This window comes from Hibiscus syriacus, unplaced genomic scaffold, assembly GCF_006381635.1.
Source record: "Hibiscus syriacus cultivar Baekdansim isolate YM2019G1 unplaced genomic scaffold, ASM638163v2 tig00019704_pilon, whole genome shotgun sequence".
Taxonomy (NCBI): domain Eukaryota; kingdom Viridiplantae; phylum Streptophyta; class Magnoliopsida; order Malvales; family Malvaceae; genus Hibiscus; species Hibiscus syriacus.
This window is the reverse complement of record NW_024062476.1, coordinates 1-109,443: the sequence shown is the minus strand read 5'-3', so window position 1 is coordinate 109,443 and position 109,443 is coordinate 1. Positions and strand designations below refer to the sequence as shown.

The 109,443-nt window shown below is 36.1% G+C and overlaps 9 protein-coding genes and 3 pseudogenes across 9 annotated transcripts; 4 read left to right on the top strand and 8 right to left on the bottom strand.

The window, feature by feature from the left end:
* Positions 1-7,963: 7,963 nt before the first annotated feature.
* LOC120209712 lies at positions 7,964-16,163 on the top strand (annotated as a pseudogene).
* A 2,749-nt stretch (positions 16,164-18,912) lies between these two features.
* Positions 18,913-20,448, top strand: LOC120209703 (growth-regulating factor 1-like). Its single transcript, XM_039208638.1, has 4 exons — positions 18,913-19,115; positions 19,205-19,655; positions 19,749-20,212; positions 20,333-20,448. The coding sequence occupies exons 1-4, from the start codon at positions 18,929-18,931 to the stop codon at positions 20,338-20,340; spliced, it is 1,110 nt and encodes a 369-aa protein (XP_039064569.1). The 5' UTR covers positions 18,913-18,928; the 3' UTR covers positions 20,341-20,448.
* A 1,756-nt stretch (positions 20,449-22,204) lies between these two features.
* LOC120209713 lies at positions 22,205-24,090 on the top strand. Its single transcript, XM_039208645.1, has 10 exons — positions 22,205-22,249; positions 22,281-22,357; positions 22,469-22,524; positions 22,615-22,672; positions 22,777-22,816; positions 22,932-23,011; positions 23,280-23,340; positions 23,423-23,508; positions 23,593-23,829; positions 23,926-24,090. Exons 2-10 carry the CDS (start codon positions 22,316-22,318, stop codon positions 24,073-24,075), a joined length of 810 nt encoding a protein of 269 aa, XP_039064576.1. The 5' UTR covers positions 22,205-22,249; positions 22,281-22,315; the 3' UTR covers positions 24,076-24,090.
* Positions 24,091-24,462: 372 nt separating this feature from the next.
* On the bottom strand, positions 24,463-26,501 carry LOC120209701 (annotated as a pseudogene).
* A 6,315-nt stretch (positions 26,502-32,816) lies between these two features.
* LOC120209711 (40S ribosomal protein S3-3-like) lies at positions 32,817-34,703 on the top strand. Its single transcript, XM_039208644.1, has 6 exons — positions 32,817-32,927; positions 33,020-33,167; positions 33,254-33,425; positions 34,088-34,142; positions 34,239-34,370; positions 34,450-34,703. Exons 1-6 carry the CDS (start codon positions 32,895-32,897, stop codon positions 34,624-34,626), a joined length of 717 nt encoding a protein of 238 aa, XP_039064575.1. The 5' UTR covers positions 32,817-32,894; the 3' UTR covers positions 34,627-34,703.
* A 1,605-nt stretch (positions 34,704-36,308) lies between these two features.
* LOC120209709 lies at positions 36,309-40,253 on the bottom strand (annotated as a pseudogene).
* A 5,954-nt stretch (positions 40,254-46,207) lies between these two features.
* Positions 46,208-52,694, bottom strand: LOC120209708 (putative UDP-rhamnose:rhamnosyltransferase 1). The gene is made up of 2 exons (XM_039208643.1): positions 51,553-52,694; positions 46,208-46,628 (listed from the first exon to the last, which is right to left on the bottom strand). The coding sequence occupies exon 1, from the start codon at positions 52,617-52,619 to the stop codon at positions 51,600-51,602; it is 1,020 nt and encodes a 339-aa protein (XP_039064574.1). The 5' UTR covers positions 52,620-52,694; the 3' UTR covers positions 46,208-46,628; positions 51,553-51,599.
* Positions 52,695-54,473: 1,779 nt separating this feature from the next.
* Positions 54,474-57,933, bottom strand: LOC120209704 (lycopene epsilon cyclase, chloroplastic-like). The gene is made up of 11 exons (XM_039208639.1): positions 57,520-57,933; positions 57,067-57,238; positions 56,847-56,982; positions 56,652-56,762; positions 56,458-56,560; positions 56,212-56,355; positions 56,016-56,123; positions 55,551-55,647; positions 55,351-55,476; positions 54,939-55,071; positions 54,474-54,787 (listed from the first exon to the last, which is right to left on the bottom strand). The coding sequence occupies exons 1-11, from the start codon at positions 57,826-57,828 to the stop codon at positions 54,622-54,624; spliced, it is 1,605 nt and encodes a 534-aa protein (XP_039064570.1). The 5' UTR covers positions 57,829-57,933; the 3' UTR covers positions 54,474-54,621.
* Positions 57,934-58,888: 955 nt separating this feature from the next.
* On the bottom strand, positions 58,889-60,958 carry LOC120209706 (glycylpeptide N-tetradecanoyltransferase 1-like). Its single transcript, XM_039208641.1, has 2 exons — positions 60,756-60,958; positions 58,889-60,515 (listed from the first exon to the last, which is right to left on the bottom strand). Exon 2 carries the CDS (start codon positions 60,457-60,459, stop codon positions 59,155-59,157), a length of 1,305 nt encoding a protein of 434 aa, XP_039064572.1. The 5' UTR covers positions 60,460-60,515; positions 60,756-60,958; the 3' UTR covers positions 58,889-59,154.
* A 1,412-nt stretch (positions 60,959-62,370) lies between these two features.
* On the bottom strand, positions 62,371-67,689 carry LOC120209705 (casein kinase 1-like protein 12). The gene is made up of 14 exons (XM_039208640.1): positions 67,152-67,689; positions 67,034-67,074; positions 66,100-66,169; positions 65,805-65,953; positions 65,623-65,718; positions 65,469-65,539; positions 65,023-65,084; positions 64,451-64,514; positions 64,281-64,365; positions 64,037-64,163; positions 63,844-63,926; positions 63,691-63,754; positions 63,378-63,520; positions 62,371-63,008 (listed from the first exon to the last, which is right to left on the bottom strand). The coding sequence occupies exons 1-14, from the start codon at positions 67,225-67,227 to the stop codon at positions 62,742-62,744; spliced, it is 1,398 nt and encodes a 465-aa protein (XP_039064571.1). The 5' UTR covers positions 67,228-67,689; the 3' UTR covers positions 62,371-62,741.
* A 1,774-nt stretch (positions 67,690-69,463) lies between these two features.
* LOC120209707 (EPIDERMAL PATTERNING FACTOR-like protein 2) lies at positions 69,464-70,535 on the bottom strand. Its single transcript, XM_039208642.1, has 3 exons — positions 70,164-70,535; positions 70,043-70,068; positions 69,464-69,952 (listed from the first exon to the last, which is right to left on the bottom strand). Exons 1-3 carry the CDS (start codon positions 70,264-70,266, stop codon positions 69,749-69,751), a joined length of 333 nt encoding a protein of 110 aa, XP_039064573.1. The 5' UTR covers positions 70,267-70,535; the 3' UTR covers positions 69,464-69,748.
* A 27,452-nt stretch (positions 70,536-97,987) lies between these two features.
* On the bottom strand, positions 97,988-100,097 carry LOC120209702 (IQ domain-containing protein IQM1-like). The gene is made up of 7 exons (XM_039208636.1): positions 99,534-100,097; positions 99,378-99,443; positions 99,201-99,289; positions 99,010-99,097; positions 98,694-98,924; positions 98,483-98,584; positions 97,988-98,397 (listed from the first exon to the last, which is right to left on the bottom strand). Exons 1-7 carry the CDS (start codon positions 100,095-100,097, stop codon positions 97,996-97,998), a joined length of 1,542 nt encoding a protein of 513 aa, XP_039064567.1. The 3' UTR covers positions 97,988-97,995.
* Between the last annotated feature and the right edge of the window lie 9,346 nt (positions 100,098-109,443).

Sequence of the window (109,443 nt, the reverse complement as noted above, 5' to 3'; positions counted from 1 at the left end):
AAAATTTTGAAACTTTAGGTACTGAAAAAGGACAAAAATAATAGTTTAGATACTAAATATATAATTTTACCCTAAATTAAAAAAAATATATATAGTTATTAAATTATATTTAATTTTATGATTAGTTATTTTAAAGAAAATTGTAAAATATCACTAAATAGTTATAATAAACGTAAAAGTTTAATAATTTAATGATTTGATAAAATTTGTTCATGGTTATAATGATATGATATCGCACCATCCGCACTTGTTTCACGAAGAGGTTCTTTTGGTGGAGATGAGAGTTCCTCTACGATGTCAATATTTAAGCCGAACAAGTTGGTAGTTGAATGTCTTCCCCTTGAACTTGGAGGCATATCGACATTGAAATCGAAGAAGCTCGCAGTTGAATGTCTCTCCTTGAAACTTGAAGGTATCGGGTCAATGAACTACACAGATTGCTACGTCGAGAGTATATCTTTAGGTCAAACATTGTTTTGCAATATTTTGTTAAAATACAATAATTTCAATTATTACAATGTTGTTTTATTGGCCAGAATGTTATTAAGGGTTTGTTTGTTTGGCTGTAATTGGTTTTCCGGAAAATGAATTATTGGAATTTGAATTACTAGAACTGTAAAATGAATTACTGGAATTTGAATTCTGGAAAATGAATTACATTTATGGAAAACGTTTTCCGAAAAATGTTTTCCGTAAAATGAATTACATTTTTCTGAAAAACATATGGAAAACGTTTTATGATTTTTGGAAGTTATTTAAACATTTTTCCACTAGTTGAAGAATCTTTTAAATTATTACAAATATTAAATATAAAATTATTATTTATCATAAAACTTAATATTATTTTAAAATATTAAAATAATTTTTTTATAAATAAAAATATTAATTTTGTTATTTAATGAATAAAAATATTAAAATTATTAGATTTATTAAAAATAGTTTATATATTTAAAAATCTTAATATATAAATTAAATTATTTAATAAATAATATAATTTTCATATTAAATATAATTTTTTATTATATATTAAAATAAAAATATAATAATATTTATAATATAATTGATTATTTTATATAATATTAAAATATATATTAGTATAATAATGTAAATAAATAATATTTTGATGAAAATGATATTAAAATATTTATTAATATTAATTTAAAATAAAATTTTGAGTATTTATTATTTGAAGTGAAAGTTCGGAAAATAACTTACGGAAAATGAATCCGTAAGTCATTTTACAGAAAACACAAAGGAAATTATGTTACTAGGAAAATAAATTACATTCCGGAAAATCAATTAAGTGAAACAAACACGTGAAAACATTTTTCGAAAATCGAATTACGTGAAACAAATACGAGAATTCGGGAAAAACCAATTCCGTAATTTCAATTACGACAAACAAACAAACCTTAATACAAGATTTACTGTTTGGGGCCAATTAATTAAAAAAATTATATTATTTCATAATAATTTAATAAATTTATTTAAATATTCTAATTCATAATTATATTATAATAATTAAAAATTTGGTTAAAAGACGTGAAAGTCCTTATTAGACAAAACTCTTCCGTGATCAACAGCAAACCTTTTTCTTTTCTTTTCTTTTCTTGAATTATGTGGTCACTGATTCAACTGACAAGAATACGTTATGATCAGTACCGACAGAGTTCAACATCATGTGATCAAACTCAATCATGTCCGATCACGTCATGTGGAAGTCGACAAAAAATCCAGAACAGACGCGAATCATCGTCGTACTCCCGTCTACAACGTAGTCCCGCCCCCTTTATTTTCTTTCTTAATTCTTACGAATACGGAAATATTTTTTATCCATAATTTCGGATAATCTTTTTATTCTTTCTATCTACAATTTCCAACAATGGAAAAGAAATTCCGTTTATGATTTTTCGTTCAATATAAGGGCTCTGGTATTAATTTATTAAGGTTTTGAGTGTATGATTTACATGTAAAATAGTTAGAAATTTTAAAGCAAGTTATTGTTTATTATTTAATTTTTTTATTCTCTCTATGTGGTATCAACAATGGCGGAAATATCGCCTTCTCATGTGCACTTCATCATATATTATTATTAATACCCACTGCTTCTAAGCTCCCTAGCTTTTCTCTGCTCGTTTCATTTACTCGATACCATGCCGCAAATTTTTGGAAGGAATAATGATAATGCTAGTTTAATCAGACGCTCGGGGTTTCTTCACGGGATGCAGTGTGTCTCCGTCTATGGTTCGCAGGAGGAGATGAGCGAGGACAGGAGGAGGTTGTCTTCGACGGTGGAGATAGACGATGATGATTTGGGGTCTTGCAGTTCGTCGTCGATAGGGAGGAACAGTGATGATCACGGTGAATCACAATCGGATGATGATGACCCACCGGAGGCGGAAGTGCAAAGCCAGGCGAAAGGACCTTTAGACACCAGGGATGCTCTCGAGGAGGTTTTGCCCATGAGGTAAATCAATTTTTTAATGTAAAAAAAAACTTAAAATTTTGGTAATTGTTAATGGAAGTTCGGAGGCATTTTAAGCATACTAGCGAGATTTGCCTTTGGTAATTGTTAATACCGAATAATTAATTACTGGTTTGCACTTATTTACTTGGTTAAATGATAATCTTCTGATGCACTTGGAAATTGTAATAGCTGACCACCCATCACTCCTTGAAGTTGCACTCTTTGATCATTTATGTCACAAAAACTCTTCGAAGGAGTTTGCTTTCATTGACATTGTTGCAATATTACCAGCTATAAACAAAAGGCCATGCGATGCTTGGACTTGGACGTGAGTGTCGAGTTTGGGTATGCTCTCGACATAAGTATATTTCAGGTTTTTCATATATTTGGATACTCATATCTCTTTACCTATATGTGTGGACCAGAGTTTGAAGAGTGAGTCTGTACCTCACCCTTTATATAGAATAAAAAGTATAGATATATTTACAACCAATTGCTTTAATGGACCAGAGTTTAAATCGTGATATTGTGAATAGAGCAAATGAGTTTGAGAAAATCGTCCCATAATATATCTATGTAATATTCGATATAGATTAGTTAGTCAACAGATTAGATACCGATCGTGCAATAAAAAGTACGAATAGTTTCGAGCCACGATATGTGATTGATGATATGTCCATGCATACTTTCACGTGGGGACGATGAAAGTAAGACTTTCTCACATAACGACTGCACTCTTTTGTTTTTGAAAACTACAAGATTGGAGGAAACAATAATTTTCATTGAATCAACCCTTGTCTTCTTAATGAAACCGAGGTGTATCCATCAAAGATGATATATTGATGGAACAGTACTAACCCTGCACACTAGACAATAACACAACAACATAGGCTGTTATTAGGTTTAATCAGCAACTAAGATCACTGTTTACAGGGTGGAGATTTGAGAAGAGTAAGAAAGTGGCGGTCCATTGGCTCCAGCGGCTTGAAGTTGGGGCAATAGAAGACATCCTAGGCAGCTAATAATTAGAGTCTGCTCCTCAGTTTGGTTATCTCAAATATGTGAAGCATGCAAATTCCGTGTCTTGCAATGCATCTAGGTTTCATCCGAAGGGTAAAATGGCGTCTCCCAAGCTTTTCCACGATAGAAAATGTGAAATATTCTTCGCCTAGGCACTGGGCAGCCTACCATTAAAACATATGAGCTTGGGGATCGACCTGAAACCTAAAGATTCTAGGCATCATCCCTGGTCAACTCTGTCAATGCCTCGTTCACTCTAAGATATTATCATCGAACCCGAATCGCAAGACATTTTCAATGTGGAAACTAACTTGAAAACTTATATCTTGTTGATGGGATCAAATGGATGTGAAGGTTGTAGTCGATTTATCTATTTTGATTTGAATTAAGAATCACAGTTGGTGATAGATCGATCGTTGGTCAGTATTGAAGTAATTTATCTCCCTAAGGAAGTAAAATAGAGATTAATAAGGGTGAGAGAGTTTCATCTAAATTGTATCCTTTCTTTGGATCTTGATCGAGACATTTTATAGTGGTCATTGGAATTGGTATTAGGCTTGGATGGATATAGTCCTGGAGATAAATTTGGTTTTGATAGATTACATGTGTTTAAAAGAGTTCATGTCAATGAGTCACGATTTTTCAATGGATGTTAGATATTTGATATCTTTCTTTTAAAGGCATTTTCTCTACATCTTCCGAAATTCTTAAGGTGTGGGAGATTCGGAAATATTTCTAAATCCTTATATATATACATTAGTAGTCGATATAAGAAATATAGTCTGCGTATGGAAATCATTCTTATCTTACATGGTTTCAATCTAGAATTGTTCAATCAACTTTATGGCAAATGCTTGATATTGAACTATCAATGGCGATTGCACCTCAAAGGTGTCTGTACTTGGCTACTTATTTAATGTTGCATTAACCTTCAGCCTCAACACTAGGTCAGGATTTCCGGAAAGAGGAGGACTCAATGATTATTCGTTCGTCGGAAGCAGAAGTAAAAATTTTGGTAGATAGAGATCCCGTAAAAATTTCTTTCGAGGAATGGACTAGGCCGGGTAATTTCTCAAGAACAATAGCTAAGGGACCCTATACTACCACGTGGATCTGGAACCTACATGTCGATGCTCACGATTTCGATAGCTATATCAGTGATTTGGAGGAGATCTGTCGCAAAATATTTAGTGCCCATTTCGGCCAACTCTCCATCATCTTTCTTTGGCTGAGCGGCATGAATTTCCACGGTGCTCGTTTTCACTTATTATTAGTTTCAATTTTGTTAACTTTAGAAGTGGTAATGAATGTAAAATGCGCGTTGAATTTCCTATTTATTTGCGGTCCACTTGATATTTGTTTATTACCAGCAGTTTATTTATTCTTTTTAGGCGGGCCATGTCAGCCGGTGCCATGCACGTTTTCAAGTGGGTTGGGGACTAAATCATCATAGATTTTATAATATTAAAAGTTAGATTACATAATAAGACTTTAAAAAAGAAAACAATATTTTTAAAATTTATATAGGGAAGAGTATGGGACCCGAACCAGACGGATTTCGATTAGACCTAGTCGGATCGGTTTTTTTTAAAATTATATTCGGGCCGAGTCTGGTCAGATTTTTTAAAAGGTGATATTCAGGTCGGGTTGGATTCGAATTTAGGGTGAAAATATCCGACCCGATCAGACTATTTTTTAAAAATAATATAATTTACCTTATATATTTAAGAATAATTATAATAATAATCATCTATATATTATTATTTTTCAATTAAATCATTATTTTTATTAAATAAAAATAATATTTTTATTATTATTTTGGGCCGGGTTGGATAGGGTTCGATTTTATCTCAAAAAAATCGGGTCGGGTGGAGGGAATATATTTTTCGGGTCGGATCGATTCGAGTGAAAGATTTAAAATTTTCGGGTCGGGTTGGCCGAAACTTACCCATACCCGACCCATGTTCATCCCTAAATTTATATAATATAAGTTATCGTCAATATAAAAGTAAAATAATGAAAATAATATAGATATTACAGTAGTAGAGATTATAAAGTATTAAAAGTTTCCTAAGACTATTAAATAAGGGTAAACTACGATTTTAGTATATAAACAATCAGTTTTGATTTGTTTTAGTACCTAAACTTTTAATTTTTTCAAAACCATACTTAATATTTAGTTTTTATTTCATTTTAGTACCCATCGTAAAAAACTTAACGCATTTAGTACTTAAACTATCATTTTTTGGTCCATTTTATTAGCTAAACTTTCATTTCCCCCCCAAAAAAATTAACGTTAAATTATGAACTGAGTAATAAAATGAAACAAAAACTAAATTTTAGGTGTGATTTTGAAAAAAATAAAAGTTTAGACACTAAAATAGATCAAAACTAATAATTTAAATACTAAATGAGTAAATTACCCTTTAAAGAACAAAGCACATGGTTTGTCATTGCGGAATTTTCACAAACAGGTTTTGGGTTTTGGATAATGGTCGAGAGATGAGAGCTATGAAATGGACCGTGCCTTTTCTGCCTCCGTCAGCAAGCGATAAACCCAAATACACCGTCCAAACCCTAACTTAATTCTTTATGCATATCTTTCTTGGTATTTCAAACTCAATATCGGTCAATGACTTCAACTTAATATAATACTTTCGAAATCATAAAATTTAGTTTGTTAAATTGATATTTAAAATTTCTTTTATCTAATCAAATATATAAATTGATCATTTGCATCGTAAAATTAAATAAAAATATTTAAATAAATAAATAATTCAAGATTATGCTAGATAAGTTTGGGGGTGATTCGCTCAATCAGTGGGAGGTGTTTCTGGCTCCACTCTGAGAGTTCAATGCTTTGGTAGTTACCCTAGATCTGGTTGCGTTGTCTTGGTTAACAAGTTACTTCGTGGCGAGGAGGATATCTCTACTTTAACGTTACATCTCCAGTAGGCTAAAGACCGCTTTAAAATATTTATGGATTTTCATGTTATTTTAATTCAATGATCTTGTCATACCGTTGTTGCAGGTAATTTGACTACGTCTACAGAGGTTACGAACGATGTAACATTTATTCAATCTAATTACATGTTGCCTATGTCCCCACTCCACCCCAAGCTTCATATTTATAAGAAAAAACCCAAGTTCCCTCACCTTTTCAAGTACCGAGTCACTTGTTTATTAGTTTGATCCATCATTTTTACTTCACTTCCATATAAGACTTACATCAGAAAAGGAAAAAATACGCTTTTGATCCCAATAATTTATTATTCATATTAAAATAACCCATATTTTTTTATCTGTTTATTATAAAAGTTAAAAATGAGCTATAATTTTAACCCACTTTCATAAAGATTAAGGGTGCGTTTGGTTCACGGAATGTAAGATTACCAGTGGGAATGTAAGATTACCAGGGAATAAGATTACTGGGAATGTTGTATTTTGTGTTTGGTTGGCTTAGCAGGAATATAAGATTACCGTGTTTGGTTAAAGGAATAAAAAGATTATTGGAATATATATTTGATCAAATTGTCTTTATTATATATTTGTTTTTTTAACAAGTTGGAAAATATTTATATATTTTCTTTAAAAATTTAAATTCATAAAATTTATATAATTTTTTTACAAAATTGAAAATATAAAAAGGTTTAATGAAAGGGTAAAATTTTATTTTAACCCCTGAACTTTATATAAAATTTTAATTATAGATTTTTTTTATAAATCTAAAATAGTTTAAGGATAAATTTGTAATTTAACCTTCGTAGAATTTTTATTATTCAATGATAGAAGAAGAATATTTTTGAAAAAAAAATTAAGGATATTTTAGTCCAAAACGCCGATAATCCATCAATACCTAAGGAAAGGGAGGTAAAAACATTCCCGGTAATATACCTCAAAAAATTCACTATTGATAATCTTACATTACCGAGAATGATATTTCCTAACTAACTAAACGAAAAATATAAATTTCAATCTCACGAGAATCTCACATTCAACTATCCAAACACACAAAGTGAGATTCGGTGAAAAGCAAAACACAGCTAAATACACAGAGCCGTATATCGAGGATCATGTCCAAATACGTGGTTAAATGTCCACGTGTCATTATCTAAAGCCATATCAAAATGATCTGAAGAAGCCTAACAAATTAAGCTCCCCCCTTACAGTGGCGCATTGCGCGCACAAAAAAGAAGAAGATGATATTGCCGTTTTATTCCTAATAGAATTAAAATTAACAATTTAATACCATAATTAATAATAATTAAACCAATGCTTGAATTTGAAACATTATTTTCCATAATCTCAACCCGTCTGCCTAAATAAGCTTTCACCACGACAAGAACAAGAACAGAAACTGATAGGGATAGCAACTGAAACTGACCGTCTCCTCACTTCGTCCGTTGTCGTTTTTTGATCCGTTTGCAGCCTTTAGATTTTCTTATTGGTTCTGGGTTTTTTAAAAAAAATTATTTTAAAATCGTCTTGGACGGCGCATACGAGGAGAAGAAGAACCTTTTTTATTTTTGGTTTTGCTTCTTAAAAACCTCCATTAATTACCAGAAACCTGATACAGTTATCGCTTCGCTTTGGTAAAAATAAAGAAGAAAAAATAACTGAAAGAGTTGACCTCAAGGCGAGAGCTTTGTTTTTCTTTATAAGGCGGCTGCTTAAAACACTTTATTTTTTATTCATCTTTGTTAAATTTGGTTTTATTTTTTCCCTTTAATTCATCGACCCGTGAAGTCGGAAGACGATAATCGTTTTGTTTTTGCTCCAAACCGTTTTTCTTAGTAAGTATTTTTTTGGGTTTTGTTTTTGTTTCTGTTTAATTTCTTTCGAAGTTAATTTCAGTACCCATTTTATTGAACTTTTGGTGTTTTACTTTCTCGAGTTTATGATGAACTACGTGCGAATTACCGTGTTCCGGAGCATCCTATTTTATTGCAAGCATATTGATTTCTTCCAAGTTCAGACTTTGTTATTCTCAAGCTTCTTGTAGGTTGTAACTGAAGTTTTTTTTAAATAAAATGTAAGTAACTGAATGGATTCTCATCTAAGATAGACATTTAATTAGTGTAACTTGTCTCTCCATATTGAACTTGTTTCTTTGATTAGATCAGTAATCCTTTTACATGATCGATTATGATTTGTTGAAAGATGGGTTTTCATTTTCGTTTCCACTTGGAGGGTGGAAATTATTAATCAAGTAAATTTCGTCAAATTCAATGGAAAGTTCAATGTTTTAGAAATAGTTTATGTTTATTTGTTGTTTGTTGTTTGTTCGTGTATGTTAACAGTTGAGTGGCATTAAGGATGTCTAAGAGTGAAGATTCTGGTAGCCCTGGATGGAGTGCATCCTTTTTCATGCCGACGAAAGAGGATGTTGCTAGAGCAGTTGCTGCCGCTGCAACTGCTGTTCATTCTCCCCGACCATCTGCTGTATATTCATTGAAAGGTGAAAATACTGGTAGCCGATTCCAGAAGCTACAGCATCATGTTTCAAGAGTGTTAAAAGGCTTCTCGCAGTCCTCTGAAGTAAGACTTGGAACTTACGATCCGGAAATTCTGACTAGCCAAAAGCGGCAGTGGGCAAGCTTTCAGCTGCAATATTTGGTACAATGCTTTATTCAAGTTGACATTTTTCTCGTTCATGTTACTCAGACCTGAGTATGGACTTTTCTCAGCAAGTATATACAAGGGATGTAATTTTTTTCATGTAGATGTTATTTTAGTACAGCATTTACAACCCTTAATAAGCCAAGTATTTTCTTGTCTAGTTGCCCCTCGATATATATTTATTGCAAGGCCTAATATGATGTCTGATAACCATCTTTTGTTTTACTTGTATATGTCCATACTTCTGTTTAACTAGTTACCAAGAATCTCAAATGTGTTTTCATAACATTCTATTTCTAAGTGTGCAGGATCATAGATCTTATAAGGAACCTTCAACGTTGTTCGAGAGCATGGTTGTTGTTGGACTTCCTCCTAGTTGTGATGTTCAGGCTCTTCAAAGGCAATATGTCATTAGACAGTTTGAAGGTTCTGGGAAGTTGCGAAGTGCTCTAAGTTGTCAAAATAGTTCTCGTGTCGAACCTTGCCTCGAACCCCAGGTGGGTGTTCTTCATAAACAAGCATTTTCTTTAGGGCCTCTCATGTGGAGAAAGGGAGGGGGTGATTGGGGTGGGGCATGTATTTGGATGTTGATTCTGTTCTCTATTTTCAGGTCTTATTTCTTTATCCACCAGAAAAGCAGCTGCCGCTTAAATACAAAGATCTTCTTTCATTTTGCTTCCCTGGAGGCATAGAGGTTGACTAATGGTTCTTCTTCTTCTTCTATTTATTGCACTAGTGCACTACTTAGTAGTGTGAAATGTTCATGCTAAACATGCTGTCCTATGAATACTCAGTTGAGCGAGTTTGTCACTTTAGCTTTTGTTTTTCTCCTATATTAATATACATGTGCATTATAGATGCATATTTAAGCTGGTTTTTCTAAATTTAGTTTGTGCTATTTTAGGTTCATGCTGTTAGGAGAACTCCTTCAATGAGTGAACTGAATGAAATTCTTCTTTCCCAGGTATTTTTGCTAAAATCTGATGTTAATGCCCTTCCACATGAATTTTGATGATAGATTATGTAAAGCTGTTCACCTAGGTACCTCTCAATCATCCTTCTTGTGGGGATTTACCATTAAAAAAATCATCTTAACGAGTTCTAGATTTATTTAATTGAATGCTTCAGACTTCATAGTTCAATTTTATCACTTGATTATGTCAAATGCTAATCTGTTATGTCACAATTCATTTCTTGCAGGAACACCTAAAACAAAGTGACCTGTCATTTGTATTCCGGTTACAGGTAACCTTTGAAACATTATGCTATTTGGTTTAAGGTTTGCTGCCTGCTGCTTATATGATCAAAGCTTAACATGCTGTATGTTGATGATCATTCTAAAGTTCATACTCCTGTTCATGCTTCTATCCGAGCTATTAATATAGGCTAATGTGTTCTGGAGTTTTGTTGAACTGACTTGGTTCCGTTATTTTTTATCCCAAAATACTTGTTATTGTTTCTAATCACTACTAACAGATTTAGCTTTTATTATGGTTGTTATTGGGACATATAAGTATATGTATTTTGAATCTTTTACTCATTTGTACACTATCTTGACTTACTAGATCACTTCCTATGGCTCTGTTAGGTGTATATTTGTATTTTAATGAAGATAGCGTTTTGTTGTTTCCTTCATATCTTCAATTGTTTATAAGAAGTATAGTTTCTACATCAGTTCTGATTTCCTTTATCATGACATTGTAAACCATGGTAGCTATTTTATTTCTGTGACTTTTTGTTCTTTCTCTCTCTAGGTTGCTGATAATTCCACTTTGTATGGATGCTGTGTTAGTTGAAGAATTAGTACAAAAGCCCTCTGGATTGCTTTCCTTGACTTCAGATAGACAACCTGCCTACCCGTCTCTGAGTCGTTATGTAATGACCACTCGCAGATGTTATTGCATTCTGTCAAGGCTTCCATGCTTTGAATTGCACTTTGGTGTTCTGAATAGGTGTGCTTTATTGTTATCAGATGAAACAAATGAAAATGAGGATCTTTTAACTTATTATTATTATTGTTGTTGTTGTTTCCAGTAAGAGTAAAATGTAGATTTATTTGGACTGAAACATCAGTTAAGATTCATGCGTTATTGAAAAGTCCTACTTGATGAAGTTTCTGGGCTGACATCTTGAGATTTGATGCTAGCAACAAGGCTTTAGTTCATCTTACTGGTTTCATAACTTTTTTTCTCACTAAAATTTTCATGCAGCATTTTTGATGAAGAAAGGTTGGAACGATTAACAAAAAGTATTGGTGATATAAATTTGGAGTTGCCCGAGGATTATAGCAATGAAGCAAATATGGATGATGCCTTAACGGAGCAAGGAGAACTGGAGGATACGCAGAATGAAATGACTGGAACCTCCGAGATAAGTTCTGAAGATTCTAAACCTGGAGGTACTGATGATGGGAACATTTTTTACCATCAAATGCTTGAGAGGGACTTTGAATCAAACAAAGTTGTTAATCGTGATAGTGTTGTTACAGTTGATCTGGAAACTGAGACGTTTAAAACAAAAAAAGAATCTAGTGGTGCATATCCTAAAGATTGTGATACTGATGTTGATGATTTCACAACAAATAGGCAAACAGCAGAACGACATATGCCAAATGCTGTTCTTCCTTTTCTGCGTTATTATCAGTATGAAAGCTCTGAGTCTTCTTGCAGGTAGAATGCTTTGCAGTGCTCCTAGCTGTTTAGTTGGTCTATCATTTCAATGGACGTTTACACAGTGAAATAGTTTTACCTTGTTTTGCTGAAGTATGCTTTGGGGGCTTTCACATTCAAGAGTCTTATCTTTCTGATAACATTTTAATAAATACAATATTTATATTCTGTGCAGTTTTCAAGGTTCTCCTTGCGATAACAGGAATTTGAATGTTGATGATACAGAAACAGAAGAGGCGTCTATTTCTGGCCAGGAAGATTCCAGTGATCACCTTGATATACTTGAATGGGCTAAGGTTTGAATATGCCATGCTTAGTAATTTAAGCTTTAAACCTTACCCTTATGCCATGCCCCACCTTTTTTTCCCTACATCTTAGAGAGAGTAATTCCCCACAATTTCCAGGCAAACAATCATGGATCATTGCAGATACTGTATGAATACTATCGGCTACAGTGTCCAGCAAGGGGTTCAAAACTTAGGTTTCATCCTTTGGAGCACCTTCATCCACTGGAATATTATAGACCTGATGAACAAGTTCTGCATATTGCTGGCTCAACGGTTGATTTGAGATCTTGCAGTACAAGTCTTGAATTTGCTGAGGTAACCGTGATTATTAGTTTCATGGGATGGGGTAATGTTGCATTCCACACTTCAGACTTGATGGTTAAATTCCATCCCACTACTATCTTATTTTATCAGGCACACACTGCTCTTTTGGCAGAAGAGGAAGCGACCGCTCTGTCAACATGGGCTGTTGCATGCATGTGTGGGTCTCTGCGGCTTGAACATGTAAACATATGTCCCTGCTTATTTACAGAAGCATAACATGTTTCCTTTTTTCTTCTAAGTTGATTTTGATGTAATGCTTGGCCTTTTGGATGTCATATAATACATTTTGCTCATGGACTTTAGTGTGAAAATTTTAAGGACATAAATTTTTATGCTTTTTGAGATGGCCTATATATCTAGTGGTGATGGTGATGTTGTACTATTGATTCTAAATTTTGTTTCTATTCCTTAATCTAAGAAGTCTAGCCATGATTTTAATCATAAATTTGTTGGTTATGACCTTTTTTTTAAATCTTGTGCTATTTTATATTGTGACGAAATCATCAATCACCATTTATCTGTTTATTTATTTTCATGTGTGTGTGTTTTTGAGTTGTTCCCTCAGGATATGATGAGCATTAGTGATTTCAGTTTGCTTGGTCTTGTATAGATTGCCGAGAGGATAGCTTAATTGATTCTTCTTATCGTGCAGGTGTTAACAATCTTTGCTGCAGCATTGCTGGAGAAACAGATTGCGGTTGTTTGTTCGAATTTGGTAGGTATCAAGTATCATTGTAATGGTGGTAATCTATTTCGAGTTGACTATGTTTTAACTATCAATCTTTATGTTAAAACCTAATGATTGTATTGCTATTATACATTCCTATCTTTAAAACCAGCGTATCTCCTTCCACGGCCTTTGAGGCTAGTTTGCATCCATTAGCTTGGAACTTTCTATAATTAGATTGTAGCTTGGAGTTCACATGAATTTGGGTTCAAGATGACTTAACTTTTTTCTGGGAGTTTCTGTTTGATGGTAATGACTCATATTATATTTGAATGACATGGTTTATCTCGTGTGCTTTTTGTTCTTAAGTGATTAATAATTAGAAATTTAGAAACTCTGGATTTATATATTAGATTTTAAATTATTTGCAGGGGATCTTATCTGCTATAGTTCTGTCAATTGTCCCTCTGATCCGTCCATTCCAATGGCAAAGCCTCTTGATGCCGGTATAATCTCTTAATGATCTCTTCTGATATTTAGACTATTCATATTTTCTGTACTTACATTCAAAAGTTTGCAGGTTTTGCCAGAATATATGCTAGACTTTTTAGATGCGCCTGTTCCGTACATAGTAAGTTTTCACAAAAAAAAGGCTTAATGTTGCATGCTTTATTTATTTAGTTTCCAACAAAATCTTGTCTGTAATTTGAGTCTATGTATAAATGAGACTTTATGTTCCAAGCGGATGGTACGGAGCCCAGACTGAAGAAAGTGTTTGGTGCCTTTGGTCTATATTAGCAGAGTACATACTACTATACTAGGAAGAGGAGGGTAGACTAAAGTTCTTTGCTGTTATTGAGCTTATGAGGATGTCATATTACGTTGAGCGCAACGGTCCACGTAACTCGTACTTGGAAAAGACTTGGTTATTATCATATACGTACTAATAAAGTCTCTTGGCTAAGGTTTCTCTCTAGTTGTTACCTGGAAAGCAATAAGATCTCTCTGAATAAGTTATCTCCCCCGTAAATTTGTTTTCAATGAAGTATGTGGTGGAATATAGAATTAATGTACACTTCACAGTTATTCATTAGCAGTGCGCCCCCCCTCTCTCTTTTGTTTATTATCTGATGTACTCGTCAATAAATTTTTACTCATCTCTAGGTTGGTGTTAAGAACAAAACCAGTGAAGTGCAGTCAAAGTTGGCCAATGTCATTCTGGCTGATGCTAATAAGAACCAGGTTTGCATTTTTTCAAATGTTTGCATTACAATATGACATAATAATGTAATTTCATCATAGATTCTATATTCTATATTTTTATTTTCAATATTATTTTCTTTGCTACTGAAAGTGTTTAAGTTTGGATAGTCTATATTTTCTTTGCATTTCCTCTCTCTATCTTCTAAAAAGAATTCTATTTGGGTAGTGTGCTTCCAAACAAAAAATGTTAGTAACACTGTAAAAGCCTGTTTTCTTGCTTAGCAAGCAGCAGGCAGACCAAATTCACGCTCAGTACATTCTAGTTTCCATTCCGCATTTGAAGAGGATGTTTGTTCTTGAGAAATATTTTAGGTTGAGATCTGGGTACTTCTGTTCTGTTCTAATTTTCTCATCGCACGATGTTATAGATAAAGGCATCCACAATACCACAACTGCCACAGCATAAGGAGCTCTTTGCATGCTTAAGTCCTTATCATGCAAAACTTGTTGGTGAAAGTTATTTGGGAAGAAAAAGACCAGTATATGAGTGCACAGATGTGCAGGTATGCCTTTTGTCACCCATGTTAGTTTTGGTTTTTCTATGTTAATCTTAAATCCGAAATACCTTTTACTAACAAGTTCACTTATGATGTATCATGGAAAATTATGCAATTCAAACATTTATGAGTGTGGTTAACTAATGTCTGAAAGTTCACAATTATATTGTGAGGTCTAACTCGAAATTATATTTTCTACCATCTTGGGGTGGACTTAGGCTACCACCATTTCTGAAGTTTATGAAGTTGATCGTATCTCTTTTTCAGTAAATTATTCATATGAACCATTGAACATCTCTTATTTGTTCCATTTCGGCTTTTGCATGATTGTTTGTTCAGAGTCATCTAATTAAGTTCTGCTATCATATTTCAGTGGTTTGCTAACTGTTGTTTTGATGTTAATATTAGATTGAAGCTGCCGAAGGTTTTCTATCGGTGTTAAGATCATACTTGGATTCTCTTTGCTCTAACATGCGCTCACACACGATTACAAATGTACAGTCGAACAATGATAAGGTTTGTGTTTCGTCGAATTAGAATATTTCAGCCAAGCAGCTTTCTTTTGATGCTTCTTTGGTATCTGGACAAACCTACTATGCTGTTTCACTGCTGTTGTCATACACTAATTTGTCAACCTTTTAGGAGTTTCTATCATAGATGTTGCTGTTATCCTATCCAAATTACAAGCTTAGTGTAAAAGTGATATGGATTACATAGGGGGTCATAAGGGTTTTGATGGATGGGTATTCTTTTGGATTAGCGTTGGTTGTGTGTTTATAAGGTTGGAGGACGGAGTTGTATAATGCAGTATTTAAGTTTTATTGTGATACATTGTATTGTTTGAAAACAAATGATAAAATCCTGAAGTTCTTCCATGTTCAGGTATCATTGCTTTTAAAAGAGAGTTTCATCGATTCATTCCCTTGTCGTGATCGACCGTTTATGAAGGCGTGTCCCTCGTTTCCCTTGACTAAACTCCTGATTTAATAATTATAGTATATATTGGACCTTGTTTTCCATCTGCTTTCATTTCGTTCGAGATTATTATTTCCATATTCTCTTTCAAAGGTGCTTATGTTAAATAGCAAGTTTTGGAATATACATACTGACAATTTCCCCCCTCCCTCTCCCAGCTGTTTGTGGACACACAACTCTTCACTGTACATACAGATCTTGTTCTCTCATTTATCCAGAAGGAATAGGACACACAACAATCATCCAAAGATGGCCTGCTATTGTAGTGTTATAACTTGGACATAAGTTCTGCAATGATTGTATAATGTCAAATTCTGTTATCAATATCAGCTCCCCAAAAAAATGTTAATAGGTTTGTAAAAGTATATATTTATTGAAAGATAATAACAATTTAATGAGGTATTTATCCTGAAATGGGATTTTGATCAAGCTGTAGCATGAGAAACAGTTATCAAGCAGGAAGATTGGAAATTTAGCATATGCGGTTCAGGTCAAATCAAATGTTTTTATACCCTTTTCTTCATTATTTGTGCTGTCTAATTCAAGGAAATGGTTATTGGTGATGTCCCATTTTGCTTCGTCTCGTAAATACAAACAAAAGTGTCGATAAAATTCATGGAATCTCTCGAAATTGACGATCGAGCTTGATTTAAACCATAATGCTAGCTCATGCAATTCTAATAGGACCACCAGCTATTTCATGAAGAAAAGGCTTTGATTGAGTCTGGGAACAAAGGCTTTTGTTGCCTGATTTTTCTTGAAAAAAGGAACTATCTTTAAAACAAGCAGCAGGTTTGGTTTTAATGGTGCACAATCTAGTGTCGGCTCAATATTCTATCAAAACCTTCTGGTTCGGTCATTGACTAACAATTCCGATGGAAGTGAAGCTCTTTTGTTAGCCTTGAAATGGCACTCAACAGAGTCAAAACAGTCAATAATCTGAGCAGAATTTTGATGACTGGGTGTTTTACTCTTTAACCTATTGAGACACACCTTGTGCTACTGCCCTTGTGTGGTCTGATGGTAGGGCCATGGCCCCACGTGACTCTCGTTTCGTAGACTCGATATAGTAAAGAGTCAGAGGAGTATACGTGGGCAGAATTAATGGAGCTTGAACATTGATATTAATTAGTGGCAGATTTTTCAAGCTTTTGTAATCATAGCAGCAGAGAGTAATGAATGATAATTGAGAAAACAAGCAAATTCTTGGCAAAGTGACATTGCTAGGGCCATAAAAAACTTTGCTGGGATTGCAAAGACATGAATGACCATAAATATTTTTTTCAACTGTCAAAATGGTTACAGGTGTAGCCTGTTGTTGACCCAGATTTTGACATTTGAGACAGGCAGGTGGAGCCCTTAAAGCTAAACCAGTGTGAGTGGTGGCTCTAGGACCATCAATGAAGGCCAATATTTCCCACTACCTCAGTGAATCATATGATCCCAAAGATTTGAAAACCCAGTTATGCAATGCAAGTGGGTTCTACCAAACTATGCCGAGGGAAAAGTACAGGGTCAGTTGATAAATATATTCATTTAGCTGTATTATTCATAAGCATCCAAGACCTCTTATATCCAAGGAATACAATGGGGAGGTGCCGTACTTGTGGTCAAGTGGGTAATCTTATGTTTTTTTTAAAGGTGGTTTGCATGTGTTTGAAGCTGACATGGGAAGGTAAGGACAGCTCTGAAACAGTGCCAAAGAGCCCTTTGTACCAACACCTGCCAAACACATAATACAACAACAGTGCCTGGGATTTAAATGCTAGTCCTCAGGGTTTCTTTTATTTCCATTAATCCAGTTTCAAAATCTGTGATTCTCCAACTATTATCCCTTCACATGAATGCTTGATATCTTTCCATGCAATACAATTGTCCTGAAACTACAAGGAGAAACAAAAGCATCACTGTTGAAAACAGTTGTGTCCATTTTAACCTCTTTAGGACCCTCCATTAGCTTGCTATTATTATTTTAGGACATAGGAGTGATAATGAAGAGTTGCCAATTTCCATAGAGCTTAGCTTAGCTGAAATAGTTATATATTAATATATCACCAGTTCCTCATTTAAAGAATATTAATCCTTGGGTTTAGCAATGCAATGAGTTGATTCTGTCTTCACCCTTCACTAATAAAATTGGCATTAATGGTTGAAAGTTAAGGCAGTGCCTAACTGAGGTGGTTTGGTTTCTGCAGACTGCAGACTTTAGCTGCTTTACAAGAGACACACGAACCAAACCCATGTTCATCTCTTTTGAGAATTAGGGAAAAACAACAGACACAACGTGAATATATTTTATATTCAACATTGAGAAAAACAAAAGATAAATGATAAAAAAAGGTGGGAAGAGTTAACCTGGTTAATCCCCAAAAGTACCCTGGAATTAATCTTCTAGGTTTCCTGCTTCCCAAAGTTGAAAAAAAAAATTGTGTATTGAGTGGATAGTATACTATACTGAGCGTCTGAGGTAAAGGAACAGAAGAAAAAAGTGAAAGTGTTAGAAGCAGTAAAAACCCAAAACCGTACTAACTTCTGATGATGCATTTGGCCTTCAGACACCAACACCAAATGTTGCAGGTTAAAATAATGCTACTACTAATAATAATATATCCTTTGTTTTTACAGTCCACTAAGCTTTAGTTTATGGGTTTCAGAAGTGTTGTCAGAAAGACAAGTGCTGCCACTGAGGGCCAGCTTAGCCTGCAAGACCAGAAAAAAGCACCAGAGAGGGTTCAGTCATAATATGAGGGCCTCTGCAGTTCTCTCCCTCAGGTGTCAGAGGGAAGAAGAAAGAAGAGAGAGAGAAAAGGTAAATGGCATTGGCAGCATTATAATCAGAAGCATTAGTTTTATCCATGAACAGAAGATTCTGCAGTGAAATGGTCCCTGAAATAAATATACCTACTCTATATACACAGTCTACATCAGCATTCAGCATCCCAGGCTTCTTAAGCAATAAGTAATGCACCTGCCCAACAAACTTACACTTGCAAAGAAACCAAACCTGTTTCAATTTCAATCTTTCTCCTACATGTTTGTTTGGTCTGAATAACTGCCTTCCCCCCCCCCCCTTTTTCTCCACCTTTCTCATTTATTAGCTTTGCTTAATTTCAGCAAATTTGTCATTGTTCCTCTTTTGAATGATGAGTGGAAGAAACAGGTTTCCTTTTACTGCATCTCAGTATCAAGAGCTTGAACACCAAGCTCTAATCTTCAAGTACATGGTCTCTGGTGTCCCCATACCACCTGATCTCCTCTTCACCATCAAGAGAAGCTGCTTGGATTCCTCACTTCCTTCAAGGCTTTTCTCTTACCAGCCTCAACATAGTAAAACTCCAGACTTAACTTTCCCTTTTTTTTAACATTTTTCCATTTTTGGGTTTTTGACAATGAGTTTCCTGTTGTTTTTTTGGCAGTTGGATGGAACTGTTTCCAGATGGGATTGGGGAGAAAAGTGGACCCAGAGCCGGGGAGGTGTAGGAGAACCGATGGAAAGAAATGGAGATGCTCGAAAGAAGCCTACCCTGATTCAAAGTACTGTGAGAGACACATGCACAGAGGCAAAAACCGTTCAAGAAAGCCTGTGGAAGTTGGTAGTAATACAACAATGGCGTACCCTTCAACAGAAACCCAGAACATCTCATCATCGATCCCCAAGGCTCACCCTTCTTTTCCTTCTCTTTCTTCCATGTCCTTATCTTCTGATTCCCAACAGCAGCAGCATCAATTTCGACACCATGGTTACAATCATCCCTTTATGTATCCACATGCATCGAGGCCTCCATGGGTTGGCCTGTCACCTCAAGAGAACACCACCCATTCTCTCCTGGATTCTGTCTCGTACTCCCAGACAAACACAGAGTACAGGTTCCATTACAGAAGAATCTTGGGGTTTCTTTTTACTGTACTTGTTTTCATTTACTGCTATTATTTTTCTAATGAGTTTTGTTTCTTGTGAAGAAGAAACAGTTATGTGTACGGGCTGAAAGAAGAGGTGGATGAGCATGCTTTTTTCTCTGAGCCTTCCGGGACAATGAGGAGCTTTTCTGGTTCTTCTATTGATGATTCATGGCAATTTGCACCACTAAAGATGAGTTCTTCTTCTTCCTCGAAGCAGAGGAACTGCTCTGATTACTCTTATTTGCAGCTTCAAAGCGTCACCGATCACAGCACAAAACAAAGCAAGCAGTACGATGATGAGCAATGCTACATCAGATTTGAAATGCCTGATGAATTGGAGAAAGGAGAACCCCCAAAGACAGTCCATCGTTTCTTTGATGAATGGCCACCAAAGCAAAGGGATTCATGTCTGGATTTGGATGATAAACCATCAAACAGCTCATCAGTTTCAACAACCAGGCTCTCAATATCCATCCCTTCCACCTCACATGACTTCCCCATTTTCAATTCAAGAACTCATAACGGTATCTATTTTTTTGGCTGGTTTTTGCTCCTAGCCACACGTTAATCTAATTTATGACAATGAACTCCTTTCATATTTTGGTCTGAAAAACTTGTGAATTGTTTTGTCTTTGTTTCTGCAGATGGTTGAATATCCAGTACCAGCAGTAGGTCTGCATTAGAGGACAATGATGTACTTGGTGGGGATCACTTCTTTCTGTGAATTCTGACTGTTTAGTAATCTTTCCTTTGTTTCTTTTGGTTGAATGAACATTGGGTTGTGTTTTCCCCCTTATATTAATGAAGGATCCAATGACTTGTATGCTACTGGTTTGATGTTATTTTCCTACTGCAGATATACAGTTGATAAACATTAAGATTGTAAACATGATTTGCTGGTAGGTAACATGTGTTGTTCAGAGGGTTTTCATGTTGGCTTTAACTTCAAGGCTCAAGCAAGGCACACTTAACCTGCTGTTGGGGTGGGGTCCCCCTGGCCTGGCCCTATGTTCCCATGATTTGCTAATTTGTCGCTTTTGTGTACGCCTATACATTGAAGTTTGGCAAAGCCCAAACGGTCCACTGAAGACACCAACATTTGTGCCACTGTTTTGGGAGAAAAACAAGATAACAATGTCCTAAAAACACCATTGGAATGGTCCATAAGAGCTTGGATTCTCAAAAGGACTATATCATCTTAAGTAGAAAGAAGCATCTTCCATTCCATGCAAATGGAGTTGCAGGCTACTTTTCACCATGTTCATCTTCATCTTTAGTGTTCCACTAAGCCATCTCTTTCTTTTATGTGCTCTGCACTGCTCTGCACTGCCTGCTTTAGTAGAGCAGTATGTAATGTTATGTGCCTGTAAGTTTCCCACACAAACTACCCTTTAATTTGTATTATAAAACAAAAGGTTCACCACTGTTAAACAAAAAGCAGAGTAAAGGCAGTTGGATTGGTCCATAAACTACATGTTTCATTAGAGGAGACAAGGGCATTCAAGTCATTCACTAGTCGGTCAATGAATTAAAAGAAAAGTCTAGGTGAGAAAAATAAAGGAGAGGAGTTGGCCTGCAACTTGTCCTGAGGGTTGTGGTGGGCTGGCTTTGCCCCCATTAACGCATCACTAGTCGGTTTTCAGTGACTGACGGGTACGCTTCTATCCTCCATACACGCACGCACGTACTCAGTCTCTGCCTCTCTTTTTTTTAAACTCCATGTTCTTTTTCATTTATGTCAGTCAGTCACCCACATTTTAAAATGAAAAATCTTTCGACAACGTTGTGGTTTCAATTGTGAACCGAATAATTAAACCCCGAAAACAATATATCGACAACATTTTAATGTTGATGTCACAAGTTCTGTATAAATGATGATATAATACATATCGAAGTGTTCAAAGTAATGACATAACATATATAACGTATTTAAAGCATTTCAAATAAAAAAAATTATGCGAAAAGAGTTGAATATTAGTCTAATAACAATTTTTATTCAACCACGAATGTTTTATCCCAAATGAAATATTAAAGGCCATAGCGTTCGAAAAAGAATCGAAATTAAAATGATTATTTTCATAAATGTTAATAGTGATTTTTGACCTTATATATTTTTTCAATCCTTACATCTCATGCTTTTAATAAAATATGATTATTTTAGCATTTTAATTTAACTCCATGATCATATTTATCATGTTTTAAATTAAATAAATTTACGTACATATGTAGACGATATTGTTCTAACTCATCGATCGAAGAAACATGCCGCCATTGATATATGAATTTTGAAATAAATAAAGATAAACTTCAAATTTTATCTCAAAAAATATCAAATGATAAGCATTACAGTTACGTGGTGAGGGTGATTCATATATAGGGTTTTTTAGGCCTACGTTAGTGACCTGTTTCTGTTGTGAAGATTTCAGTAATAAAGATATATACTTTGCTCCACGTTCCAAGGTATTGTTGTTTAAGTTGCCCACTTTTTCCCCTACTAAAATGCATCTCTTTGTTCGTTCAATTCAAATCCTTGCTCTTCGTTTGATCCTTAACCAGATAGATATTATCATATGCAAGTAATCATTTCATTTTCTTGTTTGAAGACTTCTTTGAATCGATCATCATCAATGGAACAAAAACAAACCACCAAAACCAATGCCCCCAGGAAGGTTTGTTACCCACACCATTAACTAATCATCCATGGTTGAACTTCAGCGGTCGATCATTTTTTCTAAGAATTTTTCTTTTTCTCTTTGCTTACTTTGGGTATTTTTTTGCAGATGAAATTTGCACCTAAAGCTCCTACTCGCCGAGCACCGAAGCTTGAGGTTAAAACGTATATATCATTTGACACTTGGGATCGCAATGCAAGTCGTCTGTTTCATTGCTTTGAGAACGACTAATTAATCTGAGTTTTTTTTTTCAGTGAATCGGCCGAAGACACTGATGCTGCTCAGGCCAGGAATTTGCTAGAGCGTTTAAATGTGCATGTGTTTCCAAGTTTTTATTGCCATTTTTCTTAATCCCATTGATTTCCTTGTTATGTTATTCTCATTTTATCTTCGTTTTTTTCATTCTTTTCTCACAGCAAATTTCTGCAAAGACAAAACCTAAATTTGAAAAGAAAGGTTTATTCTTTATCTATTATTTGAAAACTTCACATGCACTCCCTACAAGTTGAAAATATTATTGTGTTCTACAACACAAATGCCAGTTCTTAATACGCTTTTTCTTGACATGCAGCTGCATCTTCACAAGTTGCATTTGGTTTTGTAAAGGCATCAGCATCATCTTCGTTAAAATATTTGGTGGAATTTCCAAAGGTTCAATGCCATATATACAATCCTTATATATGCTGTTTCGCTAATGATTGAGATTCATTTCAGTCTGATAAGTAGTGTTGATGTTTCTATAGGTAAAGGTCCTACTCCAGGATTGAGAGAAGAGAAAGAATACAAAGAACCATGGGTGTGTATGTAAACTTTGGATCATTAATGCAAACCATGATGGCCTTTTTTCTATTTCTCCATTGATCGTTGATTGAAAGGTATATTTAGTTTACTGGTTTCCTTTATTTGGATGTTTCCGCAGGATTATTACAGTTATTATCCCCTGACCCTTCCTATGCGGAGACCGTATTCGGGAAATCCAGGTTTGTTTTTATGTGTGGTTTGATTGAAAGTTCAAACATCTTTACAAATTTGAGTAGCTTTATGTTGAATTTACAATTGTAGAGTTTCTCGATGAGGAGGAGTTTGCTTCGGCGAATGTATTGTTCAATGAAAGTTCGGTCGAGCCAGCAGTAGAGTTTGGTCTATTGGTTAGTTGTTTAGAAACTGAATCAAACGTTACATTGTGCCTGGTTTCTTTACGCTGACACTCGCCGATGATGATCGACTACCAGGAGGAGAATCCAGAAGCAACTATGTTCTTTATGCAGTTACCACCAACTTTACCTATGACAAAGCAAACAGGGAACATATCTGGGCAAGAGATCAATACCAGTTCAAAGCCTGCTGTGAGTGGAGGTTCTGGAAAGAAGACATGTGGCTTAGATGAGATACCTGCAGGTCTCATGGGTAAAATGCTAGTCTACAAAAGTGGTGCTGTCAAGTTAAAGTTGGGGAATACCTTCTATGACGTGAGTAACTTAAACATTGTGTTTTGGATTGCACCATGATAAACATTTGTTAGTTATGATTCTGAACCCTTTTTTTTCTTTCGATTTGATGCACAGGTTACTCCGGGTTCGAATTGCGGATTTTCTCAAGATGTTGTAGCTGTAAATACTGCAGAGAAGCATTGTTGTTTTGTTGGGGAGCTTGAGAAGCGTGCTGTTTTAAGCCCGGATGTAAATTCTGTGTTGGATAAATTGGAAGATCTTTGATGGCTTTTGCTTGTTCAAGTTTGGTTAGTAGGAATTCATACAATAAAATGTTCTAAAAACTTGATTGTTAATACAATGCAAACAAACAGAGGTATAACATTATCTGTGCTCCAAGCTGTGGTTGAAGAGCAATGACAGTGTATGGGGCATGGGAGTAGGATGGTGAGAGATTGAATGAGAAATGTTTTAGAATCATAGCCAAAGGGTATACCTTAGTTTCACTCATGGCAGGTCCTCGGGTTCCAACCAAATGATTTACACTACATAAAAAAAAAAGTTCGCATCAATTCTTTGAAGACCACGTTGATAAGTTTTAAACAGCTTATCCAAAAGAGAGAACAAATCAAAAATACACAAGCATTAGCAATGGTTAAAAATAAAAGATGCATTCAATCCGTCTCAAAATTATTATTCAATGTTGCATATTGTTCCAAAAGCTTCCATTATTCGAGAAACGAGATTTTCTTTGTTGTTAACAATCTATGGTGACAATGTTGGCACCACATAATCAACAACAATGACACCATCCAAATTGTCCCTCACCTTTTGTTTCTGCAGGTTCACGTACTCTTCCTTTCCCACAGCTGCCTCCATTTCTTCATGTCCAGAGACCGAGGCAAGCGAAAAGCCCTTAGCTCTTGCCGAGAAATTCTCCCCGCAAGTTAACTGTTGAACACCGGGGATCCCCTCGTTGATCCCTTTAATTTCCCCTAGAATCTCACCCTGCAATTCGTTCGGAACGTTCTCTCTGAGTTTCAAGAAGCTTACTTGATGGCAGAACCAGGTGGGAGGGACAGCGGCGTGGGATAATTATCAGCAACCCAATCAACAGCCATGATATCATCACAGATGGGAACGACATTTTTCCTTGACCACACGCTGGTGACCGGGATGAACAGCATATGCATTCAAATCTTCTTGGACTTGTATCGGCTATGGAGCATGTGCGTGAAGTTGGAGATCGGAGATTTGGTGCGAAGGACGGGACCAGCAGTGAGGTGCACGACAGGATCAAGAGAGACCATGCCATTGAGGTTGTTAAGCATCAAGTTGACCTTTCCCTGGTCTGCGTCATCTTTAACTTTGAAAAGAACCACATGCTAAACAATGGACATGGTGATCCGGGATTTAAAGGTTTTTGCGGATAAAGTGACGGGTCTTTTCAGGTGTTTGAAAGAAGGGAAAGTGAGGGAGGATGGAGATGAAAAGAGGGGGCGAGCTTTCAAACACAGCATTAAAATCAACTAGTAGTGGACTAAAACTAATAAAACGTCAGTGTACCTGCAAAATTGATATCATATTGGACGGATTTCCATTAAAAATACAGCTCAAAACTTACAATCAAACACAATTTAACAATTAAAGAATCCAAACAAACCCTCACAAAATTGCTAGAATGTAGAATCTAAAAGCAACATAAACATTAGTCTACAACAACAACAACAAAACCCAATTCCCATATGTAATTGGGTAAGGAGAGGTAGGGTAGTAGGTTGCCCCCAACGTCAGGTTGAGAGTAACTTCCGTGGAAGACTTCCGGCAGTCAAAAAATTAAAAAATATAGATAAAATGCAAAGCATGTATAAATAAATACATAAATACATAGTTGAACAGTATTCATATGCAGTCATAAATATCATTAATATCATATGCGCGTTTGAAATGGGAAGTAATCCCTGCAAATAAATCCCTGCGAAAAAATCTCTACATATAGACAGAAACGTAAGACCTGACTAAATTTAAATGTGAAGAAAATATTACACAGAAATCCACGATAGCAAGCCCAGTTCTAGACCTTCATATATACCAATAACAGAAACGTATAAAAAGTAGAATTCATGGAAATTACTACAAAGACATTAAAAGAAGACAGATATGATACACCCTATAGATGTGACCCACACCACTCGACTACCTTAGTTTTTAGTCTCCATACTTTCCTATCAGAGGTCATGTCTTCGGTAAGGATTAAATCCATCAAATCAGATCTCAAGCAGTCTTCTCACTTTCGCCTTGGTCGTCCTCTCCTTCTGACACCGTCGACTGTAATCGACTTTACCCTCCTGACCGCATCCGACGGTAGTCACCTAAGAATATCCCCAAACTACCGTAATCTTCTCTCCCTCAATTTTTCAAAAAAAAGACATCACCCCAAAACCCCAAAGAACATACTAATAGTAGATTTTGTTGTCATACTCCACAGAGACTAATAATCAAATCCCAGTTAAAATTTCACCGAGTTTTCTTTATCCATTTAATCGAATAGAAAACTGAAGACAGGGCTAACAGAAATTTGCAAGAAACTGAAAGCATATACAGATCAGAAAGAAGAAAATAATAAACAGATATACAGTTTGAGAATATAAAAGAAGTGAGCTACTCGACTAACACCGACCTGAGAGAAACCATTGCGGCTCTACCAAACTCCGTGAGCACTAAAGTAGGTGAAGAGCACGTGCGCAACAAAACGTTATGTGGGCCGGCACATGATTCGGTTGGTTGACGGGCTTATGGGCTGAATATGATACTAGCTGTTCTGGATCATGCAACTGAAAATCAACTGTTTGGTCATCCGTTATTATATATTTTAGAATAATTTTATAATTATTTTATTTTAAATATTTTGAAGATAATCCCTTTAACATAAAATTTTATGTACGTAGATGAACATGGGAGATCATCGATAGTAAAAGAGTAGGGATGTTAACATGGAAGGTGCACGCAAGATACGTACAACACGAGCTTCCTTTTGAAATTAATCCAGATTTGGATTGACTAGGTCCACTTCCTCGCTGTCTCCTTTGTATAAGTAAAGGTACATTATGATCCCTTTAAATGTGTATTTTGTACTTATAATAAAATAATATTTATTAAAAATGTTATATGCAACGGTAAATTAAGTCTTTAGTGTCTAAGCTATCAGTTTTGATCTATTTTAGTGTCTAAACTTTCGATTCTTTAATAATCATATCTAACGTTTACTTTTTATTTCATTTTAGTACCCCCGATGTTAGATTAACGGACGGGTTCATGGTGATCATGTCTACAGTCGCCAGTCGTCGTATCCGTCGGCCGATGAAGCACAAACTTTTCATTCCGCTCTTTTTCGACACCCTGAACGTGATTTTAGCCTCTGTTTCACCGAAAAATGCCTCAATCTCACCAAATCGGTGATGGATTCTTTGACTTCTTCATCCTTCAATCTCCGTCATCAACCGCCCAATGGGTCTGAAACTGGACTATGTTGGTCGACTAGTGGTTCATTGTTCGGATTGGTTGTCCGTCCACCAGAGCTATGCCCCGTCAACTTGTCCATTAACTTTTGAACGGTGAGGTTCTAAAATAAAACAAAAACTAAACATTAAATATAATTTTAAAAAAATAAAAGTTTAGATAGTACAACTGATAATTTAGATATTAAATATGTAATCTACCCTATATACGATGCAACTAAGAGGGATGGCGTCACCTTTTTCAGGTTATGAAGCAGCAGCTCGGTCGGGGCTCATCGTCATCCACTTGCTCTATTTCGTCACCTTCGCCATTTTTATATTTTATTTCCCCTCTACAATGAATGAGTCCCCATGTAGGAACCTACTCGCATTCAATTGCATGCTTGTCCCTTCACTCCTAGTCTTTCATCCCCCCGGTCCTCTACGAACTGAAACAAATTACAGCTAATCATGAAGGGCATTGGGGTTCCAAATAGTGGTTAAACAAAAGGGTTTTCTAAAACATGTTTTAGTAAAAAAAAAATGGATTATTAATTAAGACATATTATATTCAATGCATGATTCCTAATAAATTGAAAAAAATATATATAATTAATGTTTTATTTTCCCTTTTAATATTACTTCAATAATGTTGTTTTGGCATAATTATAAAAAATGTTATTAGGCACTAATTAGTGTGTCAAAAGGATTCTAAATCATCGCATAAAAAGGTGGGTCATTGCCTCATTGCCTTTGCCATTTGGATGCTTAGCTATTAGCTGCTTGCGGCCTGCCAGTGTCACGCCGAAGGTTTTCGATTAATTAATTTTAGGATAAAGTATATAAATAGTCCCCAAACTTTTAAGACACATGCATTTTGGTCAATTAACTTTTAAAATTTACAATACAATCATCAAACTATCGTTACCTCCGGTTAGTTTTTGTTGTTTTTGCTGACGTGACACTTAACTCTGGTAACTTCCCCTTCTTATTATTCTTCATAACCTGCAAAAGAGAATAATAGGATGAGAAAAATGAAGAGTAAACATGTTCCAACAAAATAGAATAATTCGATCAAAAATATGAAGAGTCAACACATTCAGGACTTTTTTTTCTCTGTACCCATGAAATCTAAAATGGTGAAACATATATCTTTTAATTTTCTGGGCTTGATTATGGCATGTTCAATTTGGTTAGATAAATAGATATCCCTAAGCGGAAAAAACTGGTGAAACATTTGTCTTTAAGATCCATTGTTTGACCTTGAATATCAAGGTCTAATTTTTACTCAAATCTGTAAAGTTTCAAGTTTCCAACAAATTTAAACAATAAATCACCATAAAAAAATACTATTTTGGTACCATAAACATGCAAAGAAACAATAATCAAAATTCACACACCAAATTTACTCATAAAATCCAACAATCCCTTTTCTTTTTCATCATTAAAATGACAAGAAGTTGCCTTTTTTTTCTCTCTTTAGAATTGCATGGGAAGAAAACAACAACGTCAACATCCCATAAACCTTATCCATAGAATGAATCAAACCCCCAGAAATTCATTTTCAATTTTCATAAAATATCTCGTCATTCTTCTAAATACCCACACAATAAAGGAGGGAGAACCACAATCTTTAGAGCGACCAAAGATTAAGAATCAAAACTTTAAACCAAAGGGTAATAAAATTAACCAGAAGAGAACATACCATATTCAATATATCTTGAGAAGAAGAAGAAAAAGAAGAGATTGACGGGATTGGATTTAACACTTACTTCTCTATGGCCAGAGGAAATGCCTCTAGAGAAGAAGAATAAAAGATAACCTGGAGAAGAAGAAGGGAATTAACGGGAGTTAAGTTTCACATCAGCAAAAAATAACGGGAGGTAACGACATGAATCAAAATGAAAATGAACTAAAAGTTCGATGATTGTATTACAAATTTCAAAAAATGAGTGACCAAAATGCAATTGCCCTAAAATATTTTAGGACTATTTATATACTCTACCCTTAATTTTATAAATAAATGAATAATCAGCTTGAATTCAGCATGAAGGAAGTTTTACGGTTAAAATTCGTTTTCTTTAAAAAATAAATCAATTAAAATTTTTATTTAATTGAATTTTTGAAAGAAAAACAATTATTGATTAAATTTTTAGTTTATTATTTTCATAACTAGCTATTGTTGTATTGATTTGATCAATCAATTTTATTGATACGACGATCTATACAAATAATAATTTAATAAAAAATAATTGATTTTAGTCTATTACATGAATAACAATTATTAATTAAATTTTTAGTTGATTATTTTCATAACTAGCTATTGTTGTATTGATTTGATCAATCATTTTTATTGAATTTCGAAGACATGTACAGATAATCTTTGTTTTTCTTCTCTCCGTCTTTGTTTCCTTTGTGCAGTAATATTAATGGGTTTCTTCTCCTGTAGCTGATGGATTTTCTCTCTTAAAAGGCTTGGATCTTATCAGCTTCTTGGTTTTGTTTCATCGTTTTTTGAGGGAACTGAAAATCTGGGAACTTTGGAGATTTTACGAGTTTTTTTTCTTTTTTTGGCCAGATGGGTTATGGGGGATTTTATGCTTATGTAACTTGTACGTTTTCATTTTTAGTCTTGGAATTCCGAATTCAAGACCATTGCCCCGAATTTGAACAAAATTTCATTTTTCTTTTTTGTTGAATGTAATCTAATTTCGTAAGCATTTGTTGTTTGTTTATTGAGATTTCAGATGTTCATATTTGTTTTGAAAAGATTTATGAATATAATGCTGTCTCTCTCTGTATCAATGGAGATCTCTCTCATGATTCATGTGACTAATCTTCTCTTCATCATTGACTAGTTTTTTTCTTCTTCTTTCTTTTCGTTCTTTGTGATTCTTCTATGAAGCGGCTTTATGTGGGTAGCTTCGAAGAAAATTCAAAAAGGATTCCTTTTATGGAAATGGGATATGATTATTCACATTCACATCATATATAATATTAATGATGGCAACTATAACAGTAATAAAAAAATTAAATTCAGATATTATTATTATCATGTTTGGTAGCTGATTCTTCTGTGAAAAGTAGAATCCATGGATGTCATGATTTCTAGTGCAGGCCTTTGTCTCTTATGCCTTTAACAATGTCTGAGATTCTTTGCTTTATTTAACCATGTTAGGAGTTCAGAGATAATAACAAATATTAACTTGTTTCCTCTTTGGTATTTATGGATTCAGGTCTGATTTCGATTTGATGCAACTCTGACTCAAAAAGTAAGGGAATAAAAGAGACAATGGAGGGTGATTCGTTCAATGGAACTCAGATAGATGGCAGGGTGGTGCAGGCATTTCAAAAGAGCTTTGTTCAGGTCCAGAATATCTTGGACCAGAACAGGCTTCTCATCAATGAGATAAACCAGAATCATGAGTCAAAAATCCCAGACAACTTGAGCAGAAATGTTGGTCTAATCAGGGAGCTCAACGGCAACATAAGAAGAGTTGTGGTACTCTATGCTGAACTTTCAAGTTCTGTCACCAAATCCATGGAAACCTCATCTGAAGAGGACTTGAGTGGTGCTATGAGATCAGAATCATCAGATGGCAAAGCTGGTCACAAAAAGAACCAGGCCTGTTTGATTTAGTTGAAAGAAGAAAAGAAGTTGGGGGTCTTTTTTGTTGGTTATTCTTTTGCACGGTGGCAAAATGAAGTAGAAAACTAGAAAATGGTCAGATTTTGTAACTATCATTCTACCCTTTGTATATATCTCTAGTTCTCAAGCCTACTGCTCTCTCACATTTGTCAGCCAAAAGCAACAGGTCTAAGATTTCTTGTACTGCAGTGTAACTCTGTGTAACCTTGGATCTGAAGTAAGCATATGGGGAATTGGGGGTGCTGTCTTTGAAATGGAGTACGAAAAGGTTATTACCTCTAAAGTTGAACCATCTTTCTTCTTTTTTCATCTTGTAAATGTTGCTTTTACAAGGAACCGCTCTTTATTTCTGTCGTGCACTTAGATATCCTTAAAATTTCAACTGATAATGGAAAGATGGGTGTTTAAGAGCTTGTAGTTTATCCTAACCTTTTCCTCTTTGTCACAAAGGCTGATATCTGCAATAATCAGTCTCAGTTAAAACATTATTTATTTTAAGGCAAAAAGTATCAGGTTTCAAGTTTCGTTTACTTTTGAAAAAATCAACCTGCCTATTATTTTTTCCTTTTAATTCAGAAAATAAATTTAATGTGAGTTTTTAACTAATATTTTTCGATATTGACTGTTACGATATTGACGTGATGATTCATAGTACTGGTGTGAATCTAATGCAAAAAACTAGAGCCTGAAAGCCAAAGCCAAAACATAACATGTGAGGATGGGAAACTACTTTGTCCCTTTCATCCATTTTGTTCCTTACATTTCCAGCAATTAGGTTGGAAAAGGAAGAAAACAAAGTCCAGTCCAAAAGTTTCCTCTCTTTTATCCTTAAAAAAAAACAAAAGGATCTTAGAATGGGGTTGTCCACATCATCATTATTATTTCTGAACCATCATTACCATTAGTGTTGGATAATTCAACACTTCATAAAGTTGGATTAGATATAGATTTTTCTGGGTTTAATAATCTATATATGATTCATAGATAGATTAATTCGAAGCAAATATTACGGATGTCGATTGTAAAGATAACCCTCTCAATCTAATTTGGTCAATCTATAACAAAATGATCATCCAGCTCAGTTGGTAGAGCACAAGATTCTTACACTTGGGGTCGTGGGATCGAGTTACACGGAGGACATTTCATAATTCGGAGGTCTCCTATGGAAGCTGCATTCAACCTGGTGTTGAGGGCAATCTACTATATTACCTCCCCTTTATCTCATTATATATGGGATTAAGGGTCAGCTAATTATAACAAAATCAAACCTCTACTTTTATTAAAATAATCTAATATCTCATATCACTAAACCATTTGATTATGTTATGGGTGGGTTAGATATATGTTAATACATAGTTTGATTCACTTAATCCATACAATTATGGGTAAATTACGCATTGAGTACATAAGTTATTATTTTATTCCGTTTTGATACCTTAGCTTTGTTTTTTTTTCAAAATCATATCAAACGTTTATGATTTATTTGGTACTCGTAGTTAAAAAACTTAACAGAATTGTTGGCATGACATTTTTTATTTTTTTTCAATTATGATGTGGAATTTTCTTATGGTACAACATCATCGGTTCTGTTAAGTTTTTAATAGATGAGCACCAAAATGAAATTTAAACTAAATGTTATGTATGATTTTGAAAGAAAATAAAATTTGGGTACGGAAACGGAACAAAAGTAATAGTTTAGATACTAAATGTGTGCTTTACCCTATAATTAATTAACAAATGGGTGAATGGACCATTTTCCGGGCCTTGACCCGTGTTCTGAGTTCACCGAGAACGGATCATCCAAAGCCCAATGTTTTGGGGTCTAAAATCCACTAAAAACCCTAGTTAGGAATCTATATATTAATTTTGATAGTGTTTGTAAAGGTTCGGCCGTCTTCTTCAGATTTCAAATCTCTGCAACTTCCCTTCTTTTTTACTCCACCCAAGCCTGAAAAATCATGGCGGCGGCTCAAATCAGCAAAAAGCGAAAGGTATCGTCTCCCATCTCGGTTTTTCTTAACTTACTATTCCTTTTTCCCGCCATTTCTATAACTAGTGTTTGTTTATTTGCTATTGCATTCAGTTCGTCGCTGATGGAGTCTTCTTCGCGGAACTCAACGAGGTATTGACCAGGGAATTGGCTGAGGATGGATACTCTGGAGTCGAAGTAAGAGTTACTCCTATGCGCACCGAGATCATCATCAGAGCCACCCGCACCCAAAACGTTCTCGGTATTTTTTATATACAAATCTTGTTTCTTCTACTGCTTCTAATTGCTATTTTTTGCACTTTAAGCTTTGATGATTGGGGATTATAGGTGAGAAAGGTAGGAGGATTAGGGAGCTTACCTCAGTGGTTCAGAAGCGATTCAAGTTCCCCGAAAACAGCGTCGAGCTTTACGCTGAGAAGGTCAATAACAGAGGCCTTTGTGCTATTGCTCAGGCCGAGTCACTTCGCTACAAGCTTCTCGGAGGTCTTGCCGTCCGCAGGTACATACTCGAAATCGATTCGTTTGTTCTTACAGATTTACAGGATGCTAATATTGTTCATTAGATCTTTAATGTATCTTAATTATGGGTTTGTTAATAGCACGTCATCTACAAAGAAAATTGGTTCTTCACTGCCAATTTTTGTGTCGGAAGGTGACAAAAGTAATTAAATAAGATATCTCGTAATTCTTCCTTTACTTTTGTCCTGCTGAAATGCATTTGGTTTTCGTGCAGTAAATTTAGGAGAAGGAACAATGTTAAAACTTTCCAATTCTTAATTATCCAAATGCGATATGTAATCAATTTTTATTCTAAATTGACGAATTTGAAAAATGTTGAATGATGCTTTGTTAGTGCTTGTGTATATTCAATTTGAATGTTTCCAGTTGTTAACTGACAATTTTTACTGTATATTTAGTCATCTAAAAAGCAAATAGTTTATTTCTACAAGATCAATGCAAATAAATTATTCCGTTTGAAATTCAATGGTTTTCATACAGCAACATTTTGGAGGATATGAATGTTCTTCTCTAGTTCATTATTCAGATCTTGATGTGATTAATTCATCTCCATATTGATATTGTATTTGCGAACACGAAATGGTACAACTTTGAAAAACTTTCTTTGTGCATTTAATCTGATGCTCGGGATGGTTTGTTCAGGGCCTGCTATGGTGTACTCAGATTTGTCATGGAGAGTGGTGCTAAGGGATGCGAGGTTCATGTTCTAAGTCTATTTTGGGGTTTATATGTTTCTTCTATCTTCATTCGATTTCTTTTTAAAACTTGTAATGTTTGTTTCCTTTGGGGATAGGTTATTGTTAGTGGAAAGCTAAGAGCACAGCGTGCCAAATCTATGAAATTCAAGGATGGATACATGATCTCTTCCGGCCATCCGGTCAATGAGTATATCGACTCTGCTGTCAGACATGTTCTTCTGAGACAGGTTTGCAATCGTTTTTGTTTAGTTTTTACTCTGTTGTGACCCCTTTCGGTCTTCATTTTTAATCAATTTATCGATACAGGGGGTGCTTGGTATCAAGGTCAAGATCATGCTCGACTGGGATCCCAAGGGCAAGCAGGGCCCAACAACACCACTACCTGATCTTGTCACGATCCACCCTCCCAAGGAGGATGAAGTTTTTGTCAGGGAAGAAGAGCCTGAGCCAACAGTTGTTGTTGAGGTTCCTGTGATGGCTTAGATCTTCGAGGAATACCCTTCTGTTTGATTTGTTGGACTTATTCGAGTATCTTAGTTTTTGTAGCTAAAATTTGGCCCCCAAGACATCTTTTATTTTTGTACTTTCTTATCATGTTATACTAAGGTTAGTTTTGTTAAAGTGTTGTTTAAAATCTTCATAATCGTATTTGATTCTGCTGGTACACAGTTGTTTCAAATTTTATAGTATTATGCGTCTTCTCACAAATGAAACCGAAACCCCACATTTGGAATTTAACTAGTGATTATTAGGTGTGAGCAAACTTATGATTTGAAAATAAATAAATAAAGATCGACTAGGGTTTTCTAATTTAAATGAAATTTTCTAATTTAAAGAAAAAAATCCAACGTTTTTGTTTGGCTCGATGATCAATCGAAAATTGCTAAGAGGGGTGATTTGATTTTGGTTTGAAACTTGAATGGAAAATAAAACTTTTTGGCACAAATCAATTTATAGTGATTTGACTTTTTTAATCTAAGTCTACGTATACTACTTTAGCTGTTCACTACTATAGATTTTAACAAATTCACTAATTGCTAAACAAGAATCACTTTCCTTTTTCATGGTTTGATTTGTATAAACAAGAAGATCTCTTAAGGTAGGTGTTTATAAAGATTAAACTCACAAGAATAAAAACAAAAGAAATTCACTAATAATAATAAATGCCACATCATACATAAATAATAATAAAATAAGCTATGGTGATTAGCTGTATACTGTTTCCCTTAACGTCAAGAAGAATGCTAGTAGTTTTGCTCAACCTTCTGTGGAGTTTATAGAATCGGCGCAATACGTGGGTTCATGATGAAGAGCTCCAAGATGCAAGACATGTTGTGAACGTTTCATGGGCTCTAGGGTCTTCTTTTAAAGAGGCGAATGAGTCTGCAGCCATAACCAGTCCCCCATTGTACAAAAGATCGAAGCACCTTTGGACCAAACCAGAAGTGAGGAGAGTCAAAATTAATGTTGACGGCGCTTGTCTGCCTGGAGCTGGAACGGCAGCTGTGGGAATCGTTGCAAAAGACCACCATGGTCTGGTTCTTGGTGGAATCGCCCGCAGACTGGGAGGGTATCACTCACCGGAATCGACTGAGGTTGAAGCTTTCACCCAGGGCATAAAATTTGCCCTGGAAAATGAATGGACTGATGCGGTTATTAAAGGAGATGCATATGTGACCATTAACAGGTTATCTAGCAACCAAGAGGATATTTCGGTGATCGAACTGATGCTCAACGAAACTCTTAGCGCCCTCAATCACCGTTCGAATCTTAAAGTTTCTTATGTTCATCGAGAAGCAAATAGAGTAGCTCATTCCCTTGTCCAATGAGCTTTGTCGAGAATCAGTCCGCATTAGTTTTATTATGACGAACCGGAATGTATAAAAACAATGTATTACTTGATGACATTGGCATATGAAATGGAGCTTTCCTTGTTATATAAAAAAAAAGAATGATAGTATTGTGCATGAATCTTACATTTGAATTTAAGAATTTTAAAATTACAACTTTAGTTCAATACAACCTCTTTCACCAACTTTTTAGACACCAATTTTAAGATTATTTTTTTGGTCCTAAAACCACTTGTTAGACACTAACTTTATTTTATTGTCAGCCAAGTCCACTTGGCATACAACCGAGTTACTAACTCTAAATGGGAGAAATGGTGGAGCCGAAGATCGAACTGTGGATGTATTACAGAACACATTTGCATTGAGACATAAATTACAGCAAGCACTCTTCATCGTCAAAAACATATAAATTTACAAACGATCCAAACTATGTAACCGTACCTATGCAAGATTCCAATGAGGGTGCAACTCATTTTAACCTGATAGTTTCATTGGGGAATATAATATTGGGATTTCGGATATGCGGATTAAGGGCTGCCTGTTCTTTCCATTTAGCTCTAGTACCGTGAATACGAGATGAGATGCTCCACAGAGTGTCACCTGGCTGAACGTTTGTTGTTGAAGGGGTTGAAGATTTAGAAGGTGCCTTGGACTTCAATAATGGATGTTTATTGCTCTTCCCCATTCCATTGGCAAGCAACCATCGAGAACCCGACTGTTGTTGGGTTTTGGTACCCCAAAGTTTCATCTTGCCAGGCTCAGTCTTCAAGCCTGCAACATGGACTTCTGTGATCCTGAATTGAGGAATCTCGAACTCTTGGGAGGCACTTTCTTCTTTTATCTCGTCCTCTTTCACCTCCTTGTTCATAGTAGACTCATCATTCTCTTGATTGTTATTCCTCGAAGCTGAAACTGTTCTGTATATCTTTGGCTTTGGTGGGACAAATACTCTCTCCACTTGAATGAGTGCAAGCATCGGTGCACCAACTGGCTCATAGTTTCTTATAGGATCATGAAGTTGCACCATCAATGCCACTGTAAAGTTATTCCCTAACAAACCACACTTTCTACCCCGCCTTTTCTCTCCCTTTGAACCTCTGCAAATCAAGTCCAATGATGTAGCATGATGGGCAGCAAGGACTTTAGAAGTTCGCTCGCTTATTTGACCTTCATCATAAATATCACCAGAATCAAGTCTCATCCATTCATCAAGAGTTAGTGACAAACTCATTAATCCATCAACATCATCACCATTGTTTTCTATGTCCAACAATTGCAACCCACCAGTTCCATCCAGACCAAGGGACCCACTAACATCAAACCCCTTGCCTTGAAGGGTCGAAATTTCCCCAATTGACTGTGCACTGATGTTCGCAGGTGCATCCTCATCTGACATGCCAGATTGAATTCTCAAGCCTTCCATTGAGAGTGCTTCAATCTTATCCATTGCCAGTGGAGCAAGATCTTCAAGAGATACATAATCTGAGCCCATCTCATTGACAGAGGTTGAGCTACGTTTGTTAGAGCTCAGTAGAGTCGATCCTCTTTTAACTTTCTTTTGACCGCTAGACATATCTTGCCCAACCTCAAACCCGTTCTGCAACAAACACTGCCTGCATATAAGAAGCAATACATACAATATTAGTTTGTCGTATTATTTAGCAAAAGAAAATGTTTAAGAAATATGGAGCCACGAACCTCTCTGGTCCCTCCAGGGTAGGGGCAGTTTCCCATGCTACTTGTTCCATTGTCTTACCAGTTAAATCCTCCAAAGGCATCAATTTATTAGCCTGCATAGAGAGCTTCTCAATACCAACTGAGGCCAATTGCTGAAGAATATCCATTATACCAGAACCCGTTTCGGCAGGTACAACAACTGGATTAGACACCTGCATGATCAGGTTCCCACCGTTTTTAGCATTATTGAAAAGTAAGGGATTCATAGATCGCAAAAACCCTCCATTCTTTGTTTGAAGAAATGGACCTAATTCTTCTCCAAGAGGAGGAAATTCAAGTGGCTCTTCAGGGGGGAAATGAACTGGACTCCCAAATCCACCAGAAGAGTCAGGTGGAGAATGCTGGAAAGTCTTGTCATTTAATCCCCACTCACGCATTAAAGCTTCTGTCTCCAGATCTTCCAACATTTTAGCCCTCGTTTTGTTGCTCTGATTATTTGCCATCTGATGCTCTTGCTCAACATCTTGAATAGCTAATGACAGATCATCAGTCAAGTTACCCCAACAAGACGTTGAAGTGTCAAAGTCCTCTCCCTTGGCCATGTCAAAATCTAACAACGAAAAACCACTGGCTAGGGCATCTTCCTCAAATTGCCTGAGTAGTCGCTCCCGGGCGACTCTGGTTCAATCTCAGGAGTCAAGCTGACTGGACTATAATCAAGACCCAGCATATTAAAGAACTCACTTGCCACAGATTCAGTTACTTCGTCCAAGTCAAGTGACTTCGCTTTCCTACTAGTTTTATAATTTGCTTTATTCTCCATGTAGTCTTCAGGGTCTTCGGGATCAGGAGAATCTAAAGCAGTCTCCAAATTCGTAACACCATCTAAAGCTAACTCCAATTCTCTCATCAATGATTCTTTTGAGCCCTGGTCAACCTCTTCGGAATTGCAATCCTGCACCACAAGCACATCACTTTGATTACTACTACTTGCCTCATCTGAGGCATGAAAATGAGAGCATTCTTCATGATCTTCTCCCGTGCCAGGTTTAGTTTCAACAACTTGAGAGCTTTCTGCTGTTGATATAGCTTGTTCTTCTGAGGATAATTCTATCCCTTTTTCCACAACAGAGAAGTCGTTATCTTCAGTTCCTTTTTCAATATCCTCCTTACTTGTTTCAGATCCAAAGTAAGATGGTGGCTTGATGGGCTCAAATTGAACATCTGACTTGACATCATCAAATTTCTGATCTAACCTTCTCGTATCATCAAGCTCTGACTTTGACACAGGCAAAACTTCATGAAGATCTTTTATCTCCTCCACAAGATGAGATGAGCCAAAAGACTTCAGGTCAACCAAACTTGGAAGACTCTCAAACCGTCTCATTCTGCCCTGCTGATCACTGTGACCAAATCTAGCAACTTCCTTGCCCATATTCTGCTTCACCTGCTTCTCTCCAAGTGGCACACGATTATCCCCAATGATAACATACCCAAAACTAACATTCATTGTAGCACCCTTGGCCTTCCCTGATAACTTAAAACTAGTTGTCCACTTCCCTGAGCTCTTTTCTTCCTCCAGTTCCTGCAATGTAAGCGGAAGCAGCCGTGTAAGATCAAGTCGATGCTTCCCCAAATCAAGGTCTGGTGTCCCAAACAAAGAAGCATAGAGCAGGAAATGCTTGGCCTCATACTTGGCTGAATGATGAGGTCCACTTTTACTGCCATATATCGAGCATGTATGCGCCATCTTCTCTTCAAATTCAGCAGTTCCATCAAAAACTTTAGCAGGACGAGTCATTAGGCCCCCATCCCGCCTCTTCCAAAGCACACATAGACTAAGACCATTGAAACAAACTGGCAAATCTTCAATGGAGTGTACATGAAGTGAGAAACAACAATCAAACCTACGGTTTCTAACATTTGAGAATGCCTTCAATAGCTTCCAATTCCAAATAGATTTGTTGTCTTTACGAGATGGGTCCTCGTTACTATTCTTAGGCTTAGATTTTGGCTCGGGCAAGCGGGTTTTCCCACCTGGTTTGGACCATGTATTCAAAGCAGATAATGAAGTCCTTGGAGGGTTCTTGTCCAAATACAAAGCTTTGCTGATAACTTCAATTTCATTCAACAACTTCCTATTAACTGAATCTTCACCGCTCTTCTTCCTAGCTTCAACTTTAGACAGCATCATCTATTTCATATAAAATTTTAATAATAAAAAAAACAGATTAAGCAATAAATCAAGTAAATCCAACAAAACATAGACCGGATAAATGAATTGAGTAAAAACCCATAAATGAAATTAAAACAATTTACGAAATTGAGCTTCCCATCAACTAAAAAACTCAGTGGAACAGTTTAAAAAAAACTAGAAGCTGAAATAGAATCAGGCGGAGATGTCAAAATCTTACAACGAGTTAAGAATCATGTGAAGAAACACACACAGAAGCAAACACGAAACCTTACAAGAAGCGAGTTAAAGAGCAGAGACTATTCAGGCGCGTGTGTCCCGGCGGTTCGCTTACTGGCTGTCCCCTTTCGTCTCTGATTTGCCGCGGCCTTTTTCTCAATCCAACATTTCAAATGGAGCCACGAAGTTTCGTAGTTCATAACGATTACAATCATTTATACATGTATTTACCATTGGTGGGCTTATATTTGTCTGAAATTTGTTTCCAAGTTTGAACATTATCCATATTTTAAAATTGGTACAATAATATACATATTTTTTTCATTAAAACGAATAAATATGAACAAAAAAAATGTTTAGATAATGCTATTGTACGAGCTATTTGAGTAAGATATTCTAATATTACATAACATAGCATAGTTAGAGGATGAATTTAGGATTAAGGCATGGAGGAGAAGAACATAAAGATAAAAAAGAAGTGTGGTCGAAAACATAATTAATGGACAATACATGGTCTTTTTCCTGGAATTTTGAATTTTGTGGTGGCTTAAATGTTAAACGGAGCTGTACCAATGACAATATTCCAATTTCGTCACGGCATAAATACCTTACTTCACGTGATTAAGCAATTCAACCGGCTTCACCTTGCAAGCTTGAATTCGTACGTCAAACACTCATTATGAATTAAATTTTTAAATAAATTGTGGTTCTGTGTCGTCAAAATTTTAGAAAAAAGGCCTCAAATTTTGATTTATATCAAAATTCTGTCTTGATAGAAATTATTTCATAGAAATTATTTGTTTTTGTTAAAAATTATTGGTGACCGATGATAGAGATAGGCTAAAAGTAGCGGGTGAAGACAATCGTCTTTTAAATATTTAAAATTATTATATATTTTAAATTCTTTTATTGAAAATTTATTTTCGTCATATGAAATTTTAGTTCACTCTCCCAACATAAAATCTTACGTTCATCTAAAAAGTATTTATGAAGAAGAAGAAAATTGGTAGTCGATGAGATTCATGAGAATATATGCAAAATAATTGTAGTGAAGATAATTTGAGAATATAGAATTTTGAATTCCCTCCAAAAAGTTCTAAAAGTTCTTTGGAACATGCCCTTTCCCCTCCCTCGACAATCACGTTACCAAAACTTCAAAGTTTTCTTTTAAAAAAAGCAGCTAATTTCATCACAAGTCATCAAACTCTGGTCATCATGTTAAATTAATCTCTAAAATTTTAAATATTCTAATTTCATACCTAAACTATGACTCTCATACTAAATTGATCCTCAAACTTTTAAGCATTCCAAATTTATCCCCAAACTACGACCTCATTCTATATTAATCCCCAAACTTTTAGACATCTCAATCTTATCTCTAAACTTTTGGGGATGTTATTGAAACGTTCACAAATTCAGAGATGTGTGATGCAATTAATTCTTGAAAAACAAACGTTTAAGGCTAAAACTTGCGTGGTTTACGCAAAAGTTATTGAATCTCCACCTACCCACCAACCTAATCCAAATGCTTGCAAAGTCAAATCTCGATGCCAATACATGCAATGCAAATATGCAATGCACCGCCAGAGTCCAATCCCATTAATTATTCTTTCTTGCATAATAGAAATGGATAAAGCCTGGTCATGTTTATGACTCTGTACGTGGAAGTAAGAATCCAAACCCAGAATTCTCACGAATTAGCGACGGGAGATCTACATCAGTTATGTCCACTTGTTGCAGGGACTTGGGGATGTCATCCACCGTAAACGGGATGCTGCATTGACATGAGTTGTAAATATAGAAATCATAATGTGTTTGGTGTGAAGACAACACGGGGTTATGTACTCTTCTACAGGAAGCTAAAAGTAGGTAAACACTATCCTCGAGTCATCGTCTAATAGGAATGAACTACTACCGGCAACGTTGAAGTCCTCGGTCATTATAACTCTCATGTTTGCAATGACCTGTACAATTGTGAGATTATGTTCATTTATAAACTTGCAAGTCTTGAAAGCGGAAATTTTCAAAATTCCAAAACAGGTGTAGCATGGAACCTTTGAACTTACATCCGATGACACGCTATGCGTGCCATATTTGTCATCCCAATAAATTGTGCTGATTCTGTATACTTGTTGTATGCTAAGTACGTACCTGAAAAGCAGCAACACACACACACACACCAGAGGATCAAGATTTAGAGAAGGAAAATGCTAAAGTGGTGAGGAATCTTGAGTGAGAAAGTCATTTACCGGGCAATGTTCTTTCATTATTTCATTCAAGGTATTTTTGGGTTTTTGATGAAAATGGTCCATCAGTAGGCGATTTTCTCGATATATCACCGTTGAACAGTATATTTTCCGATCAGACATCGTTCAAACTATATTTCTCGATCTAACACCCTTTGCAGGAAGGCGCGCTTCTTGCAACGCTCTTTACGTTGATTTGGTGTCACGTGGGATAAGGCGGCCCCCCTGAAGCGCGCCTTATGCTGACATGGTATACACGTGTGTAAAGGAGGTATAGCGCTGTGCTGGGGCCGCGCCTTACCCCAAAATCTGCCACGCGTCACAAAGACGCGCCCCCTGAGACGCACCTCAGCTATAATTACCCACCTACCCCGACGTTTCACACCCCAATCCCTCCCTATAAATACTCCATCCTCAATCACTTTCATCACACCAAATTCTCTCAACTTCTCTCAAATACTCTTATAATCTCTGTCTAAGGTATATTCAAGAGTTATGTTTCTCTTCAATGATATTTTAACACACTCATTTGATATGAAAATAACGTCGGTTTCATCTTCTCGAATTTCACTATCATAATAAACAATAGCTGAAAGTCGCACCATTCTTTGAGTTTAAAAGTACGATAATATTATATCTGCAAAAAAAAATTGAAACAAAGCTGATTAAATAAATAATATATGAACGAAAATATAACACAATAAAATTTGTACACATAAACGTAAATAATTTAAATAATATAATTTTATATTATTACATGTACCGCAAAACTATTTATACATATACTCCCGCTTTCTAATTTTACAAACACATAAATTAATTGACAACAATTAGTATAATAATTTTTTCAAATAATCATAATAAATAAATAAGTATAATAAAAAAAATTATCACAAAATTACCTTATAACTAAAAATCGCACGAACTTCTGAATCAAATATGAGAAGATTGTCGGATTGTTGTATTAATTTTTTTCTAATCGAGAGGAGATGTGAGGAGTTACCAGGGAAAAGGGTATTTATAGCCGGGAAAAGCTACAAGACGCGGTACCTGCACCGCACCTTACATAATTATATCAAATAAAGCTAAGATGCGGCCTCTGTTCCGCGCCTAATATAATTGTATTAAAGGTAAGATGCTGCCTCTGCCCTGCGCTATACTTCTAAGTGGCCTAAGACGCGCTTCAAGGGGTACTCCTTACCCCACGTGTCATCAAATCATCGTAAAGTGCACTACAGGGATTGTAGTGGCTCGTCTTTCTGCAAAGGGTGTTATATCGGGAAATATAGTCTAAACGGTGTCTGATCGGGAAATATACTGTTCAATGATGATATATCAGGAAAATCGCCCCATCAATGAGCCATTTCAGATCATGATTCGAAACAGTTACAGGACAAAATGTTATAAGGGTGCGTTTGGTTCACGGGATGTAAGATTATTAGTGGGAATAAAAGATTATCAGAGGGAATAAAAGATTATCAGTAGGAATAAAAGATTATCAGAGGGAATAAAAGATTATCAGGGGAATAAAAGATTATCAGGGAATATGATTACTGAGAATGTTGTATTTTGTGTTTGGTTAGTTTAGCAAAAATGTAAGATTATCGTGTTTGGTTAAAGGAATAAAATATTATTGGAATGTATATTTGACCAAATTGTCCTTATTATATATTTGTATAATATTACAAGTTGTAAAATATTTATATATTTTCTTTAAAAAAAATAAATTCATAAAATTTATATAAATTTTTTTACAAAATTAAAAATATAAAAAAGGTTTAATGAAAGGGTAAAAAGTTTATTTTAACCCTTGAATTTCATATAAAATTTTAATTATAATTTTTTTTGTAAATTTAAAATAGTTTAAGGATAAATTTGTAATTTAACCTTAGTAGAATTTTTATTATTCAATGATAGAAGAATAATATTTTTGAAGAAAAAAATAAATTTAAGGGTATTTTTGTCTAAAAATACCGGTAATGTTACAATACCTAAGGGAATGGAGATAATAACATTCTTGATAATATACCCAAAAAATTCACTATTAATAATAAAATATTACTGAAAATGATATTCCATTCCAACCAAACGAAAAAATATAGATTTCATTCCGGGAATCCCACATTCCCAATCCAAACGCCCCCAAGAAGAATCTAACCAGGAATCCCACAGCCTGTCTTATCTTATGTGTTTCAATTCATGCCATGCCGAGCCTGCAAACTGTTCACAAGAATTCAAGATAAAATGGCAGGTTGTAACAGTCACAACAGGCTGTAAATTTGTCTTAAACTTTATAAGAGATGCACGAATTAAATTATATCAATTAATATATAGATAGTTATTATCTTTAGAAATTTTAAACTCGAATATCAAAAATTACAAGAATGGTAAACTTTTATTATTAAAAATCTTTGAAACGTATACTATCTCACATATATTGATAAAAAAAATTGGTCAACTGAGCATGAAAACCAATTCAAATTATTGGATAAAGCAAGAATGAATCGAGGGATGTTGGGGGGTGCGATCTCACCATTTAAAATCTTTAAAATCTTTAAATTCTCTTATATTTTAAATTTTTTATTAATATATTTTATTGATTATCAAATTTTATCCCTAAAATTTATAACTTCATACTCCTTTAAATTTTTATTATAATTTTTTATGTTTGTATCTTCTATCATAAATTTTTACCAACGTCCTGGTGTAAGTAATTAGTTGTCAAATGCTCTAAACTCACAACGCAGACATATATTAACCGACTAAAAGGAGTTGGTATTGGAAATGTCTAAATGGAAAACAGTGGACAGGTGTTGAACAAGGGGATACAGCATGTGTCAATCGAAAATGGCGGGAACTGTCTAATAGTGATAGATCGAACGGTGATCGTAAACATTATCTTCGAATTATCTTATATTTTAAATACTTTTTGTCATTTTCGATAACCTTTTAAGCTAATTAAGAGCTTGGGGACATAAATAGGAGGTAAACTGTAAAATTGAACTCGATTCAATTAAAAAAAATTAAAATTAAATTCGACATATTAGCTAAATGAGTGTTAGTATAAGTAACTGGAGTTTAAAAATTTAAGCTTATAAAGTTAAATTTAAATTTTATCACCGTTATTTTTTGTGGGTTATCTGTAACTTCTTATATAAATTTCAACTGAGTCTTATATAAGCCTTAGCCCTAGACTAAGGGTGTCACATTTGACCTAAATTTTTATGTAGCAAGAAAAAGGTGGAGATGAGAGTATCGAGTGGTAGAACTTAATAATAGAAATTAAGAATTAATTTAAATTTTTTAAAATTTCAAGGTTTAAATTAAAAATTTTAAAGAGCTCAATTTATATTTTTTTTAAAAAAGATTTAACTATAATTTTTGAAAGATTAAAAGATTTAAGAAGATCTTTTAAAATTATGAAATAGATTTATTTACGATCATTTAAAAAGCTTAAAATTTAATGTAAATTTCTAATAATTTTATGGGGTCAAATTAATATTTCTGAAAATTTTAAGAGTCTAAAATTAAATATTCAAAAAATGGCTATAAAATAGGACAAAGGATCCTGTCTTCTCAGAATTATCGACGGTCCAATAATTTGAAATATTTATATTGTATAATTATTAATATTTAAATTTATAATCTTTAGAGATAATAATAATTTTTAAAAATTAAATAATTTGATTCGTACTATTTATATCTATCTATACACTTGATTGCTATTTTAAAAGATACATTTGTTAGTGTAAAAATGCATCATGCGGTAATGAAATTACTTTTAAATATTATGATTATAATTATAGATTTTTATTTATATGAATTTTATGACTTTAATGATTAAAAGAATGATTAAATATATATTTAAAAAATATTACAAAAACTTAAATTATATAAAAAAATTAATTTTTACATATGAATTATTGCCTCCATCGACTCCCTTTGATCCATTTAAGATGAACAGGGTCCATTATCTAAGTAATTTCTATTAACCGAGTAAACTCATCCAAGTATTTACCACTCAACTCTACGTTGCCGACAATCTCCTTCATTGCATGTGCATTAGCTCTGAGTTGCTCACCCTCGGGATCCACCATGACTCGCTTAATAGACTCAGCCACCAACTCATTCGTAAACGATCCATCGACATTGTTCCTTTCTATTTCCAACCCAACCTTTTTCCAATGCATCAACCTAGCCACTAATCCAAGATCTGAACTTCCAACAGGAAACAATATTAAGGGTTTTCCCACCGCAAGCGACTCAATCACTTAACTCCACCCGCAGTGAGTCAGGAAACTGTTAAAAGTTTTAAAGTTTGGCAATCAACTTTGAAAAATGTTTTTTCAAAGTTTGGTAAATGTTTCTTTGAAAAATGTTTTTCAAAGTTTGGTAAAATTTTGGTAGATGTTTGTTGAAAATAGGAATGGGTAAATTCACTTTAGTCATTGCACTTTAGGGTATTTTCAAAGATTAGTCCCTAAGTTTCTACTATAAATACCCTTACCCATTTAGCTTCAAAATCATCTCAAAACATTTCTTTCTTCCTATACTAGAGAGTTTTCTTGTGAGTAGTGAGTGTTTTGTAAACACCTGTAAATTTTTTCTCTTAGTAAAAGATCTGCAGTAGCCCGGAGACGTAAGCACAATTGGCTGAACTCCGTTATCAATTTCGGGTATCGTTTCGGGTACTTTGGGTTTTTTGGTTTGAATTTTGTCAATTTTCTGCGAGGTTCTATTCATTACTATTCATGTGAATAGTGAATTTCGTGAATAGTGAAATTTCGGTCGGCGATACGAGTTTGTCGACAGTGGTGTTCTAATACACGTGGTTCGCAAGAATTGTCAGAAACGATCCAAAAGAAGCCAGATTCGAGTGGAAGCGATGGCTGCAACGAAGGGAAGGTGAAATTGAAAAGTTCGATGGTGCGGACTTTGGCTTTTGGAAGATGCAGATTGAAGATTTCTGTACCAGAAAAATCTTATCAACCTCTCTCAGGAAAGCAACCAGAGGGCATGAAGAATTAAGACTGGGCTCTTCTCGACCGACAAGCCCTCGGAGTTATCCGACTGACGTTATCCCGCAATGTTGCTTTCAACATAGCAAAGGAAAAACCACGGGGGGTCTTATGGCGGCTCTCTCCAGTAGTATGAGAAGCCATCGGCCTCAACACAAAGTTCATTGAATGAGGCGATTATTCAATTTGCGGATGGCGGAAGGGGCATCGATGGCACAACACCTAAATGAACTCAACACAATCACAACCCAGTTGAGTTCAGTGGAAATTGAGTTCGATGATGAAGTTCGAGCTTTAATTCTCTTATCATCTCTACCAGACAGTTGGAATGCTACTGTTACAGCAGTCAGCAGTTCGTCGGGAAACAGCAAATTAAAATTCGACGATGTTCGGGATGCTTGAGTGAAGAAATTCGACGAAGAGAATCGGGTGAAGCTCAACCTCCTCAGCCTTGCACACCGAGTCTAGAGGGAGAACTTCAGAAGAAATTCAAATCGTGGCAGATCAAAATCCAGAAGGGGCAAATCAAGAACAGGAAATAAAGATTTTACCTGTTATAATTGCGGCAAGAAGGGTCACTTCAAAAGAGATTGTCGAGCACTGAAGAAAGATACTGGTGCACAGGAATCTGCCAACGTGACAGAGGAGATAGGTGATGCCATGATTCTAAGCGTCAACAGTCCGATTGAATCATGGATCTTGGATTCAGGGGCATCTTTCCACTCCACCCCATACCAAGAAATCATGGAGAACTATGTCAGTGGTGATTTTGGGAAGGTTCATCTTGCTGATGATGAAACCTTAAAGATCGTCGGAAAAAGAGACATCCGACTAAAGTTGCCAAACCAGACCACCTGGAAGCTGACAGGAGTGAGACATATTCCTGGCCTCAAAAGAAATCTGATTTCTGTTAGACAGCTTGATGGAGAAGGATATAGCACAACCTTTTCAGGCTGTGAATGGAAGATTACCAAAGGAGCACTCGTCATTGCTCGTGGTAAGAAGACTGGTACTCTCTATGTAACCTCAAATTTAGAGAATATCATTGCAGTAGCAGATGCTGATGGAAAATCAAACCTATGGCACCAAAGGCTTGGCCATATGAGCGAGAAAGGGATGAAGACACTTTTGTCAAAAGGAAAGCTGCCGGATCTAAAGAATGTAGATGTCGGACTATGCGAGGATTGCATCTTTGGAAAACAAAAGAAAGTCAGTTTTGCAAAGATTGGCAAGACACCCAAGGCAGAAATGTTAGAGTTGGTTCATACTAATGTATGGGGACCATCCCCAGTTCCATCTCTTGCGGGCTCATATTATGTCACCTTCATCGATGATTCAACAAGGAAGGTGTGGGTTATTTTCTGAAGAAGAAATCAGAAGTCTTTGATACCTTCAGAAAATGGAAGGCCATGGTGGAAAATGAGACTGGTTTGAAAGTCAAGCGGTTGAGGTCTGACAATGGAGGAGAGTACAGAGACAGTAGTTTCAGAGATTTCTGCACAAACAATGGGATCAAGATGGAGACAACAGTCCCATAACCGCAGCAGAATGGCGTAGCAGAGCGCATGAACAGAACTCTGAATGAAGTGCCAGAAGCATGAGGATACATGCCGGATTGCCCAAATTTCTGGGCTGAAGCTATCAACACTGCAGCTTACCTGATCAACGTGGGCCCTCAGTTCCTTTGGATGGCGGAATACCAGAGAAAGCTTGGAGCAAGAAAGAAATAAACCTTTCACACTTAAGAGTGTTTGCTTGTATTTCTTATGTACACATAAACTCTGCTGAAAGAAGTAAACTTGATGCCAAGTCCAACAAATGCGTCTTTGTTGGTTACGGTGGTGATGAGTTCGGTTACCGGTTTTGGGACTACGAAAGATCATCAGAAGCAGAGACGTCATTTTCAATGAAAATGTGATGTACAAAGATAGGTCAACCACAGAATCAAGTAATACCGAAGCTGAAACAAAGGAATTTGCTGAGTTCGAGGAGATTTCTGGAAATGATGTTCAGATCAATCCTGAAGCAGTTCAAGAAGAACCAGGCACCAGAACTGAGACGCTCCTCCAGAATTCCTAAACCAACCCAACGATATTCTCCTCTTTACACTACTTGTTGCTGACTGACAATGGTGAACCAGAGTGCTATGATGAAGCAATGCAAGTGGAGGATTCAGTCAAGTGGGAGTCTTCCATGAAAGATGAGATGGACTCGCTTATGTCAAATCAGACATGGGAATTAGCTGAATTACCACCAGGCAAGAAAGCGCTCCACAACAAGTGGATTTACAGGATCAAAGAAGAGCACGATGGGAGCAACGCTACAAAGCAAGATTGGTTGTCAAAGGCTTTCAGCAAAAAGAAGGTATTGACAATGAAATTTTCTCTACAGCCGTAAAATTCTACAATCAGACTGGTGTTGAAATTGTAGCTGCAGAGAATTTACATCTTGAGCAGTTAGATGTAAAGACAGCTTTCCTTCATGGTGATTTGGAGGAAGAAATCTATATGAGGCAGCCAGAAGGCTTCTAGAGGCAGACAAGAAAAACCTGGTATGCAGGTTGAAGAAGAGCTTGTATGGTTTAAAACAAGCTCCTAGACAGTGGTACAAGAAGTTCGATAGCTTCATGAGTAGCAGTGGTTTTATCAGATGTCAAGCAGATCATTGTTGCTACATCAAGAGGTTCGACAACAACTTCATTATTTTATTATTGTACGTTGATGACATGCTTGTTGCAGGCTCAGACATGCAAGAGATTATACACTTGAAGCAAAAATTGTCGAAGCAGTTTGCTATGAAGGATCTGGGCGCTGCAAAGCAGATTCTTGGGATGAGGATCAAGAGAGACACAAAGTCGGGGACTTTGATGTTATCACAGGCTGAGTACATCAACAAAGTACTCTCCAGGTTAACATGCAAGATGCTAAACAGTAAGTACACCTTTAGGTGTTCATTTAAGACTCTCCAAAGACCAATCACCAAAGACGGAGGAAGAACGTGCACACATGGTGAAGGTGCCGTATGCCTCAGCAATTGGAAGTCTGATGTATGCCATGGTTTGTACCAGACCAGATATTGCTCATGCAGTAGGAGCTGTTAGCAGGTACATGAATAATCCGGGCAAGGTACACTGGGAAGCAGTCAAATGGATCCTCAGATATCTTCGGGGTACCACAAACAAAGCACTTTGTTTCAAAGGTGGAGATAGATACTGACAGGCTATGTAGATGCTGACTTAGCCGGAAATGTCGACATCAGAAGGAGCACTACAGGGTATGTCTATACTCTAGGAGGAACTGCAGTGAGTTGGGTTTCTCAACTACAGAAGATAGTTGCTCTCTCCACAACTGAAGCAGAATATGTCGCTGTTACGGAAGCCAGCAAGGAGATGGTTTGGCTCCAAAGTTTCTTGGAAGAGTTAGGCAAGAAACAAGAAAACAATATCTTGTATTGCGACAGTCAAAGTGTTATCCATCTAGCAAAGAATCCGTCTTTTCATTCCAGGACAAAGCACATACAATTGAGATATCATTTTATCCGGTCTCTTTGGAAGATGGGATTTTGAAACTTGAAAAGATTAGTGGAGCTCAAAATCCGGCAGACATGTTGACAAAGACGGTGACTACGGACAAACTGAAGTTGTGTTCAGCTTCAGTTGGCATGCTAGAATAACAAGACCAGACATGCTGCTGCATTGATCGAGGTGTGAAGACATATTAAAATTAGTCTTCAAGTGGGAGATTGTTAAAAGTTTCAAAGTTTGGCAACCAACTTTGGAAAATGTTTTTTCAAAGTTTGGTAAATGTTTCTTTGAAAAATGTTTTTCAAAGTTTGGTAAAATTTTGGTAGATGTTTGTTGAAAATAGGAATGGGTAAATTCACTTTAGTCATTGCACTTTAGGGTATTTTCAAAGATTAGTCCCTAAGTTTCTACTATAAATACCCTTACCCATTTAGCTTCAAAATCATCCCAAAACATTTCTTTCTTCATATACTAGAGAGTTTTCTTGTGAGTAGTGAGTGTTTTGTAAACACCTGTAAATTTTCTCTCTTAGTAAAAGATCTGCAGCAGCCCGGAGACGTAAGCACAATTGGCTGAACTCCGTTATCAATTTTCGGGTATTATTTTTCCGCTTTTATTTTGCATTCTCACTAATCTGGTTATAGGGAAATTACTTGTACTCGGTTTATTTTCCTAACAGAAACCACCGACCGAGGAGTGAGCCAATATCCGGAGTTGAGGTGCCCAGCCTCATACAATCAAACCCCGATCCGAAACTCGCTCTTCGAACCCCGGTGGGATCATGTCCTCCACCGATTGTTCAGCTTCAACGAAAGGGGGTTTCCTCACCACCCAAATAAATGGTAACTCGGATTTCTCTATCCCATATGCCAACTCATGCATTAACTCTCGACTCAGACACACTTCACTACCCAGTGCGACGTAAAAAACGGACTTGTCTTGCTTACTATCAAGCCATTTCTTCAAGGCTTCCCAGTTTTCATCTCCTTCATCTTCTATACCGGACAGTGACGGCGGTAGCAGTCCAAGTGGAACAACTGGTATTTGGTGTATCTTACTAAGCACACTAAGCGCCTCAGGTTCTAATTCATAGCAGCTTCTCACGGCCAGAATTTTGCAATTTAGAAGAATTGTCTCGACCCGTTCTAAATCGGATATAGTATCCTCACACTCTTGGTGACTTGCCCATTCATGGAGCTTGAAAGCTATGTTATTAGGATAATCCATCCACACTGGGACCACCGTGAAATCTTCGGCTGACCGTCTAGTTTTACCCAGCATATCTGATGGGGATCTAAAGAAAGCGTTTGTTGAAGCACTTAAAATGCTGAAAAAAACTAAGCTGATGCCGAGTTGAGTGGCCACATGCACTAACCAGTACGGACAAAAGTCGTGGATGATTAGTTTAACTTGCGGTGACCTTCTAAGGAACTCGGCCAACTGAGTTTCAAGCTTGTCGTGTGCTTTTTTGAGGAAAGGGACCTTTTGGATGGGCAACTCGGAGGTGGACTCTACTCCCGGTGGCAGGCCATCAACATGAGGTAAAGAAAGAGGTATAAAGCTAATGTTGGATCGGAGATTGGGAGGAAGCACAGGGAGGCGGCTGATGTTCTTAGGGGTGGAGAGATAGTAAATACGGTGACCCTTTTGAGCTAAGAATTGGGAGACATGGAGAAATGGGGCGATGTGACCATAAGCTAGCCATGGGAACACTGCTATATGAAGCTGCTTTTTGGTGGAGAAATCCATGGCTAACTGCTGTGCTACACAATTGTTTTGCTCTCTTCTTCTTTATTCGGTAGAAACAAGCCTGGAGTTTTTATGGTAAAGATGAGCCAATGCTGGCCCTTCAATGTATTATTAGGATAAGGTAATCCGTCTGGTCAACAAAATTGCCGTTCAATCAATAAAAAAATCTCCTTCTGTATAATGTTTTTGGTACTCTAATGTTTTTAATTCTCAATAATTGCTATGTCCAATGTTTTTAATTCTCAATTATTTTTATGCCTAACATTTTAATTCTCAATAATTGCTATGTCCAATGTTTTTAATTCTCAATAATTGCTATGTCCAATGTTTTTAATTCTCAATTATTGTTATGCCTAACATTTTTAATTCTCAATTATTATTCTCAACGTTTTTAATTCTCAATTATTGTTTGTGTATAATCAATACATGTATGCACACAAAATAGATCAAAGGGAAAGTGAGCGAGAACAATCACTTTTTCTTTAAATATATATATATATATATATATATATATATATTTCCTCTTAATAATCTAATTTCTTTTTTTTTAAATTTTATATATTCGTCTATCCTAAAATTATATAATTCAATATTAATATAAAATCTTATATCTATCCTTCGTATGCACATAGAGAGAGGTGGGTGAAAAAGAAATGAAAGCACATAAAACTTCAAGCGTGAGCCCCTCAAACAAGAAGAACCGTATATGGTCACTCTCTTCTGTCATATTACTGCTTTTTTAAGCAGTGTGTAGAGTTTTCCAACAGGACATGAGCTTTTGCTGAGATTATTGGGTTGCATCAAAACAATAAGATGTTTACTACAACCAAGTTATAGCTAATATTGAACCAGCAAAGTGAACTTTGGTCTTTTGAAGAAATGATGAGAGGTTCTGGGGTTTTTATTCAAGTTTTCAGCTTTTTAAAGTGGTCTTTAGATTCAAATGGGTCAATTAACTACAGTAAACTACACGTAAATCCGCCCTTAACCGGATCAAATTAATGCACGAATTATGAAGCTGCTTTTTGGTGGAGAAATCCATGGCCAACGGCTGTGCTACACAATTGTGTTGCTCTTCTTTTCATTATTGAAGGGCGAGTGCTGGCCCTTCAATACATTATCAGGTAAAGGTAATCCGTCTCCTCAACAAAATTACTGTTCAATCAAAAGAAAAGTCTTCATGTGAAATTATTAACGTTTAATGTTTCTAATTCTCATTATTGTTTTGTCTAATATTTACCTAGTCATGCCAATAATGTTGAGGATGATATTAGGGAGTGTTTTTTTTTCTTTAATTTATTTTTTATTTTACAACGCAGATCGTTTTTAGAGGCAGAGACCAGTTAGAAATTTATTTTGAGATGTCAAATTTTATATATATATATATATATATATATATTAGGGTGTCAAAATAAGAAATTGTATAATGAATATTTTTAGTGGATGAAAATGAATAATGAGGGTCAATTTATGTATAAAAGTACCAGTATTTTATATTAAATTTATAAAAAAAATAATTTTAAAAAAAATTAATGACACCCCTCGTAATAGGCTGGCTGCAACAGTGTTTATAGGGGTAACGAAATCCATGGATAAAAGAACTCAATGTGCTCGGTAGAAAAGAGCAGACTTGAGGAAAGAGTTTAGAGGAGCAATCCAGCATCCATCCATAAACTCCCACATCATACATATTTTTTAAATCTGTCAAAGGTCAGTGAATGATCGGGAAGTAGTGAACAATCCACAAGAACATGAACCCTGATAGGTTGCTGAAGGAAAAATACAGTACAAGTTAAATGCTGTTCAAGTATATTAGGTCAATAGATACGTGCATAACATTATATACAAGCTTACGAACAAAAATGTGCATTGTATTTTAACCAAAGAAGATACTCATGCAGAAGTATGAATAATATACAATGCCTATTTATTTTCATGGTGGATTAGCTAGGAATAGCAACTGAAAAGCACAATCAAAACGAGGTAAGTAATACAAAAGGTACTATATAGTGAGATATGTTCTTATCATAGTTGCTCCTGTTGGATCCGACATCAAGTGCTTCACAAGGGACATTCTCATATCGTTAGGCGCTATGACGAACATATAAAACGCGAACAGGACGAGATCGGCAGAGGAAAGAGTAGAACCAAGAAATCCTTGCCACATCCTGCGATAAAATGCATCAGGCTAGTCAAGCATTGTTTCTTTTATACTGCTGAATAATTGGTCTGTTCATTCATGAAGTTATGCTTCTCGGTCTCGAGTTTAAAAATTGAATACTTGGGTGGGGTTGTGCAAAGAGAACAGTTCGATCATACCAACTCGGCAAACGGAAGAATGTATGGAAGAACGTTCGAATGCCTTCGATGTCTAGTTGCAGTATGAGTGCTAGTCCAAAGAGAAAGAAGGACCTCTGACGTTTCCTTTCTAGTGGCCAAAGAGTATTCCAAGCTGAACCATATTAGAATAACACATCATAAGAAGGTGATGCCATTCACTGAGTTTCCTTGAGGGTACTTTGGATATTCATCGGATTACTCTTGAAAAAATCATTGAAGTATCTGATGCACATATATAAACATATGCATACCTGCCTATGCATATGTCATTTGCATGAAAAATTAAATTATGGTTGCTAATACGGCGGTGTTACTTAAGATGAAAGAACTTGGTTAGTAACCCTTAAAACAGTGAAGTTGAGAGGAAAAGGGGATAAATCAAACATCATACCTTGCATTGAGATGTTCCCATTGTTTCTTGCACTGGTATGCAAGCCATTAGAATCCTTCTTTAGGATATTTGCAATTACAGAAGCATAATTTGGAGCCTCTGATAATGATCTGACAACCGAATAGCCTGCTTATGAAGATTTAGATTGGCGGGTATCAATTCAGATATTGAAGGAAATATCTATTGAACCCAATTCTTACCAGTAGCAGGATGCACCATGCTTGCAGCAGCACCAAATGCAAGGTTCTTCTGCTCTGTGTTCGGTAAGGAACCGCCAACTGGGATGTAAGACCACTCCTGCATAAGATTGCAACACTTTTGAACTATATTTTGTATCCAAGAAAATGGCATCTTGCTAACTAATGTAGGCATTCAACGCATGTTACTTCACGATGCAGTTGGAATATGGATATGTTGGATAGGTATCGGGTCAGGTTTGGTCTGCCAAAAACCCAGCCCGATCTGACCCGTTGCCATCCTCGAATATGAAAGAGGCTTAGCTAATCAATGATCATGGAGGCTACTTAATTTATAAAATGGCAAGGAGATGACCGACATGACACCCTATTTTGGCCCTGAGCAACAATATAAAGTAATACATACATTATAATGGAATGGGTTAAACATTGCACCAATCTGGCATCTTAATAAGGAATGCAGTTTACCTCTTCATAAACTTTTAAAATCCGGATTCCCATGGTCTCTAACCTTGATATGAGCTTCTTCTTTAATAAATCAAAAGGCATGGCATCTTTTGAAGCCAAACAGGTTTCCTGCAGATCATCAACTCCGAATCATTCTGCATGTTATCATGGGATACAACATGAACAATAAACAAAATTGATTGCATGTCGCACAAACCTCAAAGAAAACTCTCGTTGAAGACATGGGCATGGCATAAAGAAATGTCGGATATTGTGCTTCTAAAGCTGGAACTTCTTGTTTAGCATAGTCTCTATAATCCATGAAAACCATCAGGCTGGGATCATAAGGATTGTTCTCCACCTGATATAGTAAGAAGTTCAGAACTTTTTTCTCCCACCACCTTCTTAAACAGCTAATAAGATATATGATCATCGACGATTGAAGTTCACATATCACACATACCTCAACCTCGATGCCATAAGCTGTTTGAACGGAGACTCTCGGACCCCCTACCTTGTATTGCAACAATTTACCTGAAGCTGCTCCTGAAGCAACAGTAACAAGCCTAGAATAACACATTAGGAGCTTGAAAGGAGTTGTGATATTAAAAGGTTAAAGTTTACAAATGGCAGTAGAGGAAATAGAAATTATCTTACCTGCATGGAACAACACGATTGTGTTCACAAGCCACGAGATTATGACCATCGGTAGCTTCAACAATTGTCTCTACTTTTGAGTTAAGATACATTACACCTGACTCAACACACCTATGGAAAACTAATACAAATTAAACATCGTTGGTAGGCAATATAGAAGAAATAATAACCTGGAGAAAAAGGATCATAAGTTACCTCCTCAACAACTCCTCGTGAAGCAAGTGTCGACTAACGCGTCCGTAAGCACGACCGATCATAATAGGCTTATCATCATCAAGGTATACAATGGTATCCCGCCAAACATGCTCAATACATCTTTCAAGTCCAAGATCTGAGAATGTCATTAGATTGACTTACATGTTGATTTGATTGTGATGAACATCTTCCGTAAATTGCTTAGAAACTGAAACGATACCTTTAAACTCATCTTCCCAGACCCCATAATTGTTGGTGAAAGGAAGATCAGGGCCAATTAGTCCAACATTTAAACCCAACTTAGCCGACTCAGCAGCAAGAGCAAGACCGGCTGGACCACAACCAATGACCACAAGGTCCAGCACGTTCTCTCCAATTGATATAGGCGGTAACTGTGAAAATATACATGTTTAAGAGAAGGAAATTCCTACGAAGCAGTAAACCCACTAGTAAAATGTGAAGTTCCTTTTCCACAGATTTTGTTATCCAGCTTCTCCAAGTAACTACTATTGACTAGATGCACGTGACCCTCACATGTCATGGTCTTGATAAGTATATCTCATATTTCATTTACTATTGTGCCCTCCATTTTAACAAGCAGAAAAAAAAAAACAAAGAAAGTTATTCTAGTTTCCAACAAATGAAAATCGAAGGGAGCAAAGTGGAAAAAAACCTTATCCGCTAATTTGGATTGTTTATCCATTTCCTTATTCTGTTGCATTTGAACGAAGAGAAGCTCAGAGCCACCGGCCTTTATGAGATCTTCTTCGTCGGCGAAGTCTTCCTTGAACGCAACGCAGCTCTCGCTGCTGGCTCCAATAGCTCTCACCTTAAGGGAAATAGACCGATGATGAGTCGGAAACGCTATTTTAGTCCTCGTCAGGCTTCTCCTCCACAAGGCACACGTAGGAACTGCAATTGCGGCGAAGTTCCGAGCTCCAACACACTCCATTACCATCACCTTCGAAACTAACAGAAACATGGAACAAAAAGCATGAATCTTTGTTTTCTTTAAGTGCAACCAACTCTACAATTTTTAACTAAAACCGGCTTCTTGTTTGCGTTTATTTTCTTTGTTGCTCCTTCTGAATAATTTTTTTTTTTTTTTTTTTGCCTTACGTTCTGCCGTATATAGGGAAGATCAGGGGACGGATAGGGGAGGAGTTTGTCTGGTGTGATTTAATTGTTGAGATGTTCCACTGTCATTACTTTCTTTCCACGTGGGCGATAGAGGTTGGTCAAATCTCTAGGAAAGCCAAACCCCTATCTACGTTTCTAACCCGCTAAGGTTAAACTCCGTCGTTTTAGTTTAAAATCGATTTTCCCCTTCTTTTACATCATCTTTTTAGAAATAATTAGTCCATAATTATTTCATTTTTCATGCGAATTTGAAGAAAAAATACATTATATTAAAATAAAAACATCATTCACGTGAAGATGGTTGATTTATTACAAGACTATATAAAAATATTATTTCATACTCTATTGGTAAAAATAATTAATATTATATTTAATGTTGTATAATTTTATTTTTAAAATATTCAAAATACACTTGTACAACATAAACATATCATACAATTAAGGAATCAAATTTTATGTAATATAGATTATTTTTAACTCAAATTTCATTTGAAACATATACCTTGTAAATATAAAATATTTTTAATCAAATTTTATATAAAAACATATAAAACCCAAAATATAATTATAATACAGAAGGATACATAATCTCAACATTAAATTACGTGTGAATGTCGAGCACGGGTATGTATAATTTATAAATGTAAATAGTATACATAATTTCAAAATCAACCTAAACTAGAAATTTGGATAAAAATCCGAATAGCTCGAGAGACTCGAGTCAAATAACTTAAAAAATTTTAAAAAATCAAAATTTTCTAATCAAGTTTTACTCACTCTCCTACATCAAAATATAAATCAAATTTTAAGTACCCTATAAACTAATGAAACAACAGCGCTGTAGCAGCTTTGTTTAATCGTTGATGAAAATAATAAAGCAACAAGGAAAATAAGCAAAAAAACAACGGAAAACTGCAAGAACATTACAGAAACTAAGTAAACCACAATCAAAAGCTCAACATTATTGACATCCATTGAACAACGTGCATTGTCAACGGCAATATTGTATTTGCCTAGGAAATTAAAGCTCACAAGGACAACAAAGGCTGCTCTTGCATCCAGAGCAAACCGAATCCTCGGCTGCGGATGGCAGAGGGACAATTAATATGATGCAATCCAGACCTAATTCGGAAACAAAAATGCAAGAACAAAGCTGAAGGATGCCAAACTATAGGAGTACAAGACCAAGTTCTGATGGTCTCAAAGCACTTCGTATCCGATAATTATAGAGGTAGTAGTGAAGTTGCCCATCACCAGGTCCAAATTTCAGCTCTTTGAGGAAAGGCTCATTATGCATGACATCAAGTGCGTTGAAAACATCAAAATCCTTCTGCTTAGCAACAATAAGAGCATCATTCATCAGCTGAAGCAATGGAGTTTTAGTGGAGACGTTGTAGTAAGAATAGGCAGCTTTCAAAATGGAATAGTTCTGGTTGCCGAGAATTGATGAGGGAAGCGTGTAGAAGCTGCAGAAGTCGGTAACCTCATGTGTCTCTGGGCTCTCAACCAAGTAACTATCCACGACCCCCTCAGTAGGAAGCAGCCAATGCTCCACATCATTCTCATCAAAATCTGGAGAAACAACAAACTGGCTCAAGTAGTTTCTCAGCAACCTGGTAGCAGCAGGGACATCGCGAAGCTCCATCTTTCTGAACCCAGGGGTAGCTGGAGAATCAGGTAACTTGTAGAGTTTAATGGTTCGGCTCATTGTCATCCTAGGCCCAAGCCTAGAAAAGCCAACATCAATAAGTTTCTTGGGGTTCAACGACCGATGCCAATACTGGCAAGTAGTTATTGGTGTTGGAAGAACAACTCCGGCGGTGTATGCTGCCTGCCAAATATTCTCCAAATGAACTCTCCTAGTAACCTCCTTAATCATCACGGGCGCAAGTCTTTTCGATCTCAGCTTCTTATGAACACACAAGAAATTAATCTCGGCCATCTTCACAACTTCATTCAGCACCCTTATTCTTGCGGGGATACCAGTAATGAAAGCAACAAGTTTCTTTGAAGCCTTAGCACGAACCCCAATGTGCCAGCTCTTATAGTAACCAGGAGGGCGCAGAGCCCAGCCAAGAAACTCCTTGGAGTAATTGAACCTAAACATATTCTCATCATCCTCGACATAATTATTCTTCAAAAGATTATAAACCTCGGTACAAGTCTCTTCTGAATCCATATCACAGGTGGTCCATTCATATGGACTTGGAAGGTTATAAGGTTCCTGTTTCACTTCAGACAATGGGGTGGGGGGTTCAATAGATCCCTCAGGTAAACTTGTGTCCCCAACATCCTTAAATTGACCAACAGGTTGAGTTTCCCAGAACTTGTGTCTCTTGGGTAAGGACATGGAATCCTGAATCTTTCGAACAATGGTTTCCAGCGAGTTATCATCTGTGGGTAATGGGTTAGTCTCCAAATTCTGATCTGGGTTTTGTTTGGGTGACCCAGGAGGTGAATTTTTTTCACTCATTTAAGGCAATCAAATAATTTCAGCTACGTTAACACGCCCAGAAGATATTCCGGTACCTGAATCAATAGAAAAAATCTCCATATGTATGCCCAAATTGTAAACTAATAAAGAAGAGAAATGAAGCACAGAAATAGCAGAATATATCCTAAAACTACAGAATTTGTTACACTCCAATTAGCTTCCAGCTACCAAATAAATCTATTGAAACGAGATCAAACAAAAAATTGCAAGATTATATAATGGAACAACAGATCTGCAGAATACGCTGAAAAGTAAATGAGAAAAACGTAACTTACACGGTTTCGAAGGAAGTAAGTAAATCAGATTATGACTCTGGGAAATGTTGTGGCAGATATCGGCAAGAAAAATATAGACTCAGATGAACCAGATCTTCAAAGCCGAAGCAACAGAAGGATTATATTTCGCTTGATTTAGTTTAGGCAAAGGGATAATATTTGGGGTTTTTTAAGACTATTCTTCAAGACCTCGCCAATGGAGACCGATATACAAAAAACACACGCTTTCATTGGTGAATACGGAAAATAGAAAATTGTAATTTCCTTTTTGTTTAATATTAGAGTAAACTACATAAAATAGCATTGAACTTTAGGTGGTGTATTGTTTATACCACTACATTTTAACTTTTATCAATTATAGCATTAAATTTTGATTTTTGTATCATTCATACCACTGGGCAGCTCAATTGTTAACAGTCAGATCAAAATAACATTGTTTTGGTGAGATGTCAATGTTGGCAGCCATTATCCATATCGACAGCCATCAGATACATAATCATATCGTTAATGATTTAACAATTTAGTGGTATAATTGAAACAAAAATCAAAGTTTGTTGGTATAATTGACAAAATTGGAAATTCAATGGTATAACCAATACAATACCTAAGTTCAGTGGTATCTAATGTAGTTTACTCATAATATTAAACAAAGCTAGAGCGGCGGCTTTTCCTTTTTCCCTTAAAGCCGGTCGAACCTAATAGGTTCAAATGATTCTTGTACTACTGTCCCGTTTTTCTGTGTACAGGAACGGCGTCGTTCGGCTTTATTGGCATTTAACCACCACTTTCAGCTTTTGGACACAGTCACTAAAAAGCTGAGCATCCTACGAGCGAGAAAAAAATGCGGCAGATAGAGAGCTATAACGACCCAATTCGTCATACGAGAATGGTCGGGTTTTCCCCTACAGGACAAATAGTTTTATTAATTAGTCCGGAGGGTATATAAAAAGTTTATTTTAGAATTTACGATATTTTTTAATATTTAAGGAATTCGATCACATCGAGATGATGATTTTATCTAAATAATATTTTTTTATTCAAATTCATCACGTTAAAATAACGAATTCTAATAAAATATAATTCTTTTAATTAAATTTTATTTTATCGGAATAAAAATTTTAAATAAAAAACATTTTTTTTATTAAAACTTATCATCTCGACGTAACAAAGTAATTTGAATCTCGACGTAACGAATTTCAAATTACTGTAGCAAATATCGTAATAACTAACCCACCTATGGTATTGGACTAAAATTGCCCCGAGAATGGTTCCACAGCATGAAAGATCTCAGTTATTAACAGTGAGACAAGGGCAGACCCAGGTGAAAATAACGATGCCAAATTCAAATCAAAAAGGGAAAGTCCACTAATAATTGGTCTGGATATTGTGCCAAGAAGAGTTTCAGGTGGCTCTAGGGTTGTTTATGTGTAGTGGTAAAGACTCGTTGCTTGCTCCATTTAGTCTACTCTGCTACTGCTACCTCTTAAGAATGTATGCAGTCTGAATTATTAAACACGATTTGGAACAACGTTAGTCTTTGTACTATAGATTCCAAGATTGTTGCGGTATAAATGGTGATCTAATAAATGAGAACTGAAATGGTACACAACGAAACAAAGCAAAACAAACTAATATTGTGAAGGAAAAGGTAAGAAGAGTGGCAATAAATTTACAGTGTCAATGTTTCAAACCCCGAGAAGTCGCAGACAAGTGAGAAATCAACCATCTTAAGATGAAAGAAAGGGGCGCCACCATAAAAGAGCAAGTTAAAAAGCGTCGGAAAATAGCAACACCATAATAATAGCCCTTAACAAGCAACCAACATTTTAGATGGCAATGTCGGCCAAATTTCACTTCCAGAAATGTATGCTTTGGGTGCAGAACACGAGAGCTCAAACTTTTTGCAAATTCCTTCCAACTCAGCCCACCAACAAGGACAAAACACCCACCACTTCACACTTAACCAAATTCCTATATCTGACCATTTTAATAATGATGTCTCTCGTCACTCTCGAATTGAAGGCCCTCGATCCCCTTGAGGGCAGACTCGTAGTTCTTGGTATTTCTTCCAGACATTGCCTGTTTAGAGTTGGAAGAAGATTCAACAGGTTTACGCTGCTGATTTAAATGTCTGTGCATCTTTCCAGGGCTAGCATCAGTTGTACGAGAACGTTGTGGGTCAAACTCACTTCCAGCAACTGCTTCACGATCGCTAGCTCTTTTTGAAGAGGATCCACCGGACTGCCCCATAAACTTCACCCACGTAAAACCCAAATTGCAATAAAATACAATGATGGAATAAAATATGCAATTGCAATGTTAAAAAATCAAAATGTATAGAGGAACTTGTACTAGTTCAGAACTATCCAATTTGATAACAGTGCATACATGCACTAATACTAATATAAAATGACCAGTAGATGACATAGAACTGATGGAAAAACTATCAACATATAATCATATGTAAAGTATCAGTCAACCCATGTATCAGCACAAAAGAAACCTAGAGATATATCATAAATGAAAAGAAAGCAAAATAGTATGTAGAATGCAAGACTACTGACAGATCTTAAATGACTATATAGTTTTGAATAATCATAAACTTCTAAAAAAAATACTTACTGCATAGTCTTTAGTTGCAGGATCATTTGGGATTGGATTCTTCTGCTTTGCATAATTTCCAGAATACATCAAGGGTCCTGATGATGTCCTTCGCCGAGAGGAATCCATCGGTGACATACCAGCTGCTCGCCCGTCCTGCCCAGCTGTGCGACCAAGAGTTGCAAATGCTGTTATTCTAAGCAAAAATTTATATTTCAACTTCAAAGAAATGGATTGGATAATTTTGTCCAATTATGAAAATCAAAGAGGGTTTTTATTTAAAAATTGGGAAAGGAATAATATTGCCGGTGTACTCATGTGGAACGCTTATTACCTGCATGCTTGTCAGCATTTGCACTAGCAGGGGGCAAGCCAGAACTTGTTCCAACACCAGGGCCCTAATACAGACAAGCATTACAAACTTACATTTCATACTAACTACTACCAGAAAGAATAAGTAAATAAATGAATCCTACTGGGCACTCACAAGGGCTCGAGCTGGAGGAGTTGCAAGCTGTGATTGTTGATACTTCAAAATGGTCCAATCAAATACATAATCAAACTGGAAGCCTGTTTTGTAAGAATCAACAAGAACAATAAAAGATGTGAACTCACTATCATGATTCATGGATTTTATATAAGTTGACAGCATCCACAGCTAAAAATGTAAATGATCAAACCTTCACGAATAAAGAGGTCACGAAAGATTCTTTTGAGATAAGCATAGTCTGGCTTATCATCAAATCTTAGTGAACGACAATAATGGAAGTATGATGCAAATTCTGTTGGATAACCTCGACACAAGGCCTGAAACAGCATCAATCTTTAGTCACAATTTCGAATGTGCAATCAGAAGAACTCTAAGACAGACATCTACATCTTTCCATTACCAAAACAATCCCTTCACAGAAAATATATCCTTACCTCATTTGAAGTAGAAACCTTCTTCTCACTAATTTTCTCGTATTTCTGTTTCTTATTTCCTGCTTTCAAACCTTGCCAAGGAAGACTGTCCAGAGAAGATGCATTGATAATGAAAACTATTAAATAGTGAACACTTGACAAACGAAAGTAGCATAAGTAGCAAGATTCACCTTCCTCTTAGAAAATACATAAGCACGTATCCAAGAGATTCTAAATCATCCCTACGGCTTTGCTCTACATGGAACCAAATGATAGAATCAGAATTAAGACGAGCAAAAAAGCAGTATATACCTCAAAAAAGAAAAGACACGACCAAAAAAATCGTGGGATAATATCACATTTGGTATCTGTACTTTAACAAAATATCCAATGTTGTACCTGTACTTTTAAAATGTCCAATGTGGGACTTGTCCTTTGACAAAATATCCAATTTTGGAACATACTATCGTTTTGTGTATTACTATGGTACCTGGGTTAACACCGTTAGTAAGTGTTGTACCTGAACTATTATTTTGTGTACTATTATGGAACTTGGGTCAACAGTCAATAAGTGACAAATCCATCAACGAAAATTAACAAGTACTATAATAATACACATAATGATAGTTCAAGTACACATTGGATTTTTATCAAAATACAGGTACCACATTAGACATTTCAAAAGAACAAGTACCATATTGGACATTTTGTCAAAGTACAGGTATCAAATGTGACATTTTCCAAAAAAGTTGACCATAAATACCAATGCCCAAGTGCGTATTCATGCTTGCATATCTCGCAGTTCCAGTCAGATTTTTATTTTCCCTGAGATCATCATGACCAGGTAAAGTATAAGGACTTGGCTTTGAACATTCACCACAAACTAAAAATCAATAAGTTAGTAAAAAGAAAATTAAAATAAGGAGAGTATGTCTAAGGTTAATCATAAACAAAAATGATCCATCAAAAGTGGACTCTTTTGAAGATGATGGTGCACCAACTCTACCAATTATTAGCACGTGTTGAACAATAAAGGTCCAACCAAGAGAATAATCTTTAAATGACTAGCCATACTAATAAACCAATGAAGAAGATGTGAAACAAGTGATTAGAAAAAACCAATCTAAAAAGAGGGAAAGAGAGGTGCAAATCCAGGCCTTTCAAACACCATGTAGAATACGATAGCTCACATGCCTGCAAAGTTCTCACCTGTAAGGAATGTGCTGATGAGTTGAATGGTCTCTATATTTCTTAGCCAAGCCAAAATCAATGATGTAGACCTACAATTAAGTGAAAAGTAATAATACATTAAAATGTGCAGTAATATAAAACAAATAAAATAATTTGATGAGAAAACGCAAACCTGATTTGCACGCCTTCCTAAACCCATAAGAAAATTGTCTGGCTTAAGATCTCTATGTAGGAATGATTTTGAATGAACAAATTCGACACGGTTGATCTGGGGAGAGAAATACAGCATGATGTTGCAATAAATTAAAGGAAAAATAACTTAAGTAGAAAATGTATCAAATTCTACAAAACTACCATTTGATCTGCAAGCATGAGAACTGACTTCAAGGAAAGTTTCCTACTGCAGAAATTAAATAGATCTTCAAGACTAGGTCCAAGTAAATCCATAACCAGTACATTATAGTCTCCCTCAACTCCAAACCATCTTACATTCGGGATCCCAGCTGCCACGAAAAAAGATCAAGATGGAGAGAAGTCAACAGTTGCAATCATATGAAACAGTATGATATATAAATATGTTATAAAAAATCTTGAAGTTGAAACAACAATCTATGTTCTTGAAAGGCAAAATAACTGAAAGTATCATTACTTCCTCCCTGCAGGATCCTGTATAACTTTGATTCGTATAACAACTGAGGATGCTTTGTCTTCACGTTTTCCTGGTTATTTAAAAATAGATAAACGTTGTCACTTCCTCATGTACGAAAAAAGAATATGCCATGGTTAAAACTTTAAACAACCGCAACATAGAGAAAATCACTATCAAAACAAAATATAAGAAAGAAATGCGTGCATAACATCAAATTTTATAATAATTGAATCGAACCACCAATTAAAGTAGAAAATTATTAATCATGTAATTTGAAATGAAGGTTGTATCATTGATTTAACATTAATGAATTCAGTTCACACCAAAAATCAAGAAAATAATGGATACACACAATGGTAAATTGGTAATTAAAACCATGAAGGAAAGTAACCACATAGAATATACTTCTTGACCCAAATTATAACATCAAACTATCAGAAAATAGAAAGAAATATAACTTATGACCAAATTTTTATACTCCTTTTGATGAAATATTATGATCCTACCATATTAAAGCTTAATTAAGTCTTGGATTATCCATTTTCCCGCTGAGCAGTTCCAGTAAATTACATTTGAACCCCTCTTATACATTGGACTAGAATTTCACCATCTGAAAACGTTTGACTAGGATCCAACTAACTAAACAATAGCATATCTCTACAGTAATTTCAATGTGTGCCATGAGCCTATGAATCAAATGCGTCACTAAGTTATCAATGAATGAAAATTGATTAAACATGAAAGCCAATAACCCCAGCTTGGTTTAAAACCTAGCAAGAATTGTGACTACATTGCTCTTTTATTGAACATTAAAATACAACAAATTACAGTTATAAACAAGCAATCAAACATAAGCGGTGGTAATGCACAAAACTTAAAGATATATATATAGAATTATAGACAGAGAAGTCAGTATTAAGCAAGGACTGCTTACAAGCTTGATGGCAACCTCTTCATTTGTCTGAATGTTTGTACCTACAAAGAGAGAGAGAAAAATAAACACCAAACTAAACTCAAAATCAGGCACAAAAAAATGAGAAACTGTAACGAACCCAGATAGATCTCTCCAAAAGAGCCGCTACCGATCTTGCGACCAAGCCGAAACTTATTGCCGACACGAGGCTCCATCGATCCAACTTAAAATAAGTACAGAAAAAAAATCCAAACTCTAACTATAATATGAAATCCTGAGTTAGAAAAATCCCCCAAATAAAAAAAGCGAGGAAATTATGTGGCGACACTAAACACCGAATAGACAACGACAGTCGATAGACATCGAAATTTCGATCAAGTAAAAAAAAGATCAAAAGGATCTAGAGTTCCGTATTAATTTTAAACCGAGAAAAAACAACGAATAAAAAATAGTAAACCAAAAAGAAGAAGAAAAAGCTAGGGTTAGGTTAGGTTAATGAAAGGGGGGAAATAAGGGGAAGGAGTAGCTAAGAAATCATAATTCTATACTTATTTCTGGAAAAACAGATAAATTGGCATGTTTTCTTTTCTGTCTTTGAGAACTTTGATTTCTCGCATCGTGGATTTGATCCGATTGAAGCGACGAAGAGCAAGAAAGGGTTTGAACGACGGAGGCTCTTTTGTTCTTCTTTTTTAAATTAGTTCTGGAGAGTGGAAATGGTAGGCCAAGCGTGGTTACTACGCGTGCAAAGGATGCGGAAGTTCCTCGTAGAAAGAAGAAATTATAAAAGATTTTTGCTCCACTGTCAAAGTGGGGTTCTCTGTCACGTGACTTTTATCAGACCGTGATCTGCTGGAGATTTGGAGAAGCGTTCAAAGTTTTGGGGCTGTGGGAGAGATGAGACGACCGATCACACCTAATTCACGTTTGGGTTTGACGTTTACTTTAATTAATATTATGGTTATCATGATTTATTGGATGACATAGACGAAAATATAAATTTAAATATATAAAAATAATTAAGAAACTTCAAATATCATATTTATTATATTTCGAATACGCATATAATGAAATCTCTAAAAACTTTAATAATGATTGTCGACACACGATCAAATAACATCTTATATAATCCTACTAAAACACATTAAGACTTTATAATATACAACTTCATAATAGGGATGTCAAACGAGTACAGTTTCGTAGATTTTGCATCGCATCCGCTCTAATTGGAGCGGGGATTGGTATAATTTTAGTGGGTAGTGGGCGGGCGTAGATTTATAAAGTGGTACCCGTCGTGGGTGGTGGGCGGGTAATGGGTTTGAGACATTACTCGCCCCGCATCCGCCCGCCCCGCATCCGCCTGCCCCACATCCGCCCACCCATCTAAATATCTATTAAATTTTGGACCATTATGAATTTAGGTATAATTTTAGAGACTAATTTATAAATTTTAATATTGTATAATATATAACATATAATTTATCCAAATATTAAGGATATTTAGTCTTTAATCTGGTCTTTAATTAGGGAAATATTCGACTCTTTGATTAAACTCATAATCCCACTAACCACGCCACTTTTCATGTTCTTTAGCCCATGTTGTCCATCCAAACACAAATTAGTCGTACTACAAGCATTAACATCAAAAGCAGCAGTTTTCATGTTCTTTAGCCCCTCAAAATCCATATTAGACGCACTATGAGCATTAACATCAACAATCCAGCTCTGCGACTACATGTTCCCTACAATCTGTCTCCATAACATTCGTAGAGCTACTCTGACAAATTGAAGCATGCGCTGCTACCCCATCACAAACTGTCTGGGAACCAACTCCAACATCCCATTAGTTTGCTGTCAGGCGGGTCTAGATATGTATGTCGCTAGTGGGTAGTGGGTGTAGGGATGAATTTGAAAGTGTACCCGCGTGGGCGGGTGTGGATTTGAAAATTTGTACCCATCATGGGTGGTGGGCAGGTGGTGGATTAAAAAATATTAGGTGGGTATGGGGATGGGGGAGGGGGTATCCGTACCCGACCCGCCCGTTTGCCATCCCTACTTCATAAAGATTTCTCATCACATAAACAATATATAAATTATTGTTGGTTAAATATATTAAAGATGATTTTATTATTTTTAAAAATCTGAATTTAAATTATTGTATTTATAGGATGTATGTTATGTATAATTAAATCTTTATTTTTAAACATATATAACCTGAAAACTCGGTTAGACCAACCAACTTAAATCTTATATCAACAATTATAGCAATTATGAAAGTATAAAAATCTACTTGGATGAATGAAAGTAGACCTCGTTTCCGATTTAAGCATTAAGCTTTAAATGCTTCTTCCCCAGAAATGGAAAACAGAGATTTTATGATTTATACAATACAGGCATAAAACTGGTTTATATTCTTCGATTCCGAGCTGGAAAGCCCAATGGAGGGTCCAAAATCATGTCTACGATCCAGTTGAAACTGTCCGTGAAAACGATGAATCGTAGCCAACTTGCAGCACATGGCAGCAAGCTAGTCGGCTTCATTCATTGCACGCAACAAACACTGCCTTTTACGTATTCCAGTAAGTACCGATACAATAATCCCACTCACTCTCAATTTAAGAAGAAAGACAAAACGAGTCTGTACATACATGGGGTCATGCCGAGCGAGAGAAAGCTAAACACGGTGGTTAATAATCCTCGATGCTTTCGATTGAGCCCAGCAGGGCAGGCAGGCATTTAGGGGTTGAAGAAAGTGGAGCCACACTTGCATTTCCACCCCTCAGGCTCATAATTGGTGTACTGAATCCCCAGTTCATCGGTCGTTGCGGGCATTTGAGTGGCGACACAAGGCGTACACCCGCCGCATTTGCGTTGGCAGTTCGGTGGCCTTGACCCCACTCTTCCCACCATCCTACTCCTATATGCTTCAACACCACCGCCCTGCAAAAAAAAAAAAACAGTTTACCAAAAGATCGACTCCCTACACACCATGATTCGATTAAAAAAAACAAAACAAAACAAATAACTAACCTGTTTAGCCTCGAAGTTATCTGAATCTGTTTGATCCAGAAGAAGAAATAGACAGGGTAAAGTTTCATTGTTAAACAAAGACCAAACGTTAGGATGTAAAACAGATAACTAAATGACAAACCTTGTTGTTGAGCAACAACATCATGAGATGCTAAAGAGCTGGTTGATGTATTAATCCTGCTTATAATCTGCAGAATAATAATAATTATCAGAAAACACTTCATTTTCCTCAAGAATCAATCCCCAAAAATGATGAGGCGATGATGATGATGATCTTCAAGAGGACAAAGAGAACAGTTCGAATAGAGGGAGACAAGGCATCTTAAACTATTCTCACACAAAAAAAAACGACAGAAACAATTTAGACAAGGAAGTTATCAAATCTGTCTGTGGTTCTATCAACTCCCAAATGTCTAGGTGAAGAGATCTTGCTTCACATACAAGTTATTTTGCCCTGTTATACAACTGATTGGCAGGTACGCCTACGGAAACACTCACCACCTAGCCTTTCCTCAACCCTTTTCTTGAAATTTATAAATCAATTAGAGAAACTGTAATAAAACTCAACTGGTATTAAATATAAATCTATAGTTTACTTAAATTAAGTTATAAATAATTTTAAAATGAGCAGATGAAATAAGTATATTTGACTTTTCAACACAAGTTAATAAATCAGACGATAAATAGGGGTGTAAACTAGCCGAGTCGAGTTCGAGTATTGTTGAGCTCGACTCGACTCGAAAACTCTGAAATTGAGCTTGACTTGACTCGAAAACTCGCGAGTTTAAAATTTTCAAGCTCGACTCGAACTCGAAATCATGAACTGAAGCTCGTGAGCAGCTCGAAATGAAGAAAAAAATTCTTAAACTTAACTCGATTGAAGCCTCAAACTCGAACTCGAACCTGAATCTTAAATGCATGAAAATCTTAATGTATTCTCTTTAAAAAAATCAATACATAAATATTAATATTTTTAATAATTTTTTTTAAAAAAATATAATCTTATATATTATATTTTCGAGCTGCTCATGAGCTTTTCGAGTCGAGTATCAAGTAGCTCGTTTCGGCTCGTTAAGAATTCGAGTCGAGCTCGAGTCGAGTCCATTCGATCCGAGTATTTATCGAGCATTGATCGAGTCGATCTCGAGTAACTTACGATCTGTCTCGTCTCATTTACGGCCCTAACGATAAAGTGTTTGAACTTTTTATTTGAATGATGGGATAATAAATTTAAGCTTGGATTTTAGTGTTTAATGCTCTGCTGAACGGATACTGGAGCAAATGTCCCGAGGCTTTAAACATTACAGATATTATCAGTAGGTTTAAATTTTATATAATCAAATTTCGAGTAGCCATATTTATATGATGGGTATGTGTTAACAATACATAAAAAAAACTGAATAAATTATATTTTATAATTATCACAAACTATTAAAATATTATATAATATTGATTGGACATCGTTCTAAATTGATTTGTAATTTTTCTATTAATATTCTCTTTATTATTGAGGTCGCACAAATTAAGTGATCTCAGTGATAGGAATTATTATTATTTTTTGAGAATTTTGATTATAATACCATAGATATATGTGCTAATTATATCTCTAACTAATAAAACTACTAAAAGATATTAATTATCATGTAAACATTGAAACTTAAATTTATTTAAATAAAAAATAATGATTTTATATTTAAAAAATAAATAATATAAATATTTTAATACTTTTTTCACAAAATTATATTTGGATATGGTGGGAGCCATTTTGAGGCAGTTGTCAACTCAAAATAAATATTCTATTTAATGTTGGCACATGTATCTAACAACCCTTGGTTTCAATATCGTTAAATCCGTAAGGTGAGTTTTGATGGGAAGTTATACTTACTGAAATCTTAATATACGATTAAAGAAAAATATTATTGGTTTTGTTATTATTTTCATAATTAAATTGATAAAATTTACTTAAAATATTATTGTTTATACTTAAAACGTTAATATTTTTTAATATTTCCGGTAAAATGTCCAATAATAATAAAATTGGTAGAAAAAATAACAAAACCGATAAAAAAATCATGTTTTCGATAAATTTTTACCGGTTTTATTAAAAAAAATAACAACAAAACCAATAACGTTTTCCTTAACTTTATATTAAGGCTGCCGCACCGCACGTGAGACTTTCCCAGTTTTGATATATCCACGTTCAAAAAAATAAAATTTTAAGGAGACTGAATATTGATTTAATCAATATTGATTTAATCAATATTATTATTAATCTAATATATAAATAAATATAAATTCAACGGTGTTATAAGATGTAATATTTTTAATTTATAACTGAAAATAGAAAAGATTTAGAGGATCCTTACCATAATAATTGATACAAAATTCAATTTGATTACTAATTAATAGATTGAATATCGATTGTTAAATTAAAATAAATATAACTTAATTTAACAAAATTTACATTTTTTTGAATAAAATATAAATTATAAAATCTAGAAAATACACAGACTAATTAATAAAATTATTTTTATTCAATAAAAACAATGACTTAATTGAAAAAATTATATATAGAAGGGTATTATTGTAATTATTTCTAAATATATAAGGTAAAATTATATATATTTTTCGGGTAGGTCGGGTATTTTTCACCCTAAACTCGAACCCGACCCAACCCGAATATCACACTTAAAAAACCGACCTGACCCGAAAAAAATATCAAACTTAAAAAAAATATAATAACAAATAAGTTTCATGCTGCCAATGTACTACTTGGTTCTAATGATTCAACAGAGAGAGAAGAGAGAAAAAAGAACAGGGGCTGGGTGCACTGCTGCCATTGTCTGTGCATGAAACTCTACTGAAGAAAACAATGGCTTCGGTGACAAGTAGTCACAATAAAAAGATGATCTTTTTGGTTGAGATGATCGTGGTTTAGTGTCATTCTAGCACTGGTGTCATAGGCTTACAGTAGGCGTTGCCCAGTGGCCACTAATCCCTACTGCAGTGCAGATCGTAAACCTCACGTCCACCGAGCTGTGCATGTCTATCACCATACGGTTTAATCAAATATTAATCCACTCTTTTAGGAGTTTTATCTGCTTAATGTATATTTTCTTTAGAGTTGGAATTCTAATGATGATTTGATCAGTGATTTTGATTATTCACTGTGACTGTACCTTCTTCCCACGATCTCCTGCTTTTCTTTTCTCTGCAAAAGGTAAACATGTAGACTGCACCAGTTGCTGCTGCTTGCCTACATAGATTAATATTAGTTTTGATTTGTCCACTCAAATCATTATACAAAACATAAATATTTTTCTTATAAAAGTTAGAAAGAAAGAAACTTTAAAACTATAATGAATGTTCATGATAATAAATGTAAACTAACCTCCTAATTAAGATATTTTATTATAATCATTAACGTAATAACTAATCACACAATAACTATGTAAGTGTCGCAACCGTCTTTCGGTTGGGCTCCGGAATTGGGCTTCGACTTAGGAAAATGGATTGGAGTCGCCACCGATCATTTATTTAAAAATAAATGGGTTGATCGGATACCCTATTTCTTACCTGATCTGCGTCTTACCGGAAATATGTCGGGCTCGGGAGTCGATTACAGCCAAGGAAGGATTAGCACCCTTGAACTGCCCTTTCGGTACTATGTAATTTCCAGTTGTCTTTAATTAAGAGAATTGAAAGTTAAATTAAAAGGTAAAACATCGATCTGAACTACTTACCCTTGACTGATTGAAATTCCCTTAACAATAAAGACGTTAAAGAACGAAAATAGAAAAAAAAAATGAAAAATAAAGGAAACAAGAATGAAGATAAAAATAGAGAAAAAAAGGGTTAATAAGCAGAGTAAACTAAATAAATGAAATATTAATAATCTACATACAACCAACGAATAAACAAATACAATGAATAAAAAGGTGATCATCAAAGAAATAAAAACAAAGTAAAGAAAAAAGGTAATCGAATAAAAACGTTTGAAATGTACACATAATAATAATAGATATATAAATAAACTATTATAAGTATATACATATATATATATATATATATATATATATATATTAAAATAATATTAAGCAAAATAATCAATGAAGAAAAAAGTATACATATATAGTAATAATAACGCAATATATATATATATATAAATTAGTAAAAAGATAATAGTAATAGTTAAATTAAAAAATATATACATATATACTAATTTGTAAACGTAACAAAAAGTATTAATATAAAAATAAAATATGAAATGCGTATATATATATATAGTAATAATATTAAAATAATAATAATAATTATTATAAAATAAAAATAAAAACGAAGTAACATGACTAAATTGAAAGAAAACCTTGATTGAAGGTCGAATTCAAAAGAGAATGGGGTTTAAAAATCGGATTTGGGGGGTAAAATGGAAGTTTTAGGAATCAGAGGGTCACAAGGCATAGTTACCCTTAATATAACAGAAACACGCAGCATTTAACTCAACCAAACGCTTTGAAGTTCATTTCATCCTCCTCTCTCTCGCCGAAATGTCCCTTCTTCCCTCTCTCCATCCTCTCCTCAGTTCATCGAGGATGAAGAACACAGCCGTGGGTCTCGATGAACCCAGAACACGGCCACCGTACGCCGCCTCGCCGTCGCCGTTAAACGGCGCCGGCCGTCGTTCATCGGCGGCAAAACTCGCGTTTTTATATATATTTTTTTTGAAATCTCGAAAGCTTTTTGGAATTCCTTTCTAAAAACAAAGATTGTTTTTCAAAAATCGACTAGAAAAAACGTAGATCTGAAATTTTTTCTTTTTGAAAAACAAAGGGCCTCCCTTTCGTTCCTCGGCCGAATGGTTCTTGGTGATTCAAAAACTCAACAATAGCGGCATGCAAGCAGTGCAAGGGAACCGAATCGACAAACAAAGGTAAAAGCGATACCTTTTATTTATTTCTCTTTCGAAATTTACAGAGATTTGCTAGTTTCCTGTGCTTTCTTGTGTACCCTCTCGTAATGCTTGTGTATCTCGTGTGTGTGAAATTGTGTGAAAATGACTGTGTATGGGCTCACGTGTAAACTCTCTCTGTAAATCTTGTGCTCTCCCTTTTCTGTGTCCTAGTTACATGTTTTTATAATGGAAATAACTAGGAGTTTCATTCCAAATGAAACACTGACATCTTGTGTTTGTTGGTGTTGGTGATGTTGAGGCGAGAAACCCGGCATTGGACTCGGTGGGTTGTTGTCGTGGCGTTTGAATGCTTGACCAAGGGACTCGGCCGAGCATTGAGGCAACGGATGCAGCGCCGCTTGGAATGCTAGCTGGAAACCCTAGCTCGTGTGTATGTTTAGGATTTGGGTTGGACTAGGGCATCTTGTTGGGCCCCGTATAAACCGATCTTGGGCCTGACACAAAAAATAAATAAATAAAAATAAAATGTAAATATGTAGTATAGTTTGCAATAATGTATATTAATCAAAGTATATTATAAAATAAAAGGGATGAAATTTGGTGTCTTCAGCTGCCCCTCTTTGCTCATTGTCGTGTAACGAAAATAGAGCAAAGATTAAAAGACACGAATTTCGTCCATATCGAATGCCCTATATCGTAGAGTTGAAATCCGATATCATGACTGGTTTGTCAATTTAAATCAGGAAATGACTCTCCCGTCGTGAGGTTGAGTCGAAACTGGAGAGTTCTGAGTACGAGATCCTTCGTCGTGGAGTTGAAATCGAACCCAAAGCTTGACCAGCAGTTCCTGGATCGTCTTCTGACTCAGATACTTCGTATCGAAGGTGAAACTTGACCGGAAGACTTTTGGTGTTACAGATGACTCATTCGTCGTGAAGTTGGGTCAACCTGTTAGGGTATGATACCCTTCGCTGTGAAGTTGTATACGTATATAGCCCCTTCGTTGTGAAGTTGAGCCTGAGAATTGGATATCCATCGTCGTGAAGTTGGACTTGCGTTGTCTAGAGTCCCATATTCTTCGTTGTGAAGTTTGGCTCTGAGATTGGGAAGTTGTTGTTGACAAGCAGCGGTCCCTTCGTCGTGAAGTTGAACTTGCGTTGTCTGAAGTCCAATATTCTTCGTTGTGAAGTTTGGCTCTGAGATTGGGAAGTTGTTGTTGACAAGCAGCGGTCCCTTCGTCGTGAAGTTGAACTTGCGTTGTCTGAAGTCCAATATCCTTCGTTGTGAAGTTGAAATTGGCTCTGAAATTGAGAAATGTTCGTTTACAACCAGCGGTCCCTTCGTCGTGAAGTTGAACTTACGTTGTCTGGAGTCCAATATCCTTCGTTGTGAAGTTGAAATTGGCTCTGAAATGAGAAATGTTCGTTGACAACCAGCGGTCCCTTCGTCGTGAAGTTGAACTTACGTTGTCTAGAGTCCAATATCCTTCGTTGTGAAGTTGAAATTGGCTCTGAAATTGAGAAATGTTCGTTGACAACCAGCGGTCCCTTCGTCGTGAAGTTGAACTTACGTTGTCTAGAGTCCAATATCCTTCGTTGTGAAGTTGAAATTGGCTCTGAAATTGAGAAATGTTCGTTGACAACCAGCGGTCCCTTCGTCGTGAAGTTGAACTTACGTTGTCTGGAGTCCAATATCCTTCGTTGTGAAGTTGAAATTGGCTCTGGGTAAAACCTGCAAAGATATGCATATATGTGATGTTATGGATGTCATGCTCTTAGGTATGTCTAAAATGCATATGCAACATATGTTATTCTGAGCTCTGGAGAGTAATCTCGATCTCCAGTGGCCTGTCGTTGTTGACTCTTGAGCTTGAAGTTCCGATCTCTGATCTTAAATTCTTCAAATGTTTGATGATTTTTTTTTTTTGAAGATGCTCCTCAACCATCTCAAGCATGTGCATGAGCCTTGATCGGCTTCTGTGTAACATCCTCAATATCGGGTTAGTGACCAAATTGTAAAGTTTCAGAATTTGGTGACTAAAGTAGAAGAATGAAAGAATTAATGATTATTTGAATATATATATATTGAAGGTTATTTGGTAATTATGGAAGAATTGAAAGGGTATTATGGTCTTTTTATGTAAAAGATAATTATCTCTTATTTAAAGAGATAAGCTGATGGGTAAGGAAGTATCTACATTCTTCTTCCTTCTTCTTCCCGTGGGTTACTTCATAAAGGTAAGTTTAATTTTAGTTGGTTAATTCTTTCGTTTTAAAGCTTGTTTTGACTCTTGGGATATTAAGAAAGATTAAGGAAAGCTTTAGGGGGCTTAAACCTCAAAGATTAACAAGTTATGAGAAATTAAGAAGAATAAGTTTTTAAGTGAATTTTTGATATGGAAGGAGTTAATAGATTGTGAAGTTGAATTTGACTTGTCAAGGATTAAATTAAGAGGTAGGAAGTGTTAGAATTGGAATTAGAACATATTGGAATTTTGGTATGATTTTTGAATCTTATATGGAAGATAGAATTTTGAGTTTAAAGAAGGGATTATGGAGTAGAAATGAGTGTAAATATGTGTATGAAAGTTAGGAATATTAAAGGGAGTGAAGTATGATGTGTTGAGCTGAAAATGAAGGATTTCGGGCTGAAATATGATTTCTGGGCAAGGGGGAATCGGTACCCATTCAAGGGGAACCGATACCCTTCAAGCGAATATGAATTTCCAGTATGTCATAGGGGAACCGATTCCCCCATGGGGGGGAACCGATTCCCCTAAAGGAAAATTGGGAATGTGGGTTTAATTAGTTAGTTTAAGTTGCTAGTATCCAATTGCAAGGTGTAGGTATCTAATTATGATCTCGAAATGTACGTTTATGTAGATTCTACGCATAAAGCAATTCCGGAACGTTTGGCAAGTAAGATCAATCAAGGGAACGATAAGAGATGGGAATTGACTAGTGAGGCCAGGTGAGTGCATATTCGATAGTATATGATGTGCGATGGGAATAAGACTTGCGATGAGTCTATTTTCCTGAAGTGTTACACATGAATGCATGATTAAAGACATGAGGTGAATATGCATGTATATGCTTTATTATATGGATCGATTTGTTCTTTTATGTGTTAGATGATAAAGTATAAGTAATTACATAAGAAAGGTTATGAATTAGATGAGATGCAAACTATGTGATCATGGTAAAATATAATTATATGATTATGATAAGTGAAATAAGCGGGATAATATTGATCTATAGGATGAAGTGAGAATAGTACACTAACTAGGAGATTTGAACATAAATGATAAGATGAACATATAAGATAAGCTAGAGGGGAAAGATTCATATGTTTAAGTAAAGCTATAACATAGGTTGAATGATAGAAATTTGTGAAGTTATATGAGAATATTATACGAGTTATATGAAATTGAATTAAGTAAACATATTAGATTATACATAAAGAAATAATAAAAGTGAGATGTGTTTATAAGTCTGACATAGATGAATATGAATATGAATTATAAGAGTGCTATATGATTTATATTAGGATAAATCTTGAGGATATATATATATATACACATATAGAGATATGAAATGAAATGAAATGAGTTATAGGAATACATAATTATGTGATGAAATGGTGGATTACCTGAACATGTGAATATATAGGTCTAAGAGAAGGCATAAGATTAAGATATAAGTAATGTGACTATAAGTATAGATATGTGCTCTAAGTGATATGACTTATAAGTATTTCTATTATAATGTTACATGATATGTTATGTATGTTAAAGGAATTATGTTATGGTATAAGAATTGATAGGAAATATATATATGTGAAAACAAGTATATGCTACGAGACAAAACTTATGACTATAAGCTACGGGAAAGTGTTCTAGGTGTTTCGATATTATATGAAGTATATGATCTTATGTGAACAAGATATGATAAGTATGTTATATGAATAAAGGTGATTGGGTGAGAAATGATCTACGGGTAAATGAACTACGTGATATGTGAAAGTGAATTACAAGTGTATGTGTATATTTGAAATGAAATAAATGATAACGCCCATGTTATGTGTCATGAGAGCTAGGGGTATAGTTGGCATGCCAAGAGTCGAGGGTTTATTCGGTTCTTTAGGACATATGTATATCCTTTGGAACCTGTGTGAAGTCTTGAAAGACACATACTTGATCCATAGTATATGTATATGATTCTTAAGGAATTCTACGTGGTCCTTATGGACATAATTCTACGGGCACTTCGGTGCAATTCTACGGGCACTTCGGTGCAATTCTACGGGCACTTCGGTGCATTTATACGAGCTGTGGTGACAGCATAGTGCACAACCTCTATAGACTCACATATCGATAGTTCTCACATATGTACGTGGGCTAATCCAGAGATATGAACAAATATAAGTTAGTGGTATGATAAATGCTATAGAAAGGATATGATGTTGTGTGTATAGTGTTGGATTGAAAAGTATGTGATTATGTGATAACATGTGAATGATGAATTATGTGTATGTATGTATTTACTGCGATTAATCTGATATGATTCTATACGATATGAAAAATGCCTGGAATTTCTATAACATGATAGAACAGAACATGCATGTATCAATATATGTTTTAAAGTGCATTATAAGTGATTATGCCTCACTAAGTCTTCGACTTAGCGTGTGATTGTTTCACACGTAGGTTTCGAGAAAAGTAAGGAGGGATGCGGAGCAAGACAGGTCAGTTTTCCTTACCAAAAGATCAGATCAGAAATATTGGATAAAGTATGTTTTTGGTTATGTATAAAGTGTTGGCATGTAATAAGTCATTAAGTACGAGCACTCTGATAAAGTCTGTATTTTGTTTTAAATAAAGTTTTAATTTCCGGGATTTTTTCTTAAGAGTCAAGGTTTGAAAAGTCAATGTGACACTTCGGACTCGTATCCGGGTCGGATACGGGTTGGGGGTGTTACATTTAATGGTATCAGAGCTATGGTTTAGCTGATTCTCGGCATAAACCGAAGTCCAAAAGGTCATAAAAGGTGTACATGCCAACATAGATTGAAAAATTTCTGATCTGATAGTGTAAGGAATACGTTGTCTTGCTAATAAAATAAGAATGGTTTAATACAGTAGAAATCCGATCGTGATAATTTCGAAGTAAGTGAAAGGTGATATTCCTGATGGTGATAGCTATTCACTTGCCCTGGCCAGGCAGGATGAAGAGCGGACACCTCAGGAAAAGCCTAGTAAGATCAAAAGTTGATTTCAGAAAGCTGAAATCATATCTGAATGATGATAGAAAGTTTTCATCGTTTGAAATCGGAAAAATGATATAGAGTTATTATGTGATTAAGATAGAATATGGTGAACGGGTGTTACATTTAACACCATAAGAATGTTAAAAAGATCTAATGACGTGATGAGTACGTATAGAATAACTTAAGGATAAGTACATCATTGACAAGCGTATAAGATGTATATGTCAGAGCTTATGAGTTTGGAACGAAGTGATAATATTGCGCATAAACAAGAGTATGTTTATGATAAGGGTTTGCAGTTAAGATGGGAAAAGTTAGCATTGACTAACTAAAGTACGTGATAAAAATGTACTGGAATTATAAGATTATAGATATTTTCAGGATATAATAACCAGATCTGCAATGGATCTGGATACAGTTGTATATTTGGATCATAGTAAGGAGGTATAGTAAAGGAAAAGGAAAAAGAATTGGTATATTTAAATAAAGCTGAGGATTGATAGAAGAGTTTGAGAATATGTATATCGATGATCAGATTATAGGACACAGGAAGTCAGAATGTTGAGTATGAATAAAAGAAATTTCGGGATATAAGAGAATAGAGGTGAAATTGATAAGCTGAGTAAGTGAATTTTTAAGATAATTTCGATTTGACAGGATGTATGTGTTTGGTGGATTAGGGTTTGTACCCTAGATTGAACATATATTATTGACTAGCTGTCAGAGTAAAGTGATAGAATAATAAGATTGAAGGAAAAGGTAAAGTTGAGTTAGTTGATTATGATGTGAATTTGAATATGATTGTATATTCTGAGCAGATAGCTATGATGTAGAAACTGAGATAAGTATTTGCATGGAATCTTCAGGAAGAAAATACAAGTATAAGAATGATAAAGAATAAAGTTATGTATAAGAAATGGGTTATTAAAGTAATGAGGATGCAATGAAGATTGGTACATAAAGATGAGTATAAGAGATAAGACAAGAGTATGGGAACATGAAAGGAAATATAGGATTTATGTATAAGGAATAAGGAATAAAGAATGAAAGAGATTGATTTAAAGGATCAGATACGATGACTATGGAAGTACAGAGGACAATTTTGTTATAGAATAAGACAAGTGTGCAAGGTGATGTGAAAATATTGTTTGACTCCTTGAAGTATAGATTTAATCACGTTGAAGAAGATTTAAAGTTGTGTTTTGGTCAAATGATGACGAAATACAAGTTTGGTATGGTTATAAGGTAATTAAAGATTGATAAAGAATTTGATTGATTAAGGATTTTGAGTGATAAGAACTGATGCTATTGGTTATATGATAAGTAACATGATAAGTATGTATAAAGGAAAAAGGTAGTTGAAGAACTAAGAGAAAGAAAGATTAAGTAAAGGAAGCAACATAAAAACATTGGAAGATATGTTCTTACTAAGTTGTTCAGTGAAAAATTCGAGGACGAATTTTTTTAAAAAGGAGGGGAGATTTGTAACATCCTCAATATCGGGTTAGTGACCAAATTGTAAAGTTTCAGAATTTGGTGACTAAAGTAGAAGAATGAAAGAATTAATGATTATTTGAATATATATATTGAAGGTTATTTGGTAATTATGGAAGAATTGAAAGGGTATTATGGTCTTTTTATGTAAAAGATAATTATCTCTTATTTAAAGAGATAAGCTGATGGGTAAGGAAGTATCTACATTCTTCTTCCTTCTTCTTCCCGTGGGTTACTTCATAAAGGTAAGTTTAATTTTAGTTGGTTAATTCTTTCGTTTTAAAGCTTGTTTTGACTCTTGGGATATTAAGAAAGATTAAGGAAAGCTTTAGGGGGCTTAAACCTCAAAGATTAACAAGTTATGAGAAATTAAGAAGAATAAGTTTTTAGTGAATTTTGATATGGAAGGAGTTAATAGATTGTGAAGTTGAATTTGACTTGTCAAGGATTAAATTAAGAGGTAGGAAGTGTTAGAATTGGAATTAGAACATATTGGAATTTTGGTATGATTTTGAATCTTATATGGAAGATAGAATTTTGAGTTTAAAGAAGGGATTATGGAGTAGAAATGAGTGTAAATATGTGTATGAAAGTTAGGAATATTAAAGGGAGTGAAGTATGATGTGTTGAGCTGAAAATGAAGGATTTTCGGGCTGAAATATGATTTCTGGGCAAGGGGGAATCGGTACCCATTCAAGGGGAACCGATACCCCTTCAAGCGAATATGAATTTCCAGTATGTCATAGGGGAACCGATTCCCCCATGGGGGGAACCGATTCCCCTAAAGGAAAATTGGGAATGTGGGTTTAATTAGTTAGTTTAAGTTGCTAGTATCCAATTGCAAGGTGTAGGTATCTAATTATGATCTCGAAATGTACGTTTATGTAGATTCTACGCATAAAGCAATTCCGGAACGTTTGGCAAGTAAGATCAATCAAGGGAACGATAAGAGATGGGAATTGACTAGTGAGGCCAGGTGAGTGCATATTCGATAGTATATGATGTGCGATGGGAATAAGACTTGCGATGAGTCTATTTTCCTGAAGTGTTACACATGAATGCATGATTAAAGACATGAGGTGAATATGCATGTATGTATGCTTTATTATATGGATCGATTTGTTCTTTTATGTGTTAGATGATAAAGTATAAGTAATTACATAAGAAAGGTTATGAATTAGATGAGATGCAAACTATGTGATCATGGTAAAATATAATTATATGATTATATGATAAGTGAAATAAGCGGGATAATATTGATCTATAGGATGAAGTGAGAATAGTACACTAACTAGGAGATTTGAACATAAATGATAAGATGAACATATAAGATAAGCTAGGGGAAAGATTCATATGTTTAAGTAAAGCTATAACACATAGGTTGAATGATAGAAATTTGTGAAGTTATATGAGAATATTATACGAGTTATATGAAATTGAATTAAGTAAACATATTAGATTATACATAAAAAATAATAAAAGTGAGATGTGTTTATAAGTCTGACATAGATGAATATGAATATGAATTATAAGAGTGCTATATGATTTATATTAGGATAAATCTTGAGGATATATATATATACACATATAGAGATATGAAATGAAATGAAATGAGTTATAGGAATACATAATTATGTGATGAAATGGTGGATTACCTGAACATGTGAATATATATAGGTCTAAGAGAAGGCATAAGATTAAGATATAAGTAATGTGACTATAAGTATAGATATGTGCTCTAAGTGATATGACTTATAAGTATTTTATAATGTTACATGATATGTTATGTATGTTAAAGGAATTATGTTATGGTATAAGAATTGATAGGAAATATATATGTGAAAACAAGTATATGCTACGAGACAAAACTTATGACTATAAGCTACGGGAAAGTGTTCTAGGTGTTTCGATATATTATATGAAGTATATGATCTTATGTGAACAAGATATGATAAGTATGTTATATGAATAAGGTGATTGGGTGAGAAATGATCTACGGGTAAATGAACTACGTGATATGTGAAAGTGAATTACAAGTGTATGTGTATATTTGAAATGAAATAAATGATAACGCCCATGTTATGTGTCATGAGAGCTAGGGTATAGTTGGCATGCCAAAGTCGAGGTTTATTCGGTTCTTTAGGACATATGTATATCCTTTGGAACCTGTGTGAAGTCTTGAAAGACACATACTTGATCCATAGTATATGTATATGATTCTTAAGGAATTCTACGTGGTCCTTATGGACATAATTCTACGGGCACTTCGGTGCAATTCTACGGGCACTTCGGTGCAATTCTACGGGCACTTCGTGCATTTATACGAGCTGTGGTGACAGCATAGTGCACAACCTCTATAGACTCACATATCGATAGTTCTCACATATGTACATGGGCTAATCCAGAGATATGAACAATATAAGTTAGTGGTATGATAAATGCTATAGAAAGGATATGATGTTGTGTGTATAGTGTTGGATTGAAAAAGTATGTGATTATGTGATAACATGTGAATGATGAATTATGTGTATGTATGTATTTACTGCGATTAATCTGATATGATTCTATACGATATGAAAAATGCCTGGAATTTCTATAACATGATAGAACAGAACATGCATGTATCAATATATGTTTTAAAGTGCATTATAAGTGATTATGCCTCACTAAGTCTTCGACTTAGCGTGTGATTGTTTCACACGTAGGTTTCGAGAAAAGTAAGGAGGGATGCGGAGCAAGACAGGTCAGTTTTCCTTACCAAAAGATCAGATCAGAAATATTGGATAAAGTATGTTTTTGGTTATGTATAAAGTGTTGGCATGTAATAAGTCATTAAGTACGAGCACTCTGATAAAGTCTGTATTTTGTTTTAAATAAAGTTTTAAATTTCCCGGGATTTTTCTTAAGAGTCAAGGTTTGAAAAGTCAATGTGACACTTCGGACTCGTATCCGGGTCGGATACGGGTTGGGGGTGTTACATTCTGGGTACCTGTACTTTTCAATGAATCTTTGTACAACAATATGCGATTATCTTTCATAGAAATAAATAAACCGTTAGGTTTAAATCTAATTCAAGATGCTCAAAAGGTATTGGAGGAAAGATGGTCTTTATTCATAAGGGAGGAGAAGAACAAATAATACATGGCAAACATTCTAGAAAACGAATACACAATGATGTGTAAATGAATGTCTTAGATCTCGATAACGTGGGCACTTCTGAGTTGAAAAGCCGTTTGGTGACTTTGAATGCAGCCTTTGCCAAAGGATCTTTGAAAATGCGGCGACGTTTGGGAGGGTGCAACATTTCTCCGATTTGTTGGGTTCGTAGAAGATTCATGTGCCAGGATATTTCCACCGTTGATATCCAAATCGCCCTTTCCGGGTTTTCAACTTGGACCCATCCTTGGTTGCAAGACGCCCTTTGCGGGTTTTCGTCTTGAACCCACCTTATTTTCTCTTCTTTTTTCAATTTAGGGCGCCCTTTCAGGTTTTCACCCTAAGCGTTTTTTGTTTTTTGTTTTTTGTTTTTTTTTTTTTTCAACTTAGGATGCCCTCTCGGGTTTTCATCCTAAGCGAAGTATTTCTTGACTGCGTCCGAGTTAATGGGATGTGGCAGCTCAGGTCCGTCCATTTCAGCCAGGATAAGGGCTCCTCCGGAGAAAGCCTTCTTCACGACATAAGGTCCTTCCCAATTTGGCGTCCATTTTCCTCGGAAATCTTTCTGGACTGGCCAAATTCTTTTTAGCACTAGATCCCCTCACGGAATATTCTCGGGCGCACCTTTTTGTCGTGAGCTCGGATCATTCGTTTCTGATAGATTTGACCATGATGAATGGCTTTCAGTCTTTTTTCATCTATCAGATTAAGCTGATCATATCTGGATTGTGCCCACTCTGCATCATCTAGTTTGACTTCTGACAAGACCCTGAGAGACGGAATCTCGACTTCAATGGGTAGCACTGCTTCCATTCCATAGGCTAGTGAAAATGGAGTTGCCCCAGTCGATGTACGTACCGAGGTTCGATAGGCGAACAAAGCAAAAGGCAACTTCTCATGCCAGTCTTTGTAGGTTTCAGTTGTTTTCTCCACTATCTTCTTAATATTTTTGTTTGCTGCTTCCACTGCTCCGTTCATCTTTGGTCTGTAAGCAGTGGAATTGTGGTGTTTATGTTGAACTGTTCGCAAGCAGCACTCATCATCTTGTTGTTCAAGTTTGTTGCGTTATCGGTGATAATCCTTTCAGGTAGACCATACCGACATATAATTTCTTTCTTCAGAAACTTGCAAATAGTGGATTGAGTGACACTGGCGTATGACGCAGCCTCCACTCATTTCGTGAAATAGTCAATTGCTACGAGAATGAAACGGTGACCATTCGAAGCCTTCGGATGGATTTGCCCGATAACGTCCATGCCCCACACAGAAAAAGGCCATGGTGACGTCATTACATGAAGTGAATGGGGTGGAACATTTATCTTGTCTCCATAAATCTGACATTTATGACATCTCCTAGCATAGTTGATGCAATCGCTCTCTAGTGTGGACCAAAAATATCCGCATCTCATTATTTGTCTTGACATCATATGCCCATTTGCATGCGTTCCACAAACTCCATCATGTACTTCTTCCACTATCATTTTTGCCTCTTCAGCATCGACGCACCTTAGCAGAACTTGGTTATGGCTTTTCTTGTATAAAACCTCTCTGTCAAGGACATATCCAGCTGCCAGCCTTCTAAGGGTTCTCTTCTCGATGTCAGTGGTTTTTTCTGGATAACTCCGATGCTTGATATACTGCAGAATGTCGTAGTACCAAGGCTTAGTGTCTTTCACTTCTTCAATTTGGTAACAATGAGCTGGGTACTCATACGACTGCATGTTAATTGGCATCATTTCAGACTCCCCGCCAGCCTTGAATGTGGCTGCCAAGGTAGCTAAAGCGTCAGCCATTTGATTTTCTTCCCTAGGCACGTAGTGGAAAGTGACTTCGTCGAACTCTTCGAGCAGATCCAACACGAGTTTTCGGTACTATAATAGCTTTATATCCTTGGTTTCCCACTCTCCTCAGAGCTGATAGATTACTAAGGCTGAGTCTCCATACACTCGCAAAGTCCTTATATTTTGCCCCAGTGCAGCTCGAATTCCCAAGACACAGGCTTCATATTCTGCCATGTTATTGGTACAATCAAAGTTCAGTCTGCTGGTAAATTGGTAGTGACTCCCTTCTGGGGAGACTAGAATTGCCCCGATGCCATGTCCTAGTGCATTTGATGCCCCATCGAAGTGCATTCTCCAGGAACCGTCCGTTGAAATGCTTGCTTCCTCTAAAGATATGGCCATTAAGTCCTCGTCCGGGAAATCAAAGTCCAGCGGCTCATAGCTCTCATCAGTTCTGCTTGCCAAAAAATCGGATATGGCGCTGCCTTTTACCGCTTTTTGGCTCACGTATTCGATGTCAAATTCAGACAAAAGCATCTGCCATCGGGCTAACCTTCCGGATAGAGCAGGTACACCCATCATGTATTTTAGTGGGTCTAACTTGGAAATCAGCCAAGTGGTGTGATACAACATGTATTGTCGAAGTCTTTTTGTAGCCCATATCAGGGCACAACAAACCTTCTCAATAGGAGGATATCGGACCTCGCAATCGGTGAACTTCTTGCTTAAGTAGTAGATGGCTCTTTCCTTCTTCCCAGACTCATCGTGTTGACCCAGAACACACCCCATGGAGTTCTCGAATATGGAGAGATACAAAAACAGAGGTTTTCTTGGGATAGGGGACATCAGGACAGGAGTGTGAGACAAGTACTCTTTTACCTTCTCAAATGCAGTCTGACAGTTTTTATCCCATGCTCCAGGGCTATTCTTTCGGAGGAGACGAAAGATGGGGTCACATTTGTCGGTTAACTGAGAGATGAACCGAGCTATGTAGTTTAGTCTGCCCAGAAAACCTCGGACTTCTTTTGGGTTCGTGGTGGAGGTAGATTCTGGATAGCCTTAACCTTATCAGGATCGACCTGTATGCCTCGCCTGCTGACTATAAAGCCTAGTAGTTTTCCAGATGTTACCCCGAAGGTACACTTGCTAGGGTTCAGTCTTAGTTGGAACTTTCTCAATCTCTGGAAGAGCTTCCTCAGATTCTTGACGTGTTCACTCTCGGTCTGTGCCTTGACAATCATGTCGTCGACATAAACCTCGATTTCTTTGTGCATCATGTCGTGGAACAGGGTCACCATAGCTCTCTGATATGTTGCCCCAGCATTCTTTAATCCGAAAGGCATCACTTTGTAACAGAAAGTTCCCCACATTGTGACGAAAGTGGTCTTCTCCATGTCTTCGGGATGCATCTTGATCTGATTGTACCCCGAAAATCCATCCATGAATGAAAAGTAGGCGTTCCCGGCCGTATTGTCCACCAGAGTGTCTATGTGGCAGAGGAAAGTTGTCCTTGGGACTGGCCTTATTAAGGTCCCGGTAATCGACACACATGCGTACTTTCCCGTCCTTCTTCGGCACAGGCACTATGTTGGCCACCCATTCAGGGTATTTGGCTACTTGGAGAAAACCGGCATCAAATTGCTTCTTGACTTCCTCCTTGATCTTAAGGAGCATTTCTGGTCGCATTCTTCTCAGTTTTTGCTGCACTGGTTTGAATTCTGGTTTGATTGGCAGTTTGTGAACAACCATATCTGTGTCTAGTCCCGGCATGTCCTGATACGACCAAGCAAACACATCTTCGTACTCCTGAAGTAAGGCTATCAGGTTTTTTCTTGCTTCAGTCGAAAGAGTTGTGCCGATTTTAACCTCTTTTCGATCTTCCTCAGTGCCCAAATTTAAGATTTCGATCGCCTCCTTATGTGGCAGTATTTGCTTTTCTTTTTCTATCATTCTCAACAATTCGGTAGGCAAGTTATACTCTTCTTCATTATCGCCTTCTTCAAATTCCCCAAGACAAATGGTTGATTCAAAATCCACCTCCGGATCAGGGTCATTAGTGCCCACATTATTGTTATCTGGGAACCTGAAAGGAGGAAGATGTGTATGTGTGAGAGGATAATATCCCACACGGAATGGTCAAGAACTAACTTTGAGAGTAACTGGAAATGAAGTACTGGAATGAGGGAGATAGATAATAAATAAAAGAAAAATTTGTTTGCCATGGAAAAGAAAAATGCATCCTTTATTAAACTTAACAAAACATTTATTCACCCTTACAAAAGATCACCTATTGCCCCGGGTATAGGCAAATAGGGATAGTTCGAATATTACTCTGAAAGATTCTTGTAAACCACAGGTAGTTCTTCCACCGACCAACTGCTAGGCACGAACCCATGTGGCAGAAGGCATATCCCGGATCTATCTCCGTTGTCAACATCTTCTGTGGTCACGGCATTAACGCTCAGATCTTCCAGAGCCGTTTGTAACTCGGACATGGTGGTCTCAAACACATAACCACCTGACTTAAATGTTCTGAAGAGCGGCGGGAATGTCATAGGCTTCCATTGGAGTTCGTTTCCAGTCAATCTGGCTATCCTTCTCTCCCGGTTCTTCTGGATCTCCTTTCTCTTTTCATGATAACAGGGCTGAAAACCGAGCCCAAATTGGTCTAATTTTGGGATAGGACGTACAGGGTTGATCATTCCTTGCAAACATTTTCCAAAACCTCTCCCGGTTCTTGCGCCTCGGCCTAGGGTTTGCTTGATCTCCATCCTTGTGCATTTGGAGAGTCGAGGTCTTGGGATTCTTTTTCCTTCTGCCACGAATGTGGCATTCACAAATTCCAGGGAACGGAACGAACATTCTACCGCTTCCTCGCCTACTTCGATGTATGGAGCCTCTATGGTCACGCTTGCTACGATATCTTCCTCAGCGTTGACAATTACTAAGGCCCCATCAATGACAAATTTAACTTTCTGGTGCAACGTGGAGGGTACTGCACCTGCTTGATGAATCCACGGCCTTCCCAAAAGACAGTTATAGGACGGCATGATATCCATCACAAGGAACTCAACATCATAGGTGGCTGGTCCGATGGTCAATGGTACCTCAATCTTTCCAATTACCTCTCTTTTGGTCCCATCAAATGCTCGGACCACATTCTGACAAGTCCTCATATGAGAGGTATCTACTGGTAGCCTCTTCAATGTAATCGAAGGCATCACGTTCAGGGCTGAACCATTATCGATTAAGACACTTGGTAAAGCGTGCCCCTTACAGTAGGTAGTAACATGTAACGCCTTTGTTCGGCCTCTTCCTCCGGATGGAATCTCATCATCTGAAAACGAGATGAGATTATCAGCTTGAATATTGTTCACCAGTCGATCCATCTTGCTGACTGGTATGTCTTGTGGCACGAACGTTTGATTAAGGACATTCAACAACGCTTCTCGGTGTGCTTTCGAGCTTAAAAATAGTGCTAGCATTGAAGTACGTGTAGGTAAGTTGTGGAGCTGTTCTACAATGTTGTACTCGCTGTGCTTCAAGATCTTGAGGAACTCTTTAGCTTCTTCCTCCTTATAGGTTCATTGACGACTAGCACATCTTCTTTGAATGGCTCCAGTGGTCTTTGCCCCACTTTACTATTACCTCCTCCGGAAGTGCTCACCTGACACCGTACTTCCATGGCACTTGCCGATTGTCCTATATTGAAAAGGCCGCGGTGCGGAGATTACCACCTTGGCTGGTGTTGTCACTGTCATACTTGCCTTAGGGGTAATTATCAAAGGACTACCCCTACCAAATTTTCTATCTGATGATTCTCCGGTGGCACAAACATCTGCTTCCCAAGAATCTTGAATTTCTTCGTAAAATTCCAACTCCTTTCGATCCATCATGAGCTGGACTAACAATTTGAACTCTGGGCAATCTTGCACTTTATGCCCTTCTTTGTTGTGGTAACAACAATGGTTACCATCTTCATTTTCTGTCGTATCTGGGTATTGTGCAAGAAGCCCTGCCTTCACCATTTGGCTCCATACCCAAGCCAAAGGAGACTTGATCTCTGAAACACTTGATTTAATTCTCCTTCCCCTTTCAGTAGTAATGGCATTGATTCCTGTCTCCTGATGATTGGGCAAGGGATTCTGAGCGACGTTTGGTGCTCCGGAGTTGAAAGTGATCCAATTCTTGTTTCTCATTCTTTGCACAAGTCTCTTGAATGCAAGACAACTTTCAATCGAATGCCCCTGCACACCGCCATGGTATTCGCAGTGAGCGCTCTCGTCATACCATTTCGGGTAAGGGGGATTTATTGGATTCATAGGATAAGGCGACACTGCATGAGTGTCGAAGAGCTGTTGGTATAATTCTTTATACGTCATGGGAATGGGGTCAAACTGCTCCCTTTCCCTTTCTCTTCTCGGTTCTCTCTGGTTCTGTCTAGAAGTACCGGATGGTACAGCTGCTGTGGAATTTGAGCTTGAGATTGTAACCCCCTTGTTGACGTTGTAGGTGTTTACATTGTTGATCTCTCGCTCCTTGTTTTTCGTGGGAGGCCTTTTACTGGAGTCTCCTCCCTCAATCTTTCCTTGTTTAATGGCCAACTCGATCATTTCGCCGGCCATGACTAAATCTGAAAAACTCCCCGACGTGATTGCTACCAAATGCCCGAAGTAAGGTGCCCTCAGGGTCTGTACAAACAGCTTTCTAGTTTCCTTTTCATCCAAAGGTGGATGAACTTGCACAGATAAATCCCTCCATCTCTGTGCGTACTGTCGGAAACTCTCATTGTGTTTCTTCTCTAGGCTTTGTAACATGACCCGGTCTGGTCTCATATCGTTGATATGCTTATACTGTTCCAAGAAAGATTTGGCTAAGTCTTTCCACGTCTTGATATGAGTCCGGCTAAGCTGGTTGTACCACCGAATAGCTGAACCGGACAGGCTCTCTTGAAAACAATGGATAAGGAGTTGGTCATTCCCGCCATATCCTGTCATCTTTCGACAGAACATAGTAATATGGGCTGAAGGGCAACTGTTCCCGTCGAACTTCTCAAACTCAGGAATTTTAAACTTTGGTGGAAGCACCAAGTCTGGAACTAGGCTTAGCTCCATTGCGTCCACTCCATAATAATCATGGTCTCCCTGGACCATCTTTATTTGATCTTCTAATATTTTTATCTTTTCTTCCATCTTTTTGGCTTTATCTTCCTCGTCAAAGTCTGGGACATTATAATCATCCGGATGATCATCAGGGATGATTGTAGAAGTTGGTATCTTCACAGCAGGTGCAACTTTCGCTTTGGTAGCGAATGAGTCCCCGGTAGTGCTGCTTTCCCTTTAGTAGCAGATGCGTCCCCGGGTAATATTCCGGGTGAGAGAACCACTTGCGGGGTTGGTGGTATGGCTACCCCCTCGGAAGAGATGCCCCCTGATGCACTAGCTTGCTGTAGACCCGATAACTTGGCTACGATTTGGTCGACCAAGGACTCCTGATTTTTCTTGATGGACTCAAGAGTACTTTCACTGTTCTGAGCCATCTTATCTTCTAGTTCCTTTTGAAGTCTTGCCATGTGCTCTTCGATCTTTTCCATTCTGGCTTCCATTTGTCTCTTTTTTGCTCGAGTGTTGTGCGGGTGATGTGTATCTGACGCTTGTGGTGGTAAGCTCGGTGTCTGAGACATGTTCTGTTAGTTAATATGAATGTAAAAACGTGGAAAAAACATAAAATAAACAAACATGAAATATAAAATGCAAGAAATGCAATGCATGATGTATGCAATTGGAGGCATTGATCCAGAAAAGTGTTCATTATTATAAATAACCCTTGTTCAGACAAAAATGTCTTATCTTTTAAGAGACATAAAAACAGATTAAAGGTACATTTGGACTAAATCCTCTAGACCCCGAACAGTTTCCAGTAGGTTGACAAGTCTTCTGCCTTCATCTGTCACCAGTTGAATGCCTTGTCGAACCACACCCGCTTCCCTTGCTAGGCCGTGAAGATGACGGGCTGCTTTTTGCACTTGATCTAGGAAATCTCGGATGGTTGCGTCTCGGGCCCTCACCCTTCGCTGTGCTTGTTCCCAACGAAAACGCCATTGTAATCCTCCGTCAAAAGGCACTATCTGAAGCTCGTTTGCTTGCCTCTTGAACCCATCTATAATAGCTTCTAACTCAGCTATTGTCTTGCCATCTTTCTCATGTTGTTTTTCTAAGTCAGCTACCCGAACTCTCAAGCGCTGGTTCTGATATTGACTATCTGCCAAGCGTCTTTGGGCAGTCTTCATCTGTTCCTTCCAAGCTTTCTCATCAGGCCCCTCAAACGTCCTTTTCAGGCTATGAGCTTCGTCTTTCCAGTATTCAGAGGTTACCTTCAACTTGGAATTATCCTTGACCTTATCCTGATACCCTTTTCTCAAGTCTTCAAGCTCAAAACGGACTCTTTTTTGTTCTTTTTCCAATTTTTCTGCCCGATCTTTCTGAGAGTCAGCATCAAGCTTCCACTGATAACGTTCAGCTTCAAGTTCCTTTATTCTTTGCTTCAGCTCATTATTCACGGCTTCAAACTCGGTCTTGGCTATCTCGAGTTCAGAAGGGACATGCATGAGGTGTTCTTCCATGGTCCGGGTGTCATCACGGTCTGGCACAGGGATGTTGTCATTCTTTCTTGACCTTCGCCACTCCACATAATCCGGAGTGAGCATGCTTCTGGCAGCTACAACATCCATCCGGAATACTTTCCTCCACGAATCGGCTGCTTCTTTGATCATCTTCTTATAGCTGTCGCCGTGATACTCAAACTCTGACTTAGCCAACCCGCATGTTACTGGGACAAATTGACGTGCTCCGTACTGTCTAAGTGCTAATAGCGGAGCATATCCGACTGCTCCCCAAAGTCCAAGTAAGGTCACAGTGTCAGAGTCACCACATCGGAAAAGAACGTCACTGAGAAATAGTCAGGGGGCTCTCCAGACAATATCCTGATCCTGAAGATGCGTAAAGACCTTCATCCATTTTTCTTTCGAAGCGCCTTCATGCCACTTCAAGGTGATGAATTCACCTAGAGGTGAATAGGTGGTGCTGAAACGGCGGTAGACAACCCCGTTAGTCTTCCAGAAATGGCTGTGAATCCAGACCTGAAGGAGCTGAATACACCCGGTAAATCTTCCTCCGCCAGTTCTTCGGCAATGGTTGAGCGATCGAAAGGTCTCGGCCAAGATGGCTGGTGCTGGGTTAACTCGTTTAGAAAGTTGCTCAAATAGTTCCACCACGGCAGCGTCAATGCACCCCAAAGCTTTCGGAAAGATAATCAAACCGTACAGACCCAGTGCAAAAAGGTCTATGGTCTTCCACTCATCGGGGTGGTTTTTCATTAGTTGTTTTATGTGGATCCATTCAATTCCTTCTCCACTGCCTCTACGCTGAGTCCGATCGATTACCCATTTCTCATCTACTCCTGCAACTTTGGCCAGTGCATTCTTGAAGGGCTGGCTTTTGATGTGTTTAATGTAGGCTCGTTCAAGCTTGATGCTTTCACAATGCAGCAGTGTAGTGTATTCTTCGATGGTAGGCACCATGTCCTCTTGGTTAAAAGTGAAGCAACTATATCCCGGGTTCCAGAATTGAATTAATGCTCGGAGTAAGGGCTCATCAGTCTTGACATGGAGCAAGAGGGCGATATCACCATATCGTTGGCTGAACTTCTGCTTTCTGTCATTCTTCCAACTGTCCCAAATGTTTCGCAGCTCCTGGACATTATTCTGTTTCAGACTGACAGCGGCATAACTAACCAGTTCTGACACATAGTTTCCCTGAAGACTGTCTCCCTTCTCTTTCTGAGCCTTCTCGGACCATAGTCGTGCCTCAGCGTTTTCAATCTCTTGTATTACAACACCTTTATCCATTAACTCGAATTATTTTGTGTATAACAAACGTTTTTTAGGGATCAATAGCCTCTTGTAATGATGCAAATGCTAGAAAACAAACACAAAGGAAAAAACGTTAGTAAAATAGAAATAGATAAAAATAAATAAAAATAAATGGTAAATGAAAAAAAACATATAAAAAAAGGTTAGGAAAGAAATGTCCTCGGTTTTGGAATGTGGTTTTGGGGTAGGCTCTATTTATTCAAAGTCTCCCGGCTTGGGTTCTAAAAACGGTACTCGAGTTCTCCTTGCTGGTGCCTCCTTAGGCTTACCAGACCCTTAGTCCGAAACCCATCACAGGCTTGTGTGGACTAAGTTAAACTCGAGAGGACACATTCCCTTATGCCCATACGGAGAATAAATTCACACGAAGGCATAAGGTATATGAATCCCGAAGGCTACTTGCTAGGCCCATACGGTGAATAAATTCACACGAAGGCGTCGCTTTCACCCCCACTTAAAACGGGTTCGGAGCTCGGGTTTAGAGCCTTAGATGAAAATGTTTGGAAAGCTGAAATCAATAGAAAACGGTCAGTCCAACTATTTACTCGAAAAATATAATCAAAAATAAGTAATAAGGATCGAAATATTACCTTAAAATTTAAACTTACCCTTTTCGTTAAAAAGACAACTGGTAATTACCTTAGCCTGACTCACTTACCTGTGTCCCCAGCGGAGTCGCCAAGCTGTCGCAACCGTCTTTCGGTTGGGCCCCGGAATTGGGCTTCGACTTAGGAAAATGGATTGGAGTCGCCACCGATCATTTATTTAAAAATAAATGGGTTGATCGGATACCCTATTTCTTACCTGATCTGCGTCTTACCGGAAATATGTCGGGCTCAGGAGTCGATTACAGCCAAGGAAGGATTAGCACCCTTGAACTGCCCTTTCGGTACTATGTAATTTCCAGTTGTCTTTAATTAAGAGAATTGAAAGTTAAATTAAAAGGTAAAACATCGATCTGAACTACTTACCCTTGACTGATTGAAATTCCCTTAACAATAAAGACGTTAAAGAACGAAAATAGAAAAAAAAAATGAAAAATAAAGGAAACAAGAATGAAGATAAAAATAGAGAAAAAAAAGGGTTAATAAGCAGAGTAAACTAAATAAATGAAATATTAATAATCTACATACAACCAACGAATAAACAAATACAATGAATAAAAAGGTGATCATCAAAGAAATAAAAACAAAGTAAAGAAAAAAGGTAATCGAATAAAAACGTTTGAAATGTACACATAATAATAATAGATATATAAATAAACTATTATAAGTATATACATATATATATATATATATATATATATATATATATTAAAATATATTAAGCAAAAATAATCAATGAAGAAAAAGTATACATATATAGTAATAATACGCAAATATATATATATAAATTAGTAAAAGAAGATAATAGTAATAGTTAAATTAAAAATATATACATATATACTAATTTGTAAAACGTAACAAAAAGTATTAATATAAAAATAAAATATGAAATGCGTATATATATATATATATAGTAATAATATTAAAATAATAATAATATTATTATAAATAAAAAATAAAAACGAAGTAACATGACTAAATTGAAAGAAAACCTTGATTGAAGGTCGAATTCAAAAGAGAATGGGGTTTAAAAATCGGATTTGGGGGGTAAAATGGAAGTTTTAGGAATCAGAGGGTCACAAGGCATAGTTTACCCTTAATATAACAGAAACACGCAGCATTTAACTCAACCAAACGCTTTGAAGTTCATTTCATCCTCCTCTCTCTCGCCGAAATGTCCCTTCTTCCCCTCTCTCCATCCTCTCCTCAGTTCATCGAGGATGAAGAACACAGCCGTGGGTCTCGATGAACCCAGAACACGGCCACCGTACGCCGCCTCGCCGTCGCCGTTAAACGGCGCCGGCCGTCGTTCATCGGCGGCAAAACTCGCGTTTTTATATATTTTTTTTTTGAAATCTCGAAAGCTTTTTGGAATTCCTTTCTAAAAACAAAGATTGTTTTTCAAAAATCGACTAGAAAAAACGTAGATCTGAAATTTTTTCTTTTTGAAAAACAAAGGGCCTCCCTTTCGTTCCTCGGCCGAATGGTTCTTGGTGATTCAAAAACTCAACAATAGCGGCATGCAAGCAGTGCAAGGGAACCGAATCGACAAACAAAGGTAAAAGCGATACCTTTTATTTATTTCTCTTTCGAAATTTACAAGAGATTTGCTAGTTTCCTGTGCTTTCTTGTGTACCCTCTCGTAATGCTTGTGTATCTCGTGTGTGTGAAATTGTGTGAAAATGACTGTGTATGGGCTCACGTGTAAACTCTCTCTGTAAATCTTGTGCTCTCCCTTTTCTGTGTCCTAGTTACATGTTTTTATAATGGAAATAACTAGGAGTTTCATTCCAAATGAAACACTGACATCTTGTGTTTGTTGGTGTGTTGGTGATGTTGAGGCGAGAAACCCGGCAGTGGACTCGGTGGGTTGTTGTCGTGGCGTTTGAATGCTTGACCAAGGGACTCGGCCGAGCATTGAGGCAACGGATGCAGCGCCGCTTGGAATGCTAGCTGGAAACCCTAGCTCGTGTGTATGTTTAGGATTTGGGTTGGACTAGGGCATCTTGTTGGGCCCCGTATAAACCGATCTTGGGCCTGACACAAAAAATAAAATAAATAAAAATAAAAATAAAATGTAAATATGTAGTATAGTTTTGCAATAATGTATATTAATCAAAAGTATATTATAAAAATAAAAGGGATGAAATTTGGTGTCTTCAGTAAGGAAAAAGTTAAAAACCTAATCAAAGAAATTTAACAAAATATAAATACAAATAGATCTGATCGCATCGGAAAACTAACCACAAAAGGAGATAAAACTACGAACAAACTATTCACAAACGCAAATCGCGTATCCAAATTCAATCCGAGGGTCCAAAGCAATGAAGATCAACATAATAACAAATAAGTGTCATCTCGATAAGTCGTAGCAATATCAAATTCAACTAAAATAACGACCAAACAATCGAGAACGTGTCATTAAGGTAAAAAGTCATAATAATTATCTAAAAAAGACATGCCATAAATATAGAAAAAATACACTATGAAAATATAATTATTAAAAACTAAATAATAAAATAAGAGAAAATTAATTATCGTTGACGGTAATCAGTCATTATTAACACTGATATCACCACTGGCGACGTAAGGATTGAAAGAAAATTAAACTGCGTAAGAAAAGAAAGACGACTAATAAAGTAGGGTTTTATGGTTTGATAGAGTTGCTTCATCATAGTAAAATAGAAATAAAAATGATTATATTTATTAGCTTTTCATGAATTATTCATGGTACACCCCAAAAAAAAGTGAATACAAAAATGATGAATCAAAAAGAAAAAAAGAATGAACATTTTTGTGCGTTAGTTAGCTTATTGTATGGGCCTTGGACTGGGCAGTCCCATGCCTGCAATCGTTGGGGAAAGATGGATCCTTGGACTCGGCCTTGGTGAAGGAATTGGACCAAACGTGAACCCAGGAGTAACCCTTGGTGATAGATTAACTTGTTCGAGTGCTTTTGACTGGAGATTAGTAGGGTAGTCGCGCACGCACCCGATGCGTGGTCCAACCGCCGTGGTCCACTTGCATGATAATCTCATAGGCGAGTTGAACCCTGGTGCTGGCGCCTTGGTGCTAATCTTTTCATCATGGTCATGATCACCCGTGCCTGTTTCCACCGCACTGATGCGGTCATCAGAACCGACCAATGGCTCCCGTTTGGGTTCCTTAGCCGGGGCTTGCCCATATGGGTGATCATCATCAATAGCACACCTCTGTAACAAAGTAAATATCAGCGAATTTATACAAGCAAAACCCTTTCTTAATCTGATCTTAATCCATAATTAAAGAACATTTTACCTTAACATTGGTGAGATTCACTTGATTTTCCTCGAGAAAGCTAATGAATTCCAAGAAATTCTCTTCCGTGGGGAGATAATGACCACTATATGGCCATATAGCCTGAAAAACAACGACAGAAAAAGGAGTCAGAGACAGAACATTAAAACCTTAAACCAGCACACGACATTCCATTCCATAATCCATTGCATGCATGAATTTGGTTTTGTACCTCGAGAACTCCATCCCGAGCAACCAATCTTCCGGCTGCGGTGGTGGCACCTCCGGCTAGAAAACTCGAATGTTGAAATTTACCCTTTTCCTTTCTTCCCACATACAAGGCCCGGGTTGTGCTAAGGACAAATATCCATTTACATTCACCCGGTGTATTCACCGGTGACCCACTTTGTTTAAAAACAAGCCTCCCTTTGTCAACTATTACCTCGTATCCTTCCCTTTCATTCTGCAAGTAAATGATCATTTAAGCGAACATTAATGACCGAAACTGAAAATTTAGTTACACAACAAGCCGTCAAATGAAGACGTACTGGTCCAAGATATGTGATGCATTGCTGCTGTAGTTTTTTTCTCGGACATTTGTCAAGGTTTAATTCTTTCCCATCTCCAACATCCAGCCTATTGAGAAAGGAAATTAAACGAAAGTCATCAGAGAAAACGCTATGAAACTCCATTTTTTTTCAACACAATTCTCAAAGGCTGCGAAAGAATTAATGATTACCAGTAGAAGAAAGGCTGTGAGCTTTCACTTGAGAACCAAACATCATAATACATGTGTAAGTTATGCCCATATCGATGTCTCGGATCGATCTGCAACAACACAAGGAACGGTTCAGTCATATATGTCTGCGTATTTATGTCCACCGAACGAACCAACAAAGTGGGCAAAACAACTTACAGCTTCAAGCCAGTGTCGAAGGGCTAATTTCTGAGCTTTTTCGTCCTTGGACAAACCCTTTCCCACCTGCAAACAACAATAAAATATCGTTAACATTTTGACTGGTGAAATCTGAAAACATACTATAATTGGATTGGACTGTGTTAAAAAGATTACCTTTGCTGCTCGTGTTTTGGCTCTTGCCCACCGTGAAACTGCAGATTCAGGTTTGTCGACATCGAAGAAGGAAATAGAGCTTTGTTTGAGCTCTGCAAGGTCTAATACCTTCCACCATAACTCCTCGACCACCACCGCACAATCGGCAAGGTTTCTTCGAGTCCGGTAACTCTTGTAAACCTTCTGAAGCTTAACAGCCGCAGCATCAAGCTCACTGATGGGTCTTGGTGAGAACAAAATCGTGGGTTCCGGCAATGAAAGTGAGGGCATTGGCTTATGCAACAATCCATTCGAGGCACTAGAAACCAATGAATCCCTTTTTTCTTGAACCAAATCCTTGAACGACAACGTCTTCTCAAGCACTATATTGTTGTCATCAGGTTTGCTGGTTTTCAATGTCAATGATTTTTTTCTTCGAGTCTTAGCCGAGCCAGAAACTGAGTTGGTTATGGTCTCTGAATCCGTTCTCTTAGAACTGAGTCTGACATTGTAAGCCAAATCAAAAAACCTGTGACTTAGAATCTGTTGCCAGGCAGAGAGGAGCAAGGAAAGAGACAATCCCATAACCCTTTAACTGCACAACATGATTTAAGAAACTAGTTAAAGGCAAAGCACTCCAACAATTGAAGAGGAAAAAAGAACATAAAATAGAACAATATCTACCTTGAATCTCGAATAAGACCCCAGATGTGTTCTTGTTCCTCCGTAAGCAATGAGATTCCGAGGTGATGATCAAAATTATGCTTCCCCGGCTCTGACCGCCTTCTCTCTTTATATATACGAAAATGAAATATGAAGTCCGACCAAACATTCATATACGTACAAAAAAAAAACCAAAGCCACGTAAGCCCTTGAAATCTCGTATCTGTAAACTAAGACGGGTCTAATTCAACGGTTTCTAAGTCTCGTGGGTTTGATGAATTCAAAGGTTTGAAATTATAGATGGGAAAATTGTAAAGGTATGTTTATAGGTCTCCCCATCCCTTGTGGGAATGTAAGAGAGATTGGTCAAGGAAAGTAGTTTCCATGAAAGTACACAAAAGCGGTTTTTTAACGTTTTATTTGGGTACGTTTGGTTTACTAAATGTAAGATTACCTGTGTGAATATAAGATTATCAGGGGATATGATTAATTGAAATGTTGTGTTTGGTTGGTTTAGCATGAATGTAAGATTACCGTGTTTGGTTAAAGGAATAAAAGATTATTATTAGAATGCCTATTTGATTAAATTATCCTTATTATATATTTGTTTTTTTAACAAATTTGGAAAATATTTATATATTTTATTTAAAAAAATTAAATTCATAAAATTTATATATTTTTTACAAAATTAAAAATATAAAAAGGTTTAATGAAAGGGTAAAATTTTATTTTAACATCTGAACTTCATATAAAATTTTAATTATATATATATTTTTTAAATCTAAAATAGTTTAAGGATACATTCATAAAATTTTTATTATTCAACGATAGAAAAATGATATTTTTGAAAAAAAATAAAAATCTAAGTGCATTTTAGTCCAAAACGCCGGTAATCCAACAATACCTAAGGAAAGAAAGATAATGATATTCCCGGTAATATACCCCAAAAAATCTACTATTGATAATAAAACATTATCGGAAATAATATTCCCGGCCAACCAAACAGGAATGTAAATTTCATTCTCATAAAAATCTCAGATTCCTTGATTCAAACACCCCTTACAGAAATATGCAGTCAGGAAGTTGGGATTTTTGTTGTGTTTGTTTAATAAGAGTAACAGTCAGCCAGTGTCTGGTCATACAGGTACCTTCCTCTTTGGGTTATGCTTTCAGACATTTTTGCGGGTCGTTCTGCGGTGCGGCGCCTAAAAAACGGCTAATATACGGCGTGACCGGTTAAACAAGTGACCGGTTAAAATTTAGACCGGTTATGTTATATTATTTAACCGGAAATATTATAAAGTACAATAACATACTAGGTAGCGCTTATATAATGTAATAGGTAGCGCTTATATTTACCTATTTTATAAGTAAACCAGTATATTTATACCGATAGCATTGCAAATTTACCTATTACATTATATTATATTGAAAGTGTCCATACTTTTTATAAAAAGGATCGATACTTTAACAGTGTTTCATGTTTTCCACCTACAATATTGATTTAATAATTTCATTTGCACAAAAAATTATTTGATTGTTTTGATATTTTATAAAATATTATTTAGAATTTTTAATTTAATAATAATATATACCGTAACGTAAAAAATAAATCATTAGACGCCTATAATTACTAAATTAATATCTTAAAACTCACTCAAAAGATAACCTTAAATTAATGTTTTCCACAGTGAAAAAAGTATGGACACTTTTATAAAAAGGATAGACACTTTACAATATAACCACTACCTATTGCTTGGCATCATATGAGATTTGGATTTTGATTTCCTTTTGCTTGGCACCAAATGAGCTTTGGATTTTGATGAGCATCGGAAGTATTTCAGACTTATGATTTGGGTGGTACTCAACTTATGATTTTAGTTGCTATTTGTTACATTTCTTGTATACCACCCAGATCATACGCCCGAAACGTTTCTGACGCTTTAAAGTTGACCAAAAAATAAAATGGTCGGGATTTCCCTCGCGTTTATACGTTGGAAAAAAACAATGAAAATTAGGAATAATCAATGATAACATGCATATTGGCTTGGGCTAATATTTAGTGGAGCCGAAATATATATTGAAATTCAAACTCAAATTGAAATTTAAATTCAAACTCCAATTACATATGAAATGAATTTGAAATGCAGTGTTAAATTGAACATGAAAATTGCATAATTGATTCATACTGTTCAAGTAACATGCTTTATGAACCATCAAGCTAAAAGACAATATTGATTGAGTTCAAAGCTGAGTTGTGAGTTGATGGAGTTGTCACACTTGTCACATGGTTGGAATAAAGTACTCACATGCGAGATAGATACCTATTACATTATATAAACGATACCTATTACATTATATAAGGGCTACCTATTACATCATATGTTTACCTATTATATTGAAAGTGTCCATACTTTTATAAAAAGGATCGATACTTTTTTTAAAACTTATGTAATTTATGTTTCAATTTTTTTAACAGTGTTTCATGTTTTCCACCTACAATATTGATTTAATAATTTCATTTGCACAAAAAATTATTTGATTGTTTTATATTTTATAAAATATTATTTAGAATTTTTAATTTAATAATAATATATACCGTAACGTAAAAAATAAATCATTAGACGCCTATAATTACTAAATTAATATCTTAAACTCACTCAAAAGATAACCTTAAATTAATGTTTCCACAGTGAAAAAAGTATGGACACTTTTATAAAAAGGATAGACACTTTACAATATAACCATTACCTATTACATTATATAAACGATACCTATTACATTATATAAGGGCTACCTATTACATCATATGTTTACCTATTATATTGAAAGTGTCCATACTTTTATAAAAAGGATCGATACTTTTTTTAAAACTTATGTAATTTATGTTTCAATTTTTTAACAGTGTTTCATGTTTTCCACCTACAATATTGATTTAATAATTTCATTTGCACAAAAAATTATTTGATTGTTTTTATATTTTATAAAATATTATTTAGAATTTTTAATTAATAATAATATACCGTAACGTAAAAAATAAATCATTAGACGCCTATAATTACTAAATTAATATCTTAAAACTCACTCAAAAGATAACCTTAAATTAATGTTTTCCACAGTGAAAAAAGTATGGACACTTTTATAAAAAGGATAGACACTTACAATATAACCATTACCTATTACATTATATAAACGATACCTATTACATTATATAAGGGCTACCTATTACATCATATGTTTACCTATTATATTGAAAGTGTCCATACTTTTTATAAAAAGGATCGATACTTTTTTAAAACTTATGTAATTTATGTTTCAATTTTTTAACAGTGTTTCATGTTTTCCACCTACAATATTGATTTAATAATTTCATTTGCACAAAAAATTATTTGATTGTTTTTATATTTTATAAAATATTATTTAGAATTTTAAATTTAATAATAATATATACCGTAACGTAAAAAATAAATCATTAGACGCCTATAATTACTAAATTAATATCTTAAAACTCACTCAAAAGATAACCTTAAATTAATGTTTTCCACAGTGAAAAAAGTATGGACACTTTTATAAAAAGGATAGACACTTTACAATATAACCATTACCTATTACATTATAAACGATACTATTACATTATATAAGGGCTACCTATTACATCATATGTTTACCTATTATATTGAAAGTGTCCATACTTTTTATAAAAAGGATCGATACTTTTTTTAAAACTTATGTAATTTATGTTTCAATTTTTTTAACAGTGTACTGCGAATTTAAAATGATAATATACTTGTAGTTATTGTACATACCTAAATATGTACTGCGAATTTAATGTTGTACTCACCCTTTAACTACAGAAACATGTTCAAAATGAACCTTCGTTTACTATCCATCAACTCCTGGAGCACTGAACTTGCACAACAAAATTTTTGCCATGGATAATACTGATGTAGACAATGTTAAGCCAACCGAGGAATGCCATGAAGTACATAATGTTGATGAATCTGACAGATTGGTTGGTCAGTCTTCTGTTCACGTGATCAAGCTTGGCACTTTTACAAGGGATTCGCACGGGAACATGGGTTTAGTGCACGTAAGGGAACAACACGGCTTGACGTGGAAGGGAATGTGAAGACACAAGAATTTTGTTGTTCCAAAGAAGGGTTTCGAGTATCAAAAGTCAATACTGTTGATCGTCAACGTGCTCATACGCCAGTCACAAGAACAGGATGTAAGGCTAGAGTCGTAGTTACAGCAACAAATACAAACGATCAGTGGGTTATAAGTAAGTCTGATCAGAAACATAATCATGCATTGTGCACATCTGCTATGACACCATTTATGCGTTCTAATCGAGCTGTAAGTAAGGCTGATATCGATGAGGCAACAACATTGAAAGAGGTTGGTGTTGGCACGTCACAAGTAATGAACTATTTAACGCAGCAGGCAGGGGGCTATCATAATGTTGGATTTACACATAAAGACCTCTACAATGCACTTCAAAGAGGTAAGCAAAGGAAATCATCGATGGGGATGTGAATGCGCTTATTGCCTACTTTGATTATAAGAACATGATGATCCCGGGTTTTTTATGACATACTCGGTAGACGAATCGGGGGCATTGTATAATCTTATTTGGTCGATTCTACATCGAGATCGGATTACACATGCTTCGGTGATGTAATTGCGTTCGACACAACGTACAAAGATAATTTGTATGGTCGACCAATTATGCCTATTGTTGGTGTCAATCATCACCATAACACAATTGTGTTTGCCACTGCCATAATCGCTGACGAAACGTCTCAATCTTTCGAGTGGGTGCTACAGAATTTTTTAGAAGCCATGATGATAAATCACCTATTTCTGTTGTAACCGATGGGGATAGGGCAATGCGAGGGCTATCAAATCTGTTATCCCTTATGCTAAGCACAGATTATGTTCTTGGCATCTTTCTCGCAATGCACAAGCTAACATTGGTGACCCAAAGTTTACAGCAGCATTCTCAAAATGCATGGCTTCCTGGTGGACAACCAAGGAATTTGATATTCAATGGCGTTCGATTGTTTCAGAATTCAACGTCCAAAAGCATCCATGGGTGATTGAGAAGGGAAATACACGACACTTATGGGCACAAGCATATCTAACCGGTCATTTCTTTGCCAATATTCGCTCAACACCAAAGGTGCGAGTCTATGAATGCTTCACTAGCTATTGCACTGAAACACAAGAAGACATATTTAGATGTTGTTCGTGCAATTGAAGATGGAATTAGTAGAATGCGTATGAACGAGTTGAAAGCGGATTACTTAAGTTCCCATACGAAGCCCTTCCAGATCACAAAACTGGTCGACCTTGAAGCCATGCCGCTGCGATTTTTACCCGCGAATCTTTTCGTGTGTTCCAAGATGAACTTACACGGGAGACATTGTACCGGATTGAGGCAGAGATTAAGTCCTTATCAGATGAATGTCAACATTATATTTTGTCAAAGTACGCAGAAAAAATAGGAAATTTGAAATTAGTTTTGATTCTCGTACGAAAACTCTAATTTGCTCCTGCAAAAAATTCGAGACCGTTGGACTTCCGTGTCGCCATCAACTTCACATTTTGAAGCAATTGGACTACACATATTTGCCCGGGACTTTGATTCAAAGTAGGTGGACTAATGATGCGAAGGCTTCTGCACCCAGCTATGTTGATTTGAATGTGTCTCCAGAAGTGATGCAAATGGCAAGGTTCGCTGCTCTACGTTCAACGTCAAGTAGGTTAGCTACATTGCATCAAGACAGACGAGTCTTTCAAAACCGCAAGAGATGAGATGAAAAAACTAATAGAAGAATTAGAAAACTCGTTTGGTTTGAATCATTCAGTCAACCAGAGCATTGTAGTAAACAATGTTCGTGACCCTCAACGAAAACAACGCAAGCGAAAGAAGTGCCGAAGAACAAGGTCGAGAAGCAAATTAGGCGATGTGGGTACTGCAACGTGAGGGGCATAACAAACTAACATGTCCTCAAGTCAAGCTTAGTTTGAGTACAAGCACACAGCCTACATCAACTGATTTTTTCGAAGACGGAATGGAATGACAACGATCTCCATATAATATATCGTAAGTATCAACATCACTCCTATTGTATGTACATATAAATATTTTGAATGAAGGAAGAAAAACCGCGTTACTTCAAATTACCGACACTTTTTTAAATGGTATGGACATAAAGTACCGACACAATATTATAAAGTGTCGATATAGGTTGTAGACCTATTCGCGCATAAGACCGGTATATTTATACCGGTTATATTACAAAATTATCTATTACATTATAATTATGGTTCCGATGTGTAAATGTCGACACTTTTTAAATTGTATCGACACATTTTTTCTTCCAATATGGACATAAAGTACCGACACAATATTAAAAAGTGTCGATAGTTGTAGACCTATTCGCGCATAAGACCGGTATATTTATACCGGTTATATTACAAAATTATCTATTACATTATAATTATGGGTTCCGATGTGTAAAATGTCGACACTTTTTTACATCGTATCGACACATTTTTCTTCCAATATGGACATAAAGTACCGACACAATATTAAAAGTGTCGATATAGGTTGTAGACCTATTCGCGCATAAGACCGGTATATTATACCGGTTATATTACAAAATTATCTATTTTATTATAATATTTTGAAAGTGTCCATACTTTTATAAAAAGGATCGAAACTTTTTTTAAAGATATGTAATTTATGTTTCAATATTTTTTAAGTATGTTTCATGTTTTCCACCTACAATATTAATTTATAATTCATTTGCACAAAAAATTAGTTGATTGTGTTGATATTTTATAAAATAATATTAAGAATTTTTAATTTAACAATAATATATACCGTAACGTAAAAATTAATCATTAGACGCCTATAATTACTAAATTAATATCTTAAAACTCACTCAATGTATATGTACACATAGAAGCAAATATGGAATAATTAATGAAAATATACATACAATAATCACACCAAAATTTAATACACAAGAATGTTCAATAATGTACCGACAAACAAAATTAATCCGATGAAAAAGGGTTGTTTCTAACGAAGTCCGGAACATTAGAGGCCTTCAACAAATTTTCCCAAATACTCTCGTATGTTTCCGCCTTTTTCTGAGGACATACATAAATAATTCAATTATCAAACTAATGAGGTGCAATTTACTAACAATAAATAAATTCGCATAACATGAATAATTTGTGTCATACCTAGAGCTTTGTCGTTCGAATGGGAAGCAGCGTCAAAGGTATGTGGACATATGTAATTGTATTTCTATATAAACATAAGTTGTAAAATAATCAATGTCTGAACACCTGTTCAACGATCAGAAACATATTGCATAAATGCAACCTACCGGATTATAAATCATTTTCCGCTGAATCATCGACCAAAAGTGTATTTAGCTCGTTAAAATCTGGAGACGCGTTCCAAACATCATTGAGATCTTACAATAGGTAACAGAATCGTATGTTTTGCATTTTTTTGATCCTGTTCACAAACAGTCGAACATAATATGTAGGAATCATAGACAAGGAAAAGTCAGCAAACTGTAATGACATTCATCTTACCCACACGAATAGAAAATGCTCGGAAAATACAGGTAGTTTCTCAAGTACAAGTCGACGTTATGCCTGAGATTGTAATCAAGTTTGAATGTTAACATTCAATGTTATAACGTTTTGACTACAGTAATTCAATTGCTCAAACATGTTCTAACCTCATCTTGAAGACCAAAGGGCAACAACAAAATTGTCGACACAAAATTGCATAAATTCAATAATCCTCTTCTGAGGACACATCTACAACATGAAGAAAATGAGATTAAAAGTTCTACGCTTATATGTTAAAATAATGGATACAAAAAGAATAGAATTAAACCTGCCGGCAGTCTTGGGATGTAGGCAAGGACCCATTGAGATCAAAATTAAAAGTTTTCTTGAAGGCGGCGTTGCAGACACGATATACTTGTTTGGATCATCATCTTCATCATCATCATCATCATCGTCATCATCTTCACGCCAGCTTCATCGTCATCATCATCATCATCATCATCGTCATCTTCATCGTCAGCTTCATCTTCTGCGACCGATTGGTTGTCCACATCTGTTAAAAGAAAATAAAATAAAGTTCAGAACGTAATGTTAAGAAACATAGATAATGAATTACCTAACTCGTTTGATGTCGTTGACGTAATTCGTTACGCAACATGGAGACTTCACGTTGCAATGATGAAATATCGGATCGCATTCCACTCACAAGGGAATCAATATGCTCCCGAAAATTGACCATGTATTCCATCACGGTCTTAATTGTGACATCCTCTGCAACTGTTGCTTTCTTCCATCATTGCGTCTCCACTTGGTTGCTCTTCTTCATGGCCAACGGGGTCCATTTCCTCCCTCTCTTGATCTAATCCACCTCCTTGACACGCTTCCAACCGAGTTTTTCAACAAAATCATATCCCGCTTTTTTAATAAATACCATGTCAATCTTGCGGGTTAATCGAACAGGGGCGTCATGCGAAAAATCAACTTCCTTCTTCTTCAACAGATGGGTGATGACACATCCATATGGTAGTGTAGTTGAAATTGTTGCTCCCTTTGTGACCATATACAATGTATTAATATGAGTTTTGCAATGTTTGGAGCCGTTTTGGATTTATACTTTGCTATCCACCAATAATCGCTGTCTCGAAGCGTTGAATGTTTTCCCCCACTAGGCCGGATATACCATGTGAGCATTTTGTGAAACACTCTCGACTCTACATCGAGGTGAATTGGGCTATTTCTAGTAACCCGTTTAATTGTAGACCAATCTACACCATTTTCATCTGAATCCCCTGTATTCGCTACACCTAAACCCTCGCAATAGTTTCTGGAGATATATATATCCTTCCCCATGACATGTGTATTAATTCCTATTATATTAGTCTTATTAGGCTCGTGCTGTAAGGAAGCATTGTTGTAGAAGACTCTAACTAGGTTGGGATAATATCTTGGTTCTACACCAAGGATTCAAGCCAACCCCAAGATGTAAATGTGGATTTAAACTAAATGCATATTTATCATCAAACAAGAAACCCAGGTCAATGACACGTTCGGGACGAATCTTCCTTACTTTAAAACTCGTCTGCCATCTTTGTTTCTCATGTCGGATCTAAAGTTCAGAGTTTCGAAGGACCTGATTTCCTCAGAAGAATCGTTGTTACAGAAGGAG

Bases quoted from the DNA above. Each gene is read 5' to 3' on its own strand.
- LOC120209703 (XM_039208638.1), top strand. From the start codon at position 18,929: ATGATGAGTGGAAGAAACAGGTTTCCTTTTACTGCATCTCAGTATCAA. The intron at 19,116-19,204 runs GTAAAACTCCAG...TTTTTTTGGCAG, and splicing joins CTCTTACCAGCCTCAACATA to TTGGATGGAACTGTTTCCAG. The intron at 19,656-19,748 runs GTTCCATTACAG...TTTCTTGTGAAG, and splicing joins CAGACAAACACAGAGTACAG to AAGAAACAGTTATGTGTACG.
- LOC120209713 (XM_039208645.1), top strand. From the start codon at position 22,316: ATGGAACAAAAACAAACCACCAAAACCAATGCCCCCAGGAAG. The intron at 23,012-23,279 runs GTTCAATGCCAT...ATGTTTCCGCAG, and splicing joins ATTTGGTGGAATTTCCAAAG to GATTATTACAGTTATTATCC. The intron at 23,341-23,422 runs GTTTGTTTTTAT...TTACAATTGTAG, and splicing joins ACCGTATTCGGGAAATCCAG to AGTTTCTCGATGAGGAGGAG.
- LOC120209711 (XM_039208644.1), top strand. From the start codon at position 32,895: ATGGCGGCGGCTCAAATCAGCAAAAAGCGAAAG. The intron at 34,143-34,238 runs GTTCATGTTCTA...CTTTGGGGATAG, and splicing joins GTGGTGCTAAGGGATGCGAG to GTTATTGTTAGTGGAAAGCT. The intron at 34,371-34,449 runs GTTTGCAATCGT...TTATCGATACAG, and splicing joins GACATGTTCTTCTGAGACAG to GGGGTGCTTGGTATCAAGGT.
- LOC120209708 (XM_039208643.1), bottom strand. From the start codon at position 52,619: ATGGATTTCTCCACCAAAAAGCAGCTTCATATAGCAGTGTTCCCATGG.
- LOC120209704 (XM_039208639.1), bottom strand. From the start codon at position 57,828: ATGTTTCTGTTAGTTTCGAAGGTGATGGTAATGGAGTGTGTTGGAGCT. The intron at 56,356-56,457 runs GTATGTGTGATA...TTACTATATCAG, and splicing joins CTTATGGCATCGAGGTTGAG to GTGGAGAACAATCCTTATGA. The intron at 56,124-56,211 runs GTTTGTGCGACA...GATGATCTGCAG, and splicing joins CAACGAGAGTTTTCTTTGAG to GAAACCTGTTTGGCTTCAAA.
- LOC120209706 (XM_039208641.1), bottom strand. From the start codon at position 60,459: ATGAGTGAAAAAAATTCACCTCCTGGGTCACCCAAACAAAACCCAGAT.
- LOC120209705 (XM_039208640.1), bottom strand. From the start codon at position 67,227: ATGGAGCCTCGTGTCGGCAATAAGTTTCGGCTTGGTCGCAAGATCGGT. The intron at 66,170-67,033 runs GTAAGCAGTCCT...TTAAATAACCAG, and splicing joins AAGAGGTTGCCATCAAGCTT to GAAAACGTGAAGACAAAGCA. The intron at 65,540-65,622 runs GTTTGCGTTTTC...ACTTAATTGTAG, and splicing joins TAGGAAGGCGTGCAAATCAG to GTCTACATCATTGATTTTGG.
- LOC120209707 (XM_039208642.1), bottom strand. From the start codon at position 70,266: ATGAAGTGTTTTCTGATAATTATTATTATTCTGCAGATTATAAGCAGG. The intron at 70,069-70,163 runs GTTTGTCATTTA...TGGATCAAACAG, and splicing joins TGTTGTTGCTCAACAACAAG to ATTCAGATAACTTCGAGGCT. The intron at 69,953-70,042 runs GTTAGTTATTTG...TTTTTTTTGCAG, and splicing joins ATAACTTCGAGGCTAAACAG to GGCGGTGGTGTTGAAGCATA.
- LOC120209702 (XM_039208636.1), bottom strand. From the start codon at position 100,097: ATGGGATTGTCTCTTTCCTTGCTCCTCTCTGCCTGGCAACAGATTCTA. The intron at 99,444-99,533 runs GTAATCTTTTTA...TGTTGTTTGCAG, and splicing joins CCAAAACACGAGCAGCAAAG to GTGGGAAAGGGTTTGTCCAA. The intron at 99,290-99,377 runs GTAAGTTGTTTT...GTGTTGTTGCAG, and splicing joins TTCGACACTGGCTTGAAGCT to ATCGATCCGAGACATCGATA.